This window comes from Cynocephalus volans, chromosome 3 (assembly GCF_027409185.1).
Source record: "Cynocephalus volans isolate mCynVol1 chromosome 3, mCynVol1.pri, whole genome shotgun sequence".
NCBI lineage: Eukaryota > Metazoa > Chordata > Mammalia > Dermoptera > Cynocephalidae > Cynocephalus > Cynocephalus volans.
Window position 1 is genome coordinate 65,501,287 of NC_084462.1, and position 124,488 is coordinate 65,625,774.

Here is a 124,488-nt window from a genome sequence, read left to right on the forward strand (position 1 = left end):
TGGGCCCATCTACCCCACTGCCTGTGATGCACACACTTCCCATAGGATGGACCATGCACTGGTTCCTTATGATGACTCACTGGCCTCTGAGTGGCTCCTTTTTTGCAGTTGTTGTGGCTCATCGCTCCTAGGTGGGTCCATGGGAACCCTATTAGTGGTCTTGCTGGCCTGCGGGCCACCAAGGCCCTCTTCTCCCCTACTGCCTCTAAGCAACTTCATCCAAAGGGCACAGCTGTGGCTTTTACCAGGTCCTGCTCTGTGCATTCAGCAGCTCCAGCCTGGAAGTGGCCAGGGCTCAAAACAGTCTGAGAGGTTTTGTCATTCTCTCATCATGGCTTCTCCTGCCTTCCTGCACTCCGTAGGTCACTCCTCCTCTTCCCCTGAGCTCTAGTGGCCCCAGCTTTGCTGTTGTTGCCATTATTGTTTACTTAGGAGAGTGTTGTATAATTCTGACACATTTGTGATTTTTCTAAATTTCCTTTTGTTATTGTGGTCAGAGAACATATTTCTATGATCTTAGTCTTTTTTAATGTATTAGAGCATGTTTTGTGGAAAAAAAAACAAAAAAAAAAAAGGAGAAAGGAACCAAATCTTATTGATACAGAAAGTCACAAAACCACAAGGATAAACAATGAGAGGAAGAAAGGAACAAAGAATACACAAAACAATCAGAAAACAACCAACAAAATGTCAGGAGTAAGACCTCACATATCAATAATAACCCTGAATATAAATAGATTAAATGCCCAAATTAAAAGAAATAAACTGGCTGAATGGATTAAAAAACATGACCCATCTGTATGCTGCCTACAAGAAACACATCTTACCTACAAAGACACATAGACTGAAAATGAAGGGATGGAAAAAGATATTCCATGCAGATGGGAAAAAAAAGTGAGCAGATATCAGATAAAACAGACTTTAAATCAAAATATGTTCTGAGAGACAGAGAAGGGCACTATGTAATGATAAAGGGATCAATACAGGAATAGAATACAACAATTATAAATATATATGCAGCTAACACTGAAGCACCCAGATAAATAAAGCAAATATTATTAGATCTAAAGGGAGAGATAGACACCAACACAATAATAGTTGGGGATTTTAACACCCCACTCTCAGCATTAAGACAGACAATCAACAAGGAAACATTGGATTTAAATGGCACCATAGACCAGATGGACCTAACAGACATATAAACAGCATTTTATCCATGAGCAACAGAATATACATTCTGTTCTAATCATTAGCACATGGACTATTCTCCAGGATTAGCCATATGTTAGGCCTCAAAATAAGTTTCAACAAGTTCAAAAAGATCAAAATCAGATCAAGTATTTTTTCTGATCATAATGTAATAAAACTAGAAATCAATAACAAGAAGAACTTGCAAAACTACACAAATACATGGAAATTAAACAACATGCTCTTGAATGACCAATGGGTCAAAGAAGAGGTTAAGAAGAAAATCTTTAAAAAATTCTTGAAACTAATGAAGACAGAAACAACATACCAAAGCCTATGGGATATAGGCAAGGCAGTATTAAGAGGAAAGTGCATAGCAATAAATGCCAACATCAAAAAAATGGAACGATTTCAAATAAACAGTCTAACTATGCACCTCAAGGAACTAGAAAAGCAAGAACAAACTAATCCCAAAATAAATAGAAGAAATGAGATAATAAAAATCAGAGAAGAAATAAATGAAATTGAGACTAAAAATACAATACAAAAGATTAATCAAATGAAAAATTCGTTCTTTGAAAAGATAAACAAAATCAACAAGCCATTAGCCTGACTAGCCAAGAAAAAAAAAGACCCAGATAAAATTAGAAATGCAAATGGAGACATTACAACAGATAGCACCAAAATACAAAGGATCATTAAAGACTATTATGAACAAACTATACACCAATAAATATGATAACCTAGAGGAAATGGATAGGTTCCTGGACACATATGCCCTAACAAGACTGAACCAAGAAGAAATAGAAAATCTAAATAGACTGATAACAAGCAGTGAGATTGAATTAATAATAAAAAGTCTCCCAACAAAGAAAAGCCCAGGACCAGATGGCTTTACTGCTGAATTCTATCAAATTTTTAAAACTAATACCAATACTTCTTAAACTATTTCAAAAAAATTGAAGTAGATGGAATTCTTCCAAACTCATACTACAAGGTCAGTATTACTCTGATACCAAAACCAGGCAAAGACACAATAAAAAAAAGAAAACTACAGGCCAATGTCCCTAATGAGCACAGATACAAAAATCCTCAATAAAATACTAGCAAACCAAATCCAACAGCACATCAAAAAGATTATACACCATAATCAAGTGGGATTTATTCCAGGGAAGCAAGGATATGCAAATCAACATACACGAATCAATAAATGTAATACATCACATCAACAGAATGAAAGAAAAAAACCATATGACCATCTCAATAGACACAGAAAAAGCATCTGATAAAATTCAACATTCCCTCATGATAAAGACTCTCAACAAGTTAGGTATGGAAGGAAAGTATCTTAATATAATAAAGGCTATATATGTCAAACCCACAGCTAACATCATACCAAATGGGGAAAAGCAGAAAGCTTTCCCCCTAAGAACTGGAACAAGACAAGGATGCCCGCTCTCACCACTTCTGTTTGACATAGTACTAGAAGTCCTGGCCAGAGCAATTAGGCAAGAGAAAGAAAGGGCATCCAAATTGGGCCATTTTGGAGGAAGTCAAGTTGTCCCTGTTTGCAAATGACATTATTTTATATAGAGAGAACCTTAAAGACTATACCAAAAAAACAAAAACAAAAACCCTAGACCTGATAAAGAAATTCAGTAAAGCTGCAGAATACAAAATCAACATACAAAACTCAGTAGCATTACTGATTTTACATCAACAACAAACTTTCAGAAAAAGAAATCAAGAAATCTATAACATTTATAATAACAAAAAAAAAAATACCTAGGAATAAATTTAACCAAGGAAGTGAAAGATTACTACAGTAAAAACTATATAACACTGACTAAAGAAATTAAAGAAGATACAAAAAAAAAAAAAAAAAAAGGAAAGAAGACATTCCATGCTCATGGACTGGAAGAATTAATATCATCAAAATGACCGTATTACCCAAAGCAATCTACAGATTCAATGCAATCCCCGTCAAACTATCAATGACATACTTCACTGGAATAGAAAAAACAATTTAAAAATTTATATGGAACGGGGCCGGCCTGTGGCTCACTCGGGAGAGTGCGGTGCTGATAACACCAAGGCCACGGGTTTGGATCCCATATAGGGATGGCTGGTTTGCCCACTGGGTGAGCGTGGTGCTGACAACACCAAGTCAAGGGTTAAGATCCCCTTACCAGTCATCTTTTTAAGAAAAAAAAAAAAATTTATATGGAACAAAAAGAGACCCCAGATGGCCAAAGAAATCCTGAGCAAAAAGAACAAAGTGGGAGGTATCACATTCCCTGACTTTAAAATACACGACAAAACTATAGTAATCAAAACAGCATGGTTCTGGCACAAAAAGAGACACATAGACCAATAGAATAGAATAGAGAATTCAGTAATAAATACACATATCTAGAGCCAGCTGATTTCTTTTTACAAAGGAGACAAGAACACACATTGGGGAAAGGACAATCTCTTTAACAAATTGTCCTGGAGAAATAGGGAAAATACACAGAAGAATGAAATTAGACTCCTATCTTTCATCATATACCAAAATCAACTCAAAATGGATTAAAGATTTAAAGACCTGAAACAATAAAACTTCTTGAAGAAAATAGGGGAAACACTTCAGGACACAGGTCTGGGGAAAGATTTTCTGAATAATACTTCAGAAACATAAGGAACAAAAGCAAAAATTAACAAATGGTTTTATATCAAACTAAAAAGCTTCTGCTTTTAAAAAAGCTTTTAAAAAGCTTCTGTTTCAGCAAAGGGAACAATCAACAGAGTGAAAAAACAACCTTCACAATGGGAGAAAATATACTAGTAAATTCCTGCCAACAATGTGTAAGAGTTCCCTTTTCTCTGCATCCTCACCAGCATTTGTTATTTTCTGTCTTTTTGATAATAGCCATTCTAACTGGGGTGAGACACAAATTATGCATCCAACAAGGGATTAATATCCAGAATATACAAAGAACTCAACTTAATAGTAAAAATCAAATAATCTGAATAAAAAATGGGCAAAGGAACTAAATAGATATTTTTCAAAAGAAAACATACAAATGGCCAACAGGTATGTGAAAAAATGCTCAACATCGCTAATCATCAGAGAAATGCAAATCAAAACCACAATGAGATATCATCTCACCCCAGTTAGATTGGCTATTATCAAAAATAGAGAAAATAACAAATGCTGGTGAGGATGCAGAGAAAAAGGAATTCTTATACATTGCTGGTGTGAATGTAAATTAGTACAGCCATTATGGAAAACAGTATGGAGTTTTCTCAAACAACTACAGATAGAACTTCCATATAATCCAACATTTCCTCTACTGGATATATATCCAAAGGAATGGAAATCAACATGTCAGAGATACCTGCACTCCTATGTTTACCAAGGCTCTGTTCACAATAGCCAAGAGATGGAACCAACCTAAATGTCCTTCAGTGGATGATTGGATGAAAAAAATGTGGTATACATACACAACGGAATACTACTCAGCCATGAAAATGAATGAAATTCTGCCACTCGCAGCAACATGTATGAGCTTGGAGAAAATTATGTTAAGTGAAATAAGCCAGGCACAGAGAGAGAAACACCATATGTTCTCACTCGTATGTGGAAGCTAAAATTTTTTTAAAATTTAACAGCTTATTATCATTTATAAGTGTCATTTTAAAAACACCAGTCAATTAAACCATGGAGAAATAAGTATGCAAAAAGCCTGCAAAACAAATATACATTAAACATGTTTAAGTAGATATATGGTCTGAAATTCCAGTCATTCCATCACTTCATTACTTTGCTGTGGCAGCCAAGTAATCCTTCACTTCAGTTGGAATAAGTCTCCAAAATACAGCCTCACTGCAGATTCCAACTTCTATGTTATCCTCTGTCACGTGCCCTTCAAAGCTTTCCTTTATGGTTAACATGACTGTATGAATAGCATCTTCAAGTTCCAGATCTTCCTTATATCTTTTATCAAGCAAAGTTTTTCCATTGCTGTGGCTTTCCAGGCAAAGGAAGCTCCAGATGGATCCGACTGAAATAAATATGGTTGTCCCTCATTCCAACCACAAATAAGTAAAGAAACTCCAAATGGATGAACTCCACCTGACTGGGTGTTCTCTTGCATCACAGAAGCAATTCTGCACCAGCTAAGCTGTGGGAATGGGTTCTCAGTAAACAAGATAGTACTGCTGAGCTAGTTTTTAAGCTCTGTGTACATGCACTCTATAATCTGGGCCCATGCCACTATACACCAAACCTATATGCTTGGGAACTGATTCCACTTTGTGTACACTTTGCTCATCAAACATTTCTGTTTCTTCTTGGTTGGTAATACCACACATTTGCAGCTTTAATTCCCACTGAAGGGGCTCCACCAGCTACAGCAGACAAAGCATATTCAATCTGGACAAGTTTACCAGATAGGCTGAAGGTGGTCTGCAAAAAGCTGTTGGCACTCGGCTACCTTCACCCAGGGAGCTGACGTACATACACACACATGTGCACTGTGGTGGGCTTCTCTCCATTTCCTTGCCCCCCTCTTTCCCTTCTCTGTCTACTATAAATGTTGACCTCATAGAAGTAGAGAGTAGAATAGTGATTACTAGAGATCGGTGGGGGGAGGGGGAGGGGGAGAGGGTGGTCAGTAGATACAAAACAGTAGAGAGATTACTAGAGGTAGGGAAAGAGGGGGGGAGGGGGAACCAGGGAGAGGTTGGTAGACCTCTCAGTACAAAGTTATAAAGTTACGGTTAGATAGGAAAAACAAGTTCTGGTGCTCTAGGGTGACAATAGCTAATAATATTGTATTGCATAGTTCAAGAGAGCCAAAAAGAGGATCTTGAGAGCTTGTTCACAGGTTCTAGCAGGGGAGCACCACTACTCCTATGACTGAAGAATGGTGCTCTCCTCTATTAGGGAAGGTTGTCCTCTTTGACTGAGTGCACAGCTTTGAAAAGGACACACATGGAGCAGTGAGGGAGGAAGGGGACACCTGCCTAGCCAGCCAAATCAGCCAAATCAACCCTGGTGATCAACGGGGTAACAAATGTCATAGTCAGATTGCCCTCACATCCCGAAAAGAGGATCTTGAATGTAATAACTATGAAAATGATAAATGTTTAGATGATAGATATATGTTAACTATTCTAATTAGATCATTGTACAATACATGCATGTATTGAAGCAACAAGCTGTATGCTTAAACACGTACAATTAAAAAAATTTTTTTAAGGTATACAAAAAAGTAGGAAAATGCGACCCATAATAATAATAAAAATAGAGACAGACTGACAAATGAAACAAATGATAGGCAGAATTAGGAGGCCGGGACATTGAAAAAGCAATTATAAATCTACTCCATATGTTCAAGAAGGTAGACAAAAAGCCTGAGCATAGTAAGAAACATGAAATCTATTTCTAAAAATCCAAATTCACCTAGTAGATAAGAAAATCACAATATGTGAGATTAAAAATACACTGGATGGGATTAGCAGCAGATTAGACATTACAGAAGAATAGATTAGTGAATTTGAAGGCATAGCAATAGAAACTATTCAAAATTAAATACAGAGAGAAAAAAGACTAAAAAAAAAAAATGGGCACAGCATCCGTGGGCTGTGGGACAACATTGAAGCCTAATACATGTCATCGAAATCCAAGAAGAGGAGAGAGTGAGAGAGATAAAAGTACTTGAAGAAATACGGCTTAAAATTTTCCAGATTTGATGGAAATTAGCAATAATTAAAAAAAAGCTCAAAGAACCCCAAACAGAAGAAACGTGAAGAAAACTAAACCAAGGTACATCATAATCAAAGTACTTTAAACCAGTGATCTTCAAAAGACACTATTTACAAAAATGATACAACCTGGGAGAAAATATCTGCAAAACAGACATCCCAAAATGCATGTATCTACAATACATTTAAAAAAACAACAACAAAAAAACCCTCCTAAATCTCAATAATAAAAGTTTGAGAAAATATGCAAAAGATTGAAACAAATATTTCACTAAAGAAGATAGACAGATGGCAAAGAAGTTTATTAAGAAATGCTCAATATCATAAATCATTAGTGAAATGCAAATTAAAGCCACAAGAGATATCACTATACCCCCACTACAATGCTTTAAATTTTTAAAACTAACCATACAAAATGTTGTTGAGGATGTGGAGAAAATGAAACTCTCATACACTGCTGCGGGAAATGTAAAATAATGCAACCACTTTGTGAAAGAGTAGAGAAATGTTTGTGAATGTGTTTTTTAATAGTTAATTATACACCTACCCTGTGACCCAGCCATTTCACGCCTATGTATTTACCCAAGAGAAATGAAAGTATATGTCCATACAAAGACTTGTACAACAATGTTCACAGCAGTTTTATTTGTAATGACCCCAAACTGGAAAAACCCAAATGTCTATCAACATGTAAGTAGATAAAGAAAGCCTGGTATATCCACACAATGAAATACTACTCAGAAATAAAAAGGAATGAACTACTGTATATAGTGTGTGTTTTAGTCTGTCTGTTGTTTATAACATAATATCCGGAACTGGGTGATTTGTAAGAAAACAAAATTTATTGCTTACAGTTTCAGATGCTAGGAATTCCAAAGTCCGGGGAACACATCTGGTGAGAGTCTTCTTTAGCAGTGGTTTTACAGCAATGCGGGGGGCTCACATGGTAGACAATGGTGCAGCAGAGAGAAAAACATGCTCTCCTTTTAAAGCCCTCAGAACCATGCCCCTGACCACCATTATTAATCCATTCATTATGGCAGGGTCCTACATCTAATTACCTCTTCAAGGCCCCACCTTTCAATCATCACAATAGGATTTCCTGCTCTCTCCACACTGCCACAGTGGGAGCCATATTTCCAATACCTGGAACTTTAAGTGACACAGTTTAAGCTTCAATGCGTTTTGGGAGGACATTCAATCCGCAGCAGTGTGTATATATATGATTGAATCTCAAAATAATTGTGCTAAGTAAAAGAAGCCAGACCAAAAAGAAGCATATACTATAGGATTCCATTTATAAAACATTCTAGAAAATTTAAACTAATCTGTGGTTATAGAACTAGACCAGTGGTTGCTTGGGAGCAGGGGGGAGGAAGAATAAATTAACAGAGGAGCCCAAGAGCACTTTGGGGGGGGGGATGGATATGGTCATCATCTTGATGGTGATGATATGTACACATATGTCAAAATTTATCAAATTGCACAGTTCAAGTATGTTCAATTTATTGTATGTCAATTACACCTCAGTGGGGCTATTTTTAAAAGGAAGTGTAGCTTTGATTGGATCATGGTCTTAACAGAGCAACTCTAAATCAAATTTTGGAGAAATTTGACTTGAGACTAAGTACTACACAATGTTAAGAAATTATTGCTAAGAAACAAAGAAAGAAAGACCATAATAAAATGTTAACTTTCAGAAGGAAAGAACAGACTTATAGTTACTAGATAGCTATTAGGTAGATAAACAAAGAGGGAGGGGGAGGGGAGATGGGGAGTCATTGGGTGAGAGACACAAAAAATAATTATGATTTGTAATGAGGAACATGCTAATAATATTGATTTGATCATCACATACTGTACACAAATACTGATAGTCAACTCTGTACTCCATAAATATGTATGTAAAAAAAGAATAAAGGACAAAAGAAAAGGGATTTATTCAGTCACTATCAGTTGTAAAAAAAATAAATAAACAAGTAAACTAAATTCTGAATTAGGACCAAAACAAAAAAAGAAAGAAAGAAAGAAATTATTGCTACTTTTGTTAGTTGTAAAAATGTAAGAAAATCCAAAACAGGCTCCATAAAGGCTCTGGAGCTAGCTTCATACCTCCCAGCCAACCAGAGGTGCCATGCTCTAACCTGCAGGTCTCCCAACCTGTCCAGCCCAGTTCTCTTGGTGATGAGGATGGAAGGTTGGAAGAGAGAAGGTCTTAATCCCTCTGCCTTCCCTGGAAGTGTCCTTGGAGCCTGGTAACATCATACTGCCACTTAGTCTGCTTCCCCTTCTGGATAAAGACTGTATGTCAGCCATTCTTAACCCTCTGGGGCCCCTGGTGCTGAAGCAATCACTGTCTGTTGTCTAGATAAAGTTCCTGTCTGTACCCCTCTTTCTCCCTTGCTGGCAGAGCCCTCATCTGTTTCTGTATCTCACGCCTCCCAGGGGCTCAGGAAAATCACCCCATTCTACCCAGCTCAAGGGTTAAGTCCTGATTGGTCTTGACTAATCTTTGCAGAGGTTGGTTTAGGAGCTGACATTATGAGCCAATGAGATTCAAGAAAAGGGGGGAGAGAAAGACTGTCTTTGTCCCTTCCAGCTGTTATAACAAAATACCCTAGACTGGGTAATTTATAAACAGCATAGGGCTGGCCCGTGGCTCACTCGGGAGAGTGCGGTGCTGATAACACCAAGGCCCCGGGTTCGGATCCCATATACGGATGGCCGGTTTGCTCACTGGCTGAGCGTGGTGCTCACAACACCAAGTCAAGGGTTAAGATCCCCTTACCGGTCATCTTTAAAAAAAATAAAAATAAAAATAACATAAAAAAAATAAACAGCATAAATTTATTGATCACAGTTATGGAGGCTGGGAAGTCCAAGATCAAGGCACCAGTAGATTCAATGTTTGGTGAGGGCCTGGTCTCTGCTTCCAAGATGATACATTGTTGCTGTGTTCTCCAGAGGAGACTACTAGCTGTTTCCTCACATGGCAGAAGGTGGACTGCCAAAAGGCAAAAGGCCTAGCTAGCTCCCCCCAGCCATTTTATAAGGCACTAATTTCATCCATGTGGGCTCCACCTAAAGGCCCCACCTCTTAATACTGTTGCATTGGGAATTAAGTTTAAACACGAATTTCGGAGGGGACACAAACGTTCATACATAGGAGAGACTTCTGAGAATACTTTCCTTTCTCTTAAAAAGGGATTCAAGGAATAGGCATCCTTCCTCTCATACTGGACATTGTTTCTGGATATGAAGCCTGGAGCAGTGGCAAACATCTTGAAAGAATAAGCCAAATCCTCTAAGGACAAGCCAAGCCAGTAAGCATGACCAAGAGGGAGGTCAGGAAGAGCCTGAGCCCTGGCTGCTGCTGCTGAGCCACAGGATTAGTCAATGCTGGAGCTGCCCTCATCTCCCACTTCCTGTTGTATGAATTGATCAACTTTACTTATTGTTGAATCTATTAAAAATAAATTAAAATAAAACGAAAGGCAAAATAAGAATGTCAATCTCAAAAGGAACAAAACTCATTCAACAGGTCATAGAAAACCTGCTGAACTATGAAAAGCCTCTAGAAAAACACTGGATGATACCTTCAGACTCTGAAGGAGACACGTATTTCTAAAGTCAGACACAAATGGCACAAGACACAAGGTAGAAGACTTCAATAAAATTTAAAACTGTTTATTAAAAGACACCATGAACAAACTGAAAAAGAAAGGTGCATACTGGGAGAAAATATGTGCAAAACATGTATTTGACCCCCCAGGACAAAAAACCCATATAGAATATATAAAGAGTGCCTGCAAATTAATAATAAAACCAATAACCTGACTTTCAAATATAAACAAAAGTCTTGAACATGACTTACGAAAAGAAGCTATTTAAATGGCCAATAAGCACATTAAAAGATGTTCAACATCATTAGTCATCAGGAAAACACAAATTAAAACCACAAAGAGATATCACTAATGCACCTACCAGAATGACTAAAATGAAAAAACAAATAATATGATGTTTTGGCAAAACTGCGGAGCAACTGGAACTCTCATACACTGCTGGAGTGAGTGTAAAATAGCACAATCACTCTGGAGACTTTTTTTTAGCAGTTTTGAATAAGGTTCAACACACACCTATGTTATGACCCAGCAATTCCGCTCCTAGGTATATATCCAAGAGCAATGAAGCCATATATTCACAAAAAGACTTATATAAGAATGTTCACAGCAACTTTATTCATAATAGTAAAAAGTGAGAAACAATCAAAATGTCCATCATCAAGGGAATAAACAGGGCTGGCTGGTTAGCTCAGTTGGTTAGAGCATGGTGCTGATAACCCCAGCATCTATGGTTTGATCCCTGTAACAGTCAGCTGCCAAAAAAAAAAAAAAAAAAAGGAGAGAGAGAGAGGAGAGAGAATATACAAAATGTATTATATTCATATACAGTATACTACTTAGCAAGTAACAAGAACAAACTACTATTGAAACATATAATAACAGGAATGACTCTCAAACACATTATGTTGAGTGAAAGAAGCCAGATGCAGAGTTCATACTATATAACATCATTTTTATGAAATTCAAGAAAATGAAAAACGAACTGATGGTGATAAAAGTTAGAATAGTGGTTAGCTCTGCATTGAATGAATGCACTGGACAAGGGCAGAAGGGAACTTTCTGGTTTGATGGAAATGTTCTATAGCTTGAGCTGAATGTCAGTTACATGGGTATACACAAATGATAAACTGTATCGAGCTCAAGATTTGTGTATTTTTCTGTGTGTAAATTATACCTCAATAAAGCACTACTTACATTTTCTAAAAAAGGGCCACTCACCAGAGAAGCCAATCTACTAGAAAACTATTAGGATTTTTAAAAGAGTGAAACAAAGTTGCAAGATATAAATTCAATATCCAATAAATTAAAGTCTAATAAATTTATAAACATCATCAGTAAGTTAGAAAATGCAATTTAAAAATTTACAATAGCAATGAAAAATATAAGGTAATTGAGAATAAATCCAACAAAAGATGTACAAAACCTTTATGTAGAAAATTATAGCACCTTATTTAAAGGCAATAAGAATAAGTAGAGAGCAACACCATGTTCATGGACAGAAAGACTCAATACTGTAAAGATGTTATTTCTCCCCAAATTTATCTAAAGCTTTATTTACTTTTCTATCAATCTTAACAGAATCTAACCAAAAAATAGTAGTACCTATATCCTCTAAATCAATTAGAAAGACAAACAATACAATACAAAAATGTTCAAAAACATGAACAGGCATGTCACAAAAGAGAAAAAACAAATAACCCATTAAATATATGAAAATATACTCAACCTTGTTAGTAAAAGGGGAAATGCAAATAAAACCACGAATTACCATTTCATGTATACTAGTTTGGAAAAAATTAGAAGACTGACAAAATGTGGATGAAATGTAACTATTAAACTGTGGTGGGACTTGAGATTAGCAGACTCATTTTGGAGAAGAATTTTGCATTACTTGGTAAAGTATCCTGTGACCTAACAGTTCTACTCCTGGAGACATGGACAAAATATCCACAAAGCACTGTTTGTAATAGCAAAGAAAGGAAGCAGCCCAAATGTCCGTTACAGTAGAGTGAATAAATAAATTGTGGTTCCATCACACAGTAGAATATTATATTATAGTGAAATGGAAAACTATAGCTCCACACATCAACGTGGATGTAGCCAATTATGTTTTCCAAAGATGGACACTACAAAATACCCCATCTCACATGCTCTTTTCACCTTCTGAGATGTCAGTGACATGAATATTAGATCTTTTATTATTATAGTCCGTAGGTTCCTGAGGCTCTGTTATTTTTTTTAGTCTATTTTGTCTCTGCTCAGATTGCGTAATTTCTATTGTTTTATGTTCCAGTTCATAGATTCCTTCTTCTGTCCTCCTCCATTCTGATATTGATCCCATCCCCTGAGTTTTAAATTTTTAGTTACTGTATTTTTCAATTCTAAAATTTTCATTTGGTAATGCATACATTAATTAGGTTGATTTAGCCATTTCACAATGTATGCTTATATCAAAATGTCATGTTTTACGCCATAAACACATACAACTTAGTCTCCTCTCCTCTGTGGTGCTATTTACTATTATGTGAAAAATATTATGAGGTATTATTATTGTAAATAGTCAATATTAATTTATAATTAGATACATTTTTACCCTTTGCTATGCTGTTCATTCCTTCCTGCAGTTTCATCATGGATCATTTTCCTTCTGCCTACAGAACTCCCTTAAGTATTTCTTGTACTGCAAATGTGCACTAGTAACAAACCAAATTCTTTCAGCTTTTGTCTGTCTGAAAACATGTTTATTTTACCTTCTTTCCTGAAAGATTTTTTGCTGGGCATAGAATTGTAGACTGGCATGCTTTTTCTTTTAGCACTTTAAAGATATTTCATTCTCTTCTGACTTCCATAGTTATCAATTGTGTAATTGGTTCTCTCTCTCTTTCTTTAATATGGTTGCTTTTAAGATTTACTAATTCGTCTTTGATTTTCAGCAATTTAACTATGATGAACCTAAGTGTAGTTATCTTTATACTTATTCTGCTTGGAGCTCATTGATATGAAAATTTTCTGTTTAAATACTTTATGTTTTCCTTCACAGGAATGCCATAGATGGGTATCACTTGCCAGTTCTCCCCAGTACTCGCCTCCCACTTTCTTATCATCTGACCCAATACACATTTACGTTCCTTATCTTGACCTTGTAGGCATCTGAATTTTAGAATCTAAGACAGGAGGGGCAGCAGTCTGCTGGTATGTAGGTTGATGCTGCTAATGTTTAAGAGTCTTGGAAGTCCTGTCTGCCCGTTGACGCTTTCCACTAAGGGGGTGATGTGGAAGTCTTCTACTCTGAGAGTTTAAAATAGCTCTTTATCTTTCCTAATTTTTGATTAAATGTTTAACTCTGTATTATGCCTAGGAAGGAAAAAAAAGAAATACTCAATCTTTTCACCTGTTTTGTCCACCTTTTGCACTAATCTCTCTGACATATTATTCTTACATATTTTTTAAAGCTGTCATTTTATTGATTTCTCTATGTTTCCCATGTGTATAATGAACAAGTGATGTTACTTACATTATATAAATAAGCATTTATAAATGAAAAATGTATATTTTGTATTATTTCAAGTATCACACACGAACATATCTTAAAATGAAGTAGACAAATTCCTTGTCCTCCCCTAGTCTTAATCCTTGCTTTAGTTTTACAACCAAAGTATGCTTGCTTGTAAGGAATACCTAAGGTTATGTAAAGGGTTAACAGCTAAATGCATTTCTGAGCTCTGTGACTCTGCAGTTTGCCAACTTGCCAGCTCTTCCTGTATGGGTGAGAGACTGGGTTGCTCTCTAGCTCGCATTGCAGAAAGCCCCTTAACTACATTCCCTGTCTCTGTGACCCAGTGATGCCCACCTGGTGAAGCACCCTACCCACTTTTAATCACCTGGTGAAGACCCCAATTTGGGTGGCTTTGTCTGGATACAGACAGAACCAATAGAAAAACTTGTTTGCTCACTTAAGAAAGGTATATAACCCCAGTTCTCCCTGAATTCAGGGCCCAGGTTGTTGGAATGTGAGTTCCCCTAGGACTGCCGGCATAATAAATCAGCTATTTCTCCATTTCTCTGAGTGTCTGCGTTTCCTTGGCAACTTTTTTCGTAACAAAGAATGTGTCATTACTGGAGGCTTCTGACCAAGATGGCAGAATAGATGGTCCCCAGTGTCACCCTCTCCCACAAATCAACTAATTTACAACTATTAAAAAGCAATGACAGCCAAGCTAGGGCTACTAGAACTCAGGGGAAGAGGAAGAGAGACCTATGGAGTGCATGAAGGCAGGAGAAGCCATGAAGAGAGAAAGAAAGAACCACTCTGAACACTTCAAAACCCAGCTGCTTCAAAAGGCTGGAGCTGGTGAGCACATGGAGCAGGAGCTGGGAAAAGCCACAGCTGTGTCCTTCGGATGGAGTTGCTTAGAGGCTGCAGCGGAGAAGAGGGCCTTGGTGGCCCCCAGGCCAGCAAGACCACCAACAGGGTTCCCGTGGACCCACATAGGAGCGAGGAGCCAGAACAGCTGAAAAAAGAAACCACTCAGAGGCTGGTGAGTCATTGCAAGGGACTGGTGCATGGCCCGTCCCATGGGAAGTGTTTGGAGCATGAGCGATAGGGGAGACAGACCCACCAGAGGAACACTGGGGCACAGCAAGGACAGCCGATCTGCTGCCAAATCAGTGCAGGACCACTCAGGGGAGACTGGTTAGGAATACAGAACTGCAGGGGATGTGGTTTGCTGAAAAGACTCAGGCCCAGACCAGAGTTTCCACATAACCCAGCTGTACTGGATCTCATGAGACCCAGAAGTACCTATAAAATCAACCACTAAAACCTGAGCTGCACAAAAAGCCTTCCCCAGGGAATCAGCAGCAAAGTGACAATCTAGCTCAACTACAGAGCTCAAGTGCTGGTCCCCACAGGAATATCCCCCATTTTAGAAGTAAGCAAAGGACAATGAATTAGTTCCAGTGCAGAGTTTAAATGGTAGGAACAGCAAATAATCCAACACAGAACTGGAATAAAAAACAAAACACCCACAGACCAGAGACAAAGTTTGATATTACCTAGTAAAGTTCTCACATCACCAAAGAACACCTACAAAACTTAGAAGGACCGAAAGTCCTGTGGGCTACCAAGCCAGGGAGTGGGGAGGGCAGGGGGCCACAGCCACGCCCCCACCCTCACCCACAACCAACCCAGTGATGACCACTGAGCCATGGCAGGAAATACCCTAGGCTCCCAAGCTGGGGTGGTGGGGGGCGAGGGCTTCAGCCACACTCCCCTGACATCTGCACCTAGCCCAGCAATGACCAAGCCACCCCTAGAAGCCCTCTGGTCTCCCCTGCAGGAATGAGGGGGCGCCACAGGCCACAACCCCATCCCTCCTCTTTCCTCCTCCCATCCTATTTCCTTCCCCCTTCCCCACTCCCCTTCCTCCCCAGCTGCTCTGCAACAACATTGTAGAAAGTAAAAAAAAAAATTGGGCCGGCCCGTGGCTCACTTGGGAGAGTGCGGTGCTGATAACACCAAGGCCCCGGGTTCGGATCCCACATTGGGATGGCCGGTTCGCTCACTGGCTGAGTGTGGTGCTGACAACACCAAGTCAAGGGTTAAGATCCCCTTACCGGTCATCTTTTAAAAAAAAAAAAAAAGAAAGAAATTTAAAAAAAAATTTAATAAATAAACTTTTTAAAAAAAGAATGTGTTCTTACTACATAACTACATAAATATTTATAATATCTTATTTTAAAACCCTTGTTTACTAAATCTAGTATCTGGATCATCTCTGGGTCTGTTTCTGTTTCTTCTTTTATCTTTCGATTATGTGTCACTTTTTCCTGCTTCTTCACATATCTAGCAATTCTTAATGATAGTTGCTATATTTTAAAATCTCTAAATCATATTATCTTCCTCTAAGAAGTGTTAGGTTTTGTTCTAGGAAGTATTTAAATTACCAGTCGGTCACCTTTACCTGGAGAGGCTTGCTTGTTAGAGTGGTTCATTTTAGCTTGCCCTTTCTCCTAGGGAACAGCCTTTACTCCTAGAGTGTAGCCTTTCTGGAATCCTAACTGAAGCCCTGGGGTATTCACAAGATTTCTCCCCTCTGCTGGGCCTGAATTCCAAAGCCCCCACAGCACTGTTTGGCCTCTGAAGTCTGTGCTCTGCTCTCCAGCTTCTCAATGGTCGTTCTCTGCTAGATCATTCAGTGTTTCACCCCAAACATGTATAGATTAGGAGTCAGCCAAGGAACCAAGTGGAATTTTTACATAGATTTTTGTATCCTGCACTCCAAATCCAATTGCAGATATCTGTTTTCTTGTTCCAGTGAGACTATCACTTCCTGCTTGGTCCACCTCCCTGCACATCAATTTGGAAAATGGCCTCAGGGAAAAAGGTGAATAAATGTGGGATTAATCTCATGTGCATTCCCTCTCTTAGGGATCACAGCCCTGCCTTGGCTGTTGTCCAATGCCTGCAAACCATTGTGTATATATTTTGCCCGGCATTTATAGTCTTTCACTAGGACAAATCTACAATCCATGACTGTCACAGCTAGAATCTGAAGTTCCTCCCTTAGGGATTTGAGAGGTTAGGGCTAAGTTGAAAGAGTATGTATCAGAGAGGCCATGCAGCTCTGTCTGGACTCTGAGGTTGTGCCCAACAAGCTAAAAGATGAGGAAATGGAAACAACGAGCTTGCAGAATCTGCAAGGAAGAAAAAAACTAAACACATGGGAGGTGGTGGTGAAAGAAGGGAACAGACCCTGAGGGAGCTAAGGAGGTGTGGTAGGACCCTCCACCATGCCGTGTTGTCCCGATCCCATAGTGCCCTACACCCAATGCCACGCTCCAGCTCCAGGGATAAGGTTCAGATCCCACTCTTGGAGTCCTGTGAGGGTCTCTCTCCCTTACTGATCATAATCCCCAGACTCAAGGGAGGCTGAAGGAGCCACTTCTCCGGTATCCAAAGACTCAACCTCCCACCATCCCAGCAGGTAAAGAACCAAGGCACAGAGAGATTAGGTTACCTTCTGAGGGCCACACAGTAATAAATTACAGAGCCAGTATGAGCACCCAGCAATCTAAACTCCTGAGCCTGGGCTCTTAATTACTAGGCTCTCCTAACTCCTGTGAACAAATACAGTGCCAGTCCCTACTCCTGGAAGCATACCTCCTGGACTCATAAACCCCAGGGGCTGCCTCTGAGCTCAAGCAGCCAATACCCTCTTCATCCTTAAAAGGCATGAGCTGCTTGGGCCTGGACATGGAAGGGAGGGCTCTGCACAAGAAGCAGAAGGCCTTGTTAAGGTCCCTGCTGTGTTGATGATTTGCTAGGCAACCGCAGGCAAGTCACTGTCCGCTGACCCTCAGTTTCCCCCAGTAGCTGTGAGGCTTTGTTAGTAGCTGATAAACCCATGTGGACAATGGCCCTGGGGGCCCCAGCTGCCCAACAGTGAAGGGCTTGCCATTGACATTGTCCTAGGATGATTCCACAAGGGCATGGTGGGCAGCCAGAAGGCCACTTGCCTGTAGCAGGGATAGCAGAGTGGCTGGGCAGAGGCAGGGGCATGGAGTGCCAAGCCTCAGGGCTCCAGTGGGCAATAGGGGCCTCTATAGGTGGCTGGAAGAGGGAGTAAGGAAGCGAGGACAGCTTTCAGGCCTGGGTCTCCCAGCCCAGGGGGCTGTGGGGGAGATGCTGGGAGGAGGATAAAGCAGCCCTCATGGAACTACCCTTCACCCAGAGGGAGCCAGTATCCCATGTCTACCAGGAGCACCAAGGCCCTCAGTACTGTCCTCACTTATGTTTACTTGCATCTTTTTGCAGATCATTTGTCATTTGGGTGGGGTCTCATTTTATGTCAAACTCACTATCTCTACTTTTTCCTCCTATTAGAGAGGTGGACCTTCAGCTAAGTCCCCTTTGAAGAATCTCAGTTTAACTCTCAGTATACTGTGGGGGTCCATTAGGCCCACATTTATTTATTTATTTTTAATTGACACATATTGATTGTACATATTTATGGGCTATCTAGTTATATTTCAATACATGTATACAATATGTGATGTCTAAATCAGGGTAATTAGCATATTCATCATCACGAAAATGTATCATTTCTTTGTAATAAGAGCATTTGAGCTCCTTTCTTCTAGTCATTTGAGAACATACAATAAATTATTGTTGATTACAGATGCCTAGCACTACTGTGCACTGATAGAATTTATTTTTCCTATCTAGCTGTAATTTTGTCTCCATTAACCAACCTCTCTTTATCCCCCTGTTCCAAGCCTCTAGAACCACAATTCTATTCCCTACTTCTAAAAGCTCAACTTTTTTTTTTTATCTTACATATATGAGTGAGAACATATGGAATTTATCTTTCTGTGTCTGACTTATTTCACTTAAGATAATGTCCTCCAGGCTCATCCATGTTACCACAAATGACAGGATTTCATTCTTTTCTGTGGCTGAGTAGTACTCCACTGTGTATATATACCACATTTTCCTTATCCACTCATTTGTCACTGGACATCTAGGTTAATTCCATGTCTTGGCTATTGTGAATAGTGCTGCAATAAACATGGGAATGTAGATATCTCTTTGGTATCTAATTTCCTTTCCTTTGGTTAAATACTCAGCAGTGGGATTGCTAGATCATGTGGTAGTTCTTGTTTTTAATTTTTTGAGGAACCCCCACACTGTTTTCCATAATTGCTGTGTTAATTTACATTCCCACCAACAGTGTACAAGAGTTTCCTTTTCTCTGCATCCTCGCCAGCATTTATTATTTTTTGTCATTTTAATAATAGCCATTCTAACTGGTGTGAGATAATATCTCATTGTGGTTTTGATTTGCTTTTCCCTGATGATTAGTGATGTTGAGTATTTTTTCATATACCTGTTGGCCATTCATATGTCTTCTTTTGAGAAATGTCTATTTTAGGTCATTTGCCTGTTTTTTAATCAGATTATTTGTTTTTTTGCTGTTGAGTTGTTTAAGTTCCTTGTATATTCTGGATATTAACCCCTTGTTGGATGAATAGTGTGCAAAAATTTTCTCCCATTCTGCTGGTTGCCTCTTCGTTCTGTTGATTGTTTCTGTTGTTGTGCAGAAGCTTTTTAGTTTGATGTAAACCCATATACCTATTTTTACTTTTGTTACCTGTGCTTTAGAAGTCTTCTCCATAAATTTTTCTCAAACCAACATCTTGGAGTCTTTCCCCTATGTTTTCTTCTAGTAGTTTTTTAGTTTCAAGTCTTACATTTAATTAAGTCATTAATACATTTTGAGTTGATTTAGGTATATAGTGAGAGATGGAGGTCTAGTTTCTTCGGCATATGGATAGCCAGTTTTCCCAGCACATTTATTGATGAGGCTGTCCTTTCCTCAATCTATGTTCTTGGCACCTTTGTCAAAAATCAGTTGGCTGTAGATAAGTGGATTTATTTCTGGGTTCTCTATTTGTTCCATTGATCCATGTGTCTGTTTTTATGTCAGCACCATGCTGATTTGATTACTATAGCTTTGTAATATATTTTAAAGTCACATAGTTCAATGCCTCCAGCTTTGGTCTTTTTGCTCAGGATTGCTTTGACTATTCGGGGTCTTTTTCAGTTCCATATGAAGTTGAAGATTCTTTTTTCTATTTCTGTGAAGAGTATCATTGGTATTTTGATAGGCATTGCATTGAATCTGTAGATTACTTTGGGTAGTATGATCATTTTGACAATATTAACTCTTCCAGTCCATTAACATAAAAAGCTTTTCCATTTTTTGTCTGTCTTTTTAAATTTCTTTCATCAGTGTTTTGTAGTTTTCATTGTAGAGATCTTTCACCTCCTTGGTTAGATTTATTCGTAGGTATTCTATTCTTTTGATAGCTGTTGTAAATGGGATTGCTTTCTTGATTTCTTTTTCAGCTAGTTCGCTGTTGGTGTACCAAAATACTACTCATTTTTTTGTGCAACTTTAGTGAATTCATTTATCAGTTCTAAGAGATTTCTGGTGGAGGATTAGACTCAATTTTAATTTTTAAGTTTCTTTTTTGAGAGTTCTATTTGTAAGCACTGATATTTATGACTTTCATTTTTTCACAGAGGTCTTCCAAAAACCAAAGGGAGATTTTACTTATTTTTTAAAAAATAGAATGTAGTTTATTCTATCTTGCAATTGCCATATGGATCTATTAGACTATAATATTATAAGCCTAAAATATATTATGGAAACTTACTTGTGATCTTATTTTTTCTTATATCTTAAAAATGTTTTGCTATTTCATTCTCTCAGGAACTATTTCATAATCACTCATTAATTATTTCCAACCATGCTTAAGAGAAAAAAAATGAAATAATAAAGACTAAAATAGTAAGAAACCAGAAGAATGATGGAATTGCCTGAAAGGATGACTCAATAGTACAGGAATCATTACTATTCCACCATCCTTCAGTTTTTTTGCTGCCTGTTCAAAGCATTAGACCATTTTTTAGGAAGGTGTAAAAGAAGACTTAGAGACATCATCTTTGTTTCTGTTTTTGTTTTTAGCTTTCATTGTACACAGTTAAGAGCTCAGAATTTTTCATTTCCTACAAAAAGGAAGGAGAAGAGAACCAACAGAGGAAGACATTTCAGTTATTAGAGGAATCAGTAGGTGAATGCGAGGTGACAGCATCTCTTTAGACTGTAATGATGATGGTAAAATTATCATATAAGCAAAGTCACAGACTATGAGTCCTCAGAGATGATATCATAGATGAATTTTCTCAAACTCAAGGACCATTCCTATTTTTGTGGGGGTGGGGGGCAAGGAGAGCCAGAGAGGGATGGTTCTTTGCCCAGGGTCACACATCCTGTTGCACAGAGATCTGGGACTGAGCCAGCCTTTCTCATAGCATACAGTAGGCACTGACCCTCAGGATGGGACAGGGCTGGACCTTGAGCTGAGGAGGCTGTCCAAATCCCCACTCCTGAGTGCTAGCTGTTGGCCCAGCTCACTTGCCACCCATCCCCAGTCCTTGGGGCCCTGAAGCTGTGGTTTTCCTCTGGGTGGTGACTCAGTGCCCATGGCCCACCCCACATGTGATCCTCCCCTCTCCTAGGCCTCACTGACCACCCTGAGCAAGAGAGAGCTGTGGTTTTCCCTGAAGCAGCAACCACTAACTGCCAAACCCTACTCCACCTACCTTTCACTCCCCTCCCCCTCCCTCAGTGCCCTGGCCCTACCCCAGGGTGTCACCTGAAAGAGAATGGGGTGGCTTTATATATCCTTGGGACTTAGTGTTTACAATGAGTTTGGAGTCCACAGCATGAGTGTGGAAAATATTATCCTCATTTAATAGATGGGAAGAGTGAGGCCAACATGTTTTAGTGACTTCATTCATTCATTCACTCAACAAGCATTCCTTGAAAACCCACTAAAATGCAGGATGGTAGACACAGAGACGCAATGCCCAGATGCTCCACAGTGAAGGGCTTGTTGCCTCAGTTACAGGAGTATCAAGAGCTCTCAGCCCCTCCAGGAATTGCCTCAGTTACAGCGACTTGCCTCAGCCAGGGTCATGCCCTTCTCTGGGTGGCCTATAGCAAAGGACTAATCCAGCTGGGTTCTAACGGCCCAGCCATTTCAGCCCAGGTGGTACTGCAGCAGTTCATTCCTGTTCCAGAGCTCCCAATGAGACCAAGGCTGCATTGTGGCTTGAGTTCTCCCTCTGCCCAGTTTTGCCTCTTTGCCCTCCCTTCTACAGGCACTGATTGCAAGAGCTCTTGCTGATAAAAAACATCCTGCACCATAACACTGAGTCAGGGTGCACTTCCCGAGACCCCACCCTGCAACACTCAGCTTTCAAAGAGCTGACAGCCTGGTGGCAGAGAAGCGCGTAAACAACCAAAGTGGGGAGAGAATGGGCCCAGGGTGACACAGCCACCAGAAGCCCAGAAAGCTGCCTTTGGTTCTTGTGGGGTGGATGGGGCCACGGAACTCAGGACTGGGGAACTGCACCAAGGCCGGAGCCCAAGTGCCTCTTTCCACTTGAAAGCCGCAGCCCATTCCCGTTGGCTTGGAGGAGGAGCAGGGTCCCCACCTATCTATCTGATTTTCTCAGCCCCAGGCTGCTCCTATAAGCAGGCTGGACCCTCTCCTAACTTCTCTCCCCAAATACACACTCTGATTGTGGTTCTAGGTCCTTCTATATCCTGAGTGTTTTGTGGCCAGCGGAGGCAGCTGCAGATTCCGGGGGCTGGCCAACGAAGCTGCTCTGGATCAGAGTATCCAAAAGGGAGAGCAGAGGTGATGTAGAGGAACCCCATGATTGTGGGGAACACAGCTAGGTTCCAACCCCACAAAGGGAAACTTGTCCAGGAGAGAGATTGACCTCCACCCACTGCAGGGCTGGGCAGCACCTGCGTATTTCAGTCCAGACCATGCCGGCTGTGCCTCTGGTGATAAGGAGCTATCAGAGGTCCTGAGCTGGACCACTTAGATAATCAGGAAGGCCTTCCTTCCCTGGAACCTTCCTCCAGGGTCCTCCTTGGCCTCAGGAGCCACTGGGTCTGCTCCCTTTGCCCAAAGCTGTTCTTTATCACCAGGAATCCACACTTCTGGCCTCCATTTTTCTCCTAAATCACCATGGGATCTTCGGAAACTTCCTCTGTCAGGGGCCTCATTTGTCCATCTGTCCAGCGAGGGGGCAGGGAGGAGGGCCAGCCTTTCAGCTTCCTGCCTGACCTGGCATTTTATGACTCAGTGGTATATCAACACCATGAGCCTCTGTCTACCCCTACTGCCCCGTCTTCACCCCTCCAGGCTGCCCAGCCCCAGTGCCTCCCACTGCCCCTCCCCTGACTTTCCACTTTTCCCAGTCAGATGTGAGAGGTGAGAGTGCTTAGAGGCTGGCCTTGCCTCCCACCTGACACCAGAGGACTGCTTGGAGGAGGTGCTGGTCATTAACAGCAAGGCAGCAGCTGTGACAAGCCAGCATTCTGGCAGCTCCTGGAAATCATGTTGGAGAAATGCTGGCCCGGAGAGGGGTGAGAGTGAAAGGTCCAGGGTGGAGAACAGCCAGTTCAAGGTCATGCTTGAACATTTGGACTGGAGGAATTAGTCACTTGCAGCAGAGAAGCCAGAACGAGTGCTGTCCATGCTGGACTGCTTTGTTCTGAGCAAGAATGACTCATCGCAGACAATCTCTGCTCAAAGTGTCCATTATCATGGGTTGCACAATCCCCCACCCGCACGAGGAAGGGCAGTAGGAGGGGACAGAAATGGACTGGGCACAGGCTGTGGCTTTGAGTCTGGGCCAGGATGAAGGGAAACCACGTCAGAGAGTTTAGGCAGGCCACGGCTGCACCAACTCTACCCCTGAAACAGGATTTCTGCAGCACTGGGGAGGAACTGCACCCAGCCATCCATGCCCTTTGGGCCAGGCCCAACTTGTGTCCAATTGTATACATTATTAAGGGAGTTGGTGGCAATGGCTTGGGGCTCAGTCTATGACCAGGACCAGGGCTCAGTGCATGACCAAGATGAAAGCACAGTCTGACGAGATCGAGGGCTCAGTCTATAGCTCACATTAAGGATTACCCTCCTGGTTGTGCTCAGAGCTGGGGAGGTTGTGAAAAGCATCTGAAGGCGAGGTGGGGTAACTGAGGGAGAGGAGAGATGAGGAAGAATGATGCTGAGAGGTCTCGGGACTGAGGCCAGCACTCCAGCCCTGCCACTGCCTGGCTGTGCGACTGCTCTTTTGGGGTCTCTGTTTTCTCGTGTGTAAAATGGAAATACTTCTGCCTGATAACAACCATATCACCTACATGCAACTTCATATTTCACAAAGCACCATCTCTTTGGCCTTCACAAGAACTCTTAGCAATACCTGCCTCCCAAGGCTACTTATGAGCGTGAAAAAATAAATAGGATTTCAAAGGGGAATTGCTTCAGAGGACTGGAAAATCTCAAAAGGAGAGACCCTTGGTGTTATGGTTTCTCCTCATATGTCATTGCTAATTTTTATTTCCCAAAGTAATGCTTGCAAAGGATTTACAGAGTCAAAGTGTGCTAAAGGATTACAACAAACATAGCATGCTTCTTACCTCCACTCCAGCCTACTCTCCAAAAGTCACCATTTCAATTCATTTAGTGGTTTCTCCTGGTTTTTACCTCCCACATAAAGCATTTATCACTATTATTGCTATCTCTAGAGAGGTCCAATTCAAATATTCTCTCTTGACCTTCCTACCATGACAGATGAGGCTCACTTACACCCTTTCTCCTGTCCTTTCAATATCATAACACCACATTTCTTAGTTACATTCAGAATCAGTAAACAGTGTTCACAGCGGAACCAACTAAGATGCTATGACCACCTCTCCTTTCTTTTTCCACTTCTTTTCCCCCTTAGAGTTAATCATTGTCTCTCTTTTTTTTTTTTCATTTACTTATTTCCTCTTACCTGTGGTTAAATTTTCCCACCTTCTGCAAGAGCCCTGATTCTCAGTACATGTTTTCACTATCAGTTCCAGTCCCTTTTAAAATTCTTTTTCCCTCTGAGTCACCCCTTCTGGAGCCCTTTCTGCCTCCACCTGAACTGTAGCTCTCTAGATCAACTACAGTTGTCATCCTGGCATCCCTTCACCAGCATCCCAAAAGTTCTCTTCTTCTCTTTCCTCCATGGATCTCTGTTTTTCTGGATAGCATTTTTTTTTACTTGGTTTATGCCAGTCTATGGGTGGAGCACCTCCTCCAATGCCTTCCTGAGGAAGTATCCATGGGAGACATTTTTAAAACCTTGCATATTTTTAAATGTCTATATTCTTCCTTCATACTGGATTGATACTTTGGTTGTGCATAGAATTCTCAGCTGAACATAATTTTCCCTTAGCATTTTTAAGGAATCGCTTCATGAACTTCTAGCTTCTAATGGTGCTATTGAGAGGTTTGATGCTAATCTGATTCTTTGTCCTTTGTATGAGATCTGATGTCACTCTCTGGAATCTTATAGAATATTCTCTCAATTCTTTTAACAGCCTTATTGAGATATAATTAACATACCATACAATTCATCCATTTCAACTGTATAATTCAATGGTTTTTAGTATATTCAGGATGTGTAACTCTCACCACAATCAATTTTAGAATATTTCATGGCTCCTAAAAGAAACCTTGTATCCACTACCAGTCACTCCCACTTCCCCCCAACTCACCCAGACATAGGCAACCACTAATCTACTGTGTCTCTCTATAGATTTGCTTTAATCTTGACATTCATATAAATGAAATCATTCAGTATGTCGTATTTTGTGACTGTCTACTTTCACTTAGCACAATGTTTTTCAAGTTTCATTCATGTTTTATCAAGTATAAGAACTTCATTCCATTTTATGGTTGAATAACGTTCCATTGTATGGTTGTATCAACATTCTGCTTATCCATTTGTCAGTTGATGGACATTTGGGTGTTTTAACTTTGGGGCTATTATGAATAATGCTGCTATGAACATTCCTGTACAAGTTTTCACATGGACATATGCTTTTATTTCTCTTGGGTATATACCTGGGAATGGGATTGCTGGATTGTAGGTAACTCTATGTTTAACTTTTGGAGAAACAGCCAGACTGTTTTCCAGAATGGATGTATCATTTTAAATTCCCACCAGCAATTTATGAGCGTTCCAATTTCTCCACATCCTTGTCAACACTTGTTATTATCTGTCTTTTTGATTACAGCTGTCCTAGTAGATATGAAGTGATATATCATTGTGGTTTTGAATTGCATTTTCCAAATAACTAATGATATTGAGCATGTTTTCATGTATTTATTGGCCTTTTGTATATCTTCTTTGGAAGAATGTATATTCATCTCATTTACCCATTTTTAAATTGGGTGATTTGTCTTTTTATTATGGGGTTGTAAGATTCTTTATATATTCTAGATACAAGTTCTTTATCAGATACATGATTTGCAAGTACATTCTCCCATGTCTTTTCACTTTCTTGATAGTGCCTGTTATGGGTTGAATTGTGTCACCCAAAAAATATATGTTGAACTACTAATCCCCCTATGACCTTATTTGGAAAGAGTCATTGCAAATGTAATTAGCTAAGATAAGGTCAAACTGGAGTAGAGGGGCTATAATCCAATGTGACTGCTGTCCTTATAAGAATATGATGTGAAGACACATGGAGAATAATATGTGATGAGAAATAGAGACTGGAATTATGCAACTGCAAGCCAATGAACGCCAAGGATTGATGGCTGACACCAGAAGCCAGGAAGAGGCGACAAAGGATTCTCCCCTGCAGGTTTCAAAAGGAACATGTCTCTGCCAACACCTTGATTTTGAATTTCTAGTCTCCAAAACTATGAGATAATAAATTTCTGTTGTTTCAAGTCACCCAGTTTTTACAACAGCCCTGTGTAACCAATATAGTGTCCTTTGAAGCAAAACTTTTTAATTTTGATGCAGCCCAATGTATCTATTTTTTCTTTTGTTGATTGTGCTTTTGGTATCATATCTCAAAGTCATGAAGGATTACCTTATATTTTCTTCTAAGAATTTTATAGCTTTAAATATTACATTTATGTCTTTGATCTATTTTAATTTTTATGTATGATATGAGGAAAGGGTTAGAATTCATTCTTTTACATGTGGATATCCAGTTGTCCCAGAACCATTTGTTGAAAAGACCATTCTTTCCATATTGGATGGTCTTGGCACCTTTGTTGAAAATCAGTTAACCATACATGTATGGGTTTATTTCTGAACCGTCAATTCCATTCCATCAATCTGTGTGTCTGTCCTTGTGCCGGTACCACACTGTTTTGATTACTATTGCTTTGCAGAGAGTTTTGAAGGCAGGAAGTGTGAGTCCTTCAACTACACTCTTCTTTTTCAAGATTCTTTGGGTATTCTGGATTCCTTGAATTTTCACATGAATTTTAGAATCAGTTTGTCAATTTCTGCAAAGAAGCCAGCTGCAATTTTGATAAAGATTGCATTAAATTTGTAGATCACTTTGGTGAATATTGCTATCTTAATATTGAGTCTTCCAATCCATAAACATAGGATGTCTTAACATTTATTTAGATCATCTTTAATTTTAATTCATTAATTTAATTAATTTTAATTTAATTCAATGTTTGAATTTTCAGAGTATAAGTTTTGCACATTTAAAATATTTATTTCCAAGTATTTTATTCTTTTTGATGCTATTCTAAGTAGAATTGTTTTCTTAATTTCATTTTTATATTGTTCATTACTAACATATAGAGATACAGTTGATTTTTGTATATTGACATTGTACTCTTCAAACTAGTTGAATTTGTTTATTAGTCCTAGTAGTTTTTTAGTGTATTCCTTAGGATTTTCTATATTGAAGATCATATCTTCTGTAAATAGAGATAGCTTTACTTCTTCCATTTCAATTTCAATGCCTTTTATTTCTTATTTTTATGTCTAATTGCCCTGGCTAAACCTCCAGTATATGTTGAAAAGAAGTGGTAAGACTGGCATCCTTGTCTGGTTCCTGATCTTAAGGGAATGTTTCCATTTTTTGCCATTAAGTATGAAGTTAGCAGTGGGTTTTTCATAGATGACCCTTAATAGGTTGAGAAATTCTCTCCTATTCCTAGCTTACTGAGTGTTTTTATCATGAAAAGAGTGCTGGATTTTGTAAAATGTTTTTTCTGTATTACTGCAATGATCCTATGGCTTTTGTCTTTTATTCTATTAATATGGCATATTAAATTGATTGATTTTCATATGTTGAACCAACCTTGCATTCTTGGGGAAAATCCCACTTGTTCATGGTGTATAACCTTTTTCATATGTTGCCAGATTCGGTTTGATAATATTGTGTTGAAGAATTTTACATCTATATTCACAAGGGATATTGGTCTATATATTCTTTTCTTGTGATGTCTTTGCCTGGTTTTGGTATTAAAGTAATAACTGGTCTCATGGAATGGTTTGCGAAGTGTTCCCTCCTCTTCTAATTTTTGTAAGAGTTTATAAAGAATTGGTGTTAATTCTTCTTCAACTGTTTGGTATAATTCACCACTGAAATCATCTGTGCCTGGGCTTTTCTTTGTGGGAAGCTTTTTGTTTATGTGTATTGATCTTGCATACTGTGATGCTGCTAAACTTGCATATTAATTCTACTACTTTCTGAAGTGCATTCCATAGAATTATCTACATAGAGAATCATGTCCTCTGCAATTAAAGACAATTTCCTTATTACATTCCAATCTGCACGACTCTAATTTCTTTTCCTTCTCTCACTGCATTGACTAGAACCTCTAGTACAATGCTGAATAGAAGTGGGGAGAGAATGTCCTTGCCTTCCTGACCTTAGAGGGAAAGCATTCATTCTGCACCATTAAGCATCAAGTCAGTTGTAGGTTATTGGCAAATGATCTGTTGTGGTTTGCCCTCTTTCATTGCTGATTCTAGTAATTTTTGTATTCTCTCTTGTTTTCTTGTTCAGATCAGTTAAAGATTTATCAATTATGTTGATATTTTTAAAGAACCAACTTTTGGTTTCACTGATTTTCTCTATTATTTTCTTTTTTCTATTTAATTGATTTCTGCTCTTACTTTCATTATTCCCTCCATTCTTACTTTGGGTTCAAGCTGCTTTCCTTTTTTGAACTACTTGAGGTGGAAACTTAAACTATTGATATTGTATTTTTCTCCCATTTTAATATAAGCATTTAAAACTATAAATTTCCCTCTAAACATCACTTTAATGACATCCAATAAATTTTTATATGCTGTGTTTCAATTTTCATTCAGTTCCATTTATTCTTGGGTTTTTTTCTTTTTTGGCAGCTGTCTGGTAAGGGGATCCAAACCCTCGATCTTGGTGTTATCAACTCTGGGCTCTAACCAACTGACCCAACCGGCCAGCCAGTTCCATTTATTCTTTAATTTCCATTGTGTTTTTGTTTTGACCCATGGGTATTCAGAAATGCCTGGTTTGATTTTCAAATATTTGGGGATTTCTCAATGTTATTCTATTATTGATTTGTAATTTAATTCTGTTGTGTTGAAGATTATACTTTGTATGATTTCAATCTTTTTAGATTTACTGAGTCTAGTTTTATGGCCTAGTATTTGAGAGTACCTCAAAAAGTTCATGGAAAAATAGAACTAAAGGATAATATGAATCTTTCCATGAAATTTTTGAAGTACCCCTGTATAGTCTGTCTGGGAGAATATTCCATGTTTGCTTGAAAATAATGTATATTCTAGTGTTAACTGGATTCAGTGTCCTATCAAAGTTAAGTCAGGGCCAGCCATGTGGCTCACTCTGGAGAGTGTGGTGCTGGTAGCTCCGAGGCCACGGGTTCGGATCCTATATAGGGATGGCTGGTGCGCTCACTGGCTGATTGTGGTGCAGATGACACCAAGCCAGGGGTTACGATCCCCTTACCGGTCAAAAAAAAAAAAAGTTAGGTCAAATTAGTTGATCCAGTTGTTCGAGTCTTCTATATTCTTAGCAATTTTCTGACTACTTGTTCTATCAGCTACTGAGAGAGGGTTACTGAAGTCTCCAACTATAATTGTAGAATTGTCTGTTTCTCCTTCCGATTCTGTCAGTTTTTGCTTCATAAATGTTGGGGCTCTGTTATGAGCTGTATATACGTTTATAATTGTTTTATATCCCTGATGTACTAATTCTCTTATTGTTATGGAATATCTTTGTCTGTAGTAATGTTTATTTTCTTAAAGTTCTATTTTGTCTGATACTAATATAATCACTCTCTCTCTTTTACAGTTCCTGTTTGCATGATATATCTTTCTCTATTCTTTTTATTTAAACCTATTTATGTCTTTGAATTTAAAAATGTTCCTATTGAAGATAGTATATACTTGGATCATGCTTTGTTATCCAGCCTGGCAATCACTGTCTTTTGCTTGGAATGTTTAGATTATTTACATTTACTGTAAGTATTGATATGATTTGATTTATGTCAATCCATTTTACTATTTTTTTCCTATATGTCTCTTTTTTTGTTTCTTTGTCTCCTTCACTGCCTTCATTTGTGTTAAACAAATATTTTTAGAGTATTATCTTAATTCCTTTGTTGACTTTTAACCATATTTTAAAAGTTAATATAGCTCCATTCCTTCTCTCCACTTTTGTGCTATCATATTTACATATGTTATAAACCTAATAGTACCATGGTATAATTATTGCTTTATTCCACACTATTATTTTCAAAAGGAGTTAAGTGAAATAAGCCTATCATAAAAGAACAAATATTATATGATTCCAATTATATTACGTCCTAGAGTAGTCAAGTTCATAGAGACAGAAAGTCCAATGGTGGTTGCCAGGGGCTGGAGGGAGATGAGAATGGGAATTAGTGTTTAATGGGTACAGAATTTAAGTTGGGGACATTGAAAAAGTTCTGAAAGTGGCTGGCGGTGATGGTTGAACAACAATGAAAATATACTTATGTCACAGAACTGCACACCTGGTTAAAATGTGATACATTTTACGTTAAGCATATTTTACCACAATTAAAAGTATCTCAAAAATATTGAGAAGAAAAAAAGAAAAACATAATTACGGTCTCTTATATTTACCCAAATTTACCATTTCTAACACTGCTCATTCTTTCCTGTGGATCTGAGTTAAAATGGTATACATTTTACGTTAAGCATATTTTACCACAATTAAAAATATCTCAAAAATATTGAGAAGAAAAAAAGAAAAACATAATTACAGTCTCTTATATTTACTCAAATTTACCATTTCTAACACTGCTCATTCTTTCCTGTGGATTTGAGTTACAATCTACTGTTTTTTCCTCTCAGCCTGAAAACTTACTTTTTTATTTCTAATAGGATGGGTCTGCTAGCAATGGATTCTCTGTGTTGTTTATCTAGGCATATCCTATGTTGATTTCATTTTTGAAGAATAATTTTTCTGGACATAGAATTCTGCATAGACAGGTGTTCTCCTCACACTCTGCACTCTAAATGTGTACTCCTGCTGCCTCTGATTTCCCTTGTTTCTGAGAAGTCACCTGTTATCTGTATTGCAGTTTCTTTTTACCTGATGAGTCATTTTCTCTCCCTGCTATCAAGATTTTCTACTTTCTGCTGTCAGCAGTTTAACTATGATGTATTTGGTGTGGATCTCTGTTTATCCTATTGGGGATTTGTTGAGCTTCTTGGATCTGTAGAATAATATTGCATCAATTTGGAGAAGTTCTGAGCCATTATTTCTTCAAACATGTTTTGTGTCCCTTTCGCTCACTCCTCTCCTTCTGAGATTTCCATTATGTGTATGTTGATATGCTTCGTGTTGTCTTAAAGGTCTCTGAAACTCTGTTTATTTTACTTCAATCTTCTTACTCTAGATTCTTGAGATTAGATAATTTCTATTGAACTGTTTTCAAGATTATTATTTCTTCTTCTATCTCAAATCTACAGTTTAGCCATTATAACAAATCTTAAATTTTCAGTTATTATACTACTCTAGATTTTCCGATTTTTAAGTTTCTATTTCTCTATCAGGATTCCCTATTTGTTGAATTATTATCATGTTTTCCTTCAATTTAAAAAATATATTTACAATAGCGGCTTTGACATTTTTGTCTGCTAAATTCAACATCTGCACCCTATCAATTCTTATCAACTCGTTTGTTCCTGAGTATAGGTCACATTTCCTTGCTTCTTTGCATGTCTCATAATTTTTTATTGTTAGTACTTTATAGAAACTCTGGGCTATCATTTTGCTTTTCATAAGGCTTCTACATTCATTTGTTTATTTGCTTATTTATTTGTAATTGGCCTGAACTTATACTGTACTGCAGATTCTGTCTCCCCTGAGGTATATGTCCATTGATGTCTCTGTTTAGGATTTTTTTTTTCCTTCTTTCTTTCTCATTTTCATTTTTTATCCCAGCTTCCTGGGGCTTGCTCCTGAGTCTGCAAAGCTTAGTGGTCGGCCAATAATTTGGGCAGTGGGTGTTCTCAAACATGTTGAACTTGTAAGATTTCTATTTTCTGCCAGTTCATCTTTGTGGGGGTCGTAGAGTTTATTCAAAGTTCATTCACAGGGCTGTCCAGTTAGCTCAGTTGGTTAGAGCACTGTGTTATAACACCAAGGTCAAGGGCTCAGATCCCTGTACCAGCCAGCTGCCCAAAAATTTTTATTTAATAAAAATAAAAATAAACAAGGTTCATTCAGTTCCCAAGACTGCTTGACCTAAACTTTCCACTAGGGTTCTTGCGGATCTCCTCCTACATGTGTGTACTCACTCATGCAGCCAGGCATGTATGGAGAGCTGATCTAGCCCTTCCATGGTTCTCTAATTTCCAGGCTCTCCCCCATTAAATTTCTGCCTGGTCCGCTGCCAAGTGGGCTAGAAAAGCTACAGGTTTTTCTTATTTGTTTCCTACTTCTACTGATGCTGCTGCTGGCTTAAGTTTTCACTTTCTACCTCAATTCAAGTATATCCCCTTTTGTGGATATACTTCTGGTTTTCACGGCCAGCCTCACCCTGGTAACACTACGATTCTCAATGACCACGCTGGGAAAGAACAGCAGCATTTCTGGGCAAGAAGGCTACAAAATTCCACTGTTCTTATTCAAAGTTCTAGGAGTTTTTCAGAAATAAGTGCTTCTCAATTTGTTTCTTGCCTTTGGTTAATTTCCAGAACTCTACAAAGGTCGTTTTCTGAAAAATTGATCCAGTTTTATGCTTGTTTTGAAGGGAGAGTATTTGCCAACATTTTCATGCCACCACAGATGTGGTTCCCCCCTACTATTATTGATCTTTGAGAATTCATTATACATTTTGGTACCAGTCATTTATCAGATATGTGAGTTGCCAATATTGTCTCCCAGGCTATGGCTTGCCTTCTCAGCTACTTAACAGTGTATTTTGAAGAGCAAAAGTTTAAAATATTTACGAAATAAAATTGTTTAATTTTTTTACTTTTATAGATTGTGCTTTTGGTGTAATAGCTCAGAAATCTTTGCCTGACCCAAGGTCACAAAGATTTTCCCACTGTTTCTCTCTAGAAGATTTATAGTTTTATTTTTAGTCTATGGCCCTTTTGAGTTACTTTTCAAATATTGTTTGAAGTATGGTTGAAGTATTTTTTTGTTTTTGTTTTTTTAAATGAATGTCTAATTGTCCCAGCATAATTTGCTGAAAAGTATTATTTCTCCATTGAATTGCCTGGGCACCTTTGTCAAAAATCAATTGACCATATATGTGTGACTCTGATTCTGAACTCTTAATTCTTTTCCATTGATAAATGGGTCTATTCTTTTGTGAATACTACACTGTCTTGAATATTGTACCTCTATAGTAAGTCTTGAAATCAAGTAGTATTCAAGATCCTCTGTATTGACACAAATATTTTAGAATCATCTTATTCATTTCTATGAAAAAGTCTGCTGGGATTTTTGATTGGGATTGCAATGATCAAGTTGGGGAGAATTGGCATGTAACAATGTAATTTTCTGTAATCCATAACATTTATTTAGGTCTTCTTTAGCATCTTTCATCAATATTCTGTTGCAGCACACTAATCTTGTACATGTTTTGTTAGATTTATACCAAATATTTCATGGTTTTTATGCTATTTTAAATGCTATTAGGGCTGGCCGGTTAGATCAGTTGGTTAGAGCATGGTGTTATAACACCAAGGTCAAGGGTTCAGATCCCTATACCAGCCAGCCACCAAAAAAAAAGTTCAAATGGTACTATTTTAAAAATTCCTATTCTAATTGTTCATTGCTAATATACAAAAACATAATTGATTTTTCTGTTGACCTTTTATACTCTAACATTGCTAAATTCACTTATTAGTTATAGTGGCTTTTTAATATATTCTTTGCAATTTTCTACATAGACAATTACATATTCTGCTAACAGAGAATGTTGTATTTCTTCCTTTTCAATCTGTTAGCATTTGATTTATTTCTCTTGACTTACTACACTGGTTAGATCCTCCAGTAAAATGTTGAATAGGATTGGTGAGAGTGGACATCCTTGATTGTTCCTGAACTTAGGGAAAAGCATTCAGTTCTTTACCATAAAATATGACAGTACATGTAGGTTTTTTATGACTTTTTTATTGAATTAAGAAAGTTCCCTTTAATTCTTAATTGCTGACAAGTCTCATCATGAATACATGTTGAATTTCTTCCATGTCTCTTAACTTCTCTTTCATTTTTTTTTCTTCCTTTTTGGCAGCTGGCCTGTACAGGGATCTGAACCCTTGATCTTAGTGTTATAACACCATGCTCTAACCAACTGAGCTAACCAGCCAGCCCCTTAACTTCTTTTTCATATTTCACCTTTTTGTCTTTTTTTGCTGAATTCTTGGTAATTTCTTAAGCTTTACATTTCAATTTACTATTCTCTCTTCAACATTGTCTATTCTACTCTTTGACTTGTTCTTTGACATTTTTTCATTTTAATTATTATAGTTTTCATCTCTTTTTTTTTATTGAGTTTTTTTCTGATACCTCCTAATCTGGTATTTGAAATATGATAAGTATAAGCCAACTATAAACCATTTCAAAACTAATTATTTTTTTAAAATTTTACAGTTATTTTGTTGAAAGATAATTAATTATATATATTTGTGAGGTGTAGAATCGAATATCAATACATATGTACAATATGTCATGATCAAATCAGGATAGTTAGTATACTCATGTTTACAAAATGTAATCAATCTTTGTGACCCTTAACTAGTTTCTTGCCAACCCCTTCCCTCTCTCCCTTTCCCACCTCTAATAACCAGAGTTCTGCTCTCTCTCTCTCTCTTTTTGTTGAAAGTTTAATGTATTATTGTGATTGTTTCTTTCTTTATTTTAGCTCCCACTTATGAGAGAGGACATGTGGTATTTCTCTTTCTGTGCCTGGCTTATTTCACTTAACATAATTTTCTCTAAGTTCATCCATGTTGCTGAAAATGGCAGAATTTCATTCTTTTTTATGGCAGAGTAGTATCCCATTGAATATATGTACCACATTTTCCTTATCCAGTCATCTGTCAGTGTACATTTAGGTTGATTCCAACTCTTGGTTAATGTAAATAGAACAGCAATAAACATGGGAGTGCAGGTACTCCTTCAACATGATGATTTCCATTCCTTTGGGTATTATACCCAACAATGGGATTGCTGGGTTGTATGGCAGTTCTATCTGTAGTTGTCTGAGGAAACTCCATACTGTTTTCCATAATGGCTGCACTAATTTACACTCCCACCAGCAGTGTAGGAGGGTTACACTTTCTTCACATCCTCACCAGCATTTGTTAGTCTCTGTCTTTTTGATAATAGCTAGTCTAACTGGGGTGAGATGATAATTCAGTGTGGTTTTGATTTGCATTTCCCTGATGCTAAGTGATGTCAAACATTTTTTCATGTGTCTTTTGGCCATTTGTATAACTTCATATGAGAAGTCCTAACATTCATATAGAACAGCAAAAGACCCAAGATAGCCAAAGCAATCCTGAGCAAAAATAATAATAATAATAATAAAGCCAGAGGCATAACACCCCATTACTTCAAAGTATATCACAAAACTATAGTAACCAAAACAGCATGGTACTGGCATAAAAACAGACACTCGGACCAATGGAACAAAACAGAGAACCCAAAAATCAACCCACATACTTACAGGCAACTGATCTTTGACAAAGGCAACAAAAACATACATTTGAGAAAAGAATGCCTCTTCAATAAATGGGGCTAGGAAAACTGGAAATCCATATGTAGAAAAATGAAATTAGAACTGTACCTTTCACCATATACCAAGATGAACTCAAAATGGATTAAAGACTTAAATATAAGACATGAAACTATAAAACTACTAAAAGAAAACATAGGGGAAACACTTCAGGACATAGGACTGGGCAAGACTTTATAAATATGAACCCCAAAAGCACAAACAGGCAACAAAAGAAAAAATAAGCAAGAGGTTCTGCTCAAGATGGAGGAATAAGCTGTTCCCAGCATCACTCTCTCCCACAAATCAACCAACTTACAACTATGAAAATGTAACATCCGCCAAGCTGGGGCCGCTGGAACTCAGGGGAAGAGGAGGAGAGACCTATGTAGCTCATGAAGGTGGGAGAAACCACGATAAGAGAAACAAAAAACTGCTCTGAGTGTTTTGGGCTGTGGCCACTTTAAGGCTGGAGCTGATGAATGCATGGAGCAGGAGCCAGAAGAAGCTGAAGTTGTGCCCTTTAGATGGAGTTACTTGGAGGTGGCAGGGGAGAAGAGGGCCTTGGCAGCGCCCAGGACAGCAAGACCACTAATAGGGTTCCTGTGGACCCACGCAGGAGCGAGGAGCCAGAACAACTGAAAAAAGGGAGCCATTCAGAGGCCAGTGAGTCATCTCAAGGGACTGGTGCAGGGCCTGTGCCATGGGAAGTGTTTGGAGCATGGGCAGTGGGGGAGACGGGCCCACTGGGAGAACACTGGAACACAGCAAGGACAGCCAACCCACCCCCCAATCAGCACAGGACTACTCAGAGGAGACTGGTCAGGAATGCCGAATTACATGCGGTGCAGTTTGAAGAAAAAACTCAAGCCCAAATCAGAGTTTCTACACAACCCAGATCCTCTGGGTCTCTAGAGAGCCAGAAGTACCTATAAGGTCAACCATTAAACCCTGAGCTGCACAAAAATCCTTCCCTAGGGAAAGAGCAGCAAAGCAGCAATTTAGCTCAACCACAGAGCTCAAGTACTGATTCCCACAGGAAGTTCCTCCATTTTAGAAGTAAGCAAAGGACAAAAAATTAGTTCCGGCCCAGGCACACCACCAGTACCTTGGGGCCTGCCAGGGAACCAGAGGCTTGGAACCAGGGACCAGACTACCCTCTCACAACTAGGCACACCACACCAGTGCCCTGGGGCCACCTGGGCACCAAGGCATGGAGAAAGGGACCAGACCCCCACACACAACCAGGCACACCATGCCTGTGCCTCAGGGCCCACCCAGGGACTCAAGGCATGGATCCAGGGACCAGACCACCCTCTCACAACCAGGCACACCATGTCAACACCTCAGGGCCCATCTAGGGACCCAAGTCACGGAGAAGGGGACTGGACCCGTCTCCCACAGCCACACACACCACACCAGCAACTCATGGCCCACCCAGTGACCTGAGGCATGAAGCCGGGCACTGGACCCCCTGCCCACAACCTGGCACACTGCCACCACCTTGTGGCCCCACCCAGGGGCCCAGGGCTTGGAGACAGGGACTGGACCCTCCTTCCACAACCAGGCACACCACATCAGCACCTCAGGGCCCACCTGTGGACCTGAGGCATGGATCTGGGGACCAGACACACCCCACAACCAGGCACACTGCCAGCACCAAGGAGCATGCCAAAAACATCACCTCCATGTGGGTGGCCCACCACAACCACGACAATAACCATGGCTGCCATGAAAGTGGCTAGACACCACAACCTCCATGCAGATGGTCCGCCAGCCACTGGAGGGCATTGATACAAGGAGAGTCACCAGCAGAGATAAAGAAAAGAAGAGGATTTCTCTCTGCACAAAGCCCATTTCAGAGTGACAGAAGAAGCATCTGCTCTATGATAATATTGGGGGACCCGAACACACCTCTCAGCATTGGGCAGATCATCTAGGAAACAAATAAACAGAGTAACCATTATTCTTTCAGAAGGAGAGAAGAAATCTAGGGTAATTAGAGGGGGGAGTGGGAGAGAGGGGGAAGGGGATGGGGAGAGATTGGACAAGGGGCATAAAGAATAATTACAATTTATAACAATATATATGCTAGTTATATTGATTTGATCAACATACTTCAATGCTGAACCCAAAAAATATGTATAATCAATTTTGATTCAATAAATAAATTAAAATTTTTTTAAAAAGAAAAGGAAAATAAATAAATAAATAAGCAAGCGAGATTATATCAAAGTAAAAAGCTTCTACACAGCAAAAGAAACAATTAACAGAATGAAAAGACAACCTACAGAATGGGAGAAAATATTTGCAAACTATGCATCTGGCAAGGGATTAATATCCAGAATATACAAGGAACTCAAACAACTCAACAGTAAGAAAACAAGTCACCCAATCTAAAAATGGGCAGAGGAGCTGAATAGACATTTCTCTTATGAAGTTTTCATTTCTAAAATTTTCATCTGATTCATCTTCAAATATGCCTAGTTATCTGTTAGTTTCTTATTCTGTCATCATATTTTCAGTATCCTTTTTCACTTCTTTAAAAATATTAAAACAGTACTTATTTACTTATCATCATTCCATTTTATGCAGTATTTGTGGGTTTCACCCTGCTATTTGTTGTTTCTACTGATTCATACTTCTTGTGGTTTGTCTTCTCAGGACTTTATTGATTTTTGATTATGAGCTCATGGTCCTTGGAATTCTTTGTGGCAATTCTTTGAATCTGTGTTTAAAATATATTCTTCCAGAGAGGATTTTTTTTTTTTTTTTGGCTTCTGCCAGGCGCCTAGGGGTACATCCAACTCAGAACCACTTAAAAAAATTTTTTTTGGCTTAGTGTTTTTGCGTTCATGCAGGGAATATGATTTTGGGTTTCCCTCTGCATGAATATTGGCTTCTGTTAGGGATTTTACTGGACTTCTTTTTTACCCTGTGTGCCTTCTCCAGCCAGAGCTAAGTGGATATAGGAAAGTCTTCTGGGGCTGAGTTATTGTGTTTTTGTTTTGTTTTGTTTTTTTCTCCGTTTCTCCCATACAGCATTGACTTTTGAGACATCTCAAATTTGGAGGAGGGGAGGGGTCCTTAATAACCCACATCCCAGGACCAGACCTCAGGCTTTTTCTCCTCTTTCTTGCTTTATTTTTGTTCCCTTAAAATCAGAGCCTTAGCCAAAGGCTTGTGTGTAACTAATTTGGGAAGTGATTTTAAGGAGCAGGAGTGAAGGGTGGACAGAATGAAACAAAGAAAGAGGGAAATCCAGTACAAGGTTGCCTTATCAAGGGGACCTCTGAAAGGTGCTGGATTCTCACAGGATCTTCTGATGTGCCTTATGAAACAGGGGATGAAAGAGAAAAGGAAGCATTTATTAACTGCTTCTGTCATCCACTGGTCAAGAGTGGCCCCATAGATATCAACTCCCCTGAACTCATGGTTTGCACATGTGTGAAGATCCAAGATTCTCAAGAGCATCCCACCCTTGTGGGGTCAGAGAGACTTGGACAGGAGGCAGATGTAGGTCACATGTGCCCAAGGTGAGGTGGCCAATTACAGCCCAGGCGCTCAGGGGAGCCTGGGCTCACGTCCAGGCTCACCCTGATGGATCATGCTCTCTTGTTACTCTGGCTTCTGACTGATTCCCTTATTCAACGCCAGTTCAGCTGTACTTCAACAAAAAAGTTTTGATGTTTTATTTAGCATTTTTAGGAAGGGATTCCCCTACTCAACCAGTCTGCAAATTGCCCAATACAGAAACAGTCATTGTTTTCAAAATACTTATACGTGTACTTCAATATTTCTTTCAAAATTTGCTGAATATTGAATTCAAGCTTCCCTTTCTGGAGTTCCTAGAATCCATCTTTGTGCCCTGTTTTGAAAACAGGTCAGAGAATGAAAACAGCCACATCAACAGCAGCTGCGGGTTTTTGAACACCTATTATGTGCTGTTATTGTTTCTATATGTTACAGACCCAACAATATAATTGACATATTGTTTTAAACAATTACAATTTATACAATTGTATAATTGTTATATGCAATACATACAGCAAAACAATAAACATATTGCTTTATAGAATTGCTTTTTTAAACAGTTAAGAGAAAAAAGAAGGGCCGGCCCGTGGCTCACTCGGGAGAGTGTGGTGCTAATAACACCAAGGCCACGGGTTCGGATCCCTATATAGGGATGGCCGGTTAGCTCACTTTGGAGAGTGTGGTGCTGACAACACCAAGTCAAGGGTTAAGATCCCCTTATCGGTCATCTTTAAAAAAAGAGAGAGAAAAAAGAAAAAATATGCACTTACACTGTGTGTTATAGTTACATAATTAGGTTTACCAACACTCTGATTTTTCAGAGGTCATTGCTGGGTCATTTGCTTTCATCCTGAAGAAGATCCTTTAGTAGGTCTTGTAAGGTAGGTCTGCTAGCAACGAATTCTCTTAATTTTTGTTTATCTGGAAATATCTATATTTCACTTTCCTTTTTGAAAGCTAGTTTTGCTGAATATAAGATAGTTGGTTGACAGGTTTTTCTTCAGCATTTTGAATATGTAATCCCACTGCCTTCTTGCCTCCATTGTTTCTGGTGAGAAGGCAGCTGTTATTTTTACTGAGGCTCCCTTGGACATGACAAGTCATTTTTCTCTTGTTATTTTCAAGATTTTCTCTTTGTCCTTGGCTTTCAACAGTTTTAATAGAGTGTGTCTGGGTGTGGGCCTCTTTGTGTTTATCGTATTTAGAGTTCCCTAAGCTTCTTAGATGTATAGATTAGTGTTTTTCATCAAATTTGAGAAGTTTTAAGCAATTACACCTTCAAATATTTTTTATGCTCCTTTCCCATTCTTCTCTATCTGGTACTCCTATCATGCATATGTTGGTGCATTTAATGATCTCCCACATTTCTCTAAGGCTCTGTTCATTTTTCTTCATTCTTTTTCCTCTCTGTACTTTATATTGCATATTCTCTATTAATCTATCTTTTTTCTTTTTGTTTTTATTGAAACATAATTGATTATGCATATTTGTGGGGTACAGAGTTGAATCAGTACCGTGTACAATACATGATGATCAAATCAGGATAATTAGTATATTCCTCGTTACAAAACATAATCATTCTTTGTGTCCATTAACCAATTTCTCGCTAACCCCTTTTATCAATCTATCTTCAACTTCACTGATTCTTTCCTCTGCCAGCTCAAATCTACTGTTGAGCCCCTCTAATGGGTTTTTCATTTTGGTTATTATAATTTTCAACTTTGATATTTCCATTTGGTTCTCTCTTATGATTTCTACTTCTTTATTAATATTCTCTATTTGATGAGACATTGTCATCACACCTTCCTTTACTTCAGGTGTGGTTTCCTTTAGTTCTTTAAGCATATTCACAATGACTGCTTTGAAGACTTACCTGCTAAGTCTGACATTTGGACCCTCTCAACGGCAGCTCCGTTGCCTGCTGTTTTTCTTGTGTGTGGGTCACACGTTCCTGTTTCTTTGCATATCTCACACAATTTTTTGTTGAAAACTGTATTTTATAATATATATCTTACATATACTATATAAATAAATATACATTTATATATTTATAGTATTAAAATACATTAACATGTTAGATAACATATTGCAACTCTGGATACTAGCCACCACCACCCTGCCACCTGCACATGGCTTCTGCTTGTTGTTGCCATTTGCTTGTTTATTTACTTAGCAACCTCGCAGGACTATTTGGGGAAGTTTATTTCCCCTGCAGTGTGCAGTCTCTGACGTCATTCCTACTTGGGCATGTTTACTGTCACCCTGGGATGACAGTTGTTTTCAGAGGGATTTCTTTGTTTCTATATGATCTGTTAAGCTGTCTCATTTGGTATCACACCCAGCTGTTAGCCTCCACTAATTGCTAACTAATTGCTCTATTGTTTTCAGCAATGACTTGGGGCATAAATTTCTCCACAGTCTGATCAGATTAAATTCAAGCCCCTTTCTAGAGGTGCTCTCCCAAGAGGCTTTGAGGTTTGTTCTGACCCCAAAAAGTCTCCTCTCAGCTGTCTCTTTCCCTGGTTGTCTCTGGTAAACTTCTAGCTGGTCTAAAGTTTAGCTTGTTACACTCATGGAGCTACCAGCCTTCTCTTAATTGCTTATCACCAATACCTCTCGGTTGTTTTTAATAGCACCCGTAGGCCTGAATTTACCCACACTTTGCTCCAAATAAAGTCAGTTCCCTTGGGGAGAGGTTCAGAGATCTGTTCTTTATGGCTTTCTTTTCTCCCTGTACAAAACCTCTGTCCCACTGCTCTGAAACTGGGGTAACCTTCCCTTAGAGTGACACTGCTGCTTTACAAAGGTGCTGGGTGAGGGCAGTAGCCTCTGGTCTTCTAAATTTGCCTCTCCTAGCATAGAACCTCCACCCTCTGAGCAAACTAGGATGAGGGAGTTTGAGGCCCCAGTATTCTCAGCCTACCACATTCGGGGTAGAAATTCCACCTATGGGTGGGGGCTGGGTTGAGGAAGAGAGTCCCAGGCCTCTCAGCCACTCTTGCCTGGAATAGAGGTTCTGCAACACAGAGCTGAGACAGATGATAAACATTGGTGGCCTGCTCCTCCTGGGGAAATGAGGGTGCAGTAGTCTTCCACTGGGAGCTGCGGCAGGAGGTGGCCAGGGGGTAGAAAGAACCCATTGGTTTTGGCTGTATCTGCCTGGAGTGGAGCTTCTGTCACAATAAGCTGGAAGAGGGGAGAGAGAAAGCAGATCATAGCTCAAATACCACAGCCTCTCAGTGTTCTTACCAAGATTTAGTAGATTTTCTTTAATAAATGTTTCTTTATTTGCCGTATACCCCTAGGAGAAATTACAGAGAATTTAATAGATTGGCTTTTAATTGATTTTCATTAATTATGGCTGTTTTGTGGAGGAGAGGGTCTGCAGAGCTTCTCATGGCACCCATTAGGGAGAAGTCATCTCCCTATAATCTCTTTAATTCTAGTGTTATTAGGTTTCACAGTGATGAGCCTTGGTGAGCGGTTTTGCTTTGTTTTGTATTCATTCATTCATTGGGCTGGACATTCAGCAGACTCTTAATTAGACACTTTCCTTTTCTGTAAATGTTTACTGTGTTTTTAAAACATCCTTCCCTATTCTTATCTCTGTCCTCTTGTCTCAGGAAATTGAATCAGTCAGATGATGATTCTCAGATTGATTTAATTTTCTTATCTCTTTTATCCTGTTATTCATCTCTGTGTCTTTCAACTTAACTTTCTGAAAGTTTTCCTTGACTTTACCATTCTACCACTTTATTACATTTCTTTCTTTTTTTTTTTTTTAAGATGACCGGTAAGGGGATCTTAACCCTTGACTTGGTGTTGTCAGCACCACGCTCACCCAGTGAGCTAACCGGCCATCCCTATATGGGATACGAACCCATGGCCTTGGTGTTACCAGCACCACACACTCCCGAGTGAGCGATGGGCCGGCCGCTATGACATTTCTTACTTGTTCTCTGATTGGTCCCCTTTCTGTGGTGTCCAGTTCTTGTTTCATGGATGCAGTGCATCTTCCAATATCTCTGAGATTACCAGTGGTGGCTTCTTTGAAGTTTTCTTCTGCTCTTTGTATCATCTTCGTTACCTCTGAGTTCCTCTTTGTTGTTTTGACCTCTCTCTCTCAGGTTGGAGGCTTCCCTCAAATATCTGGAAGGGGGCTCTTTGGTGTGAGGCAGGACATCTCCTGAAGGCATTTTCATGGAGGAGAAAGAGCCAGCCTGGACTTGGACATGACTGGCTCGATACGCAGCCTCACATCTTCCTGCTTTTTGACTCTGATTAGGTCACTCCCTTGAGCAGCAGTTTCCTTCTCAGTAAAATGAGGATAATAATACATCCTTGCAGATCACACAAGGGCAAGTGCTTGTCACAGAATAGACACTCAGGAAATGTCAACATCTCAGGCTTCCCCTTCCAGAGGTTAACCTAAGGTACTTCAGTCAGTCTTTATCATCTGCACTGACCACTGATGTTCACTTCTTTTCCTTCTCTTTCTGTCCCTACTTGGCCTAATGTGCTCATGGCCATGCGTCTACCAATCATGGAGGGACAGGCCATCCCTGATAATAAGACTTTGACACCCAAAGATGCTGCCTTAAGCAGAGTGGTTAGAAAGACATAATTTGGTATCAGGTGGGCCTGGAATTCAAGCCCTGTGCTGACCCTGAAATAACAGACATGATGTAGAAACAGATTCATCCAGTGGCCCCATGCCTGGTGTGAAACCCCTACTTATTACAGTTAAAGAGATGAGAGGGGACAGGAACAGAGGAGGGACTCAGAGCAAGGGGAAGACCTCCAGTGACAACTGGCATCTTGACCCCAGAAAACGGGTTTTGTTTTAGAACAAGGAGAACATCTGCAAGTCTTCTAGCAGCTTGGAGACCTGGCTTTCCAGGCCAGCTGGTGGACTTCATGCACCACACACCCACACTTCCCTGCCTCCACCCTGTGTCCCACTCCTTCCTTCTCACCCCCACTTTGCTGCTCAAGCCTGGTGAGACCGTTCCCTTGGGGGTACCATCTGCCAGGCTGGGCCCTGAACCAAGAGGAGGAAAGGAACAGGTCCCCCCCACCAGGCAAGGGCAGCCAGCGTGGGAGGTCTTGCCCTCCAAGTGAGAATCTGTGTTCTGGCCTCCCTCAGAGAGTTCCGCACCGGGCACCTGACTTCAAAGGCTCCCCTGAGCCTGACCTGGCCCTATTCCTTCAGATCTCTGAGCCTGCTGTGGTGGGCACTCAAGCCAGGTGTCTCTGGGCCCAGGATGGGAGCTTGGGCAGTACCATGCTGCAGACAGTGCCCTCTGGGCAGGGTGTCCATACAAGGAGTTCCACATATCTGAGCCCTGTGCTGAGAATGTCTGCCTCTAGGCCTGTGCACATCAACCTGGGGGTGGCAGGTCACTGAGCAGAACAAGTATACTTGGTGCTTGGAGCTCCTCCTGCACTCAAATGACCCCATTCTCTATCTCTGTCACCTCACCCACACTTCTAAGGGACAACTTAGCAAACTCTATACCCTCCATCTAATGGGCCTCAAGGGGCACCCCCTATGGGCATTGCACTGGTGCTAGGTCAGGCTGGATGAGGCAAAACCAGCAAACAGGATGGGTCCCTGCCCCCCAGCCAGTTGGAATGAAAGGCAACACTTGCCAAGTATCCAATAGTAAAGCTGTGGGAGCACAGAGGAGGGAGCCTTCTGAACAGAATGCACCCGGAAATGTTCTCCAGCTTGATCTGGGTCATGGTTACACAGGTGTATGCACATGCAAAAATCCATTACGCTGTACACTTAAGATGTGTGCATTTTACTATATAAGTTATACTTCAATTTTTTAAATTAAATGTGACTGGCCCTGGCCTCCAAACTCAGCAGAGAGTAGACGGGCCATGTGGGGAGCAGAAGGTAGCTGGCAGGACCACCAGGGAGGCCAGGTCTGGAGGCCTGGTGACAGCAGTGGGAAGGAGCCCATGGCATGGGGTGGAGCTATTATCAAGAAAGAAGGGAAGGGGGCTTCAGGTCAAGATGCCAGAATAGGGACCAACCTGTGGCTTACTTCAGAGAGTGTGGTGCTGATAACACCAAGGCCACGGGTTCGAATCCCTATATAGGGATGGCCGGTTAGCTCACTTGGGAGAGCGTGGTGCTGACAACACCAAGTCAAGGGTTAAGATCCCCTTACTGGTCATCTTTAAAAAAAAAAAAAAAAAAAAAAAATGCCAGAATAGACAGTCCCCAGCATCATCACTCTCTCCCACAATCAACCAATTTACAACTATTAAAAAGCAACAACAGCCAAGCTGGGGCTGCTAGAGCTCAGGGGAAGAGGAGGAGAGACCTACAGAGAGTTCACGAAGGTGGGAGAAGCCACCATGAGAGAAAGAAAGGACCACTCAGACCGTTTCGAGCCCTGGCTGCTTCAGGGCTGGCCCTGGTGAGCACATGGAGAAAGAGCTGGCAAAAGCTGCAGCTGTGCCCTTCCTGTGAAGTTGTTGGAAGGCTGCAGGGGAGAAGAGGACCTTGATGGTTCCCGTGGACCCACATAGGAGCAAGGGGCCACTGACAACTGAAAAAAGAAGCCACTCAAAAGCCAGTGAGTCATCGCAAGGGACCAGCGCATGGCCCATCCCATGGGAAGTGTTTGGAGTGCCGGGTGGGGAAGACTGGCCCACTGGGGGAACATTTGGTCACAGCATGGACAGCTAATCTGCCCCCAATCAGCACAGGACCACTCAGTGGAGACTGGTCAGGAATATATAGAACTGCAGGGGGTGCAGTTTGCTGAAAAGACAAAGGTCCACACCAGAGTTTCCACACAACCCAGGTGTACCAGACCTCACAAGGCCCAGAAGTGCTTACAAGGTCAACAATTAAAACCTGAGCTGTCCAAAAAGCCTTCCCCAGAGAATCAGCAGCAAAGCAGCAATTTAACTCAAGGGTTCAAATGCTGGCTCTCTTAGAAGTAAGCAAAGGACAACAAATTAGTTCCAGTGTAGAGTTTAAGTGGTGGGAACAGCAAATAATCCAACACAGAACTGAAAGAAAAAACAAAATACCCACAGATCAGAGACAAAGTTTTGATATGAACCAATAAAGGTCCAACACCACCAAAGAACACCTATAAAACCTAGAAGGACCAGAAACCCCCTGGGCACCCAAAGAGGAGCAGTGGGGGGCCGAGGGCCTCAGCCACACCCCCATGATATCTGCATCCAGCCCAGCGATGACCGAGCTGCCGCCAGAAGCCCCCTGATCTTCCCTGTCAGAATGGAAGGGTGCCATGGGCCTCAACCACACTTCTCCTCCTTCCTCCTCCTCCCACCCTCTCCCCTCCCTCTTCCTCTCTTCCCCTCCCTATCTTAGAATGTAAAAATAATAGTAATAATTAATAAAAAATGATAATGAGTTAAAATTAAAAAATAAAAATAAAAAAGGCGAGCACCTGGGACTCACGCGACTAACAGAATTTCAGGGACAGAAGGAATCAAGAGGAAGAGTTCTGGGGTATGAGGGCCAGGGCAGCCCTCTGTTTTGGCAATAACCAGGGAGGATGGGAGGTCCCAGTATGCATGCGGTTGATGGGGAAGTGGAGGAGGGTTTGTTGACTTCTCTTAGGTTCTGATTGGGCAAGGGATGCATGACTGACAGCTGGAGCATCCAGGGTACTAGAAAACACTCAAGATTCTGAAAGGTGTGTCCTGGGAAATGACCTCAGAGGGTGACCAGCAGCAGCCAGCCCATGGGCCTGTGACCGCCACCATCCCAATACCTGGTTTCCCCAAAGCAGTCTGAGCAAGAAAAAACACCACCCCAGGCTAGCCAGGGGTCGTCCAAGACCCTGGGTTTTGGGGACATGCGTGGTGAGTCTCTAGCTCAGAGGTGGAAGGGAGAGAGCACACAGTAGATCCTCAATTGATGCTGAGGACTGACTAAGCCAGCTATTAAACTAAGGAGAGGCCCTGTTCACATCTCTGGTCCTCTAGCATCTGCTTAAACATCCCCAGAGCAGGAGGCCCACTACATTGGTAGCTCACTCCATTTTTCATAACCTCTAAGTGCCAGGACATTTTTCCCTCTATGGGGTTGAACTTTGCTTCCAGGACATTCCTGAGAGGTCTAGGATATGCTCTTGTCCCCCAAGGCTGTTCTTCCCTGCTCTTGCAGCCTGATTTTTGTACACCCTTCAGTGTGCTGGCTCTTCTGCAGATGCTGGGCAGCAGGGCCCCCTAAGGCCCACAACCCTTCAGAGTCAGTCTGAACCAGAAGGACAAACAATCACCTCCTTTGATATGCATGCTATGCCACTATTAATGCAGCCCAAGCAGTGGGGGCGGGAAGCATGTGCACGATTGCTCTCAGGATATTCTGATCTAGTGCTGGACCATTCTCTCTCTGATGGTCCCAGAGCCCATTCATCCTTGTCCCTCTGTCTGAGCCCCAGGGAAAGGGTATCTTTACTGTTTCCATTCTGACCGATCAAACAGAGGCTCCTCTGAGGCCTGGCTGCATGGCACCCCCACCCCAGCTCCCTGACCCCGCCTACCCCAGGTCTAGCCAGACCCCTCACAGTGGGTTCAGGGGGCTGGGTGAATCTGGTCTGCCCCAGGCTTGCTGAGGAGAGGGGTCCAAGTCTTTGGCCTCCCTGTGCCTCTGTCAGCTTGTTCTATTAGAAAGGGGTTCCTTGGGCTCATGCCCCTCTTTACTGGAACCACCACCCGTGATGAATAGAGAGGAAAACTGACATGATCCGAGAAGCCCTTCTAGGCACAAACTGCGCCCTGGATCTCAGCTGCTTCTCTGTGAGATGTGTGACTGTTGGCCTAGGCCACATCCGGGTAGACAGGAGATGTCAGCCCCTGAGTTATCAGAAAAATGACCCTGTCCTCAAGGAACCAACACTGGAGGCATCAGTGAAAATCTTTGGAGCATCTTCAGGATGCATTTAAAGCCACAAATGAGACAATCCAGTACTCAGTCCTTTTCCAGTCTCTTTCAAGGCCAATACTGGCCCTGCCCCTCTGGGAAGCCACACCCTGACCTTCCCAATCCCTGCCTGCTCTGGCCCACCTGGACCCTTCCTTCTCAAACTAAGCCCCTTAGATTTTGGGCTCTGTAGGATCAGGCTCCACCTACCACATCCAACCCTAAAGCCAGACCGAGGACCTGAGTCAGATCTGCTGTCTGGCCCGGGCCTTTGCACACACTGCGCCCCACTCCTGCCCTTTGCCACCCCCTTTGCTAATGCCTACACTTCCTTTAGAATTCAGCCCAGACAGAATCTCCTCCACAACCCCTCCTCATTCCTCAGACCTCCCCTGCAGGCTGGGAGGGTGCCAAGCCCCACAGGGATTACTCACCTCTGTGGGGTGTACCCCCAACCCCAAGCTGCTCTACCTGCTTGTCTGTCTACTTCACTGAACTGGAAGTGCCTTGAGGGGAGGGCTAGGCCTTGGTCCAGGGCAGTGTCTGGAACATAGAATTGAAAATGAATGAACGGGAGGAGGTTGTGTGTGGTGGGGGGACTGGGAGTATGTGGGAACTCTCTGTATGTTCTGCTCAATTTTGCTGTGAATCTAAATCTGCTCCAAAAATAGTTTATTAATTTTAAAAAAATTTATTGAAGAAACACAATCATCCCTTGATTCTGCAGCATTGGCTTGCAGAGGCCTCAGGCTGTTGTGCTTGTGTGAGGTACCCAGGAAGACTGGTCACCCCTGAGGGCAGGACTTCCCTTCCCTTCCCTGTTGGCCCTGCCAGCCTGCAACTTGCCCAGGCCTGGGTGCATGCAAGTGGTGTGGTCAGCCTGGCTGGAGGACCGGTGGCCAATTCCCTGCCCATAAGTCAAGGGGACTACAAAGACCATCTGAGCTGTAGACTGGGCCCTCCATGGTCTGTGCTGTGGCCATTGACCCACCGTGAAAGGGCTGGCTGGCTAATAAACATAGCAGGCACTAACCCCTGAGGCTCACATATCCTCCATGCATGTGTGCTCCTGCACAACTTCTGCTCCTAACCCTATATCCTAAACCACAATCCTCTCTAGAGCCCCAGAGTGACTGAGCTGGGGCCACGGCAGGGTCTACAGACCAAAGGGGACAGTCCTGGCTCCAGGATACCTGCCATTTGATTTCTCAGTGCTCCTGTTCACCAATTGCAGAAATAGGACAGCTCAGTGAATGACTTATTTTTTCTAGAAAATTCCCAGTCAAGCCTCTGCTTTGGCCATGCCTCCCTGGGGGCCCAGGAAGATCAGGGAAGGCTGCAGAAGCCTTGGGGGCCTCCACCTTGCCCCAGGCCTCTCACTACACACTCACTCACCTTCCCCAGCCTCTGCTTTCATGTCATCCCTGGGAGAGGCCACACAGAGACTGCAGAGACCGCCTATAAGCAGCCTGTCACACTCCAAGACCCAACCACTCTACCTCCATTTTTGCCAGTTGGCCTCTTCCTCTGGTCTTCCTCCAAAGGCCCTGGGCCTAGGAGGTGTCACGACCCATAGAAAGACCAAGGGCTTGGAGCCTGCCAGAGCTTCCCCACTTAATGACTGTGGGATCTTGACAAAGGTCAGTAACCTCTTTGGGCCTGTTTCCTCACCTGTCAAATGGGGATAACAATATCCACCTTAGGGTTGCTGTGAGGATTGCATTATAAACGGTGGCTGTTACTTCACAGGGCCTGGTGTCTGAGTGATGCTTCCCTCTGGTGTCCTGTAAGGAGGGTGACGTTACATCCTGGTTTGCCCAGGACAGTCCCAGCTGGTGTCTATTGTTCCTTTTTACTCACAGAAGTGCCCGGTTTGGACAACCAAGTACATGGTCAGCGTATCTGTGCTTCTTTCTATCGCCGGCTCATATCCAGCCTGTGTGAGCAGCACCACCCTTTCTAGTCTCCCCCAATAGGCCATGTTTGGTTGTGGTTAATGGAGGAATTGTACACTCTTCTCTCCAAGCCTCAGGTTCTTATTTTTTTAAATGAGGACAATGCCTACCTTGAAGGATGGTTAGGAGGATTAAATGAGACAAGGCATGTGAAGTACAGCATGTGGCACAGGTGAACGTGAACGCCGCTCCATGGCCTTCTCTCCCTCACCCCCATCATGCCAATTTCCCCCAAGAGTAGTGCACCAGAGCTCAACTTCTCCACTACCAGGAGAGTGATTTTCAGAAGTTCCAGGTGACATACCAGCTCCCAAGCCAGGGCCTGGCTGTGATCTCTCCTGAGAGCATGAAATGATCCTCACCCCACAATCAAGCTCCACTGCAGGCCCCAAGGGGTGTCCCCGCTCTCCTTCCTGGCCTGCATCCATGTGTTTCTGCCCATGCTGGCTGCTCCCACAGCCACTGCAACAACTGGAAACCCTTCAGCCCTCACGTATTTTGCCTACAGGGATGGAAGGCACCTTTGAACTCTCCCTCCCTTTCTGGGAATCCAAAGACCCAAAAGGGAGTCTGCTGTGTCTCCAACCCCCAGGGACCTGCTATCCAGGCCAGGAGGCAAAGAGTCACCCTGTAACCTCAGCAGATAAAACCACCAGGAGACCAGCCTATTGCGGCAAGGAGATGACGTGCTCATAGATCACACCTGGATTAGCTGTATGTCCTCCAGAGGCCCTGAAGTCAAATCTCCCATCTGCCTCTCGCCCTCATACCCACCTACTCCCAACATTCCTTTGTTATGAGACAATTGGCAGTTCTGCTGGCCTGATCCCTCCCATTGCTTTGCCCCAGGTGGTACCAAACCTGGCTTGAATATTGCAGAATATTTGGTTCCACCAGGAAGACCTCAGTGTAAACAACCTGCCACTCACTGGGGTCTGACTCCAGGGCTCTTTGTTCAGAGGCAGTTGCATGACACTTAGGATTTTTGTGCTGGCCTAGAAACCACAATATATGTATGAGGAAATCTATGGGAAGAAGAAGGTAATGAGGCAGCTATTAAATTGGGACTGAAAAAACAAGTATCTGGTGTCAGTGTGTGGTGGAAGGGGTGTTTCAATGGATCCTAAGAATGAAAATGCTAATGACTGTAGGAGTCACAGGAGCACAGGAGCCTGTTTGGAGGTAGCTGTGGGCAGAAAAAGAAAACCCTAGCACCCTGCACTGGCTGTGTGACCCTCAATTTCCCATCTATAAAATAGAGTTATATATACTAGTTCACTCTATCATAAAGCCGTTGTGTTAGGAGGGTCAAATGAGATCAAGGAAACTCTTAGCAATATAGAGAACATAGAACACATACGCATAACCTGAATATAACCTGGGGCTCATATAACTCAATCCTGCACAGTCACACTCAGAGAAGCACACAGTGACAAAGGAATTTTAAAAGAACCCCAGTCTTTACTTGGGTCTCTCGAAGAACATAAAGTATATGCAACTCACAATCCTTAGCAACATTCCTGAAAAATGACTTTATCCCCCACCTCCATCTTCCTGTACCCCTTAGCTGCTTGGAGACTCTATTAAACCAACTCCAAACTGTCCCCAGTTCGTGGCCAGCTCGCGTGGCTCTGCTGCAACCCCCTCTACTCAGGCCCCTCACAACTCTTTATCATGTAGTTAACCTAGTCTCTTTGCTCCTTGCTTTAATTTCTCTCCCCCTTGACCCATTACCAAAATTTGCCACAACCAAGGAGACTCTGGGACCAACCCAGAAAGTAAGACTCCTTCTCCTTTCTTCCTATCTTCCCAATTCGGCACCTCAATCTGCTTTCCTAATTCCATACCACGAAATGTCCAGGAACCCTGAGGACACAGTCCTGTGAAGTTAGGAGAGAGAAAAACCTACGGTAAGCAAAGCAAAATTCTCTTCGGTGGGTGGGACCAGGGACTGCTGGCAAATCTTGCACCAATACACGTACAACAGTCATGAAGTTCCCCCTCCCCCCATGAGCCACAAGGACAGTGGTTTTTACAGTTTCTAATCGTGCTGATTCACCTTCCCTTGTCACTCTAGTCACTCCTCCAGAACCAGAGTGTGGCCAGGGCCCTCAGCACAGCCCTGGCTGATTCCCCATCTCCACGTCCTGGCTCCCTCCTAGACTCCAGCTTCTCGGTTGTCCAATCTGTCCCCCACACACCGCCCAGCTGATGTCTACCACGCTCGACATCCAGTGTGTGCCTCCCCTGCTGAAGAGTTCCCGACTTTCCGAGCATGGGAGAGACCACGTTCCTCCCTGGTGTCCTACATCGAGCACATGGCAGAACATCTTCACCCTTCGTATGCACTTATAACGACATCGGTCTTCCAGTAAGCCCCAGCCTGAGTTCTGCTGCCTTCAGGAGGCCTACATGGACTGCTTCTCGATTCTGATGTACAGCACTTAAGAGTCCATGACACAGCCTCATTTTTTTTATTTTTGCTGTTATTTGATCATTTTAATTGTTTTTATAGCCTTGAGTCATCTTCCCATAACACCCTAAGCTCCTTGAGGTCAGGGACCTCAAAGGCTTATTAGGAGCAAACAGGGGAACTCAAAGTCATCTTCCTCTATTAGCTTGGGACAAGAAAAGCAGATCCACTACCTCTACTCCAAAGGCCTTGATGAAAATCTCCAGATGCCCCGCCAAGCCTTTTTTTTTTTTTTTTTTTTTAAATAAAGATGACCAGTAAGGGGATCTCAACCCCTGGCTTGTTGTCAGCACCACACTCAGCCAGTGAACGAACCGGCCATCCCTATATAGATCCGAACCCATGGCCTTGGTGTTATCAGCACCGCACTCTCCTGAGTGAGCCATGGGCTGGCCCCTTGCCAAGTCATTTTTAAGAACTTCTGGATGAAGGGGAGAGGGAATCCTTTGTAAAATGTATGGAGTTATCAATTGTGTGGTAGATAATATATCCATCTGACACAAGAAAAAAATGAAATCTGTCTCCCTTTGTCCCTCAATCACCCAGTTCCCCTGCCAAGAGGCAAGCAATAAACTGGTTTCTTGTTTACTTTTCAATAGGTAATGATGCATATAAAAGCGAATATGAACGTATCCTCCTTCACTCCCCCCATGTTTGATCACAAGTGAGCGTGTGATATGTGTTGTTCTGCACCTGGCTTTTTCTTTAACCACGTACCTTAGAGATCTTCCCAAATCAACACATGGAGAGCTTCCTTAACACTTGGTTTTGTGGCTATGTCCCAGTGTATGAAGGAACCTTAATTTATTTAACCAGTCTCTGGTTGTTAGATAGTGAGGGTGCTTCCAGTCTTTCAGTACCACACACAATGCCGCAATAAATAGCCTTGGTCAGAGTAACGTCACATGTGAGTATGTCTGTGGGACAAATCACTAGAAGCAGAATGGCTGGGTCAAAGGATAAGGTGCATATGTAACTTTGATAGCAATTTCTAGATTGTTCTCTAAAGGAATTGCATCAATTTACACTCCTTCCAGCAATGTCTGAGGGTGCCAGTTCCCCGTACCTTCACCAGCCTGGCAGGTGAAAACATTCATTTCCATGTAGTTTCATTTGCACCATTCCCATGAAAGTGTTTGAGTAGCTTTTTACCTTTAAGGAGCATTTGTGTGATTGTTTTTTTTAATGTGAATTCTTTTTATGCTCTGCTCAATTTTCTTTTTTGTTCTCGGTCTTCTTCTAATCAATGTATAGGAGCTCTTTTATATTAGGGGAATGAGTCCTTTGTTATAAGAGCTGCAGATAATTTCTCCAGCTGATTGTCTTTTTACCTTGCCTTTGAGCTATTGCTCTGTGGAATTGTTTATTTTTCTGTAGTCAAATATATCGGTCTTTGCTTTTTTATTTTTTTAAATTTACTTTTATTGTGGTAAAAAATATACAACATAAGGATTGCCATTTTAAGCATTTTTAAACATACAATTGCATGGAATTAATCATATCCACAATGCTGCATGATCACCACCTCTATTTCCAAAACTTTTTTGTCATCCTAAACAGAAACTCTATACCTATTAAGCAATAACTTCTCATTATTCCTTCCCCCCAGTTTCTGAAAACCACTAATCTACTTGTCTCTGAATTTTTTTTTTAACTTATTTTTTCTTAACTGACCCATGACAATGTATGTATTTATAGAGTTCAATGTTATATTTTGGGTACATTTATACAGTGTGCAATGATCATATCAGGGTATTTAGCATATCCATCACCTCAAACATTTGTCACCTCTTTGTGTTGGGAACATTCAACATCCTCTCGACTAGCTACTTGAAGTTATACAGTACTTTGTGGTTGACTGTAGTCTCCTTATATTTCCATAGATCACTAAATTGTATTCTTCCTATCTCTCTACTATGTGTCCACCGACCACCCTCTCTCCATCCACCCTACTCCCTCCCCTTACCAATCTCTAGTAACCACTATTCTACTCTCTACTTCTGTAAGATCAACTTTTTCAGTTTCCACATATGAGTGAGAACATGTGGTATTTCTCTCTGTGTGTCTGGCTTATTTCACTTAACATTATTTTCTCCAAGCTCATCCATGTTGCTGCAATTGGCAGAATTTCATTCTTTTGCATGGCTGAGTAGTATTCCATTGTGTATATATATACCACATTTTCTTTATCCAATCATCCACTGATGAACATTTAGGTTGGTTGCATATCTTGGCTATTGTGAGTAGAGCCACGATAAACATAGGAGTGTAAGTATCCCTTCAACGTGATGATTTCCTTTGGATGATTTTCCTTTGGATATATACCCAGTAGTGGGTTTGCTGGATCCTATGGTAGTTCTATCTGTAGTTTGAGAAACCTCCATACTGTTTTCCATAATGGCTGCACTAATTTACAATCCCTCCAACAATGTATGAGTTCCCTTTCTCTGCATTCTTGCCAGCATTTGTTACTTTCTGTCTTATTGATAAGAGCCAATCTAATTGGGGTGAGATATTTCACTGCAGTTTTGATGTGCATTTCTCTGATGATTAGTGATGTTGAGCATTTCTTATATACCTGTTGATGGACATTTGTATGTCTTCTTTTGAGAAACGTCTATTCAGTTTTCAGTTCCTTTGTCCATTTTTTAATCAGATTTTTTTTTTTTACTATTGAGTTGTTTGAGTTCTTTTGCTTTTTTTTTTTAATATGGAAAGCTTCACAAATTTGCATGTCATCCTTGTGCAAGGGCCATGCTAATCTTCTCTATATCGTTCCAATTTTAGTATACATGCTGCCAAAGTGAGCACAGTCTTTGCTTTCATGGCTCCTAGTTTTGGTGTCTTGCTTAGAAAGGAGATCTGCTCCCACCCCACCCCCACACACCTTTTTTTGTTAGTACAACAAGCTTGGAATGACTTGCAGTGTTCTGTAAAGAACAGGACAACTTCTGCTCTCCAAGAAATCCTAATTTTAGAGGGACACAAAGTAAACTGGCAATTACCATTCTACGTTATAATAAATAGCAGGGAGCACAATGGGAACCCGGGCAAGGACTACCTAATCCCACTGAGTTGGCAGTGACAGCTTTGCAAAGGACGTGGCACCCACGTACATCCAGAGGCACGTGCAGGAGTCAGCCAGGTGAGAAAAGGCTTTTCAGTAAAAGCAGCAGCATGTGCAAGGGCAAGACAACATGGTTCGTTCAAGTTGTCCAGTCTGGCAAAAGGACAGGAAGCCCTGCAGGGCTGGCATGTGATAAAGGGCAGGGCTGGAAGGGCAGGCAGGGGCCAGAGCACGGAGGGCCAAGTGTATACTGCCCAGGAGTCAGGGCCTTACCCTGAGGGAGTCAGGAGGCAGCAGAGGGGCCTGATTAGCCATATGGAGTAAGAGCTGGAGACAGCCCCATATGGAGACTGGACCCTGGCTTAGAGGCTTCTGCCTCCCAACCAGGAGAAGCCACAGCAGCCTTGAGAGGCTCCAGGCTGCCAAGCTACAGTACAAATCTCAGACCCAAATGCTCTATTCTGTCAAACACAGAATTCTATAAAAACCATCAGGGAAGCTAAGCATCTTCTCTGAGAAACACTTCTACCCAAGATGACAACAACTTTAAGAGCTTGGACCCTTAGTGGGAAAAGCTGTGGTTGTCACTTCCACCTCGGCACCTCTGGCAGATGGGACCAGGTAATCACAACTGCCTGCTCCTCTTAGCTCTGGTCTGGCTCAGGGAAGCACTAGGCTCTTCAGCCCCAGCCCATGCCCACTCAACCAGACTCCATGCAAAATGGGCAGCAGGGATGCCATGAGTGGGAGAGGAATGGAGAACCCCCAGGGATGGGCCTCCAACTGCCCATGCCCATAAGGATATCTCTTCCCTCTAGCCAACAAGGCACAGTCCTGCTGAGTAGCCACAGCTGTTTTCAGAAGCACTGGAAAGGGGTCTGCGGACTTCTCTGCTCCCATGGCCTTTCAAAACAGGCATTTAGTAGCTGGTCTCCCTGGGCAACTATTTTCCCTGAAGTGGTGCCCAGCACAGAGCTTTGCATATAAGCACTCAGGAAATGGTAGCAGTTCCTGTTAAAACTGGAAAGCCTCACCAATTGTGCAAGTTAGCAAGTTGCAGAGAGAAAGGAAAGGTGATGTGGACAGGATGTTAGACGCTGGAAACCATCTAAACGTAGCTTTGGGATTATCTCTAGATTTGTTATCCAGGCTCTCCCCATGCCTCCACCCACAAAACAGCCACAGAGGTTGGTTCTTGATGCTCCCATTTTAGTTATATTTTCTTTAGTACCCTAAGGCAATTTTATCCCAAAGGGTCACTTGATGAAGTCACAAGCTATAGAGTCGAAGGCTTCTGGAAGCTGCTGAAGGCCTTGGTCCTGGCCAGTGGGTTTCCAGTGGCCCCTCAAGGCACCCCTACACTCAGTGCTCTCAGGACATGCATGAGGTGCCCTCATACCTGGCCTGGAAGCCAGGAGGGCAAGAAGCCAGCCCCAAACTCAACTCCAATAAAAGGCCCTCCCTCCCCAAACAGCAGTTAGGTCAAGAGCAAGGCCAGAGCGTGTGGTCCCTCAGGAGCCTTCTTCACCGTTCATGTGTACTGCAGGGGAGAGGGGGCAGGCCCAGATACCCAGGACTCCGTCTCAGGGGCAGCAAAGCTGAAAGAATGAGGACATCAGAGGAAGCCAGGAAGAAAGGAAGGGGCCTGGGGCCCAGGGCAGGTTCCAACTTTGCTGGCTGCTTACCTATCACTTGCACGAAGGACCATGTCAGCTTAGGGCCCAGGATTTCACTTTTTCCAAAATGAAAAAGGCTGCTTCAGTAAATGTCAGGAAAGCTCCCTGGCATTACGCATATCTAGCTTCAACTTCCATATATTTGACATTCGGTATGTTCCAGGCACTTGATAGGGTGCGTACTTTGCATACATTATCTCATCTAATCCTCTCAGCAACTCCATGAGGGTTGCATGATAAGACGAGGAAGGTGATAGTCAGGAAGGCTAAGTCCCGAGCCAAGATCCCACCACTAGTAAGTGGCACAGCTGGGATGTGAACTAGGGGCTGTCTGGCTTCAGAGCTCTTTGTCCTTAACCACCATGCTATGCAGGTCAGCCCGGACCCTTCTCCAGCCTCACCCAGCAACACCCCCTGATCTCTGAGACCACAGACAGGTTGTAAAGGAAGGATGGAATCTCCTAAATGGTCATTTTTCTTTATTTCCCAGCACTCCCAATCTCATAGCATGGTCGGCAGGAGTCCTGCCAACTGGCAGACCTCCTGACTCTGTGGCACCTGGGCACCCCACCAAAGAACTGAAACTCCCAAGGCCTGGCCAGGGATGTGCTGCTGGGGTCTTTCTAAAAGTGGTTCCTGGAAAGATGTAGAATCAAGGTTTGCCAGCCACACAGTCCTCTTCCTGCGAGCACAGGGACAAGGCGGCAGCTTGCTCCCCTGGCTTGCCTGGCCCATCCCAGGAAAAGTGGGGAGGGGCTCCAGGCAGTAGGCATCTCCTGGTTGAAAGAAACTGGGACCTGGGCCTTCTGTCTGCTTTAACCGGGAGCAGGTCAGGCTCCTGTGGAGGCACCAGAGCAGGCCCCAGCCAGACCCCTACTCAGGAAATGGAGGAACCTTTACCATATTTTGCCAGCATCCACCTTCTTCACCAGCTCGGCCTGAAAACACGTTGAGTGCAGAGGGACACATGACAGAAAGCCAGTTCAGCTCTGCTGGAAGCCACTGTGCTGGAAGAGAACTTCTCTCACTTTGTTCACAATGGTGTCCACTTCAGCCATGGCCCCCAGACCTGGGAGCAAAGTCCTGCTGTAGGCGAGGGCCTGCCAGATGGGCCAACAGTGCCTGCAGCCCTGCAGACCCCCGCCCAGTGCCCCACCCAGAGCCCAAGGCCTGAGTAGGCCAGGACCGACCCTGCCTGGGCCAGACCCATCAAATCTCAAGACATCCCAGGACAGGCCCCAGGAATTGTCCCAGTGATTGTCCTTAACTGTGTGGCCAGTTAACTTTGTGTCCCCCAGGGATTCCACCAGGCACTTCATACACACTACCTCACTTCATCCTGACAACTCTGAGGGGCAGGAATTATGATCCCCATTTTCCAGATGGGAAAGCTGAGCTCAGAGGGGAATCGTTTTTCCTTAGGTCACCACAGGCCAAGATCTGAACCCAGATGCAACCCCAAAGTTGAGCCCTTCTGATGCCCTGGGCTGTAAGCCCGGCAAGACACCTACCTTGGTCTCCACAAACCAGCTTCTTGGCCACACAGGGGATCTCGATGTAGCCGAAGGCCTGGAGCTGGCCCACCTGCTGTGCGGTGACAGGGTGCTCCCACATGGCAGTGTTCATAGCCGGGCAGAAGAGCAGGGGCTTGCTGAGGTCCCAGGCCCGAATGACACACGTCTGTAAAGAGGGGCCAGGGGGGACGGTGTGCTTCTGCTCTGCCGGCCACCCCTCCTCAGCCTTTCCAAATCACCCCACAGCAGCCCCGACATCTGCAGGGAGCCATCTGACATGTCTATAGGGGTAGGGACTGTCTCCTCGCCCCTCTGCACCTCCCCACAGCTCGAGCACGGGGCTCTACTTCTAGGCCCACTAAAGCCGGATGATGAAAACATCTGACATGTGACACAAAATCTTCTCGTATACATAATCTCATGGACCCCTCACTGTGACCCAGTAAAAAAGGTGCTGTCCCATGTCATAGAGGGAGAAGCTGCAGCTCTCTGAGAGCACTAAATAAATGACACCCTGGGCGATCTTCCAGAGCACTGTGTGCAGCCTTACTACCTCCCAAGTGTGGGCCATCCCACCAAGCCACTGACCAGCTAACAGACTCCTTAGTGCTGTGAGCTTTGAAATCACATAGCCCTGGCTTCAAAACCTGGCTGTGCTATCTATTACTAGCTGTGAGAACTCGGACAAGCTGCTTAATGCTGGGGCCTCCTCACTGAGTGGCTGTGAGGACTGAGGGTGGGAATGTTTATAAAGCTCCTGGCACAAAGTGCTGGCTCCAGAGCAGTGGCTCCTGTTGTTACTAGAGGCACAGGCCCTGTGCGGGGGCTGCCTCGGGCACCTCCTCCTGGCACACCCCTCCCCTGAAGTGGAGCTCATATGGGAAGGGGCAGGGGGGTAGTCCAGAGAACAATACCACAATGAGACCAGGGCCAGCGCCTGCGCCCTAGGTGCCAATGCCCTCTCCTGGGGACGGGGAGGAAGGGGAACAGCAAACAGGCTAGGGATCTGGCTACTTGCGTCATCCCAGACACCAGTGCTGGTTTCCCACCAAGCCCTCTTAATAGGGCAACTGGGCTATGAGTGGACAGTTTCAGTCACACTTCCTCTTGGCCCCGTGCCACTTGCTGCTTCTGCACAAGCCAAGAGCATACCTAGAAGAGTCCCTTGACTGTGTGTGGGGTGGGGGTGGGGGCTGGGCTGGGGTTTCTAAGTGCCCTCAGAGCAAAGCACATCAACAAGAACAGAAACCCAACACCCCCGCCACACACATATATCTGGTTCCCCCACCTCATCTCAGAGCGCAGTGCTTCCTGGACAAACCACAGCTCCTCCGAACCTACCGGCAGCTGGGGGAGGGGAAGGAGGGCATCAGTTCCCACGGCCACTTCTGTTTGACCAGTGCTGTGTCCAGTACCTCAGGCGCTGCCCCTGGGAATCCGCTTGGGCAGAAGGCTAGATCCTACTCAGGAGACCAGCTCCCAGCCAAAATGGTGACCCAGGGAAGTCACCTTCTCTTTCTGGATCTGATTGGCTGTTTAGCATGAATAAGGGGCCAGGGCCTGAGTGGGTGAGAGGGCAGATCAAGATACACATTCCCAGGCTGATGGCCTGGAAGCTGGGAGCACAGGTTCACATCTAGCACACTGCTCTCCCGATACCACAAGTGCTGGGCACTGGGGAGGGAGAAGTTCTGCAGAGTGGGGAGCAGGCAGAACGTCCTTTTAGGGATATAAGGAGAAAACATCTATTCAGGGAACACACAGCCACACACCAAGCATACTGACAGTACAGACTCTGTTAAGGTCTGAGATTCCTTGACACATGTGTGCCTTCAAGTGAAAGCCTTTGAGACAAATGGCCTGGGGCTGGTCTTGACAACATGTTCCACTGTCCAGCCAACTCTGGAGGAGAAAACCCTAAAGATTTCAGGGAGTGGTGGCAAAAGGAAGCAGCACTTTCGGGAGGAAGGAAGGAGCCCTCAGAGAGCTGGCCCGGGCCAGACTGAACGCCCCGAGCATGCTTTGTCACATCAGCCGCTGCTGACCAGCAGTGGGAAGGCTGGAGATTTGGTGAGATGGTGCTGGTCACACACAACGCTGGCCCACTTCCACAGAAGTGGTCAGGAGCCCTGTCAGCCTGGCACAGCCCCACAGGAAGCCTTCTTGATAACACTGCTCCAGGCTCCCCCTCTGCACTGTCCAGCCCTGCTCCTGGCCTCACCATCTGCACGTTGTTCTGCTCGTTCTGTGCTCCCATTCAAACGATGCTTAAATCACTAGCAGATTCTTCGAGGAGTGCCTTAAGAGCCCACAGACAAGCAAGCAAGACACTAACCTCAGACCTGACCCCCAAAATCCTGACCCAGCTTCGTTATTCATCTTCTTCACTATATTAAACTCTGAAAAACTCCTGGCTGTTTGTGATCGTAAATTACTAGTTACCTCCCACATGCAATAAGTATTTATTGAATGCAACTACATGCCCAGCACTAAGCCAGGCAGTAACTCCATTGTCAAAGGAGTGACTGGGGCTATTCAAGATGTACCACTCACCAGATAAGTCCTTTCCCACCTGCATGAGTGATCAAAAACCCTCTCCTTCCAGACTGTGAGCTCCCTGTGTCCTGTGAGGTCCTCAACACAGGCTCCCCCACGTACACATTAGATGAAAGCTCAATAAATTGGGGGGGGGGACGGAGTAATGAGGGAGAGGGAGGGAGGAGCTGCATCATACAAACAAAAGCGGCTCCTCTTTAAGGGTATAGCTCCCTAGAGATCTCTTAGGCCTAAGACAGTCGCTACTGTGTACAGCTGGGCTTCTGTTTCTTTTTTTTTGGACAGCTGGCCAGTATGGGGAACCGAACCCTTGATGCTGGTGTTGCAAGGCCACATACTAACCAACTGAGCTAACTGGCCAGCCCTAGGCTTCTGTTTCTCTCCTACACCATCTATGAGTTCTCACCTCTCACCTTGTCCTTCTCTCTTTCCCTCTAGGCATTCCCCAATAAATAGGAAAACTGCATCTCGGCCTTGTGGCTATAGCTACAAGACAGGTAAGTGTGCATGAAGGATCCGTGAGGAAGCAAACACCCTTATCAGATTGCCCACGTGGATGCCCAGATCCTGGAGAGAAGGCAGCGCTAAACAGGGAGGGGCGGGGGCTGGCAGGAGACCACTGGAAAGGAAGGCCAAGGGCAGCCCACGATGAAGGATGGAGGGCAAGGAGCAAGGGTCTGAGGGTGGGTATCTGGCTGAGCGTCGAGCGGCAGATGAGAGAAGCAGCAGCATGTCAAGTTGATGCATCAGGACCAGGTCTCCTGCCCACTTGCTGGAGATTGAGGTAGACAAGGTGGGGGGACAAGAGGGACCATATTCTCCCTGAGCAAACCTGGGCCCTGCAGTAATAGGTTTCCTTGTACGAGGAAGTCTGCAGCTTGGCAAACTGAGAGTGAGGCCTAGGGAGGGATGAGGGCACCAGGGAGTTACTCACAAGCAAGTTGTCACAGATGCCACTGGCTACCTTCCCCAGAGTGTTGGCATCAAGAGGAGCCACTAGCAGGAGGTCTGCCCACCTCCGCAGGTCAATGTGGAGAACTGGGTCGGAGCGGTGCTTCCACATCTGTCAGGGGAAGGAAACTGGATCACCAAGCTGGTCACTTCTCAGTGTGGAAGAAGGAGGGGGAGGGCCAAAGCAGGCCAGGTACGCTAAGTCAGGAACCCGAGGGAGACCACCTGACCTCCCCTGCCCAAGTCCACACCATTCCCTCTCACAGCTAGGCTGGCAAGCATCGGCCAGGGAGCCAGCAGCCTGAGAGAAACCAGGCCTGAGGAAACAACCGCCCCTTGTCTCTCTGAGCTATTCCCTTTATGGTTTGGTTTTCAAGAGAACTGACATCTGGCAGGGAACTGCTGGCCTGTGTGGTTGAGGCGGATGCTCGGGTTGTCTAAGCCAGTGGAAGGGCTCTGAGAAATGGAGGGGGTGGGGTGGGGAAGACAGGCCAGCCAGAAATGTTCTAGGCTGACAGTGTTTAAAAGTGCCTGGCAGGGACTCCTGTGAGGCCCGCACTCAGCAGGACAGCAGACACCGAACCGGCAGCCGTGGGAAGTGAGGTGCTCTCAACAGTGACAGCCCTGATGCTGGGAGCCACGTGGACAAGGGTGATGGGAACAGAGCTCCACTGTGGTTTCATCAGCCCAGATAAGTACAAGGACACTCAACCTCAGGCTTTGGGCCAAAGCTGAGCTCTGCCTGGGGTGGGAGGAGACTGCGGGCCTCCTGCAGGCCAGAAGCTGGACAGATGTTTTCCTCATTGCCTCTGCCCAGAGAGCCCTGACCACTGCCTTGAGCCCAGCCTGTCTGCCCCAGCCGCCAGGGCTATAGGCCACAGGGAGGACTGTTCCGTCCTGCTGGTGGAAACTCAGCCCAGGGGCCCCCAGCACTGACCTCCCATTCATCAGCATCACTGTAGAGGGTGACAGGAACATCCTGGGGGCTGTAGAAATGTTTGGCTCTCTCAGTTGTGACCACTGCTACTTCCAGCTGTCACCAGAAAAAGTGGAGGGGGTGGAGAAAGGAGGATGAAGCTGTTACTAGAGCCACAGGCCTGGAGGCCACATGAGGGCCAAGGCAGGCAAGTGATTTCCTCACAGCCTGGCTGTGGAGAGGACTTCCCCTCCTGAGCAGGCAGCCCCATGTCTGCATAGCTACTTCCACTGTCACCCAAAGGTCAGGCCCTCCCAGGTGCAGCCGTTTCACTTCCTGATCTGAGGGGCTGCTAAGGAATGAGTCACCAACTGCCCAGTGTATAAAAAGCTGCAGGCTCCTGCCACTCAGGCAGAGTGAGGCCAAGAGACAGAGGCAGGCAGTGATGGGAAGGGAACTCAAGGCAACAGGGCCGCAGAGGCCAGGGCAAGCAGGAGGGGCCGCGAGGAGGCTCACAGCTCCTGGTTTCTGTGCCACACCGCAGCCCTGCCCTCTGCAGGCCAAGGCACTGGGAGTTGCATCCAGGCCCCAGTGAGAAAGCAGACAGAGTCCTTGCATGTACTTCTAGGGACAAGACCTCGTGGGCTCAGGCTGCATCCAGGCTCCAGGAAAACCAAGCCTGTGTGCCCTGTACTCATGGGGTGAGAATGAAGTTTATCTGCACACTACCCATTTACTAAAAAATTACTAATGCAAACAAGGGGGGAGGGGTGGTTAACCTGCTTCACAGAACAAATAGCTGTGAGAAACAGCACAAGGTAGTGTGATGGCACTGGATGGATTGGCCATCATTTGTAGAACAAGATGTTAGACTAACAAGCTGGCAAAGTAAAAGGGCCCAGAGGAAGTGGCTGGGAGGGGAAGGATGCAGGAAACTACGTCTTTGGGGGGAACGACTGAGTCAGGAGGGGACATTTATCCAGGAGGGAGAAGAGTCAAGGGTGACAAGGATGGAATCATTGACTAGCCAGAGCAGTGGCCATGGGAAGACATACTGCAGACATGCTGCTTGCCTCATAGGGTTATAAACATTTTTAAGCCAAGATATACAAATTGGATGATTTCACATAGAAAATCCAATTTCCTGGCTTCTCGTGAAAAACTAAAAGCTCTGGTACTGCTGGATCCACATGCCTACTCGATAATGATTTGGGCATTGACTAAGAGCTGCCTTTTTGGATAGGTCATGCCCATGCCAATTAAACTTAGTCCCCATTCCTCCCTATTGCCTCATCCAGGCCCCTCCTCATTTGTTTTCTGCCTAATGTGGGATAGGGTGGTAGATATGTTCTGCACAGCACCTAAGAGCAAAGCAGGGACCAGGGAGTCAAGGTCTCAGAGAGGAAGACTGAGGAAGAACTTCAGAGGTCTAGGGTTCCCAGCTCTACTGACCTGCCATTCTCCAACTCACACCCTATTAGAATCTATCCTCAGTTAAGGGTTAGGATCCCCTTACCAGCAAGCCACAAAAAAAAAAAAAAAAGAAACTACCATCCTCAGAACTTGCATAAAACCTCAGAGACATTTTTCAAGGTCCTTTCAACCAAACCCCCACTGAGTGCTGAAGCACCCGCTAGGACAGCCCTGAACAAGTCCTGTCTGGTTCTGAACAAAATGGCAGATGAGCAGGGCTGCCTTATCCCTCCCCAGAACCCAGCCCTGCAGATGCCACTGGGGTGGAACAGGCGGGGAGCGCAGAGGGAGGGGGGACCTTGCTGATGTTCTGGTCTTCTGCACAGGGAAGACACTAGATAGTGACAAGGTAAAGTATGGGACATAATAAATTAGGACAACCATAGAAGAATAATGTAGAACTATCAAACCAGGAGAAGAAAATCTAAACTGCACAATAAAGGACAGGAAAGAAGAAAAAGAAGCAGAGAGAACTCATAAGTAGAAAGCATTAACTAAAATGGCAGAAGTCCTAATATAATAGTAATTAATATATAACAGGCTAAACACTAATCAAAATTCAGATTCTCTGGGCCGGCCCGTGGCTCACTCGGGAGAGTGTGGTGCTGATAACACCAAGGCCCCGGGTTCGGATCCCATATAGGGATGGCCAGTTCGCTCACTGGCTGAGCGTGGTGCTGATAACACCAAGTCAAGGGTTAAGATCCCCTTACCGGTCATCTTTAAAAAAAAAAAAAAAAATTCAGATTCTCATCTTGGATGTTTTTTAGTTCACCAATGTACTATCTAAAAAGGCACATTTAAAATAAAAGTATATATAAAGTTTAAACGAAAGAATAAACTTGGCTGGCCAGTTAGCTCAGCTGGTTACAGCACTACCTATAATACCAAGGTCAAGGGTTCAGATGCCTGTTATCAGCCAGTCACTGAAAAAAAAAAAGAAAGTTTCAATTAAATAAGGTAAATTAAACTCTCCTCTCTTCCAAAAACCCACTAAAATAAAAGTAACTTTAAAAAAGATATAAACTCCCAATAACAAAGAGGAGAAAAACCCAACAGCAGTTAAGACATGTCAACACATTTTTGGAAGATGGAAGTGGAGCGAAGTATTAGCAGACCAGATCAGATGATAAGATTAGATGCAATTAGAAAACTAAACACCAACAACCTACAAAGTAGCTGAGAAACAAATCGATTATAGAGAAGCAGCTCAGGAAAAATTCAGGAATTGGAGGTAATGCATATGAGACAGAGAGCTGAATACAATATAGGAGGCCTGGCTCACAGGCTGTACAGTTAAAAGTCCCCATGTCTCCTCCCCATCCCAGGCAGCCACTCAACCAAGAATTTGAGTCACCAAACTTGGGAACACTGGGCACAACAGAGGTCGAAGAAGGGGTCCTGGAATAGAAGTGGATCTCTACAGACCAAAAAGTTCTGAGCCCCTTCTCTGTACTAGACTCTAGAAAACTGGGTCTACCAGGTAGGAGACTGGTAGGGTCTTTTCTGGAAAAACCAAATAACCCTGGGAGTAGAGGGGTGTGGTAGGGAAGGAAACCTTCAGATACTAAATTCTGAGGTCCCCTAACAAAACATCTCATCCCCAGCTGAGTACCTGGCAGTTACATCTCTGGCCGTGAAGACAGGGTTTCTAATCAGCTTTCGGTACCCAAATAAGAACAGCGAAGTAGTATCAGTTATTTGAGGGAAGACTGCTACCAGGAAAAAGAGATTAAACAAGCAGACAGAAAATAGAAACTCACAGACAATGCAGGGAGAAGAAAAACTTAAAGATGAGAGATTGCACCCAAGAACAGGAACATAATGCTATTTTTTAAAAATGAATATTCAGGGAACAAAAAAGAACTCTTGGAAATTAAAATTATAAATAGTGAAATAAAAAACTCAATACATGTTTAGAAGAAATCTTCCAGAAAGTAGAACAAAAAGATAAAGAGATGGATAATAATAGAAAAAAAGATGAGAAAATCAGAAGATCAACCTAGGAGGTTAAAAATATGACTAATAATGAGTTCCAGAAAGAGAGAACAGAAAAATAGGAGGGAGGAAATTACTAAAGAAATAAAATTAAAGCTCCCAGAAGTGAAGAACCCAAAGCTAGGAGACTTTTACTCTGCCCACAGGGATCTGAGAAGGCGTCCTCACTGTTAGAGTCATCAAGAAACCAGAGTAGCACATCCCTGAGTGTCTAGGGATAGAGCCTGAGCCCATATCAGCTCTGCTGGTAGCCATGTCCCCCGCTGATGTACATGGTATTTGCGATCAGCAAAAACAAAAAAGTTCTTCTCATCCATGCTGCTACTAAGCCAAAAGCCCCAGACTACATGTGAGCAGTTACTTTTCTGGTGCCAAATACAGTCGCTCACATTTCCCTGGTAAATTCCCCCTCACCAGAATCTATGCTGAGATCTCAATCATGTTGCTCCCCCTGGCCTGCTCTCAACCAGCACCACCATCAGCAGCCCCCACAGACACTAATGCAAATGAACAGAACAAGATCAAGGGCAGAGCCTTTCCACAAGGTCCACAGACTGGGGGTGGGTAAGAATCAAGAATGATCCCTTCCCAAGAAAGATCTTTCACTGGTTATAAACATGCCGACAGGGGCTAGCCAGTTAGCTCAGTTGGTTCAAACGTGGTGGAGATAGCATCAAAGTCCAGGGTTTGATTCCCTGTATTGGCCAGCCACCAGATAAATAAATAAATAAATAAACATGCTAACAACATCCCCAGGTAGTCCAGGGGATGTCCCAAAATTCCATCAAAAGCCTTACTTAAATCCAAAACAAAAACTAAAATTGATATGTCTTGTCCCTAGTGAGCCCGGTCTAGCCCCAGAGACAACCACTTTCTTTTTTTCATTTTTTTGGTGGCTGACCATTATGGGGATCCAAACCTGACTGACCTTGGTGTTACAACCATTTTCTAGCACTCACAAGCCTCATCTGTAGTAATTTGTGGAGCCCACCTCCTTCGCCTTTTTGATAAATGGACATTAACCATCTCCAGCCCCTGGCCATTCTGATGTTCCCCATACATCCTGTAGGTCACCAAACACAACTCCGTGACCTCAACAGCCTAGTACAGAACTTGACCAGGCCAGGAGATGACACGCCTAACTAGGTTCAAGTCCCTCCTACCACCGCTTGTCCTACTTTTTCAAGCTCAAAAGAAAAGATAAAACAAAATGAGACTCAGAGAATCCCTCCAATTTCTCCCCGTCCGCTGCTAACATTATACCACTGGCCTCTAGCACCAGACATTGTTTCATTGCTCTTTTTCCAAATATATGTAAAAACCTTCTTGGTCGTCCTGAGTTCTACCATAAGCTTCAGCTCACTCTGGTGGCTCCTGACTCATTCTCTACCTTCATTTTCGGTTACACATCTTCCTTCCACCTGCTTTCCAACTCCTTCAGCAGAGGACTGCCCAGGGAGCCATGTCAGTCTCTGCTCATACACTGCCTTCTCTTCCTCAGGGGGCCCGCTGTCTTTCATTTCTAAGAGCTTCCCAACCATCCTGAACCATTTGCTACTTAAGAACATCCCAGGCTCATCCTTTCTCTAGTCTGCAATTTGGAAATCTGCTTCCTGAAGATCTAGTTCCCCCACTCTCCCCAACTCCCAAACCACCTGCCAGTTCTCAAGGACTGTGCTGGCCTTCAGAAACACTGCCACGTTGGTAATGCCCATGCCCAGGGGCTCCCTCTCTGCTCTATCTTTTCTTTCCTCTCTATACCCCCTTCAAGGTCTCAGAGCCTTCATATTGCCTTCCACCCACACTGGCCTCTGGGGAGCTCTGACGGGATCCTGTTAGGCCTCCCACCACCGGCAATAGCCCCTGCTCGAGATCTTCCCTTTAAGCTCTGCCCAACCTCAGTGGATCCACTCTCTAGCTACCCACCCAGATTATACAGTCACATGGTTAGGGAGCCTCCTGGGTCAATGCCCTCCCCCAAGGAGTAACATGAAGAGTATGTGATGAGCAAGTCCTTCCCGATGCCCCTCCCCTGACCCCATTGAAGCAGCCGTCTCTCCTTGGTGATGACCCTGACCCCAGTGATGTCTGGCAGGCCCAGGCTAGTTTTTCTGGTTTTAGAGGGATGTCACTTGATCTGATTCATCAGCCCTATGGACTTTGTTCTTTCATTTTCATTCTCTTTGCCAAAAGGTCCTGGGAGCCAAAGGCTGGACCCTGGGTCTGTACACGTGAAAAAAAAAAAACATGTTGTGTTACCTTCTGAGATACTAAATAATTCAGACTATTTACTCATTCGCCCTGACCTTTTCCCAGCAAATGCCAAGCAGCCCTGGCAGGGCAGAAACTCCTTGAGAGCAGGCAGGAACCCTCCTTGGCTTTCTCTTACATCCTCATGGGTTCTGGTAGAAGCAAGGCTAGGCATTAAAACAGTCTCCCATTTGGATCCCCATACTGGCCAGTAGCCAAAAAAAATTTTTTTAATAAGTAAATAAAACAGTCTCCCATACACTATAGAATTCCTGAAAGGCATCTCTGTGCTTGGTTGCCTGCTCAGACCCTGAGAACAGGTTTTATATCTAATATTTTAAACCTGAACCTCTTTGTGTGATATGACTGAGGTTTGGCTAGACCCTATTCCATAAACTGCCTGCATCTTGTCTAGCATTTATAAAGATTCCTTCCTGAAACCAGTTGGCAGGTCTGGTTTCCTTTTCTCTGCTGAGGAGACATCGAGAATTCTGATCTGGAATCCAGGACTCCTGGAGAATCAGGGAGGGAAAATGGAAACAGAATTTGGGGCAATACCTCCATTTCTACTCAGGCCACTACTCTGGCCCAGTCTGATTCTATGGCAGATTATCAAAGGAACCTGTGGAGAAGCACTTCACAGCCACAGGATGAGATAAATCCCATGACTGACTTCTACCTCCAACCCTGTCCCTGGCCTCTACCCATTAGTACCCACTAGCACCACCACCCCTAAGACATGACAACCAAAATGTCTCTGGACATTGTCGAAGGCCCCCTGGGAGGTAAAATCACCCCAACTGAGAACCACTACTCACAACATTATTCAATAGAACTCTCTGCAATAATGGAAACGTGCCCTACCTGTGCTGTCCAGTATGTTAGCCACTAGCCACATGTGGCCATTGAGCACTTGAGGTGTGGCTGGAATGACTAAAGAACTTGAATTTTTGGTTTTATATAATTCTAATTAATTTAAATTTAAATTTAAATGTGGCTAGCAGCTACCATACTGGATAGCACAGCTCTGATATCCAGAAGTAAAGAAGAGCCCACAGCTGAGTGGCTGGGGACAAGCAGGTGTTTCTAGTAGGGTGTGTGATAACACCTCCACAGGAGACCTAACAGGATTCTAAAGAGGAAGTGTCAGCCATGGACTTAACCTGTGGCAAGGAAAGGAACCCAGAGCTTTGGTGGCTCATGCCTTGGCTGGCACTGCAGCAGAGCACCCTGACATTGGGCCAACCAGTGTTGACACTGGCATGCTCCAGATCTTTGTCCAGGGCCTGGTGGCCAGCCAAGAAGCCAACGCTAACCTGAGCATGGGGTTGGCATGTATATTCTAGGAAAAAGGGCTCTGGGTGCCCAGTGCAGTTTGCACAGGAGGCAGGGAGCCTCATTAACAAATCCCGAAGGGAGTTCCGGTTGGCTCAGTGGCTATCCCAATGGCTTGTAAGAATGCCTTGACTCAGCAAACTGAGCCAACTAAATGCTATGGGAGCCAGAGCTGGTAAGACACGAACTCTGCCCTCAGCAAAGGCTCAGTCTACCAGATAGGTGGGGTACACATAACCCCTGACTATAAAGCAAAGCAGACCAAGGTCAGAATCCACAATTTCCTGGGGAGTCTCATCTTGACGGCACTGGCGAGCTTAAGCGGAGAAAGATGCAGCTCCAGATCTGAGCCCCTCAAGTTCACTTGCTGATAGGGGTCAAGAAAACTGGCCTCAAGCCTAGTTCTGCCAACTCACCCACTGGGAGATCTTGGGTGAGTCCCTCTTCCTCTCTGTCCCTGGTTTCCCCTTCTGAACCATGAGCCATTTGGACCACATGGTTTCTAGGTGTTCATCTTGCTCACTGGGGTGCAGGACCCTTGCCCAGGGCCCAGGGCTAGCTACCTCCAACCAGCAACCTACACAGCTCCCTCCTAGAGGAGGAGGCAAGGGGCTGCAGGAGAGGGGAAGAAGGGGCCAGCCAAGCCAGCAGGGGCACAAATGAAGGCTTCAGAGTTTCCACAGCAGGACCACAGAGCAGGCAGGTGGCCCCTGCCCGGAAAGAAAGGAAAACCTCAAACCAGACCTTGTTTCTCCTGCTCTCCTGTTCTCGGTAAGCACTTTATAAAAAAAAAAAAAAAAGAAGCATAAGGTTACAAACAGTGTTCCATAATATCCCCACCAAAAGCCCCACTGACTTAAAATAAAACAAATATACACAATGGTTAGAAAAGTAAAATGGAACAGAATGATACAAAATGAAAAATGCAAGTCTCTCTGCCCCCGTTCCCTCCAAAATGGTAACCACCTCCAGAGGAAAAAACTGCAGGCAGTAACTCACATATGTGAACATACAAAAGGAATCATACTATACACCAGGGTTGGTGAGTGTGTTCTATAAAGGGCCAGATAATATTTTAGGCCTTGTTGGCAACTACTCAACTCTTTAGTAGCATGAAGGCAGCCATAGGCACTACATAAGTGAATGAGGGTGGCTGTGTTCCAGTACAACGCTGTGGACACTGAAATCTGAATTTCCTATTACTTTTATGTGTCACAAAATACTATTTTTCTTTTTACTTCTTTTAACCATTAAAAAATATAAGGACCATTCTTAGCTACAGGCTATACAAAATCAGGCAGTGGGCTGGGTTTGCTAACTCCTGACCTTGCTTATTTCACTTGTATCCTGAGGACCAGCACAGCACAGAGGTCCACCCCATTCTTAAGAACCACTGCCTACTGATCCACTGAGAGGCTGTGCCCTAAGTGTACCAGAGCTCTCCGCTGTTGGACGTTTTGTTTGTTTCCAGCTTTATTTTGAAATGATAAATAATGCTAGAATGAATATCCTCATATTATGGTACTTTTTATAAACACATCCCACAGGGTTTAATCCTATGGGTGAATCAAGGGCTATGAACATTTTTAATTTCTCTAGATATTGCAAAGTGGTCCTCCAGAAAAGCAGAATTTACTTCATACAGCATAGGGATGGGGCCTTCCTTCCCTCATCCTTGATAGTACTGGATGTCCTGATGGACACTCTATCTTATCCTTCTCTAAGCCCAGGGCCTGCCAACCCCCTGAGTGGCAGGTTTTCTCTACCTTTAGAAATCTGCTTCTGGCTCTCAGTCCTGCTCACACCTACCCTGGCAAAAGCTAGAGCGGTGTCTGACTCTTCCTCCCAAGTTTGAAGGGTGCAGGTGAAGGAGCTCAGGAAATAGCCTATTTTGAGGTGTGCTATGCTGATTACTTCAAATCCAGGGCACTTGGGGAGCAGCAAATGCAGCCAGGGGCTTCCTCTGACCCCCCTTATCTGCCTCATTGCCATGAGCCCCCTCCCAGGAACCTTACCAACCAGGGAAGATGAACTCCTTGACACCATGGGGAGACAGCTTTTCTTACCTAAGAGACTTCTTATCTGTATAACAGACAACCTTTATTCACCCACATTCCCTCCCCTCACCCTCCCATAACTTGTGTGGTCACCACCCCCAGAAGCCCCAAGCCCCTATTGTTTTCTGTAGATCAGGATGCTATATAAGCTTCAATCATCTGACCCTTTTTTGAATCCATATTTTATGGGACTCCTGAGCTTACATACATAATTAAATATGGTTTTTCTCCTGTTGATCTGTTTATATGTCAATTTAATTCATAGCCCAGCCAAGGAACCTAGATATGTGCAAGGAAGCCATGTTTTGCTCCCCTCACAGGCAAGGCTGCCAACCAAAGAGCAGAAACTGAGCTGACAACCCAGACTTAACTGCTGCCTAATTACCTGACAATTATAGAACTGCAAAACCCCTTTGAAGCTCCTGGGCCCCAGGACCTTTTCTCAGGCTGCCTTTGGGTCTTGATCTTTTTGCCCTCACATCTAGAATCTTCTAATCCCAGTGCCAGAAGAGGCCCTAGAGACTGATCATTTGAGTACCTGCCCGCCCTTCATTGCAGAGATAAGAACACTGAGGCCAAAAAGAACTGACTTGCCCAGGTTCCTAGCATCAGAAATCCTCTATGCTCAGCAGCCTCTCTCGATGTAGAGCTGGCCCCCACTGTTTAACTTTCCCCACCTCACATAAAGGTTCCAGGACATTATTGCTGGTGGCTACTCTCTTGACTGCTGGTGTGGCTTCAGGCTAAATCCACCCTTCTCCAACTCCCTGGTCTGGGTGTGGGGTAACAACACAGCTACCTCCTGGTCAGTGGTTTTCCAGGGACACTTGGGCACATGGGGAATCAGTGGTTATGAGCCAGGTCTGTAAATTGCCCAGCTCCCTGCAGCCCACACCCCAGCTGCTCATTTGCTAGTCAAAATCTGGGTGTGCCTAAGGGAGGTGGGGAAAGCCTTGAGCACGGGAACCCACAACTCAGCAGGCAAAGAGCTGAAAGGGACTGCTTCAAGGGACAAAGACTGCTCCTGGGGGTGACTCAGGACAGATGCATGAGGAGGTCAGTATCATCAGAAAGAGTGGGAGAGTGCTCAGGGGGAAAGGCCACACCTGGGGCCAACACCAGGCAATCAAGGGGTCACCCTTGGTTACCAACATCTCACAAGGACCAACTAAGCAAAGCCAGGATTGGTGAGCTATCTACAGGATGAAGGGTGGGGGCCCCTCCACATGAGCAGGTGGCCTGTGGCATCCATGGCTCTTCCCACGTGAGGATGCTCTGGGCTATGAATTAAACTGACACATACCATGTGGCTGGCCCAAAGGACGTGCAACAAGGGGAAAGGAGTGGGTGATGGACAGGAGGACAGGAAACACACACTGCTACGTGCTACAGCATGCCAAGCTCTGGACCTAGTTGTTGGCACGATGACTGTCTTTGTCCCCCTCCCCAAGCCAACATCTCTTGGAGCCTGGCAAGGGCCTGGAGGACAGGCAGAAGTAATCATCCCTACTTTAAAATGAGAAAGGCAGGCTCCAAGAGGCCAAGTCAGGGGAGTCCTCCCTCCTAGTTCAGTGCCCTCTGGCTGTCTCATTTTCGGCTTCAAATCCAGCCAGAGGGGGAAGAGCCAAGTCCTATTCCGGATTTGGCCTATTCCCTCAGGGCCCAGGCTGAAAGGCCGGGTGGGCTGGAGAGCCTCCCTGCTGCAGGCCACCCTTTCCTCACACCCGCACAAGTGCCGGCTGCGTGGGACAGGAGGAAGTGGTGGAGTTGCCATTCCCCTCCGCTCTGAGGCTGCCCATCTGTTTCCTAGGATAGGACTCCCTGCCCCACCCACCCCCAGTCCGGAAACTCACTTGCTCTGGGGCTATGGGAAAAGGGAACTGCCTGGCTCCCTCCCTCCCCAAGGGTGTAACTGTCACAACCCCTTGCAGGCCTCCCGCCACCACCTCACTGGCTCTAGCTGACCAGCTCCTACCAATGGCTCTGAGCACAAGAGGGGGTGGCTGGTCCCAGGCAGCTCATGAGACTCTCCCCCCTCCCCCTTCTGGCCTGGCTGGCATCCCTGGCTGGCAGCTTCACTGCTTACTCCAGCCTGGGGGGTGGGGTGAGGGGGTGATTTTCTGGGTAGAAGTTTGTGGAAAGTAAAAAAAGTGAAACAAGATTTCCCAGCCCCTGCCAGACGTCCCCGCACGGTCATCTGTGAGTGAGCACCGCCCCCAGCTGGACATGCCAGATACAGCCACCTGGGCCATCCTGCATTAGGTGCGGTGCAGCAGATACAAGCCTGAAAAAGCGGAGCCAAAAGCACAGCCTGAGCCCCAGCAACTTAACAATGCCCAACGAAAACTAGTGTCTGATAATGCAAGCACTGTCTAAGGCAGCCCGGGGTTCTAAGTCAAATGAGTTTAAAAGAAGAGGAGCAAAAGCACATGGGCTACGGGAGGCAAGGAAGGCTTCTGAGTGAGGGTTTGCACAGAATTTGAAAAGGCAGAGAGGAACAGAGAGGGCAGTGCAGCCTGGCAGGAGCCTAACCAAAGCAAAAGTCATGGGGGGAGGGTGGGGGCAGCAGGAGATGAAATACACCAGCAAAGGACCTTGGAGGCCAGACTAGGAAGTGGGGCTATCGCCTGTAGGATTTGACACTGCGTAAAGCCTTGAACTTCTGCACCAGAACCCCAATATATAAAATCAATCAATGTTGAGGTGGTCTGGCCAAGGACAGGAACTAAGGTCCTCCACCCCAACACACGGGGGTGGCCCCTGGGGCATCTCTGAACACCTGAAGGAGCAAAGTTGGAAACCAGACCTGTGGGCAATGGGGAGCCCCTGAGGTTTGGTGCACTTGACCGACAAGACACGCATGGTGTGTAACAAGGAGGGAGAACAGAGCCACAGTGTTCAAGATGGAGTGAAGGCGGGGTGGGGGTGCTCAAGGCAGCAAGGGACACTGAGGACTTGCTGTATTTCTCCAGCCAGCCCTCCTCCCACGCAGGACCTCCTGAATCTCAGGGTCAATGCATAGGAACCCAAACCTCCATTCCCACCAAATGTGTCCTTTCCCAGGCTCCCTCACGCTCTGTCCACACTATCTAATCTAGCTTCTGGTTATACTGTGCATTGGGAGGTCTCCTGTATCCCCCACATACCGACACACACACAGATGACCTCCACAAATACCACAATTAAAAAAAGAAAACCCCAAGACTGACAGGGTTAGTTCAGTTGGTTAGAGCACGGTGTTATAACACCAAGGTCAAGGGTTCCCATGCCTGTACCAGCCAGCCACCCCCAAACAAATCGTATCAAAAAAAGAAAATACCATGTGCTGTAAAGAAATGGGCTGGCCCCAGGGAGCAGCAGCTCCCTAATACTAGAGGCTGCTGTGGGAGACTAAAATATGCTACCCCAAAATATACTCCTTTGGCATAACTCAAAAAATTCAGAGAAACCACAGACACAGGAGTAGTTCTGAAAAGCTGTCCTTTTGTAAAAGAAATTTACAACTATATAGGAAAGCTACGTTAGTAAAGTATTTGTATCAGAAAGAGGACTGCTTCAAGACAACTTCATTACCTGAAAGGCTTTTATCTGCATAAGAAGACAACCTTTTACTGTCAGTGCATACTTCTCTCCAGGATCCCTCCCTCCAAAGTAGCTTGTGGCCACCTCCCACCTGATGCCCCAAGCACCCCCAAGCATTCCAATGCTATAAAAACTTCAATCATCTGGCCCTTCTTCCAGTCTTATATTTTGTGAGATTCCCATGCATATGCATGTAATAAATGTGTATGCCTTTTCTCCCATTAATCTGTCTACTGTCAGTTCATTTCATAGACTCAAATTATCAAACATCTGGAGGGTGAAGGGTAAGTTCCTCTGCCCCTATACTACCGCACCTGTCTAGTGAGGATACTCACCCCAGGAATGTCCAAAAGCCTTGACACCAGAAGAGGCAACTTCAGGGCCGCGACACTCCCAGTGACACCCACGAGAACATGGAGCTTTCTCTCCACTGAGGGTTCAGTGGCTGGACATGAGGCCCCTGGGTCCATGTGGGGTCTGGTGGCTTTGAGTTCTGGGAGCCTGCCAGGCCTGGACTCCATAAGGCTCTGTAAGGATTTAGGATGTAAAAGCAGAACAAGCGGCACCCCTGTCATTCACACATCTGACCAAAATTGAGCATCATGTGTTAAACCCTAGGCCAGATGCTGGGGTTGCTGAGCAAATCGGCAGTCCCAGCTTCTGAGAACACACAGTTTGATAAGAAAGTTAGACACACACCCCCTGTAATGGACTGAATTATGTCCCCCCAAAACTCACTGAAGCTTGAGTTGTGTCCCCCAAGTTTTATGTATTAGGACCTTAGCCCTCACTGTGACTGTTAAGAGGGTGGGAAATCCTATTATGGTAATTGTAAGGTGGGGGCCTTCAAGAAGTGATTGGGTTGTAGGACCATGTGGTATTGAATAGATTAAAAATGCTGGTCAGGGGCGTGGTTCTGTGGGCTTTAAAAGAAGAGGAGAGTGTCTCTCTCTCTCTCTCTCTCTCTCTCTCTCTCTTTCTCTTTCTCCCCCCTCCCTCCTCCCTCCCTCCCTCCCTCCTCTCTCTGCTTCTACCATCCTGCAATGTGAGACCCCAGGGTCACTGCTGTCACCACCAGATGGACTTTGGACTTCCCAGCCTCAGAAACTGTAAGCAATAAATATCGTTTTTCTTTATAATTACCCAGTTCCATGTATTTTTGTTATAAGCAACACAAAATGGACTAATACACCCCCACACACACAGACCAGTTACAACATAACGTGGCAAGGGCTATGAAGGTGGGCTGTACCAGGTGCTGTGGCTGCCCAGAGTGACTGTCTCAGGAAGTCAGAGACTGTTCACAGAAAAGATGACATTTGGGTTGAGTCCTGAAAGATGAGTAAATTTTCCAGAGAAAGGAATAACTTTGAAACAAGGAGCAATCTTGCAAAGGTGATTGAAAGGACGCCTGAGAAAGGGTAGCAGGTTTGGGGAAGAGGGAGCAGCTTAGCAGTGAGGCTGAAGTGTGATGTGGGGTAGGGGAGGGCAGGAGGTAAGCCTGCAAAATCAGGTTGAGACCAGAATGTCAAGGACTGAGTAAGGGTAAGGAGTTTTGATTTTAGAAAGATGGTACTGATGCTGACGACATTGTGGAGGGGGCCTGCTGTTGTGGAGACTGGGGGGCGAGAAGAGCTACTGTGGGGGGCTGGGCTGACTGACCCAAGGAAGTGGCAGAAGAGGACGGGTTCCAAAGATGCTTGTGAAGTGGAACCCTAGGCCATCAAGGGGGTTTGGGAGCACCAGGGAGCTGAGGGATTTGCCTCTCTGTCCTTGTCCCTATAGATCAGGCTGAGCACCACCCTACAAAACAATGCCCAGGAAGAGACGAGCATAAAGGGGATGCAGATCACCCCATGAGACCAGCTGATTGGTTTCTTTCTCTGTCTCTCAGATGTTGCTAGAAATGAGTGCTCATGATAATATCCCTGATGTACACACCAAAACCTACACTGTGGCAGGCTAGGCCAGCAAAACGTACTCCATCAGCAACAAACACTGAGAACCCATTACATCAAGCACTAGGCAAAAACATTGTGGAAGTCACAGCTGCTGCCTTCAGAGAATCTGTAGATGAGTTAGAGATGACGGCAGGAGTCACACCTGAAATTATTTGAGAAAGATGCTTCTCTGTAATGCACCTTTTTAGTAATCACTGACAATTTATACATCAGGTTCCTTGCCTCTCCCCCCACCAGCAAGCTCCCTGAATGTGTGACCAGGTCTAATCACCAACCACCAGTACTATCAGGTGGTTCTGAACATCTGCTGGATGAATAATAAATAGTACCTTCCAAGGCAGTGCGGGGCAGAGGACAGAAGCGTGGCTTGTGAATCAGGAGCCCTGGGCCCTGTCCATGGTTTTGCTCCTAATCTAGCATGTGGCCTTGGTTCAAGGTCATTCTCTTCCTCAGTCTCTCTCTTCATCTGAAAAATGCAGAGGTAGAACCGGTGATCTCTGAAGCTCCTTTCAGCAGAAACCTTCTGAATCAATGCATGAAAGACAGTGTTAATGGGCCCTCCATACAAGACAGAAGGTCCTAAAAGATGAACTCAAAAAGGGCAGAATCAGGGCAGCTGATTAGCTCAGTTGGTTACAGCACAGTCTTATAACACCAAGGTGAAGGGTTCAGATCCCCATACCGGCTGTCTGCCCCCTGCCACCCCCCCCCCCAAAAAAGGGCAGAATTAGCAGGGGGAGGGAAACCCAGGCAGACCCTGAGGAAATAGTGCTGGTGAGTTGCCCCATGGCTACCTCCATGGCTGGGCACTCATAGGCCCCTTGGCTCCCTGGGGCCTCTCTGCCCAGATTTGCCTTAAATACTAAGACACACACCCATATGAGCTGAGGATCATGTTTGGCTCCATTATTTCACTCTACCTGGAAGGGTCTGCCCAGCAGCGGATAAGCACAGGCAGGTTCCCTAGAGCAAAATCCCCCAAAGCCCCATTTGCCAGCAATCTCAATCTCTGCTCCACTTCAGGGCCGCAGCCAGAGCCATGCTTGACCAGGGATGAACTAAGTCTAGCTCAAAGAACGGAAAGTCCAGTTAGCAACTGGCAAGGTCCAGTGGGCCTACCAGCCAGCTTCTGCCCAGAACATATGATCAGTAGTTGATGGAGGCACATTCTTGGTTCTCCAGGAAAACCTTCCTGCCGGATCTCAAACCTTGACCCTGTCCCACCACAGCCAACTGGTGCTAGGACAGGGAAATTCCTGCAAAACTAGAAGCTGAATTCCATCTCTGCAGCCCATGAACCTCCTCATCAAGCAGATATCATTCCTGGGGAACTGGTTACCTGTAAGCAATCTGTTAAATTTGAGGTGGGAATCCACATAGGTGACTTCAACTGCTTCCCCACAGCAGGTAGTACAGCCCAAGTATACAACTTAGCCCGCTGAGCAAGCTTTACTAAGGGCCAAAGCCTACCTACCTTCCTAGTAAGCGGGTGTGTGCATAGGTGTGTGTGTAATATACATGAGGAATAAAACTGGATCATTTAACCACCACTTGGAGGCAAGGTCAAATCAGTTCAACCTAAGAATCCTAGGGAGGGTGACAGCTGGCAGGTGTCCTTTGTGTTTGCTCTCAAAAAGGATCATATTCCAAGCAGTAAGTCTGCTACTCTATCCAGATCCTGTTAGAGCCATCTATTTGCACACCAAGGGTAGCTGCAAATAATACCTCATTTCCCTGGTCTCTGGTGAACTCACTGGGACTCTTGAGTGGCAGAAAGAGTTGGCAGGCAGGCAGACAGGTTATACGACTGAAGGCCATGATTACTGAGCCTCAAGATTCCAGGGTGCCAGCCATACAGGTAAGACACAGTCAGAAAAATAACAGTTTGTCCTTTAGAAACACAGGGCCAAACAGAGCAAAGAGCACTAGCTTGTGATGTCTAAGTCTTCTCTGATCAGTTTACTTAAAGGCAGAGTTTAAGTAAAGGTTTCAGAGATACCTGCCAGTCACAATAGAGGTAAGGGTGCAGCCAGGGCAGAACAAGGGGTAAAACAGGGAACAAGGTAAGCAAGGCCAGACAGGGGATAAGCTCAGCCCAACACGGGAAGAATGAGTGCCTAGGACAAAGCAGAACTAAAGGGAAGTGGTGGTGGGTAGGCAGGGATCCAGGATCCATTAAGAGACTGACTCCTTTGGCCTAACACCGAAGCCCCTCCCTATTGGCCCAGGATTCTACTACTGCCCCCATCTCCCACCAGTCAACACACTCTACGCCACCCCAGCAATAATGAACAACTTGTAGCTCCCCAAAGTGTCACCCTGCACCAAAACCCAAAGGCAAATTGAAATGAATCCCATGGCACAAGAGGCCCTTAAACCCCTTCGTCCAACCCTAGGAAAGGCAAGGAACTCTTCAGGGAGAACTCAAGGCCTTGACATTCTAACAGACTTTCTTTTCTCAAACCAAAGGCAGGCATGCTTGACTCTGCTGCTCCTGGGATCCCATTTAGGCACCCCTCCTTAAGACCACATGTTGGGGAAATACATACATATACATATACTTGGGAATCTCTCCTGCCCATTATCTAGCACTGACTTCCAAATACTTCAAAGAAGAGAAGTTCTTTTCCGACTAAAACTAGCCTCACTCTAACTTTTTTAATGCCATTCAGTATTTTTAGACGGGTCTAGGGATAATTCCAACATCCCAGGGCTTTCCTTTTTCTATTTTACCAACTTTTAAAATACAGTTTGTACTTTGGGCAGCCCCTAATTCTTTTTAGACTCAGCCTCGATTAAAAAAAAAAAAAAAGGTAAGCAGTAAGTGTGGGTAGCTGATAGGGTCACCTTTTAATCTAGACTAAAGGGCACTGGTCAAATAATCGCAATGCAGCCCAAAGTCAGGATGGGCGGGCACGGAAGCAAATCCCCCACTCCCGGCTCGGGGGTCCCCACCGCTACATGCAGCCCCTTCAGTACAGGCAGGAAGTGAGAGCCCACAGGCTGAGCAGCCCCCTACACACACTCTCAGCCGCGGACCCACGGTCGCAAGCACAGTGCCCCCAGACTCCCCACCCGGCTCGCCGAGAGCACTCAGCGTCCCAGCCCCCTTCCACTGCTCACCCGCGCCAGGCGCGTCTCGGGGCAGCCCCCAAATATCGCGGTATCTCTGCCGCCCCGCCCACGGATTCTGACGGACACGCAGCCTCACGAGAGCACCTGGCAGGCTGCGTGGTCGCGCAGCTTTCTGGGAGTTGTAGTCCATTCGGGGGGATCTCGGCGCGGACCCGGGTTCCCGGTTCTTTGTATTTCTGAGGCTCTCGCCAGGGCTTGACCTGTCCGACCTCCTCACCCTCATCACTCACACACAACCACACACTGCCCCTCACTCGGGCACTTAATACTGAATATTTACCACACCTCTTCTGTTTTGGGTGAATAGGATAAAGATAAATAAGATGCGTCGCTGCTCTTGAGACAAAGAGGGACACAGAAAATTACAGGATAAGGTCCTCCATGAAGAACAAAGGAGCCCAAGCAAAAAACTCCAGGCAGGAGAGCCCACTCAGAGGAGTCACTTGAGATGAATCCTGAAGGCTGGCAGGAGTCTAGACAAAGGACCAGAACAGCACTCCAAAGAAGGGCACAGCACTGCCAAAGGGAAAATGGTAGGAGAAAGCTTGTGGGTACATTTCCCTGCCTTCTTCATTCTCCAGCTTTCACAGGCCTTTAGAGCCCTTTGTGTTCATGGGGGCTATTCAACCAGTTGCAGGTCTCCACCATGAGAGCTGAGGTGTGCCCTCTGTGCTCTAGCCCTGCCCTTGCCCGCAGTGAATCATCTGAACCAAACCATCCCTCACCTGCTGACCCAGCCTACTTCTTCTGCTTCCTCCTCCTAACAGACAGGAGGCCTCTGTGGCAATGGCAAGGCCTATTCAAGGCTGCTCAGAGAAGGAGCCACACAGAAGTGCATGGCTTTTGGCCCCAGAAAATGGCAGGCCAACGACCCACCCAACCCACTCCACATCCATGCTCCCACCCCACAATCACGCAAGCTCACATGAAGACACATGACACAGCAGAACGTACAGGGCCAAATGTTCCCCTTTATTATGGTTCACTCAGTTACCACAAATAGACACATTGGCTCAGGCAGGTCAACTGCCAACTGGGGAATGGTCTGTGTCTCCCAGAAAGGAGGAGCGGTGAGGGCACCAGGAGAATGCAAAAGCAGGTCATTGGCTGTCCACAGACCTGAGGATACCCAGAACTGGCCTGGGGCCTCTTCTACCCACCCCCAAGCCAGACCAGCCAGCAGAGATGAATCTGTGCCCAGCCCCCATTTCTCGTACTGGTTCCCTCCCCGGGAAAGTGCATAGTTGCCTGGAGATGCAGCATCCCAGGGCCTGAACAAGCTGGGCCACACACAGGTAACAGGCTTTCCCATGGGCAGAGCCAGGGCACAGCCATATAGGTCTGAGCCAGGAAAGAGGAAAGGCAGGTAGGACAGGAAATCGATTGGAGGTGCCAATAGGTCATGGATGTTAGGCTGGCAGCTGGACCACAGTTCTCCTACAGCTACCAAAGAAAGTGAGGGAAGGAAAGGAGCCAGAGGTCTGGGGTAGGGGAGGAAGGGTCTAGGTCTCGGGTCTCTTTTCAAGTAGCAGTGGCTGTGACAACTGATCTCCAGAAAGAAAATAGTAGAGAGCCTATTATACTTTGTGGCCCAAGACTAAGGGACCATTAGGAAGAGTACTTTCCAGAAGCCCCTGGCTCCCCTTACAGAGAAATGAAGAACCTGGAGCTGAAAGCTCAGGGTGATCTAGAAGGTGTTGGGTTCAAAGCTGCAGCCAGCCCAGAGTGGCCAAGTGGGATCTGGTTTTTAGTCCAAATAGCCCAGGTGGGCTTCTGCTGGGAGAAGGGCTGCTCATTGGGTGAGAATTCGCACCCCTCTAGGCCTCAAACAGATAGGGCCTCTACCAGCAATGTTTTCCCACTGCTTGGAACAGAACAGCCCATGGACCTGGTGGAATTGCTTTCCAGGAAGGGGAAGGGGGTTCTGACAAGATGAGGAAGGGCCAAGAACCAAGTCCTGTAGGTAGAGGGGAGCACATTGTCTTGACTTGAAAAAAAAATAAAAGAAAAGAAAAACTAAAGCCAGAGGGCCTCCCTTCCCACTCCACCTAACCTGAAATCCCATTCAGGCCAATGTACTTGCAGATAGGATTGGGTCTGTGCTGCTTCCTGGGCCCTGAGTTCAAGTGCCCAGAACTGCCCTGTATCCAAGAGCAAGCCAGGATGGGAGAGGCATGCTCCCCTCTCACTAAGCCCTTCCTGCCTCTCCTCTGACCTACCCTCAAGCCTAACCCTGTGACCCCTGTCCCTTCTATCAGACCCAAACAGAACAGCTACTGCTCCCAGGATATCAATGTCACTCAGAGATACGTAGAAGCCCAAGTAGGCTGGGGCCAGCCAGATCTTCCTCTGGGACCAATAATTATTTACATGCTCTCCACTCCAGCTGTGCCTTTACACCTGACAACTGTCTGACATGACCCAGCTCCTCATGGAATAGTGGAATCTGCCATCCATGAAGGCAGATGCCACCTGATACACGGTAGAAGAACCAAGCCACAGCAGCTAGGGGTATGGGAAGAAGGCAGAGGGGCTCGAGGGGACCCTGGAGAGAGAAGGATAGGAAGGCAGGGGAGAGAAAACAGGAGCCTGCCTCTGCTGCCAAGCTCTCAGCCAAGGAGGATGACCCTGCATTTCCATTTTCTGGGAGTCAGGGACCCAGGTCAGCCCTGCATCTCCAGCTGTGTGCCCCTCCCACAACAGGGCTAAGGCTCAGCTCCCCTGCTAGATTCCTTGATATGGGAATCAGATCAGATTTGGGAATCTGGGCTCAGTCTTGGCAGCAGATACACCTGGGACACTCAGCCTTAGGGAAGACAAAGAAAAGCCACATGGGGAAGAGAAAGACTGTGGCAAGGGAAGATAGCACAGGAATCTGACAGCAGGGAAGAGACAAGAGACAAGGGGAGAAGGCTTGAGGGAGGGAAGACCTGGATGGATCAGAAGGACCAAGGGAAGATCCCCTGCTTGTCCCTACCCTCCCACCTACCACCACCATGACTGCTAAATACTGTTGCCTCCCAGTAAGACCAAAAGTGGAAAATTTCAGCTCTTAACCCTGTGGAGGGGGCCAGGCTTTCTGTTATGCCTCCTGCTGCCCCATGAGTGGTCCCTGGGCCAAGGTCAGAGGGGGCAGCCTGGTGGGGGGGACTGGTTTAGTTCTAAACATACATCTAGCACCACAACAAGAGACCTCCACTGCACACTATTTCACAAGGGGACATGGACACAGCTACTACCGCATGGGACAGCTCCACGTGCAGCCCGCAGGTCTCAGAGTGCTGAGAGCAGAATCCAAAAGGTAGGGGCAGGGGATAGACATATACATATATATACATATATATATACACCCACATATATGTGTGTATGTGTGTGTGTGTGTGTGTGTGTGTGTGTATATATATATATATAACTCTGATTCTTTGTACAAAGTGGGGGAGAAGAAGAAAAGAGAAGGGGGAACCCTGCTTAGTGACCACAACAGACGATGTGGCTTGAGCCCCCTGTCCCACTGGCCCCCAGCCCCGCCTCCTGGCAGGCTTGGCTGGCTCACATCTCATTGGAGTACGTGTAGTTGGGGGTGGCAGAATACTGAGTCTGCGGTGGATTCATGGCACCCTGTGCTGCCCCCATGGCTGCATTCTGGGCTGCCTGCTGCACGTGTGGGTTCTTCCATGCCCCCGTGGTCCACTCCTCCTGGGCTTTGCTGAAACTCCCTCCACTGCCCCTGTAGAATTTATGAACCTGTAGGAGGAAGAGCATAAGGAAGGGTAAATCGAAGGGAAGAGGCAACCCATCCAGGAAATAGATGGGATCCATCTGTAAAAAACAATCCTCCCTCCCCACTCATGCCCCATGCACTAGTAGAGAAGTCTGGCTGGCAATTCCAGAGTCCCTTGGAAGACCTCGGGATACTTTTGTAACTTGAAGGAGAGCTTGTTTCAGATCACAGCCCCTCTCCAAAGTCTCCCTCTCACCCTTGAGGTGACCACGTACCATGCTGAGGGCGATGAAGGAAAAGACGGCCACAACCGTGAACATGATAGTGGGAATGAGCATCACCACCGCTGAGCCGACGTTCGTCCCAAAGAAGGAGATGGTGGCGATCCAGCCGCTGTAGGAAGAAGCCAGCTTGTGGGGCCACATGGGCAGGATGAGGGGTACCCGGGAGCCACCCCACTGGAGCAAGGGACCATCGCATTGCCACAGGGAGGAGCTATATCACTGGATGCAGAAGGACCATCTCGCTAATACCCAAAGGTCCTGTGTCAATGGCTTGGGAAGACCCCTTCCCTGGGGTTCCAACGTGCTTCTCAGACATGAGGCCTGCTTTCCCCTGGTTTTCCTACAATGCTTGAACCCCTCAGCCTCCCAGAAACCACTGCCAGGTTCTCCTTCCCCTTTGAGGCTATGGCTGTGGCTACTACATTCTCCTGAATCCTCTCACTCTTCCAATAACCATTCACTCAGTGTCCTCACAGGCAAGGCAGCTTAGCACACAGAGGTAAGCAAAGGCCACACCCAAGGTGCCACCCCTACCAGCCCCAGGCCAGTCCCCTGCCTCTTACCAGACACCCCAGCCTGGGATGCCCACAGCTTGGATGATGCTGATGACCATCTGGGCCATGAAGGTGAAGAAGAATGCCATGAAGCTGAAGGAGCTGTCAGTCCTGCAGCAGAGGAGATGGATCCCATCACTTGGGCACAGGGTCAGGGCTTCCCTGCCTTCAAGGCCCCCAAGCCCTTCCAAGTTTAAGTGTGTACATAATGGACAGAGACACTTAAAGGCCTTAACTGAGAGGCCAGAATGGGACAGCATTTATCCATACATCTTTGAAAGTCTCCATGTGTTAGGCCTATGGGTGCAACATTTCACAGGAAGGAATCTCCTCATGAATGGACCACCCGCTGGTACATGGATGGATGGCCCCACTAACGTAGGAATAGATGGCTCCATTGTGGCAGGAATAAACAGCCCCATTGTCAAGGGGATGGACAGCCCCACCAGCACCAAGACAACTAGCTCCACTGGTACATGGATGGATGGTCCCCACAGGCTCAGAAATAGAACAGCACTAGAATGGATATCATACTGGCACCAAGACAGTAGCTAATTGGCACATAGATGGATGCTGTGCTTGGTAAAGAAATTTAAGGCCCCATTAGCATTGAAAAGGATACTCTACTGGCACCGAGACAGACAGCCTTACTGGTACATGGATGAATAGTCCCATTGGCACAAAGATTAAAAACCCCATTTGGCACTAGGTGGACACCCACTGGTACCAAGACAGCTAGCCCCACTGATAAATGGATGGGTGCTTCCTTTACACAGAATAGATGACCTCATTAGCACATGAGTAGTGTCATGGTACATGGATAGCTGGTTCCATTAGCATGTGGATAGATGGTCTTCTTGGCACCAAATCAGCTAGCCCCACTGGTACAAGGATGGGCAGCTCCACCAAGACAAGTGGTGCCACAGGCAAAATTTAGCATGCAGCTGCCTTGGGAAAGGTGATGGCAGAAGACAAAAATAGGCCTGGTCTCTATGTTGCCCCCACCCAAGGGTAGATTGAGGAGGGAAGGAACCAAGAGGAAGGTTCTAACTCTCAGCCTTCTTATCCCGACCAGGAGCTCCCAGGAAGCCCAAGCCCCACCTGGCAGTCTGAGTCTAAGGTAAATAAGGAAAAGTGAGTTTGGGGGATGGCAAAAAAAAAAAAGAGAGAGAGAGAAAAGATGTAGAGAAGAGGCAGGGGAGATGGGCAACGAGACAGGGCTAGGAGCTGGGGTCAGCACCAACCACTTACTTGAAGGCCTTGTAAATGGGCCGAAACCAGCAGACGTAGGAGCAAGGTGTGAAGAGGATGAGCCAGAGAAAGGCGAGGCCAAAGTTGGTGGCTCCCCCACCTCCGATCAGCCACGCGAGACAGCCCACCAGGTTCACGGCCAGCGTGACGCTGTTCACTGCAGACCCAGGAGCACATGCACACACAGAGACAGACACGAGACACACACACACACCCAGACCCATACAGAAATACATGAGCACCCAGACATGCACACGCCCATAACTCAACAGATTCACAAACACATGCCAGTAGCACAGACAAGCAGAGCGATATATACACACAAACGCAAACCACATTTATAGATTCACACCATACAGAAGACCCACAATCCATATCAATAAATACACACACAGAGACACATGAGATACACAGACACACACAGAAGAAGTACAGACTGTAAGAAAGAAAGCTGGGAGCTCAGACCAACACCCCTCCCCACACCCTCCTGGAGATCTGAGAAATATGGAGAACAGTTTCCAGAGCAGTAATCCAGAGCTTCTGCCCAGCAAGTCCCTTTTAGGGGCCCCAAAGTCTCAGGGTGGTAGAAATGCTCATTTTATAGGAATGGCCTCAGCCCCCCACCCTCCCAGACTCACAGCAATCACCAAGCCCAAGATACAGGAAACCCACCTTCTACCTTTTCTTGCAATGTAGGGACATGAAAAGTGGAAAGTAAAAAAGACTTGTGGAAACATCTCTTCATGCCATTTACCATCTACCCTGCACTAATGGCAGGCAGTGGGGGCTGGGATCTCAGTATTTAGCTAATCCATTTCTTATACAATTATCACGCTACCTCCTCCAAGAAGCCTTCCTTCACTACCACAGCCTTATCATCTCCCATCCCTCTGACCTGCAGAGCTGAGCTGCATTCATGGTTCCCCAAATACAAATCCCAACCCACCAACCAGACTAGAAACTCCCCAAGAGTAAGACCCAGGCTCCTCCTCCTCTGTCCCCACATCATCTAACTGAACCTAGGAATCACAGTATCACAGAGTCACAGCCAGCAGGGACCTCAAAGATGCCTCATTTTACAAATAAACTGATGCTGGCACTAACACACACCCAGGTCTTCTGACATGAAAGTGTTCCCTTCCTTGAACATTACGCTGCGTCCACAAAAACCTGCTGAATAGACAGAGGAAGAATGGCTGATTCTTGGCCTCAAACAGGCAGGCATCTGTGGTTCTGTCTTCTGAAAAGAAACCTTAAGCATCTCAAGGGCTATATACATTTCCTTGGGAGTAAAGCTCCTGGCAGGCACCTAGTAAGGACTTAGGGAGATATTTATAGTCCTTAAATCCAGCTTCTAGATGAGATCTTCCCAGGGTCGGAGTTCCCAGAGCCCAGGGTCAGGTGAAATGCTTCCCAAGTCTGGCCTGGCCTGACAACCCTGTCATCTGTGTAGGTAAATCCAATTCAGGGCCCCTAAAAGACAGTGGGCATTTCTTCCTATGTTTCAGCGTTATTTCCACCATTACTATTCATTGCCCCAAGATCTCCTGGAGCCTTGGAGTTCTTACTGATTTTATTTGCTCTTTACATAGAAAAGACATTAACCCATTATTCTATTGGTTAGCACTCTTCCCAGTCCCACCTCTCTCTAGCCCACTTGCTCTAGTGCCTCTGCTGCAATTATTCTACTCTCTCTTTGGAATGGACATCCACTGAGTCGGCCACTCTTTCTCTAGCCATAAGCTTTTTTCTATCTTCACTCCTCTCCTTGTCCAGCTTAGATTCCATCATTCATTACACTCGTTTTCTTATTCCCTCCCCTGTTCTGTCTTCTGGTCATATCCATCCCAGATGAATAACTCCCATCTGTACCTGAGTTGAATATCTCCAGGAAAAAAGGGACACCATAAGCAAGCCTGGCAGGACTATAATTTCATGGCAGCTATCCTCAAATGGCATGGCCCAGAGATCTTAGAGGCCACTTTCTTTGGAGACTGTCCTCACCCTCCATCCACAAACACGCTCTCATTCTGAGCCCACCTCCCCAAAGCTGCCACCTCCACTTCTACATCAGATTTGATGGAAGCCATGAGAGGAAATCTCCTCATTCTCTTCGCAACATCTACAGACCTACCCACACCTGTCCCATTCCCCCTTCTCTCATGTTCCATGGCAAGAGATCCCTTCCTTCCCCCCCAAAGACCAAGCCAGGACTTGAAATAGTCTGTCTGCTCCATCCACTTTCTACCATTCCATGAAGGGCCTGCTGCAAAGACAGCATTCTGTTTTTTTTTTTCTTGGTGGCTGGCTGGTATGGGGATCTGAATCCTTGACCATGGTGTTATCACTGCACTCTAACCAAGTGAACTAACCAGCCATCCCAAAACCAGCATTCTTTACCACCTTCCTGGCACACGCAATTATCTGCACAGGTATGCAGCTAAGTGTAGTCCTGACTCAAGGCAATGTCACAAGTGGCAGACCCCAACTATGATCACACTTCAGGTGTCTGCGGCTCCCTGGGGCATGTACCCTGCACAGGACAGCCAGCCTGCCCTCCCTTCACATGCCTGAAAGGTAAGTACCTTCTGATCAGCCCAGGGACAGCCAAGTTCCATCCCCTGAAGATGGGACTTTCCTACCAACCTGCCACAGACCATCAGAAATGGGGGCCTTTAAACTCTCTACCTCAAAACCTTAGAACATTAGAATTCTAGACTCTTAGAAATACAGACCACACAACACAGAGCTACATGGAACCACAGCATTACTGAGCCATCCACTTTCTACCGCTTCTTTCTACGGAGGAGGAATCTTCTGCTCGGAAAGTGGAGCAGCCATACTTGATCCCATATCTCCCAAAGCCCAGTTGGATGCTCTTCCCTTTGAGCAATATTCCAGAGAAAGCAAGAAAAATTAGGCTTTGAGGAAAGGATTCCTTTCCAAATCCAGAATCCTGAGGTCCTGACAGTCACCAGGTGTTCCTCGGAAAACTACTCCAGTGGGATGGGGAAAGGGAAGCAAGAAGAGAGGACCTGCACTGCTAAGAGACCTCCACCAAGATGCTCTGTGAATGGGAGATGCAGGGGGAGAGAAAGGAGGAGAGGCCTAGATGGGGGATTGAGGGAAACTGAGGCCCAGCTAGGGAGTCAGCCCATGAAAGGAGCCTGCTGGAGCCAGGCAGGGAAAGACTTACTGTAGATGCTGCAAGTAGGGCTGAAGGACAGACGGGCCTGGGGACACCTCATCCAGCTGCCCAGCACCTACCATCTTCCTCCCTCCTCCACCCACACAGGCCCACTCCCTTCCCCACAGCACTCACATATCCAGAGGTAGTAGAGGCGCTTGGTCATGCTGAGATGCTGGGGAGGAATGTCTGCCTCGAAGTCTTGGTAGAAACATGGCTTCAGAGGGATGAATTTGGGCAATGGTGGGAAGTTGTTCACTTTCTCTGTGGGCGAGGCACATCACATGGCATCACCTTGAATGTTCTCCACCCCGACAATCCAATATACCCCTTCTTTCCCTGGCTAGGCTGCCCTCTTAGCCCCTGTAGCTACTGGCCACTTTGCTATCCTCCCAGCCATCCCTGCTTCCCTGAGTCCACCATGATGATCCCAAAGTAACCAAAGGCCCTGAGACAGTGTCACTCAGAAGAATAAAAAACAATAAATGCTGTCCATCAAGGTGAGGCTCCCTCCTCAACAGAGAGCCAGTTCTAGGCAAAGGAAGCATGATGGGGGAAGAGTCTGGAGACATGGGTTCCAGCCTCAACCCCGACATTCATGCTCCTGGGCAAGTCACTGCCCCTTTCCAGACCTCAGTCAATCCAGTGGGGTGGGAGTTGGGCTAGCTGGTCAGTAAACTTGTGTCCAGCTCTGGCATTCTGTACCTCTGAGCCTTTAGAAACCAGACAGCTCAGAAACCATAAGGAAAAGGTCTCAGAGTATTAGAAAGCAGTGGTAACAGAGGGGAAGGAGGCTGAGCCACCCATGCTGCTAATCAGTCAGATAGACAAGAAGACAAGGACTTCAAGAGGCTCAGTCCCTGGTCCCCAGAGTTAGAGATCTGACAGACGGCTAGATAATGTCATGTTGAAGTTCTTAGAAAGGCCTCAGTGGGAGGGAGAAGAGAGTAGGGAAAACCTGAGGACAAGAGGACAAGAAAAACCTGACCTCCAAAGCCTACAGGAGATAAGGGGCCAAGGAAGAGGGCCACCCAGCTATGCTCACTTTCATGCCCTACCCACATGGCCCACCCCTCTCCTTACCCGCCATGATGGCACCAGCAGAGCTCAGTGGCCTGCCCACGCCTCTTTGTCCTGATCTGGAAGGAAAAAAAAGCCAGAGAAGGATGAGGATCAGTGCCCTACCCAACCCAGTCCCTCCCCAAGCCCCAGCTGGGCTGCAAGCTCCCTGGGGCAGGACCTGGGATTAGACCCGGCTCACACTCCTGTAGTAGGATAAACCCAGTGGACACAGCTCCCTACAGAGCCACTGTTTCACCAGCTACAGCCTTCCAGCCACTTTTGTCTCAAGACACAAAGTCTATCCTCAGAAAAAGGGTGAGAAACGAACCTGAGAGGGAACTTCATGCAGGGAAAGCTGAGAGACAGAGAAGGCCTGAGGGACCAGAGACCTTTGAAAGAGGAAATTCTATTCCTTGACCCTAAACACAGGCTGAGCCCTGGCCTCAGTCACAGGCTGGGCTCCCCTCCCTCCTGCCTTTTGCCTCTGGTCATTTGTTCACTTATTAGGACTTATTATCTGCCTGACACTAGGACAGAGCATGAGTAAGACAGATGTGGTCCCTGCCCTTTGCATGAAACAGTCAATAACCTCTGCAGTAAATCATGTAAAAGAGAATTATGGCTGCTCAGAAATCAGGCACAGCACATATCGAGGTGATCTAGCCTGGTCTGAGGAGCCAGGGAAATTAAATGTAACCAGTAATCGAAGACCTGAAGACTGAAGAGGAGTTAGCCTGGGCAGGACAGCCTTCCAGACAGAGGGGAAAGCACCGCACAGATCCTCATGCAGGACAGTGGCATGGACAATATCAAGGTTCAGGGTTCGATCTTATACTGGCCAGCCACCAAAACAAAAATAAATACATTTTTAAAAAGATATACCTCAAGGGCCGGTCCATGGCTCACTCGGGAGAGTGTGGTGCTGATAACACCAAGGCCACAGGTTCGGATCCCACATAGGGATGGCCGGTTAGCTCACTGGGTGAGCGTGGTGCTGACAACACCAAGTCAAGGGTTAAGATCCCCTTACCGGTCATCTTTTAAGAAAAAAAAAAAAAAGATATACCTCAAGGACAAAAATAACCGGAAAGAAATCTTGAATTGTAACAGGTTTACTGTTATTGTTGGTGCTGTTGTGGTGATTCTGTCATGTGCACTATAGGAGACAGCAAATGTAACTGCATTGGTGTTGTTGGGAACCTGGGAGATAGAATATGGAATATGGACAGGTAAGAAAGAGCCTTGTGGTGTTAGACTAGAAATGGAGGTATCAATAGGAGCTTGGGATTTTTTTTTTTTAATTAAAATATGACTGTATATATCCGTGGGGTACTGCATTGAATATCAACACCTGTGTGCAATAAGTGATGCTGAAATTAGGATAATTAGTGCATTCAACACTACACAATGTAATCATTTTGGGGGGCCCTTTACCAATTTCTCACTACCACCCATGCCCCACCACTAGTAGCCTCAGTTCTTGGTCCCAATATAGCTGGTCCTAAGCCAAGGCAAGGAAATTCAAGGTTAGCCTGGAACTTCTTTCTTTTCTTTTTCTTTTTAAAAATTTTTTTAGCCTGGAACTTCTTGTAATGCCAGAAACAAGAAAGTATTCAACAATTAATGGCAGCCATGTCAAAAGGACACAGGAACCAGTTTGAAGGGGCTACCACCAGCCAAATTTGGGACAATTAGAGTATCAAAAGTAATAACAACAATATCACCTACACAGTAATTGACAGATTTTCGATGTGTTATCCCCTCCAAAACTCACGTGGAAATTTGATCTCCAGTATGGCAGTGTTGGAAACTGATTGAGTCATGAGGGCGGATCCCTCATGAATGGATTAATGCTCTCCCTGGGGGAGGGGGGAGTAATGAGTGAGTTCTCGCTCTATTAGTTCCCACGAGAGCTCGTTGCTTAAAAAGACCCTGGCACCTTCTCTCTCTCTCTCTTGCTTCCTCTCGCCATGTGATCTGCTTGTACCCGCTGGCTCCCTGCCCCTTTCAGCCACGAGTAGAAGCAGCCTGAGGCCCACGCCAGATGCAGCTGTCCCAGAATCGTAAGCCAAATAAACCTCTTTCCTTTATAAATTACCCAGTCTCAGGTATTTCTGTTATAGCAACACCAAATGGACTAAAACAGTAATGTATTATAATATTCTGAATTTTTAAAAAATAATTCATGAGTCCAAAGCAACATCATTTTTTAAAAAGTAAATGAGACAGGAAGAAGGGAAAGCCCTTCTCTGCAGAAAAATGCTACCTATAAATGTAAGGTGACACAATTAGAAAATCTCCCATTTTTAGGGCTTGCCCGTAGCTCACTTGGGAGAGTGTGGTGCTGATAACACCAAGGCCATGGGTTCAGATCTCTATATAGGGATGGCTGGTTAGCTCACTTGGGAGAGTGTGGTGCTGACAACACCAAGTCAAGGGTTAAGACCCCCTTACTGGTCATCTTTTGGAGGAAAAAAAAGAAAATTTGGGGCCGAGCCCGTGGCGCACTCGGGAGAGTGCGGCACTGGGAGCGCGGGGACGCTCCCGCCGCGGGTCGGATCCTGTATGGAAGTGGCCGGTGCACTCACTGGCTGAGTGCAGGTCACGAAAAAGACAAAAAAAAAGAAAAGAAAATTTGAAAAGAAAATCTCCCAATTTCGCAGTCATTAATATAATAACTGATGTGGGCAATGATCGTCAATGGCTGCTACAACCACTGCATAAGAGATTGTTGGGGAAAAGGAGAGTCAGAGTTGTAAAGGACCAGCCCAAAGATGATTTACTAATTACAAAGGGAGAAAGGCACTTTCACTGTGGAGAAAGCTGGAAGATGCCACCTTAACCAAATGGTCAAAGTTAACTTCACCAATAATGTCAATAATGCCAACAGGGGGCTGGCCAGTTACCTCATTTGGTACAGCATGGTGCTGATAACCAAGGTCAAGGGTACAGATCCCCATGCTGGCCAGCCACCAGAATGAAAAAAAAAAGTGCCACTGAATAATGCAAACTGACATTATGGCCTCCCAATGTGACACACTGAGAAGGGCACAATGTCTCCTTTGCAGTATTCCTGCCAAAAAAAAATGTTTAACCTGAACCTAATCATGAGAAACAGTCAGATAAATCCAAGTTCTAAAGCATTCTAAAAACTGGCCTGGACTGTTAAAAAAATGCCAACATCCTAAAAGATAAAAAAAAAAAAAAAAAAAAAAAAGATAAAGCACTCTCTAAACTAAAGGAAAGTAAAGACACATGGCAACAAAAAGCAATGTGTAAACCTTGACTGGATCCTGACTGAAGGGGGACAGCTATAAAGGACACACTGGAAGGGCTGGCCAGTTAGCTCAGTTGGTTAGAGCATGGTTTTGTAATACCAAGGTCAAGGGTTCAGATCCACGTACCAGCCAGCTGCCAAAAATAAATAAATAAATAAACCTCTTAGTATAAAGGACACCACTGGGATAATGGGAGAAACCTGAATATGGACTCTAAACTAGACATTATTGTGTCAATATTACATCTCTTGGGTCTGATAATGGTATTGAGGTTATGTGAGAAATGTCCCCATTCTTAGAAAATACGTACTTAGGGGTAAAGTGTCATGTCTGAAACTTGTTTCAAACAGTTCAGAAAAAAACAAATGATGGATGGATAGATACAGACAGAATCAAAGCAAATGTGACAAACGTTACAACTGGTGAATCTGGGTGAAGGTATATGGGTGCTCCTTGTGCCATTCTTTCAACTTTAGTTTGGTGTGAAAGTTTTCAAAATAAGAAATTGGAGAAAAATACAAACAATACCAGTATGGATTATAACAATGAATGAAAAGAATGCACAAGTTCACAAAAATATACAAAAGAAAGGGAGAGGAAGAAGGGAAATTCTAATATATAAGAAATGATAGAATCTTTAAAAATTACCATCCTGCAACCCCTGCATAAGAACTAATACAGGAAAGGATCATCAATGGCAACTAAAACCATTGTTTGAAAGATTGCTAAAGAGTCACGCAGTCTGAGTGTCCCCCTGCCCCTGACTACTTATTAATCACAACAGAGAAAAGGTTACTTCTACAATGAGAGGATCTGGCAGACCAAGTGATCAAACTTCGCATTCTGATAATGGAATGAAAGGACATTATGTGCCTCCTGCTGTGATACACATAGAAGGACAGGAGATCATCTATGTAATACTGTTGCCATAAATTTTAATCTGAAAATAATTATGAAATATTAAAAAAAAACCCAATCTGATAAATCCAGATTGTAGGAAAGTCTACAAGACAAATGTTAATGTCATGAAAGACAAAAATTGGTATGGGGACACATCTAAATTAAGGAGACTAGGCTGGACGGTTAGCTCAGTTGGTTAGAGCTTGCAGTACTATGACACAAAGATCAAGGGTTCAGATCCCCATACCAGCCAGCTGCCAAAATAAATAAATAAATAAAAATAAAATAAAGGTGACTGAAGAGAAATGCAATGGGTAATCCTTTAGTGGCTCCTGGATTTTTAAAAATCACAGCTATAATGGACAACTAGAGAAATTTGAACACAGACCACATAGTAGATACCGTTGTTCAATGTTAAATTTCTTGGGTACTGAGGTTATGTATGTCTTTGTTCTTAGGAGATACATGCGGAAGTATTTAGAAGCAGTGTCTGATCAGCAACTTACTTTCAAATAGTTCTGCAAAAAATTTTATTTATGCAGTACATATATAGATAAAGCAAATCCTGCGAAATGTTAACAACTGATGAATCTAAGCGAAGGATATACAGGTGTTCATTGCACTATTCTTTAAACTTTTCCATAGCTTTGAAAATTTTCAAAATAAGAAGTTGGGGGGAAATACGTATATTTGTATTTGGTAATACATGCACAAAGAATCTCCACAAGGATATCAAAAAAAACATAATTGTGGATCCCTGGGGGACAAATGAATTGAATGGACATGGAGTAAATGAAAGGAAGAATTTTTATTATATATCTTTATTCTGTTTTCATATAATCCAAGACACCATTGATTTTAAGGTAGATCATTATGTAATTTACCAAAAGAAAGAAAAAAACACCATCGACCTCTTTTTTTTTTTTTTTTTAAAGATGACCGGTAAGGGGATCTCAACCCTTGGCTTCGTGTTGTCAGCACCACGCTCAGCCAGTGAGCGAACCGGCCATCCCTATATGGGATCTGAACCCGTGGCCTTGGTGTTATCAGCACTGCACTCTCCCGAGTGAGCCACAGGCTGGCCCAACACCATTAACTTGTAATGGTAAGATGCTAGGGATTTTAAGACACAGACATTACAGTGTTTTCAGAAATATCAAAATGTTCATCTTAGAATTGATAAAATGTGGGACATCTTTTTGGGTTTTTTGTTGTTTTGTTTATTTCGTAGCTGGCCAGTACAGGGACTGAACCCTGGACGTTGGTGTTATCAGCACCACCTCTAACCAAATGAGTTAACTGGCTAGCCCTGGGACATCTTTTTGAATTATGAATTATGTAAATGTATTACCTGTTCAAACAAATAAATGGGGGGGAAGGTCACACAGAAGAAGATGAGCTGGCAAACAATGAGAAGGAGCAGCTGATGAGGCAGGAGGAAAACCAAGAGAGCATGGAGTATCCAAAGCCAGGAGTAGAGAGTGGACAGATGAGACAGATGCCACTGAGCAGTCCAGTGTGAGAAGAACGGGACTGAAAATTGTTCATTACACTCAGCAGCACCGAGTCATCTGTGACCCCAGCAAGAACCATTTCGGTGGCAACAGCAGCAGTCAAATTAGAGCAGACTGAAAAGGTAAACTGAGAGCAGGTGTAGACAGCTCTTTGAAGAAGCCTGGCTAAGAGGAAAATAAGAGACAGGGGACTACCTGGGTGGGATATAGAGTCCAGGGAGGGCTGTGGCTGGGGGTTAAGTTGGAAATAAGCTACAAACGCAGAGAAAAGTTGCAATTACAGTAGAGCCAGAGGTTAACTAATAGAGAAAGCCCCTGAAAAGGGGAGACACAGAGGCTCTGGTGCAAGAAGATGAACAGGGAAGGAGAACAGGATGCAAGTGGATGCAAGCAGGTTTGAGGCCCTGGTATGGACAGTGAGAGAATCCCATGTGTCTGCTTCAATTTTCTCTGGGATACAGAAGACAAGCTGGAGTTGAGAGGCAGGAAGTAAAAGTAGGGAACCCAACTAAATCAACCAGCAATTGCAACACAGCCTAAGTGCTCTGGGAGAGCAGATACAGAACGCCGTGGAACACGGAGGAACACCTCCCTGGTCTGGCTTAGAAGAGCCAGGGAAAGCTTCATAGAGGAGGCGATATGAGAGCTGAATCCCAAAAGATGAATAAGAGTTAGCCAGAGAAAGAGTGAGTCAGGAAAGTAGGTGTGAAGATCGGAAGAGGGTTAGCATTGCATATTCAAGGAACATAAAGAGGCAGAGTGAGGATGAAGCTCAAAGTGGAAGGAAGGAAGGAAAGGCAAAAATAAGATAAGAAAGGTGGATACTGGGCCATGTTATCCTGGCCTCGAAGGCCATGGGCAGGATTTGGACTTTATCCTCAGAGCCACAGGAGCCACCGAAGGATAGTATTATTCTTCTTCTTTTAAAAAAATATAACCTTTGGGGCCGGCCTGTGGCTCACTTGGGAGAGTGCGTGCTGATAACACCAAGGCCACGGGTTCAGATCCCATATAGGGATGGCCAGTTAGCTCACTTGGGAGAGCATGGTGCTGATAAAACCAAGTCAAGGGTTAAGATCCCCTTACCAGTCATCTTATTAAATAAACAAACAAACAAACAATAAATAAATAAATAAAATATAACCTCAAAGGTTTTTTTTGTTTGTTTGTTTTTTGGCAGCTGGCTGGTGCGGACACTTGACCTTGGTGTTATCAACACCGCACTCTAACCAACTGAGCTAACTGGCCAGCCCAGTTTTTTTTTTTTTTTTTTTGTCTTTTTTCGTGACCGGCACTCAGCCAGTGAGTGCACCGGCCATTCCTATATAGGATCCGAACCCGGGGCGGGAGCGTTGCCGCGCTCCCAGCGCCGCACTCTCCCGAGTGCGCCACAGGCTCGGCCCCAGCCCAGTTTTTTTAATAAGATAAAAATATGTTGCTTTTTTAGCTATGTATAAAAATACCTGCAAGTTAAAAAAAAAAAAAATCAAAGTGCATAAAATAGAAAAGTCTTTTCAAAATCCACCTTCTCACAGGCCACCCCTTTAACAGTCTGACCTTCAGGTTTTGGAGGATGGTGTATTAGTCTGTTTCTGCTGCTTATAACAAAATATCTGAAACTGGGTAGTGCATAAGGAAAAGAGGTTTATTTCTTACAGTCTCGGAGACCAGGAAATCCAAAGTACAGGGAAAACATCTGGTGAAGACCTTCTTCTTGGTGGGAACTCTACAAAGAATCCCATGGTGACCAGGGTATCACATGGCGAGAATGGGCTAAGAGAAAGAACCTGCTCATTCACTCTCCTTATAAAGTCATCAAAAACATGCCCATGACCACCCAACAAACCAATTCATTTAGCCATGAATGGATCAATCTGTTCACTAAGCCCCATCTTTCAAATAATATAATTGGATTTCCCACCCTCTTAACACTGTTACAATTGGGGTCAAGTTTCTAATACATGAACTTTGGGGGGACACATCTAATGCACAGCAGAGGCTTTTTTCTTTCTTTCTTTCTTTTGGCAGCTGGACTGTACAAGGATCCAAACTCTTGACTTTGGTGTTATCAACACTGCTCTCTAACCAACTACGCTAACCAGTCAGCCCCCTTGTTTTTCATTTTTAACGTGTATATAAGCATACATGACAAAAATGAAATCATTCTATATATGCTGTTGTATAACCTGTTTTTTTCCACTCAACAATGTCTCACAAAAATTTTTTTTGATCTGTCTCAATCTTTTTAGTGACTGGTCAACCGGGTTAATAATGTCCATGGAGCAGTCAGGTGTAACACAGGCTGATTTACCAATTAAGACATCACGACTTCAAGGAAGTGAAGGTAGAAACCAAGCTGCAAAGAAATTAGGAAAATATGAGGGAAAAGAGGAAGGGACACATATAACAAACAAGTTTCTCAAAAAGCTTGGCTGAAATTTTAATATATACACACAAGATATCAGTGACAACATTGAAACACCATACACCAAAAGATTAATAGTAGTTGTCTCTTGATAGTGAGATAAATTACTTGTTTTCTTTCTTTTTATCTTTATTTTCTAAAATTTCTACAATGACCATCTACCCTTTTGTAATAAGAGAAAGTCATAAGTTTAAAATGGCAGCCTGTAGAGGAGGACATGGGGTTAGAAAGGTTTTTCCGGGATAGGAGACTTGAGCATACTTATAAGCTGGGAGGAAGGTGTTAAGGAAAACAGCAGAGAGGCTGAAGGTATTATAAAGGGGGAAATAACTGATGGATGATGGTACCTTGGGAGACAGGAAGTGTTGGCATCGATAGCACAAAGTGGACAAATCAGACTAGAAACCTCCTTCTACTGGGCTTCAAGAGAAGTGGGGAAACATAGGTGTGGTTCCACCTTCCACATATACACCCCAACCACTTTCTATGTGAGTAAAGAGCTTTGGGAGAGTAGTCCAGTTTAGAATACTGAAATACATTCCATGCAATGGAATAGAGGGCTGATAGGAATAAGGAAAAGGGTTTCTAGAAGTGATAGAGGGACAGTAGAGACTGGAGACCCAGCACAGAAGCAGACAGAATCAGACTGCCCTGGTATGTGATGGTCTCCCAGAAGCTTTCCACATTCTGAGTACAGAAGTCAGAATTGGGGAGTCTGCTGCTGGGGTGGGACACACAGGCCAAGTGGCACAGTAGTTGAGGGCCTGGAGCCCAGGAAGGATGCAGAAGGGGCAATACTTATGGGATAGATAAAATGGAGGTGTCAGAGAACTAGAGGTCTCCTTGTGGTAACACAGCAGGTAAAGCAGAACTTGGACTGTGGTCAGAGAAGGATACTGGAGTTTAAGGTTTCAGAGTTGGCCACATGCCAATGATAACCAGACACAGGTGTGGCTGGTAGAAAGGGTGGCTGCTGGAGGCACTGCCTCCCATGAGGCAATGACATGTACAGTGGGAGACTGTGGTCCAGCACTAAAGCCCTCCATGAAAACAAGGAAAAGAAGTGGGGGGAGGGGAGGCAATAACTAGATTATATAAGCCTCAAAGGAGGAGACTCTTCCCTAACCCTGACTCCAGCCTGACCCCTGTCCCTGGTCCTAGGCAGTCCATCAAAGGTATGCCCAAGGTTACAGAGAAGTCAGTGTAGCAAAGCATTGATGATTCAGAGCAGGAGAAGCCAGAGCACAGGGCAAAGCTACACTAGTTGTATATAAAGGTTAGAGCAGAATTTAGGGCTTGAAAGTGCTATAGAAGGCCGGAGTCAGAAATGGAAGGCTCCAGGCTTCTCTGCCCTTATTTCAGGGATAGTCTTTCTACTTAGGGAAGGGGGCCAGACAGAAATCACTGGCCTCTACAAACCAAAGTTCTTCAACTGAAAAACAGAAGTAGCAATTGCTCTTCAATTGAGAGTCTTTCTTAAGGCAGGGGGAAGAGGGGAGTCATGCTACATCTCCCCCCAAAGATGCCTAAGGAAACACCTCTTTAGATATCAGTAAGATATAGAGTGCAGCTTGTAACACTAAGGTCATGGGTTTGGTTCCCCTTACTAGCCAGCTGCAAAAAAAAATAATAATAATAATAAGATATCAGTAAGAGAGCAAATACTACCTGAATTTTATTCAAGAAACCTTGACTATAATTTATTCCACTCCTTATTATGAAGCTAAGTGGACAGAAGCTCACACAGTGGAGAGAGTGAGGTCCATGGCAGACATAAGGGAGTGAAGCCTGGCCTCAGATCATGCCATAGTCCTAAGGCTAGTTCCAGTGCTCCCTGTTCACAAGCATAAGCCCCTCATCCCTAGCACAGAAATGGTCATTTTCTTTCTGCTAAGATGGAAGTTTCCCCCTCCTACTACATTTCTGGTCTTATCCACTTCCAGCTCCATCTCCAGCTCTGAAATCCCAGAACTATGAATCATCCTCAGAAAACAGCACTCTCCTGGCCATGCTATCACTCTCCTGCTGATGCCTCTTCAGTAGACTCCTACGGATCCTGTGCCCCGCATGCAAGGCTTTGAGCCAAACAGCTACAAACCTCCCTCCCTGCCACCCTTTACTTCTCCACCACAGGCTGGCTTGCTTCCTACACACCCAGCTTCATGCAGGAGATAAGGTCTAGCCACCCTCTCTGCTTCCAGCGTCCCTACAATGGCGGCCCTTTCAGCTCCTCTAAGTCTCACATCCCACCTTTTCTGGGAAGCCGTTCCAGAAATCCCTGCTCTGCAATCCACTGCATAAATTCTGAACCAGTCATTGGGCACTAAGTACTCACTCATTCTCATCCAAGTCTCTTCCCCAATCCCTCTCAGATGGAGTTTCCAGGAAGGACCCAGCACAGAGCATAGTTAATCCATCTTCTTGCTTAAGACTTGGGCACCCTCCCAAGGGGTAAGAGTGGGGCAATTGATGCCCTCCCCCAATCAGGCTAAGCCCACAGCTTCTATCAACCCCACTCTACCACACTTCCTCCAGTAAACCTTCAGAGACTCCAGACTGGCGGCAGAGAAGGAAGTGCATCCTGTGGAGGAAATGCTGTGGGGAGGGGGCAGGGACAAGGAGAGCCAAGGAGAGGGAAGCAGAGGGAGGGGGGAGGAAAGGAAAAGCGAGAAGAAGAAGAACTGGGAGAGATGCTTTAAACTAGAACAAGGAGTTTCCTCAAGGGATGTCACTACTTAGTGCTATTATTTCATTCCTAGAGAAAGTTGCTGGCAAACAGACACCCAGAGAGGGGAATCAACTTGTTCAGAGGTGGCTATCCAGGGAGAGGGTTAAAGAAACAGTCACACAGAGCACAAGGCCTCTATCCAGAACTACCATCCCAGGACCTACTAACTCTCCATGGGGGTTGCTAAACCTAAGACCCTCTTTCTGTGGTCCATTCACCAGAGACATTATTCTCTCAACTTTGGAAACTTTGCCCTCATGCTCACCAAGCTCAGATCAAACCTAAACTAGCCAGACCTGCATAGCCCCAAACAAAATCTCTCTGCCAGTCCTGCCTCTGCAAGAACCATCTCCCTCTTTCAGAGCCCTGCCCCGTGGAGGCAGAAAGGTAGGGCACAGGTGGCAAAATTCTCCAGGCTGCTCCACCCCGTGGGCACAGTCACATGGCTGAGTTCACAGGCCGAGCCCCCCAACAGCTATGGGTAATTCCCACGTCCAAGCCTTTGTCTGTATCATTCCCCTGTAATGCCCTCTTTCCTCTCCTCCCCTCCAAATCTCAGCTCCTCCATAAAGTCTCCTATTCACTGGCTCTTGCCTCCCTTTCTCCCTATGTCCATTGGAAAGTCTGCCAGGCCCTCGCTGATCTTCCCATCGGGAAGCTGGGACATTACGGGTTTAAATGGCCTGTGGTGGCGAATTCTCGGTCCGTCTCTACTTGGGTCCCCCCGACCAGGAGCTCTCCGAGGCAGGGACAGGGATCGGTTCCCAAATACCTAACCTCCATCCTCGTGACCGACTCCTGCCAGCTTTGGAATGAGCTACATCTGGCGCCCGCAACTCGCCACCCAAAGCCCTGGTGGAGTCCAGGCCCAAGCCAGTGCACCCATCCGCCCGCAACCCTGAGGCGGCTCGGACCCACCGTCCAAAGGTCGGCCGCCCCGGGGAGGTGAAGCGGGGTACAACCTGGGTTCACTTGCAGGCGCCTGTTGTGAGGAAGGACCCAAAGGAGGCCACAGCCACCCGCTTCCATTCGCCCTCATCCCCGGCCGCGTGCGCCATCCCCAGGGGGAGGAGGCCAGTTTCCAGGGAACGCCAGGTGGGGATGGGGGGAATGGAGGACCCAGAATCCAGGAGTCTGACGTCACCCAAGTCCCAGGTTCCCTCTGCGGGAGCCGAGGACGGGAATGATGGGGAGTAGGGGCCTGGGGAAGCCCCGAGCGCTCTTCTCCCGCCCCAAAGACGAAGGTCACCTCGACTCCCCACCTCTCCAACAGCTCATCCTACTCCATGCATTCGAAGGTGAGCGTAGGAGAGTACAAAGCGGGAGCAGGTGACCCCAGCTTCCTGGCAATGCCCGCCTCCTCCCAGCCTTCAGACCCGGGACTCACCAGCCGCAGCCGCTCGGCTGTCGAAAGGCCGCTGCGCTGCGCTGCGCTGCGCGGGGCTGCGATGCATAGAACGATGCAGCCCCGGAGTCGCTCCGGGGCTGGGGGTGGGGAGCGCGCGTGCGCCTGGGGCCCGCTCCTCGCGCGCTCGCGCCTCCACCTTCTGCAGCAGCCGCTCTCGCGAGACTCCCGCTCCACTCCTGGGGCTGCTCCTCCTGCGATCGCGAGAGGGAAGGCGCTGCAGCTCCTGCACCTTGCCGGAGCTGTCCGAGGTGCTAGTTCCCCGACCCTGACCGGATCAGGTGGTCGGCGAGCATCTCGGGAAGAAATCATGGCGAGTACGTGGAAGGCAAAGTACCAGAAATGGGAGCCTGGCACTAGCAGTCAGAGCCTCAGCCTCCAAATCTGCAAACTGGGAGGATAACCTCCTAATGCTGATCCCGGAGGCCTCTGGGACGTGCCAGAAAGGAGGAGTGAGAAAGAGCTTTGTGAGTAGTAGAGTGGGGTGACTGATGAAGGTCTTTCAGCCCCACAGGCTCAGGGTGACAGAGAGAGGACAGAGGACAGAAGATCAGGGATGAGACACGTACAGACAGAGACAAGACATAGAGAGACATGGACACAAAAATCCTCAGAAAGACAGACAGTGAAAAACGAGAGAGAAGAGCCACGAACACAGAGACATAGAAGCACAGAGAAACAGATACTGAGACACAGGGAGATCAAGACTTGGAGAGAAAAAAGACATGCAAAGATAAGAGAAGCAAGGGAGCATGACGAAGTGAGAAAGAGACAAGAAATAGGGACCGACAAGATACACAAGCAATAGAAGGAGAGAGAAAAAGGCTTAGACAAGGAAAGAGACATAGAAAAAAGAATGAAAGAGACAGTGATATGCAAAGATGAACACCAAAACAGAGAAGGACCAAGGTAAATGTTTAAAAACCCAGAATTTCAGAGGGTTGAGATAGACCCAATTGGAGAGATGAGGCTGAGAGTGGAAGACAGGCTTTTTATTGTGAGTTGTATTTACATAGTAAAACTCCTGCGGGATCCCCTTAGCCAGGGCCTGTTCTGCCAGCCAATTGCTTCTTCCCCCTATGTATCCTCCCACTCCCACCCCCTACCCACACCATCCTGGGCCTGGGAAGGGGCCTCTGTGGGTGGGAGACACTGCAGGGATTCTTTGCCCAGAATAAAAGCCCATTGTCTCGCTCTGGCCTGCCAGGAATGGAGGCCTCACTCCCACAGCTGGGATGAAAAGGGGACAGGAGTGAGAAAAGGGCAGACAAGAACTAGTGCAGGAGCCTCAGGGTCTGGGAAGAGCTGAGCAGGAAGCATAATCTGGCCACCATGCCAACCAGGAAGAAAGAGTCCTGGGCTACAGGGCAGGACAACCAGACTCTCTGTTGGTCCTGTTCCTGGTTCACCCACATGGTCTGCTCTCTATCGCTGCTGTAATGCAAGCCTAGGCTGATTTACAGAGCTGTGGGGAGGAGCCAGTGAGATGACAAACGGGAACCTTCAGAGGTCATCAAGCATGGCTCCTACAGGAAGGATATTGGGAGTCCATGTGAGCCTCAGGAAAGATATGGGGGTTTGCATGGACCTTTAGGAGAGGGGTCTGAGGTCCACATTGAGGTCTACAGGGAGATGTCTGGGATCTACATGGAATTTACAGGAGATATCTTGTGGTTCATGTGAGTCCTACAGTGGAAATGTTGGGGTTTCCATCTGATGACCATAGACAAATATTCCCCAAACAGGAAAATCAGAAGAGCTTCCTATTTGGCAAACAACTGAGGTTGGAAGAGTGCCCAAGTCCAGTCAGAAACCCACCCTCATCACAGTGGATCACATCTTTTGTATTTAGGTAAATGGAAAGGAACAGTGCTGTCAATAGTGACAATCATTTAAACTTTTATTTAACAAACATTTGCTGATCACCTACTATGAGAAGCAACATAGGTCAATACGTAAGAATACGGACCTAGGGCTGGCCAGTTAGCTTAGTTGGTTAGAGCATGGTTCTGAAAACACCAAGGTCAAGGGTTCCATCCCTGTACCACCCAGCTGCCAATTAAAAAGAAAAAAAGAATGTGGACCTACAAGACAGACTGCCTGCCCCTTCCCTGTGGTGTAAATTTGAGCAAGGTACATCCTCACTGAACCTTAGTTTTCCATATATGCAACATAAGAATGATGATAACAGGACCTGAGTCCTAGGGTTCCTGTGAAAATGAAATGAATTAACTCATGCAGACACATGGGACACAAGGGACAGTGTTAAGTATGTGATAAGTGTTTAATGAGTGCCTGTGTGCCAGGCACTGGGGACATGTCTTTCTCATGGTGGAGGGCAGGAGACACAGAGCCTGAACCGGACGAGGCAATAACACATTTCAAGCTTCTTCTCAAAGGTGGAGAATGTCACATCTGCTCACATGTTGTTAGTCAAAGGATGTCACATGGTTAAGCCCAAAATTAACGCATGGGGGACAGGGAGTTGTGCTCCTCCTACACGATGCCAGTGGAAGTCACATGATAAGCAGTGGGGATGTCTAATTCCATTGCATGGAGGAAGTGAGTAACTGGGGCAGTAATCCAGTCAATCACACATGGGGCCAGCTCCAGGCTCCTCGTCTGTTCCTGCCCAGGGCTGAATGAGGCATGTCCATCCAAGAGTCTCTGGGAGAATATTTATGTTACAGGCCAGTAAACAACTGAGAAGATCAGCATTTACTAAACCCTTAATATGTCTGAGTGGAATGCTAAGCCTCATGGCTATCCTATGAAGTAAGTGCTATAATCTTTATTTTATAGATGAGGCAAATTAGGTTCAGAGAGGTAAAGTGATCCGCCCAAGGAAATAGAATAGATGTATCTAAGAAATGGAAGACGCAGTATCTTTAGGCTGGATATCCCCAGAAGCAATCACTCAGATAAGGAGTGAGTACAAATGGTCTATTTGAGCAATAATCCCAGGAAGCGCTAGTAGGGGAATGGGAAAAGCGAAACAAAGAAATGAAAAAAAACAATATAGTGTGTGATAATGAGCAGGTTGTGACTGTGAGCAACTAGGGCTTGATCCTACTGGGGACCTCTGGGACAGTGCAGAAGATAATGCAGTCATCCCACTGAAGGAGTGAGGAGACTGAAGATTTCGTCTTTAGCTGAGAGCTACTACTGGCACCTCCAGCCTGCCCTGTGTGCCTTCTGAGCAGAGAAAGCACTCAGGCAGAAAATCCCAGGGGCTTTCAGTAAAAAGCCATGAGGAAAAGCTAAGGGGGTATGTGTAGGATGCTATGTAGTAGCATCTACTGTAACCAGGACCTAAACTCAAGTCTGTCTTGCTCCTGAGCCATATCATGCTGCATCCAAGATAATCCTGTTATTACTCATGCTGTTAGTCCTATGGAAGTTTGCAGTATGGAGTCTCCTTTCTGAAGAAAGAGCCTCCTGCTCCCCCAAACCCCCTCCATGTTCCTGGTCTTGTGAGATGCTATGTCCCTGACACTTAGCATATACGCCTGATTGCCCAGCACCAAGTACACAGTGACACACATTCTTGCCTGCAAAACCATGGAAATGTCAGATCAGCTAGTCCAGCTCCCTCACCACCCAGGTGGGCAATGCTGAGGCTCAGAAAGTTCACCCTAGACCTCCCCACACCGTGCTTCTTGTCTCCATACTGCCCCATCTGTGAGACTGTGAGCATAACTGACTCCTTCTTGAGCCCTTACTGCTTGCTATGCCCTTTGTGTGAGCTTTGCCAACAGAAGTTATACAGTAACTAAGGGTAAGATAGTTAAATCAATAGACAGGAACAACTTATTAACTGTAAAGCAGGAACTTAATGATTAAATACCAGTATAGCAACAGCCAGTCTGGCACCTGCATCGCAAGACCACCAGGGATAGTAATCATTGTCATAAGACATTTGGAATTAGTGACATTGGGTCTGTTTCTTAGTCAGTAACTACCTCTTAGCTTTTTCCACTGCTTTGTGTGAACTGCCAATAAAAACTTGGGCTGGGCCAAGAAGAGGTGCTGAAAAACGCTGCATACACCTTTGGGGTTGTTGCCCGCCCGATCCATCATCTTGTATGTAAATCATGCTTTAATAAAATTATTTGCTTTACTGCATGGAATTGCTTGCTTCATTTTTTCAGTCACAAGATACTTTCACAGATCAATGGACTTTTTACTTTTGGCCAATTTTCAGACACCTGTACCTGTGTTGTCTCTCTCCAACCAGACTGGAAGCTGCCCAAGACAACCCACAGAATACAAGAAAGTATTTGCAAATCATATATCTTATAAGAGACTCATATCTAGAATACATGAAGAATTCTTACAACTCAATAATAAAGAGACAACCCACTTATTTATTTATTTTTTTTTAAAGATGACCGGTAAGGGGATCTTAACCCTTGATTTTGTGTTGTTAGCACCACGCTCACCCAGTGAGCTAACCGGCCATCCCTATATGGGATCCGAACCCGGGGCCTTGATGTTATCAGCACCACACTCTCCCGAGTGAGCCACGGGCCGGCCCGACAACCCACTTAATAATGGGCAAAAGTAGGGCTGGCCCGTGGCTCACTTGGGAGAGTGTGGTGCTGATAGCACCAAGGCCACAGGTTTGGATCCCTATATAGGGATGGCTGGTTCACTCACTTGGGAGAGTGTGGTGCTGACAACACCAAGTTAAGGGTTAAGATCCCCTTACTGGTCATCTTTTTTAAAATATAAAAATTAAAATTAAAAATGAGCAAAGGATCTGAATAGAAACTTTTCCAAAGATGATATACAAATGGGTGATAAGCACATGAAAATATGCTCAACATCATTAGTCATCAGGCAAATGCAATTCAAAATCACAAGATACAACTTTACATCCATGAGGATGACCATAATTAAAAAGACAGGTTATAATAAGTATTGGTGGGGGTGTGGAGAAATTGGAACCTTTATATATTGGTGGTGGGAATGTAAAATGGTGCAGCTGCTTTGGAAAACAGTTTGTCAGTTCCTCAAAAATTCAAACATAGAGTTACCATTTGACCCAGCAATATCACTCCTAGGTATATTCTCCAGGGAAATTAAAACATATTCACAAAAAAACCAAGCATATTTGTTGCAACATTATTCATAGTAGCTAAAAACTGGAAACAACTACCAACCAAAGAATGGACAAATTATCATATTTTCATGCAGTGGAATATGACTCAACAACAAAAATAAATGAACTGGTACATATAACAAGGTGAATGATTCTCAAAACCATTATGTTGAGTAAAACAAGCCAGACCAAAAAATACATACTATATGACTCCATTATATGAAGTTCAAAACAAGAAAATTAATGTGATAGAAGTCAGAATAGTGATTGCTGATTGGGGAGAGGGGTGGATTGACTGGAAACGGACAGAAAGGAAATTTCTGGGTGATGAAATATTCTAGATCTGGTTTTGGGTGGTAGTTACAAGGTATATAAAATTGACAAAACTTATCAAACTGAAAACTTAAGATATGTGCATTGTATTGTATGTAAAGGGACACAATGAGTCTTGACAATTCCCCACCTTGTACCTCTTGCCAGTCAATGATCACTGCTCACTGCTTCCCTTCCACCAGCAGTGCATCCAATAGACCACATGGGGGCACCCACACCTACAGTGACTAATACTTGCTTGGCTAATTCTCCACCAGCGAGGTTGCTCGGCCCACAGCTAGGAATGCTGGGTACTGCGCAGCTTGCTGGACTACACACAACCCAGCTTTATCACCACCTCTTGCAGCTTAGCCAGCAGCTCTGAACACAGAATCCAGAACACTGCCCACTGCTCACTGGTTGAGTTAGAATAGGAATAGTGCAGCCAGGAGTGCCATCCAAAACTGCTCCCACTAACTACTTGGAAAGAAAAAGTGCCCTCCACAAGTCCCAGCCTGGGTCTGGCCCTGGTGAACACTCACCTCAGGCAATGGCCAAGCCCCTCGATGCAAAATCTACAGGACACAGTCTAGTCCTCACCCACCTGACCACTTGATTACATTGCAAACCCAGTCTTGCTTTTACCTCCACTATCTCCCTTCCTTCTTAACAGCCTGACATCTGCTACCCTGGCAACCTGGCCCCTCCCAGGTCCTCACCTACATCTGAGGTGCCGAGTGCTTCCAAAGCTTTGTCTCTGGTCTGAATTCTCTTCTGTACTCCAGGCCCATTCCAAACTGAACTCCACATCATATTCCTATATCTATACCTCCTCCTGTATCCAGCCTGCAAAAATGGCTCTATTGTCAGTAATAACACAGGTTGATATCATGTATCTCCTGATATGATTCACTGACTTCTGTGATATTCTTACCAAACATGCAAAACTTCAATCTAGTCATGAGACAAACCTCAACTGAGGGACATTCTACAAAATAACTGACAAGTACTGCATTGGAGCTGGCTAGATAGCTCAATGTGTTAGAGCATGGTGCTGATAACACCAAGTTCAAGGGTTCGGATCCCTGTGCTGATCAGGCACCAAAAAAAAAAACAAAAAAAAAAAACCCAAAACAAAAAAAAACAAGAGTGCATCAACCTCAATCACCCAACCCTGACTCCTGGAAGTTAAGTCCCATCAATTCTGCTTCCCCGTATCTTCAGAATCAAGACTCTTTTTTGCATCCCCACATCCACTACCCTATTCCATCATCCATCATCAATTTTACTGCAATAGCCTCCCCAAAGTCATCACATCCTCCAGTCTTTCCCCACCTGAAACCCACCCAAGTCATTTTCCTCCAAGCAGCCACAGGGATCTTAATCATGTCACTCCCCTACTTAGGACCCTCCTGAGGCCCCTCACTACTCCTGTGGATACACACCCTCTTCCTGGCTTGGCACTCAGCCCTCCTGGCCTCAGCCCAGGTCACTTCTCCAGCCTCACCTTTTTGTTTGTTTGTTTGTTTTGGTGGCTGGCCTGTACAGAGCTCAAACCCTAGACCTTGGTGTTATCAGCACGATGTCAGCACGACGCTCTAACCAACCGAACTAATCAGCCAGTTCCAGCCTTACCTTTTGCACACCCTCCCTCACAGGCTCTCCAGCCACCCCAAACTGCTTGCAGTCCTAAGATTTCAGATTCTCTTCCACTTTCTTCCTTTTGCACATGCTGTTCCTTCTGCCCAGAACACTCTCTCTTCTCCTCACCTGACCCCCATCTCTGTCCCTTTGCTGGAAACTTACTCTTCCTGGGACTGGGGTCCAGAAGACCCTCTCAAGTGGAGGCTGCTCTTTCTCCACCCTCCAGGTACAACAGGGTCAGGAGGAGCACCCCATGACCACCACCCTCAAGCACACCATGCCCTGTGTTTCTTGACTTCCCACCCTCTGTCCTACATTGTTTCTGACAACAGCTGGGCCTTTGCTCATGTTTTTCCTCTGGCTGCATGATTCCTACTCATCCTTTGAGTGCCCACGTAGGACTCACTCCTCTGGACACCTCCCTGGATCAGTTAGATGCCTCTGCTCGGTCTCACTCCTTCCTCCCTGCCACCAAGTGCTGCGTTGTTTACCTATGTGCCTGATTCCCCATGACACCGAGTTCAGTTCACATCTGTATTGCTTGTCATCACCCCAAAGCCAGTGTCAAGGAAAGGTGACCGTGGTTGAGTGGTGTGGTATGTTTGTAAATGTCTAACGACTGGATCTTCAGGGAAAACTATATATATATAATATATGTGCACATGTTTATTATAAATTTTACTGATATAAAAGATGTTTAACACCCAACTCACACATAATATACAATATTCTTTATTATAAATTCCATATAACCCATATAACCAATTAAACCACACAGAATGCTTTTGTTGATTTTTGCTGAATTCTTGTATCTGTAGTCAACCTATGATTGCATCTGATGAATGAGTGTAGATAATTCACAAAACAACAAATCAAGCTCTGTACTTGTAGTGCTTGCTAATTTCCATTATGTAAATACTTCCATCACCACTGCTTCTAGCTAACAATGTGACATCACTGAAAGCAGAGCTGGGCAGAGATGCGGTATAGCGCACCCTTACATAGTATTTCCACCATACCAATGCAAGAAATGCAAATAACTTCAAGAGCATGAATAACAGTAAAATGTAGGGAAGTCATTAGAAAGTGGTGCATTTTGAATATTCATCACCTTTGTTTTAATATACTTTATTTAATTGTAAGTTTATGTAATTAAATTTTTAATAATGGCTGTGTTTAACAACCAGCTCACAAAATTGAAAATTAACAATTCACTCTCATGAGCCAGTATGAGCTGCTTCTAGCACACCACCACTTTGGCCCCTGGCCCCCAATTTCCTCCCCAAGCCCAATCTTGCTGCCAGTCTAGGAGACTTCTGAGTTCACTGGATGACTCACCTCATTCCTCAGGCTTGTGATTCTTCCTTGACTCCAGTGACCTTTGTCTCTCCTTCAGCCACCTGCTCCCCTGGCCTCATCATAGACCTTGGCATCACCAGGAAGTGTTTCACCCAAGAATCGCATCTTCCCCTCACTTCTGGACTACAGACTCCTCTTCTTCCAGCCCTCTCAACCTCCCCATGCATGTCCTTCGACCTTGAAGAACACCATTCCCTGAGCCCTCACTTGGTCTCTGTTCTGCTTCCTCCTGATCCTTGGACCATCCCTCCTCCTTGTTCATCTTTCTGCTGAATCTACACTGAAGCCTTTAGTGGTGGTTAATTTTAGGTGTCAACTTGATCAGATTAAGGAATACCTAGAAACCCGGTAAAGCAACCTTTTGGGGTGTGTCTATGAAGGTGTTTCCAGAAGAGATTAGCATGAAAGCCTGAGTGAACTGGGTGGGAAAGACCCACTCTCAATATGGATGGGCACCATCCAGTCCATTTGGGACCTAGAGAGAATAAAATGGAGTTAAAAGTGAATTTCTCTATCCACTGGAGCTGGAATAAACTCTTCCTTCCTGTCTGTGGACATCAGAACTCGAGACTGTTCAGTCTTTGGGGTCTAGGACTAACACCAGTGGCACCCCTGGCTCTCAGACCTTTGACCTTGAATTGAGAATCACACCACTGGCTTAACTGGTTCTTAGGCTTCTGAACTTGGAATGAGACACGCTACCTTCATCCAGTTTGCAGGAAAAAGTTGGTCCGAGCGTTGTGGGTTATTGTTAAGTTGATTTAACAGTTTGCAGGAAAAATTATATGTATTTTGACATTTTGTTTTAACTTAAAACATAAGCATGTAATGACTTGCCAATCTTTTGAAGTAATGCCAAGGCTTTTTCTCTGAGTATGGATCTGATGATTGTAATTTCACATTTTTTTCTTACATAACAGTACTCATAACAAATTGTCTACACATCTATGTTCTATAAAGTAAGTAAGAGCTTTAGGATACTTGCAAAGCAATCTGAGTGCAGACTTGGGTTTCTACTGAGTTTCCCCAGTCTTTTACAGTGGTCTCTCCAAGCCATACTCAACAACTTTTTCTTTTTCTTTCTTTTTTTTTAAGTTGTGGAGCAAAAAAACACATAACCTAAAATTTACCATCTTAACAATTTTTTTTAGACTAGTTGAGCACAGTAGTGAGGAGGGAAAGAGTAGAATAAGGAGTTCAATCTGTAACTGACTGTGAACAATCAGTTGAAATAACTTACTACCCTCAGACCAGCCTTCTTAACCATTTTTAAGTATACAGTTCAGTAGTATTAAGTACGAGGGGTCTTCAAAAAGTTCATGGACAAATTTGTATTATCTTTTCATTTTTCCATGAACTTTTTTTTTTTAGGAGAGAGTGCAAACACAGTCCCCCACTACCACAAATTATGCAGTCGAATTTCCCACATTTGGGGAAATTGTAGGAGTCAACACATCCAGAGTGCAATGGATAAGCCTTGCCCTGGGAAAACCACCTTTTTCCATTAACCAAATATTTTCTATAAACTTTTTGAAGTACCCTTGTATATTCACATTGTTGTGCAACAGATCTGCAGAACTTTTTCATCCTCCAAAACTGAAACTCTGTACCCATTAAACAACTCCCCATTTCTCCCTCCCCTGAGCCCTTGGTAAGCACCGTTTTACATTCCATTTCTATGAATTTAACTACTCAATGTACCTCATTGTATTAGTCCATTTTCCGTTGCTGACAACAGATACCTGAAACTGGGTAATGTGTAAGAAATTAAAATTTTTTTTCTTACAATTTTGAAAGCTGGAAAGTCCAAGGTCGAGGGAGTACATCTGGTGAAGTCCTTCTTAGTGGGGTCTCTCTACAGGGTCCCGTGGAGACACAAGATACCACATAGCGAGAGCTGAGCTAGAGAGTACCAAAATGCTCACTTGCTCTTCTTATAAAGCCCCTGGTGCCTCTCCTGTGAAAACCATTCATCCATTAACCCATTGATCCATGAATGGATTGATCCATGAACCATTTAATCCATTCACGAGTGCATGTCTATCATGGTCTTATCACCTCCTAAAGGCTCCACCTTTCAAGACCATATTGGGAATTAAGTTCCAACATGAGCTTGGGAGAACATTCAAATCATAGCAGTTATATAAATGGAATCATACAGTATTTTTCTTTTTGGAAAAAAACTTTTTTTTTTTTTAGTGACTACCTTTTTCAAAACTTTCTAAAACAATCAGCTTAATTTTAATATAAATAACAACTCACTTTCATTTTGCACTCATTTTTTATGGTTTAGTTATGGCTTAATTAAATTATGCAATTACAATAACACGTACAACAGGCATAAACAGGTTTGGAAATGTGTTAGAGTCCTCAGAGAAGATGAGATCCCAAGATGGGATTAAATATGTAAGACGTTTGTTAGGAGAACCATCTGTTAGAGAAAATGGGGAAGGAGCTGGAAGAGGCCAGGAGAGACATCACAGCATGATAAGAGGCTGACCCTGAGTGAAGGAGAGAGGGAAGGAAGTTGGGTTGAAACATCTTAGACTGCAGTGTAGTTCTAAGGAAAGTTCAGCAAGGCCACTGGGGTATCCTCAGCTAAAGTTACCCATTTTCCATCCATCTCCCAAGGATGGGCCGGCCTGCTTTAGTATCCCATCTGCACTCCATCATTAGCCAGTCCACAGGAAATATGGCCTTGGCACAAATGCGGTGAAGGATTTCAGAGTCAGCAGCTAGAGCCCTTGGTTAATTACCTCTCTGAAGTCAGAGATTTGAAAAGCCGAATATTCTCACAGCTATCAAGGTAACAAACACAGCTGATTCTTAGTGTATTAGGTATGGATTTAGCTTGGCTGCATGTAACAGAAAATACAAATAACAATAAATAACAATGGCTTAAACATGATAGGTCTTCTTTTTCTCACATAATGAAAAGTCCGAGAATAGGTGAGTTGGCTCAGTGACATTATGATGCAGGGCAGAGATCTCTGAAATGCTCTTGGTCTTTCTCTCAGAGTTTCGAGATGGCTTCTCAACTCCAGCCATCATGGCCACATGGCAGACAGCTGGAAGAAGGAAGGGCAAAGGGAGAATGGGCATGCCAGCTGAGTCTGCAGCCCCGTGTAACCAGTCATCCAAAAAGCCCTACCCAACAATTTCCATTTATCTTTCATTGGCCTGTCTGTCAGGCCAATTGACTGTCACATAGTCACTCCTATTTGGCAAGGAAGGCTGGGAAATGCCTTCTAGCTGGGCATTTTGCCTCTGGCTGTAAAATCAGGGTCGCAGTAGTAAGGAAGAAAGGGCGAGTGATACTGAGGAGAGTACCAGCAGTGTCTGCCACACCTGGTGAGCACAAACACTCTAGAGAGTGGCCTGCTATTAAACAAGCACATTCTGTGTGCTGTCTGCAGAGGCAAAGGAGAGTTCAGCTCACCCAACAACTCTGCCATGGAGGTGGGGGTGAGCACACACACTGGGTAATTTTTATTTCACCAGAATGTGAGCTCCCCTGAGCAGGAACTATTTTCAGGTGTTCACTGCCATATTCCCAGCACCTACAACATTGCCTGCCATGTAACAGAGGCTCAATAAATATTTTGAATGAATGATTAATAATAGCGTTGGCCTGGCCAGTGGTTAGAGCACGATAGTGCTGATAACACCAAGGTCCAGGGTTTGATCCCTGCATGCACAGGCCAGCCGCCAAAAAAAAAAAAGAAAGAAAGAAAGAAAGAAAGGTGTTTCCTTCCCTGTGTATCCTCTTAATAACTCCTATCACTTAATTTCCTTGAACATGGAACCTGCAAAAAAGGCCCTTAGGGATAATCCTTCCCCAATATTGCCCATTTCATTCACTTTCAGCAGGTAACATCCACATCTTCAAGGGGATAAATTTACTAACATACATCTGTATCCCTTCCTCCTTCCTACCTGTCTCAGAGGAAGAGATATCTCCCCCAACTCCTCCCAGGCTAAGGCCAGTCCCGCAACTGTGCTCTGATTTTCACCTCTTCTTATCTGCTCAGGGATTTTGATCCATCAATTATCCTCTTTACCCAGTGCTTTCAACTTTTCCTTCTTTCCTTTATTTATTCCTTAAATATCTCCCAACGGAAAAAACAAAACTGTTATCCCCCAGTCCATAGCCCACTCAAGTATTGTTTAACACTTATGCCTGGGTGATTTCAGCCACTCCAAAGGCAGTTAAGTACCCACTGTGTGCTGAAGATTCCTTGATCAGCCAGAGTTCTCGACTCTAAGTGTGAAGAAGCCAACTCTGGCTAATGAGAGCAGAAAAGGTATTTACTAGAAGGGTATTAGGTAAGTGATAAAACTAACTCCCTTGCTCTGATTCAAGATCTATCAGTCATAGCTCTGATCATTATCTGGCCTCCCATGGACCTTTCCTAGGGGTGTGATCAATCAGTGGCCCCTTTGATAGTTTGTGTCTGGTTTATCCACTGGTCTACTCATATTCTGGGTGTACTTTGAAAGGATAATGATAATTTCACTAACTTAATGCCATTCTTTACCCCTCTTTGAGGATGCAGCAGATTATATTCTCTAAAAATGACCATAGTAATATTTCTTTTTTTTTTTGGGCAGCTGGCCGGTATGGGGATCCAAACCCATGACCTTGGTGTTATAAAACTGACAGCAATATTTCTATTCCAACATGTCTGTCCAGAATCTTGTCATTCCCCATCAAGAAATGAGGACTATTCCCTTTTCCCTCGAACCTGGGCAGGGCTTTATGACTTCCTTGATAAACAGAAGTGACACTGTGTGACACCCAAGGCTGGGTCATAAAATGCAATATAAAGGTACTTCATGGAAAGGTTCATATTATCTTTTAATTCTATTTTTCCACAAATTTTTTGGTTTTATTTTTTGGTTTTGACTGCCAGCTGGTATAGGGATCAAACCCTGGATCTTAATGTTATCAGCACCACATTCTAACCAGCTGAGCTGTATTAGTCCATTTTCTGTTGCTATAACAGAATACCTGAGACTGGGTGATTTATAAAGAAAATGAAATTTATTGCTTACAGTTTCTGAGGCTAGGAAGCCCAAAGTCCATTTGGAGGTGGCAACAGTGACCCAGGGGTTTCATATTGTAAGATGGTGAAAGCAGAGAGAACAAAGACAGACAGACTCTCCTCTTCTTTTAGAGCCCTCAGAAGGGCCGGCCTGTGGCTCACTTGGGAGAGTGTGGTGCTGATAATACCAAGGCCAAGGCCACAGGTTCGGGTCCCTATATAGGGGTGGCTGGTTGGCTCACTTGGGAGAGCGTGGTGCTGACCACACCAAGTCAAGGGTTAAGGTCCCTTAATTGGTCATCTTTTTAAAAAATAATAAATAAATAAATAAATAAATAAATAAAGCCCTCAGAACCATGCCCCAACCACCATTTTTAATCCATTCACTACTGCATGGTCCTGCAATCTGATCACTTCTTCAAGGCTCCACCTTTCAATTACCATAATAGGATTTCCCACCCTCTTCACAGTCACAGTGGGGGCCAAGTTTCTTTTTTTTTTAAAGATGACTGGTAAGGGGATCTTAACCCTTGACTTGGTGTTGTCAGCACCACACTCTCCAAAGTGAACTAACCAGCCACCCCTATATGGGGATCCAAACCTGTGGCCTTGGTGTTATCAGTACCACACTTTCCCAAGTGAGCCATGGGCCGGCCCCGGGGGGCCAAGTTTCTAATACACAAAACTTGGGAGACAATTCAAGTTTCAATAGTTTTGGGTGGACATAATTCAGTCCAGTACATGAGCTAACCAGCCAGCCCTCACAAACCTTTTGAAGTACCCTTACGGTTCATGCCTGGATTTCTCTCTGTTATTGGATGCTAGCCCTTGGAATCTAGCTACCATGCTGTAAGGAAGCCTAGACTCATCCAAGCAGAAAGACCACATGGAGAAGCCCACGTGGAGATTTGAGGCTTTTAGCATACGGCCAGCATCAACCAACAAACATGCAAGTGAACAAGCTTTCAGGTTACTCCAGCCCCCAGCCTTCAAGTATACCAGCTGAAAACCCACACATCATGCAGAAGAGACAAGCCATCCTCACTATACCCTGCCTAAATTCCTGACCCATAGAATCTATGAGCATAATAAATGGTTGTTCTATACAACTAAGTTTAGATAACTTGTTATGAAGCACTTGGAAACTGCTTGCTCTTTGTTTTGGTGGCTGGCCAGTCGGGAGCTGAACCCTAGACCTTAGTGTTACAAGGCTATGCACTAACCAACTGAGCTAACTGGCCAGCCTTAGCACTTGATAACTGAAACAGAGGCTTCAGCATCCTATGTGAGCTTTCCAAAGTACTAACCTAATAAATACAGGCTTGACTTAAGTCCTGCAATGATTCCTTAGGCTAAAGTCAAAGCTGGTGAACCCTCCAGGGTACTAAAAGAGATCTCAGCAATCACCTGGCCTTCTTCCCTCCAGGTTATGAACCAGCCAGCTTTGGGATTCAGCTGACGGACAGAAGCAATCCCAAAGCAGGCTAATAAGAAGAAAGCAGTAATAGTTAGGCATGGGCAGTGCCTAGTTCTTGACATTCTTCTCAAATGAACAGAGGCCATATAAACACCAGCAAAAGCCCAGCCTCTTTCCCTTGCACTCCCAACCCCCAGCCATAAAAAGCTACTGGTCATGAAGGGTTTCCAGGTGAATTCCTTAAAAGTTTCAAGTAGAAGTTGCATCCTTGGGCAAAACTGACCGGCAGAAATGTTGTGTTTTAAAAGCATGAGTTAGAGGGCCGAACGTGGCTCACTCGGGAGAGTGTGGTACTGATAACACCAAGGCCACGGGTTTGGATCCCTATATAGGGATGGCCGGCCCGTGGCTCACTTGAGGGGGCGTGGTGCTGACAACACCAAGTCAAGGGTTAAGATCCCCTTACCGGTCATCTTGAAAAAAAAAAGCATGAGTTAGTTGATGTGGTGGATTGTCGCAGAGATGGCTGCCAACAGTTTCTCTCATCCCTGTATATGCATGCACATCAGGCTTTCCGCCACAAGGTGGAGTTTATATCTTGACTCTGGGCTACACCTTGGATCTGGGCTGGACATGTATGTTGGTTTGACCAATAGAATGCAGAGGAAGTGATAATGTGTGACTTAGTGGCTTGATCCCAAAGAGGTGAAAATGGGGGCTGGACCTTATGAGAACTTGAAGACCCCACTTTCACCTCTTTGGGATCAAGCCACTTAAGAAAGAAGCTTGGGCTAGACACCGTGCAGAGAGGCCCAACCAGCACCCCCAGCCATTCAAACCACCCCAGCTCAAACACCAGACATGTGAATGTTCCAGCTCCAGTCAAGCTCCCAGCTGAATGCAGCCATGTGAGTGACCACCGGCAAAACTATGTGGAGCAGTACTGCCCAGCTGAGCCCAGCCAAACCACAGGGTCATTAGAAATAATAAACCAGAGGGCCGGCCCGTGGCTCACTTGGGAGAGTGTGGTGCTGATAACAGCAAGGATGCGGGTTTGTATCCCTATATAGGGATGGCTGGTTAGCTCACTTGGGAGAGCGTGGTGCTGACAACACCAAGTCAAGGGTTAAGATCCCCTTACCGGTCACCTTTAAAAAAAAAAAAAAGAAAGAAAGAAATAATAAACCATTGCTATTTCTATTTATCTATTATTAATATATATATATATTTTTTTGGTGGCTGGCTGGTATGGGGATCCGAGCACTTGACCTTGCTGTTATAACACCGTGCTCTAACCAACTGAGCTAACTGACCAGCCCTCATTGCTATTTTCGCTACTAAATTTTAGGGTGATTTGTTACCCAGCAATAGATAACTGAAACAATTGAAAACCTACAAAAACCTGAGACTGTCACATAAAAACATGAATTTTTTGGCTCTTTTTTGAAAATGCTGGACCTGTGTACCTCACTTGGAGTTCAGTGCAGAGTCTTAAAGCTCTGCCCCCAACCCCAGTGAAGATCTGTGGATACAAGAAGACAACAGCTTCACAGAGGGGAGGAGTTCTGCCTGCTCCTGTGACTTCTCCCAGGGCAGAGATGGTAGGAGCTGGTGATGTCCAATCATAACTCTCTGATCTCTCCCGAGGCAGGTTCATGAGGCAGGTCATTAATCAGCAAGTACGCAGAATTTCTGAGCAGAGAGAGAGTTCTCCCAGGAATTCACTAACAAAATATGTCCTTTTCCCTTGTTGAAATACATATAATTTATCTTCTGGGAGAGTACGGACAGGGCACCTTGTGATTTACTGCAGAACAATAGATGCAGGCACAGTTGATTAACTTCATCTTTTGCTCAAGAGAAGGGAAGACAATTAATTAGTTGGTGGCGGCAAGGGACCCTGTGGCCATAAAGGGAATTTGACTAAGTGTCTCCCTGAACTGAGAGGAACCCCAATTCATCCAGTTTGATTTGGGGGCTCTGTTCTAGGCCAGTAGGCTGGGAGTGGGGGTACCAGGGGTGATGTGTGAAAAAAGCTGTTTCCACTCTCACCACCATAAGGAGGTGGGAAAGGGGCAAGTATCAGGAAGAGAGGTGACCCAGGAAAGAAGGCACTATTTTCTGGCTTCTTCCCAGTACTCCAGACCCTAGGGAACTCTATAGAAACAAACTTACATTGTTAATCATGAGCCTGACTTGATAAGATGTGAAGGCAGAAGGGCTTTATATATCTAACATTCAGAAAACCTGATACAGCCACTTCCATTGAAATGAAGCAGAAAATAGATGTTCAATCACGCACAATCAAAATAAAACCACTGTGCCTGCATCCCTGCTTGTCAACAAACAGCTGGGCCCCAACTGCTCTGGCTGACCCATAGAGGCTGACATTGCACTCTGCCTCACTGTCACTATATATATATATATATATATATATATATATATATATATATATATATTTATCCTGCCCTCTAGGTTTGCCTGCAAGTTTTAATGCTCAGTAGCTGTGTATTTGGGCAAGGGATTTAGCCTATTTCTAAAAAGTGGGGGTGACCATCCCATGGGGGTGCTGAAGGGAGAACCTGAAACAATTGTAAGAGGTAAGTGCTGTTATCATCATTTCCATTTTACACAGGAGGAAACTGAGACATGGAGAAGTCTCATAGGTTGACCAAGGGCATAGCTAGCAAGTGGCGAAACCTGGATTCAAACCCAGGCGGAGTCCATACTCAACCACCCCATTAGCTGCTTCTGGGTGTCGGATGGGCAAGCCTTTTCTAAGTTGCAAAAAAACTCAGTGCATCCCTGAAGGGAAGTTATGATATAATTCTGGGAAAGCAAACCCAATCAAGCACTCTAACTCTGCCCTAGGTCAGCACTGGAGGAGAAAAAGTGGCCCTGTACTCTCCACCTGAGGCAAGCACAAAGCACAACTCCACTCTGGAGTTCTAGGACCTTCATTATGGAGAGCTAATGGCCTTCTGCCCTGCTTCCCCTTTCTCCTCCAGGTGGTCTAGTGCCATGATTAAGAATAGACTCTGGGGGCTGGCCACTTAGCTAAGTTGGCTAGAGTGTGGTACTGATAGCACCAGGGTCAAGGGTTCGGATACCCCTACTGGGCAGCTGCACAAAAAACAAATAAGAACAGACTTGGGATCTGGCTCTACCCCACTTATGAAATGGGTATCAGCTACCTCATAGTGCTTGTTGTTTTAAATGGATTAGCACATATAAAGACTGGTGGATAGTAAGTGCTAACCAAATGTCAGGAATAATTGATAACTATTCCCTCATCTTATCAGCTCTATACCTTCCTCCCACCCCAAGGTTCTTAAATACCCTGATTCTTTTGTCTTTGATCAATTCCCACCTTGGAGTTGGGAGAATGACCTTATCTTGAGAGGGCAAAGCTGATCCAAAGGTGGCAAGCGATAGTGGAGGATTTCAGACATCACAGCAGGCTCTTGGCAAGTATTTTGGGGACAGAGATTCTCCTGGGAACTCTAACTTTGCCCAGGTGAGTGGCTTTTTACTGCACTTGGCTCTGGAGTCTGGAAGGAAGATGGGGGGACTAGTGGCAGCACCCAACTCTTGGGAAGATGGAGAAGGAAGTCCCATGGCTGCTTTTGTCTCTCCCTTCCCCTCCCACAGATCCCTCTCCTCATTCATTCTAGGCCCCACACATCCGCTCTCCTCCTCTGCCTCCCAGGACTCAGGTCACTTGTCCTATCCGCTAGGAAAACAATTGGATTTCATACAAGATGAATGGCTCTGTCCCCAAATGGCACCATTTACTGGGTCTGCAGTGAAAACCCCCATTCCCCATCTGTGGAGCCAGAGCCAGCACAGGAGAAAGAACAGACTGCAGGCGGTAGAGCTCCTGGCTTCTATTCTGGCTGACTGAAGGGGGAAAGCCATGATTGGAGGTGACATTTGGTGAGGAGTTTGGACTGGGACCAAGACAAAGAGCTGAAACAGGGAGTTGAAATCAGAGCTCCGCCCCAGGGCCTGGTACTCAATCTGACAGAAGAGATGCCTGGCCTGGGCAGCCCTTTCTCCCTTTTACACAGGCCACATTCTCCTCCGGGCATCATTGCCTGGCACTGTTGAATTCATAAAGAGCTCTGATATCCATAATCCCACTTAACCCTCAACCCTCAGGAGAGCCCTGTATGGTGGTGACTGCTTTTATGCTCATGAAAACAATCTCAGAAAGTTGTCACTCATGCATTCATTTAACAAATATTTATTAAGTGCTTGCTGTATGCCAGGAAATAAATCCAGCTCTCCTAATTCAAGGTCAGTGTTCTTTCCATATTATTTGCTTCAATATGTTGATTCCTGCTTCCCTCTCCTCTTAAATTTGCCTCCCAAACACTCCTCTTCAGTTGTGGTTTTGAAATGTCTACAAATTCTTTAATACCTCTCCCTTCAAGAAACGGAGCCCAGTTCTCCTTGCCTTGAATGTGGGCTGGGCTCCCTCCCAACTAACAGAATAAGGTGGAAATGATGTGCAACTGCACAGGCTGGGCCATACAAGGCACCAGTTTCCTGCTTGTTTGTCCCCCCCCCCCCCCCCATGTAGGCGCACGTGCACACACGTGCATATGATCACTTGCTCTGGGGGAAGCCAGCTGCTAAGTCATGAGCAGACCAGTGAAGGAACCAAGGCCTGTGACCGACAAACACATGAAAAAGCTTGGGAGTGGATCTTGACTGCAGCTTCATGAGACCCTGCAGCTGCTCTTGGATTTCTGGCCCTCAGAAATTATGTGAGATAATAAATGTTTATTGTTTTAAGCTACTTAGTTATGGAGTAATTTTTAATGCAGTAATAGATAACCAATACATCTTCCCCACTGTGGAAACCCTCCCTCCTTCAAAAGCAAACCCATGCCTTTATTGGACAGCTCAAGTCATTTAAAAGTTTCTTTTTCTCTTATACTCAGCTGAGATAGTAAAATAAGACAGAGTACCTGGGCTCACATATCTGTGGTTGCTGCTTTCTAGCTATGGTATATTGAGCAAGTTACTTAACCTCTCTGGGCCTCAGTTTCCACATCTGTCAAATAATGTGATACCTTCCTGAAAAGGAAGACTGTAGAGATTAAATCAGGGATTAGGGGCCACCCGTGGCTCACTCGGGAGAGTGCGGTGCTGATAGCACCAAGGCCATGAGTTTGGATCCTATATAGGGATGGCCGGTTAGCTCAATGGGTGAGCGTGGTGCTGACAACACCAAGCCAAGGATTAAGATCCCCTTGCCGGTCATCTTTAAAAAATAAATAAATAAATAAAAATAAATCAGGGATTAGACCTGTGAGAGTACCTGGCCCAATGCTGGGCACTTGGTAGGTACCTGATAAATCTGAGTTCCATCTGGCCCTCCTAAATTTCTGATTCCTGCCTCTATTTGCATGCTCCCAAGCCCCTGCCCCAATAGGCTGAGACTAGAACCAGGAGCTTTAGCAGCTCCTCATCCTCTTTTGCCACAGGAGACAGAGGATAAGGAAACCTGCCCTACACCAGGGATTTTCCTCCGGTCTGGGGGTGAGAGGAGATTTGTCCACAGGAGTGAGGTGTGGCGTACTGCTGGAAAATTCTCAAAGAACCTTTACAGAGCAGGGGCTGGTACCATATTTTCTACATGTAGGCTCTAGCCTAGTCACCCCAAAAGCCTCTTCCCAGGGT

At 44.8% G+C, this 124,488-nt stretch overlaps 2 protein-coding genes, 1 non-coding gene and 2 pseudogenes across 6 annotated transcripts; all 5 read right to left on the reverse strand.

Annotated features, from left to right (window-relative positions):
* Nucleotides 1-4,989: 4,989 nt before the first annotated feature.
* Nucleotides 4,990-9,075, reverse strand: LOC134372559 (proteasome subunit alpha type-2-like; annotated as a pseudogene).
* Nucleotides 9,076-55,840: 46,765 nt separating this feature from the next.
* Nucleotides 55,841-55,947, reverse strand: LOC134374172 (U6 spliceosomal RNA). Its single transcript, XR_010023047.1, has one exon. It is a non-coding gene; the product is annotated as a U6 spliceosomal RNA (small nuclear RNA).
* A 2,406-nt stretch (nucleotides 55,948-58,353) lies between these two features.
* PPCDC (phosphopantothenoylcysteine decarboxylase) lies at nucleotides 58,354-81,640 on the reverse strand. 4 transcript variants are annotated; one of them, XM_063091225.1, is made up of 7 exons: nucleotides 81,596-81,615; nucleotides 78,802-78,938; nucleotides 76,847-77,038; nucleotides 63,838-63,933; nucleotides 62,884-63,012; nucleotides 59,391-59,559; nucleotides 58,354-58,948 (listed from the first exon to the last, which is right to left on the reverse strand). In XM_063091225.1, exons 3-7 carry the CDS (start codon nucleotides 77,030-77,032, stop codon nucleotides 58,863-58,865), a joined length of 666 nt encoding a protein of 221 aa, XP_062947295.1. In that variant the 5' UTR covers nucleotides 77,033-77,038; nucleotides 78,802-78,938; nucleotides 81,596-81,615; the 3' UTR covers nucleotides 58,354-58,862. The 4 variants fall into 4 exon arrangements, with proteins under 4 accessions (XP_062947295.1, XP_062947297.1, XP_062947298.1 ...); XM_063091227.1 differs by lacking the exon at nucleotides 76,847-77,038; XM_063091228.1 differs by lacking the exons at nucleotides 76,847-77,038; nucleotides 78,802-78,938 and having other exon boundaries at nucleotides 81,596-81,640.
* A 3,516-nt stretch (nucleotides 81,641-85,156) lies between these two features.
* Nucleotides 85,157-103,569, reverse strand: SCAMP5 (secretory carrier membrane protein 5). The gene is made up of 7 exons (XM_063090021.1): nucleotides 103,484-103,569; nucleotides 91,688-91,743; nucleotides 90,740-90,868; nucleotides 87,418-87,574; nucleotides 86,176-86,277; nucleotides 85,604-85,721; nucleotides 85,157-85,351 (listed from the first exon to the last, which is right to left on the reverse strand). The coding sequence occupies exons 1-7, from the start codon at nucleotides 103,567-103,569 to the stop codon at nucleotides 85,157-85,159; spliced, it is 843 nt and encodes a 280-aa protein (XP_062946091.1).
* Nucleotides 103,570-113,703: 10,134 nt separating this feature from the next.
* On the reverse strand, nucleotides 113,704-113,855 carry LOC134374486 (U1 spliceosomal RNA; annotated as a pseudogene).
* Nucleotides 113,856-124,488: the final 10,633 nt, after the last annotated feature.

Coding starts and splice junctions, on each gene's coding strand:
- SCAMP5 (XM_063090021.1), bottom strand. CDS start 103,569: ATGGCGCACGCGGCCGGGGATGAGGGCGAATGGAAGCGGGTGGCTGTG. Junction 91,744..103,483: donor CTCACAACAGGCGCCTGCAA/GTGAACCCAGGT, acceptor TTTTCCTTCCAG/ATCAGGACAAAGAGGCGTGG. Junction 87,575..90,739: donor CCTCTACTACCTCTGGATAT/GTGAGTGCTGTG, acceptor CTGGGTCTGCAG/TGAACAGCGTCACGCTGGCC.
- PPCDC (XM_063091225.1), bottom strand. CDS start 77,032: ATGGAGTCCAGGCCTGGCAGGCTCCCAGAACTCAAAGCCACCAGACCC. Junction 63,934..76,846: donor GGCTTTTGGACATTCCTGGG/GTGAGTATCCTC, acceptor TTCTGGTGACAG/CTGGAAGTAGCAGTGGTCAC. Junction 59,560..62,883: donor GCATCTGTGACAACTTGCTT/GTGAGTAACTCC, acceptor CCCTCTTTACAG/ACGTGTGTCATTCGGGCCTG.